The sequence below is a fragment of the Aotus nancymaae genome, unplaced genomic scaffold, assembly GCF_030222135.1.
Source record: "Aotus nancymaae isolate 86718 unplaced genomic scaffold, 86718_ANA_hifiasm-v0.15.2.pri h1tg000028l, whole genome shotgun sequence".
NCBI lineage: Eukaryota > Metazoa > Chordata > Mammalia > Primates > Aotidae > Aotus > Aotus nancymaae.
In genome coordinates, this window is record NW_026988441.1 from 1,626,635 (window position 1) to 1,743,029 (window position 116,395).

The following is a 116,395-nucleotide window of genomic DNA, read 5'->3' on the forward strand; positions in this document are numbered from 1 at the left end:
CAGCCTGGGCAACAGAGCAAGACTCTTATCTCAAAATAAATTAAAAAAAAAAAAAAGGTTGCTTATACTCACTACTGGAGATAGTAAAAAAATAAAAATATAAGAAAGAGGATGCTTGAAGTATGAAAATGCTGAAGTCTTAGTTTAAAAAAATAAAAAAAAGAGGATGCATGTGGTCAGTTCATGAGGACCTGCAAAGTGAGGCCTTTGGCTTTCACTCTGAGATGGAAAACTGTGAAATGGTCTGACTTATCTTTTAATATGATGATTCTGGCTGCTCTGTTGAAAACAGACAACAGAGGGGCAAGGACAGAAGGCAGGGGGTGAGTTAGGAAGCTGTCAAGATCAAATGAGCAATGGTTTGGTTTTTCTAAGATGCTGCCAGTGAAGGTGGAGGGCAGGGGCCAAACTTTGAACATGGCACCTACAGAATTTGTTGACTGATGACGTGGGGACATCAGTCACTAGTTTTCTTTTTTTAAAAATAGAGATGAGGTCTCACTATGTTCAGCCCAGGCTGGTGTTGAACTCCTGAGCTCAACTGATCTTCCCACCCTGGCCTCCCAAAGTGCTAGGATTACAGGCCTGAGCCACCACACCCGGCCACAAAAGTTTTGAATGAGAAACTTTTCAGAGGAGAGCCTCATGACAGAGGTACTGAGACATCTAATTACTTGTAGAGAGGAGAAAGGGTGGGAGCACAGACTTACAAGCCACTTACCAAACAAGCACAAAGAGTAGAGTCTTGGCCAGACAGGGGTTAGTGTCTTTTTCTTTTTTAAATGGAATTTCGCTCTTGTTGCCCAGGCTGGAGTGCAGTGGTGCAATCTCGGCTCACTGCAACTTCGGCCTCCTGGGTTCAAGTGATTCTCCTGCTTCAGGCTCCTGAGTAGCTTGGATGGATTACAGGCGTCCACCACCACATCTGGCTAATTTTTTTTTGTATTTTTAGTACAGATGGGGTTTCACCATATTGGCCAGGCTAGTCTCGAACTCCTGACAGTAGGTGATCCACCCACCTCCGACTCCCAAAGTGCTAGGATTACAGGCGGGAGCCACCGCACCCAGCCCAGTGTCGTATTTCAAATTAAACCTTTAGGAAGTTGAGATTCTATGAAGTCTGTTTACTGGTAATGGCAAGAAAGTGGGGAGATGGAAGTCTCTCAAAACCTATTCTGATTCCAGAGGCTGCTCAATTCACAGAAAGAGAGAGAGAGAGAGAAAGACAGATAGACAGATAGATAGATAGATGTAGGGGAAAGAAACTGAAGAACTAGAGATAAAGACCTTCAGCCCCAGAGTTTTACCATGTGACTGTATTACACTGACAAAATAGACGTAACAAAGTAAAATTGCATGTTGCTAAGATAAAGGTATAATTATTGGATTAGTGGTAGTGGGTGAATGATTTCCTAAGTGCATATTTTATACATACATGTTTTAGCTTTTGTAAAAGTTGCAGAATATAACACATACCAAAAAGAGTCTAAAATATAAATGTACAGTAACAAAAAAATTCTCAACCACTACCCAGGCCATGAAAAACCAGCAGAATGCTTCCAGAGTCCTTCCTGACATCCTCCCCATGCTCCGAACTCCTAAAATTACAATATTCTCGTTTCCTTTCTTCTTTCATGATATGTATATACATATATATATACACACATACGTATGTATATATATTCACATACACACACACACACACATTTTTTTTGAGACAAGGTCTCTCACTCTGTTTCCTAGGCTGGAGTGCAGTGGTGCGATCACAGCTCACGGCAGCCTCAACTTCCCAGGCTTAAGGGATCCCTGGCTAATTTTTTTAAATTATTTTTTTGTAGAGATGGGTATTACAGTGTTAACAGAGCTGGTCTCAAGTGATCCTCCTGCCTTGGCCTCCGAAAGTGCTGTGGGATTACAGGTGTGAGCCATCATGCCCAGCCTATATTTTTATTTATGCATGCATCTGAGAAGTTTCATAGAAATCTTTTCAAAAGGAAGTTTAGTGCGGTAGAAACAGTGCAGATTTAGGAGTCAGAAAAAACAATTTTTAAAGGCCAGGCCTGCTGTTTACTAGCTGTGTGACCTTGGCAAGTCATCCCCTCCTCCAGGCCTTCTTCTCATCTGTACATGCAGATAAGACCACCAGCAGGTTCCAGGATTGTCGTAAGAATTCAACTCATGAACATTTAGATAACAAGTTTATTGAGACCTCCTGAGACTTAAACCCTGTAGAAAACAGAGATGAATCAAACCCAGTTCCCATTCTCAGGAAGCTCACAGTGTGAAAACAGGTAACTGCAAAACAACACAGCCAGTAAGTGCTTTGAGACAAGGAAGAACATAAAAAGATGTAGTGTTCGAAAACCTGGAATCAAAAACTAACCACAGAGAAAGATGGGAGGATGTTCTAGGCCACCAGAAAAGGCTTGGGAACATCTAGAAAGGCTCTTGCCGCAGACACAGCCACATCCGCCTAGGTCTCTGGAGTTCACTGCAGACTGGCCCACTGCAGGGAGGTGTAGACCACCTTACCATCAGGCTGCGGAGAACAGAGGAGCAGGGTCTTTCTGACGCTGGTTCCAAGGCGCCCAGCAGCAACCAGGTCCTGGAGTGGGATGGGGTCCTCAGGGGCCCAGCACTGAGCGATGTAGTGGGCGTGGAAGCGGAGTGGGTCACCTGGTGGGGACAGAGGCACTAAAGCAGTGGCCAATGGCAGGGGGTAGAAGCCACGGGAATGACCACTGGTAGGAGATGTGAGATCATTTCAGCAATCCCTATGGATGCTCTAAAACAGATAACGCTTGGACCAACTACTACACTTCTAGAAATTTTTTTTTTTGAGATGGAGTCTTGCTTTGTCACCTAGGCTGGAGTGCAATGGCTTACTGCAACCTCAACCTCCTGGGCTCAAGCAATTTTCCTGCCTCAGCCTCCCAAGTAGGCGGGATTATAGGCATGCGCCACCACGCCTGGCTAACTTACGTATTTTTAGTAGAGACAAGGTTTCACCATGTTGGTCATGCTGGTCTCGAACTCCTGACCTCAGGTGATCCATCCACCTTGGCCTCCCAAAGTTCTGGGATTACAGGTGTGAGCCACTGCACCAGGAAATTTCTTTTTTCTAACAGGATTGCTCTTACATCTTTTTTTTTTTTTAGACAGAGTCTCCCTCTGTCACCCATGCTGGAATGCAGTGGTGTGATCTCGGCTCACTGCAACCTCCGCCTCCAGGGTTCAAGCAATTCTCCTGCCTCAGCCTCCCAAGTGGCTGGGACTACAGGTGCCCGCCACCACACCCAGCTAGTTTTAGTATTTTTAGCAGAGATGGGGTTTCACCACGTTGGCCAGGATGGTCTCAAACTCCTGACCTCAGGCAATCCACCTGCCTCAGCTTCCCAAAGTGCTGCGATTACAGGTGTGAGCCATCACACCCGGCCTGATGTCTGCTTCTGAGTTAATCTTCTGGATCACAGTAAATATTTAATAAGAGTCGCTAAACTGCTTGCCCAGTGAATTCGGGAGCTCCCAAATGTTTCCTGTCCATCTGTGAATGTAAGAGGCTAACAGAAAGTGAGACAAAAAAGAAAAATGCAGCTGGGCCTGTAATCCCAGCACTTTGGGAGGCTGAGGTGCGAGGACTGCTTGAGCCCAGGAATTGGGACCAGGCTGAGCAACAATAGAGACCCCCATCTCTATTAAGAAAGAAAAAACACCGCAGAATACATGGGGATTGTAAAGACTAGCACAGCAACCAGAGGCCCCAACCCAAACTCACCCGGATAGACCAGGAAGTCACCTCCGAACTTCCCAGCCGCACTGAGGAAGAAGCCCCGCTCCCACAGGTCTCTGTAAATGCTGTAGCGCAGCTCATGGGCAGGGCGGCCGGCGTGGGGCCAGTCTTTAGACTGGACACGCCAGTCCAGGGGCCTGGCTTTGACAGGTCGAGGCCTGGCAGTGGCCAGCTGGACAAGGAGAGCAGATCTGGGCAAGGGGGCTACTCCATTTGAGGGTCCTGCTTGAGAAGAGGAGGGTCCTGGTGGAAGTACAGAGAAGAGTTTGGTAAATCCAAGGGGCACAGTCTTCCACCCTCAGGGAGACCCAGGCACTGGATTCCCAGCTAAAATTCCCAAAAGATCTCTCCTTTCCTTCCCATGGTCCCTGGACTCCACCTCACACGCTCACCGGCTTCCTCCTGCTCTCCCGAAGCCTGGAGATCACTGGTCTCGTTCACTTTGGCAGCCTGGCTCCCGCCGGCCTCCTGGCTCGCGCTGGCCCCTGAAGCCTGTTCCAGCTTCTGCTTCTTAGCAGCCTGGCCCTCCGTAATCTTCTCTAGGAGCTCCTGCCGACGGGTCTCCCGGGCCTCAGCTGCCAAGGCGCTCTGCTCTTGGAAGCTCTGCTCTTGTTGGCGCTTGAAGGATGTCAGGGCCTGAGAAGCACACTTCGCTGGAACCTCCAAGCTTATGGTCCCTTCGGAAGCCTGTAATCCGGACTCAGGCCCCGCTCCCACCAGATCCGGGAGTTCGAGCCCCGCCCCCTTACCAGGCTGTGGTGCCGAGGGTCTGGGCGCGGGGCGCTGACCAGAGTCACGGCGCCGATCTCTGCCAGGAGGCGCGCCTCTTCGGGCATCAACAGCAGCGGGAGGCCCAAGCGTGAGTTCTGGCGGGGCCCGCGGGGCAGGGCGCCTACCGTGCGGCCCCCCACTCCCAGGCGCTCCCGGAGGGCCTGAACCGCCTCGGCCCCCCACACCAGGGAGCGGCCGTTCGCCACCTCCACCACCAGCATCCTCCTGCGGGAGCCGGGAGGCAAAGCGGTCACCGAAACAGTTGCGCGCCGCGGGCGGCCGGGAGACCACCCAGCGCCTCGGGGATCTGGCAAAGCCCCGCCCCCAGGCCTCAGAGGGCGGGGCCTCGCTCGGCCGCTGTTCGGCACCTGCGGGGCCCAAGTGCCAGGCCCCGCCCCCGACTCCGCGGCCGCCGGAGACGGAGCCCGGCTCAGCCCGTGTGACCCTGCAGTCGGCACCCGCTCTGTGCCCACACTGCCGTACCTGCCATTACGCCGTCAAGTCTCAAAAAGAAGCCTCCACAAGCGCGGCGACTCGCCCCCTTATAAAGGTCCATTTTGGCGCCACCCTCTCGCAAAGTGGGCGTTCCCCTTCGGGTGTTCCCGTCGGGGCTCAAAAGCTCTCGAAGCTAAAGCACCGCCGAGGCCACACCCTCTTCGGGACGCTCCAGCCTTAGCTCCTCCTCTTTTCGAACCACTGTGATTCGGCTTTCGCGCCTACTCGCTCTCAGACTCCCACAGTACGAAACCCTGCCCCCTCCCTAGAGCGGGATGTTCGGCGTTCGGGCGTCCTCGACTCCACCGAATCTACCGCCCCGCCCCCTTCTCGAACGTGAGCCATTTGGCGTTCGGGTGTTCTCGGCTCGGCCGACCACGTAGCCCCGCCCCCTCCCGGACGCACAAGGTTCGGCGTTCTGGCCTCATCGGCTCCCGGCAGTCCCGCAGCCTGTGGCCCTGCCCACTTCAAGCGCCAGCGCACCCCAGTTGGGGAGTTCCCTCCCCACGACCGAACCCCATAGCCGAAAGCCCCGTCCCCTGGGCACCCGCCATCCACTCTCCGCTCGGGCGGGCTCACCCCACTTAGGAGCGCTCAGTTCGCTTCCTTGCTTCCCTTCAGAATGTCCCACGGTCCACCGATAGAATCAACGAGTCACCTCGCATACACCAACTCGCAGTCAAGGCGGAGCCACCCAGTACGCACCGCGCGCCACGCTCTGCTTCCTCCACCCTCCCCTCCCCATGTCGACCCCCCGCGTCAACTTCGTCATTCCGCCGCTTCGGCGCCGCGGGAAGTCAGGACCCTCCCCTCACAGGCATGGAGCTCCGCCTTCTTCCCGCGGTGGCCACCTTGGCCCCTCCACATCAAGCGCACCTCCCTCTGCCGCTACTCGACTTGGGAACTTGAGGATCATCACCTTGACCCCGGCCCCTAGGCGCACGCCGATCGCCGGGGTTCCGCCCCTTTGAGGGCAAGTCGCTTTCGCCCCTCCCCTTTGTAAATATTCTTCCGTATCTGGCGAACCTGTTGACTCCGCCTATCATCCTAGCGTCCACTTATACCCAGCTATCTACGAAGTAAACCGAAACTTGTGCCTCCACCCACATCCGGCCGAATGTGGTCCCGCCCACATCAGAACAGCGACCCTAAGGACTCGACTATCTCCGAAGAAAGCCGAAACATGTGGCCCCGCCCACGCCAACCCCAGCCCTTGGTTCTCGACTATCTCCGAAGTGAGCGGAAGTTTGTGGCCCCACCTCCAGTGAACTCAAGCTCCCGAATGTGCCCGAAGGAACCCGAACGGAGACCCCGCCTCATCTCTCACGCTACGCTCCAGACCCCGCCTCCTTTCCGGATCCTGTCTGTTCCTCTTCGGGCCCAAGGCTTTTGACTCCTCCCTGTTCCGAGCCCGAAGACCCGCCCCTTCACGTACTCGGAGCTCGGAGCCCATTGCAGACCTGGACTCGAGTGCCGCTGCCGGCTCGCGCTCCTGGCGCCCGCTCCCGGGCTCCTTCTCTCCCCGCCCGGGGCCCTGACCGTGGCCTCATCCCCGGCCCGATCCGCGGGGCTCGGTGGGCGACCCGAAGGAGCAGGCGGCGCGGGCGCGCACTGGGCGGGGGAGGCGTGGCCGGAGCCGCGGCGGCTCGCGGGCTGGGACTGCTCGGCCGCCTCCTTCCCGGCGGGAGGCTCAGGTGGGCCGGGGTGGCGGCACCCAGTGGCAAGGCGGGGGTCACACGGTGGCGGGTTAGCTGCGCACTGGCGGGTGCGGGGCGGCCCCGGGGGCGCGCTGGAGCTCGGGGCTGGCGCAACCGCCTGTAGCTCTGTCGGGAGTGGGATCCGACCCACGCTGGGGTGCGCGGGACATGCTGGGCCTGGGCCTGGGGAAAGGAGGGGCTCCGATCCCCGGATTCTCAATAGGAGAGGGGTCTGGAGCTCCAAAGGAGTTGGAGGCTGGAGCCCCGGGCTCCTCTGGGTGTTCTCGAAGGAGAAGGGCTGGGGGGTCCGAATATCTGGTTTCACAAGGGCCGGGGGATGGGGGATGCAAAGAGGGGGTCTGGGCTCCTGGATCCTCGCTGGAAGAGGGGGCTCGGAGGTCTAGACTCCTGGGCTCTTGAAGAGGAAGGGTCCGGGAGGGGTGCTGCTTCTGGGTTTTTTAAGGAGGGGCGTCTTCAAATCTGGGTCTCTAGCATGGGTGCAGGGAGTAGCTTTGATTTCTGCGTTTGAAAAGGTGGGGCCTGGGTGCTGGGAGAGCCCCACGCTTTCCTGCGTTCTGAAAGGAGAGGAGGGCTGGAGCCCTGTGCGCTCTCAAAGGAGAGGGGTTGGGGGTGGATTCCTGTCTCCTCCAAGGAGGAAGGAGCTGGAGTCCGGGCTCCTAGGTTCTCAAAGGAGAGGCGCTGAGGCTTGGACTCCGGAATCCTAAAAAACTGCGGTCCAGAGGGCTAGGTTCCTGGATCCTCGAAGAGGGAGGAGGCAGGAGGCCGGATTCCTGGGTTCTCACAGTGAATCTCTGCCCCTCCCCCAGACCATGTCTCCTGAAGAATGGACGTATCTAGTGGTTCTTCTTATCTCCATCCCCATCGGCTTCCTCTTTAAGAAAGCTGGTGAGTCAGGTTCCCTCCCCAGTGGAAAATAAGGGGGGGACCCTCTGGAAGGTTCCAGGCTTATGCTGTCCCTTCCCCCTGCAGGTCCTGGGCTGAAGAGATGGGGGGCAGCTGCTGTGGGCCTGGGGCTCACCCTGTTCACCTGTGGCCCCCACACTTTGCATTCTCTGATCACCATCCTCGGGACCTGGGCCCTCATTCAGGCCCAGCCCTGGTGAGAATTTGAGGGAGGGAGGAGGAGAGAGGGGAGAGGGAGAGGAGGGGAGAGGGGAGAGGGAGAGCAGGGGAGAGGGGGAAGCAACCTGTTTCCTCTTTGTGTCTTTCTCAGTGTCTGCCTCATCTCTGGCTGTCTCTTGTTGATCAGTTTGTTTCTTTATGTCATCTGTTTCTTTTTCTTTTCTTTTTTGAGACAGAGATTCACTCTTGTTGCCCAGGCTGGAGTGCAGTGGTGCAATCTCAGCTCATTGCAACCTCCACCTCCCGGTTTTAAGTGATTCTCCTGCCTCAGCCTCCTGAGTAGCTGGGATTACAGGCATGCGCCACCACGCCTGGCTAATTTTCTATTTTTAGCAGAGGCTGAAATAAATAAGAAAAAGAAAATGGTTGTAAATTATGGGTAAAAAGTTTAAAAAATAAAAACAATTTTAAAAAAAGAGACTGGGTTTCTCCATGTTGGCCAGGCTGGTCTCGAACCCCTGACCTCAGGTGATCCGCCTGCCTTCACCTCCCAAAGTGCTGGGATTACAGGCGTGAGCCACCGTGCCTGGCCTTCATCTGTTTCTCTTCCTCCCCTGCCTTCTTCTTTGTTTGTCCCAGTCTACTACATCTTTGTCATGGAGAGAGAAGGACAGTGTGTCTGCTGGCCCCGCCACCATTCATATTCATATCCACCCCCCTCTTCTTGAGCTCTGGACCTTGGAAATAAAGAAAAAGTGAAGGATTGCAGGGTCTTCACCCGAAGCTCCTCTGAACCTCATTCTACTCTATTGCTGTGTGTTTCTGTGTGGCTGAGCCTATTCTCCCGTTTCAGTCATACTCATTCCATCCCTACATCTACCCTCCAGTCCTCTCTCTGCCCTTCTGTGTTTCTGTCTCTGAACGAATGGGGAGAGCTGCGGGAGGATTGGTGGCTGGACTCGGGGAGAGGGAGGCCAAGGCTGAGACCTCTGTGCCCAACACAATGTGCCTCCTGCCTTTGCCCAGCTCCTGCCACGCGCTGGCTCTGGCCTGGACTTTCTCCTATCTCCTGTTCTTCCGAGCCCTCAGCCTGCTGGGCCTGCCTACTCCCACGCCCTTCACCAATGCCGTCCAGCTGCTGCTGACGCTGAAGGTCAGACTCGGGGCTCACTACTCCCCTCCAGCTGCTCCTCAGGATTTTACCTCCCACACACCCTGGGGGTGGGACATCACCCCACCTGCTGCCCTGGGGGTGGGACATCACCCCACCTGCTGCCCTGGGGTAGCATTCCCCATTCACATGCCCCTGGGCAGGTCTTCACCTCTCAGCCCCTTCTGGGGTGAAGAAATAGACCATGGAGGGTAACAGTCAGTGCCATTGAGTGCTTGCGGTGTGCCAGAGGCCCAGCTGGGTGGTTTACCAACATGCTCTCCTGGAATCTCTGCAGCCAGTTGTGTTGCAAAGGAGAAAAACCAGCTCTGGGGAGAAGGTACTTTGTGAAGGGCGCAAAACTAGGACACCCAGGTCTGGCTCCTAATCACCTGGGAAAACGGGGGAATATAGACTCCCAGGGCCCACCGAGACCCACAGAGTCATGGTTTCCTCCTGGCGGTTTATCAGTGAACACAGCGGTCATGCTAGGTAGGTGGTGGCCTCCCCAGCATTCAGTGTTCCTCACAAGAGCTTAGCAGTGGCAGGAGTGGGCTGGGCAAGAGGGGTTAGAGGAGGAGCATTTCAGGCCGTAGGGACCACGTGTGGAGGGGAGCTGGCTGGGTTCCACAGGCTGCACCAGCCACATCAGCTTTCTAGGAAGAGCAGAAGGGAACCGGCAGCAGGGCTGAGACTGTGCTAGCCCTGGCCAGCAACCGTGAGGACTTTGGACTTCTTCCCGTGGAGGACTGAGCGCTCCTGGGAGAGGGGATTTTTGGTTTGCTGCCAGAAGATGCGATGTGACCAGTTTTAGATGTTTAAAAATACTCATTCTGGGCCGGGCGCGGTGGCTCACGCCTATAATCCCAGCACTTTGGGAGGCTGAGACGGGTGGATCACGAGGTCAAGAGATCGAGACCATCCTGGTCAACATGGTGAAACCCCGTCTCTACTAAAAATACAAAAATTAACTGGGCATGGTGGCGCATGCCTGTAGTCCCAGCGACTTGGGAGGCTGAGGCAGGAGAATTGCTGAACCCAGGTAATGGAGGTTGCGGTGAGCCGAGATCGCGCCATTGCACTCCAGCCTGGGTAACAAGAGCGAAACTCTGTCTCAAAAAAAAATACTCATTCTGGGCTGGGTGCAGTGGCTCACACCTGTAATCCCAGCACTTTGGGAGGCTGAGGCGGGTGGATCACCTCCGGTCAGGAGTTTGAGACCAGCCTGGCCAACATGGTGAAACCCCATCTCTACTAAAAGTATAAAAATGAAGGCCGGGCGCGGTGGCTCAAGCCTGTAATCCCAGCACTTTGGGAGGCAGAGGCGGGTGGATCACGAGGTCAAGAGATCGAGACCATCCTGGTCAACATGGTGAAACCCCGTCTCTACTAAAAATACAAAAAAATTAGCTGGGCATGGTGGTGCGTGCCTGTAATCCCAGCTACTCAGGAGGCTGAGGCAGGAGAATTGCCTGAACCCAGGAGGCGGAGGTTGCAGTGAGCCGAGATTGCGCCATTGCACTCCAGCCTGGGTAACAAGAGCGAAACTCCGTCTCAAAAAAAAAAAAGAAAAAGAAAAAAAAAAAGAAACTGAAGGGATTTCAAGGCGGGCAGATCACTTGAGGCCAGGAGTTTGAGACCAGCCTGGCCAGCTGAGGCATGAGAATTGCTTGAATCCCTGGGAGGCGGAGGTGGCAGTGAGCTAAGATTGTACTCCAGCCTGGGCGACAGAGTAAAACTTGTCTCAAAAAGAAAGAGGTTAAAGGATAGGATTTGGGGAATGAGGGAGGTTTTTGGCTTGAACAATTTGGTGGCCTGTTGTTTGAGGGGAGAGACTAGAAGAGGATCTGCTTTGTAGGTGGGTAACATCGTCTTCTGTTTCCAGTGCGTTTGAGGTGCCTAGAGACAGCCAAGTATCAATGCCAATAAGCCGTTACCTGGATGGGTCTGGGGCTGGGTGGGTAGTATCTAAAGCTCTGTGATTGAGTGAGCGCAGGTAAAGATGGAACAGGGAAGGGGAAGGAATGCCTGGGACTGAGCCCTGGGGAACACTGCCCTGCTAGAGGCCTTACACACAACCTAGGAGTGCAGAGCTGCGGGTGCCCAGCACCCCGTGGCTGCAGAGGGCAGCGAGGGAGATGGGTGTGGGGAAGGGCCCAGAGTCTGACCTGGTGCCTTGCCCACCCCCTCCCACCCAGCTGGTGAGCCTGGCCAGTGAAGTCCAGGACCTGCACCTGGCCCAGAGGAAGGAAATGGCCACGGGCTTCAGCAAGGGGCCCACCCTGGGGCTGCTGCCCGACGTGCCCTCCCTGATGGAGACGCTCAGCTACAGCTACTGCTACGTGGGAATCATGACCGGTGAGTGGGCCTGCCGTGACAGCTCTGCCGCTCCGCTGCTGTGTCCCCTGTGTCTCCCCTCCACCCTGCCCGGGGCAGCCTCCATCCTAGCATCCACTGCTGTGAGAGTGAGCATGTATCTGGATCCAAGTCTCACACCTCCACTGGACCAGAAGTGCTTCAGGGTGGGGGCTGGCTGTTCTCAGCCTAAGCGATCCTTGCTCTTCTCCTTGTAGCTTATTGGCAGCAAAGAGAAGAGATAAAGGAGGCAAAGGTCTGTGTAAACGTGATGTTTTTGTCGCCCAGACAACAAATATTCACAGCTTAGTGTCCACTTTTAGTTTAAGGAAATATTTTTCAGCTGGGCGTGGGGGGCTCATGCTTATAATCCTAGCACTTTGGGAGGCTGAGGCGAGAGGACTGCCTGAGGCCAGGAGTTCAAAGTCAATCTGGCCAACAAAGCAAGATCCCATCCCTTTTATTTAAATAAATAAATAAATATAAAATTAAAAGGACTGGGCATAGTGGCTCATGCCTGTAATCCCTGCACTTTGGGAGGCTGAGGCAGGTGGATCACCTGAGGTCAGGAGTTTGAGACCAGGCTGGCCAACATGGAGAAACCCTGTCTCTATTAAAAATACAAAAATTGGCCGGGCGCGGTGGCTCAAGCCTGTAATCCCAGCACTTTGGGAGGCCGAGGCGGGTGGATCACGAGGTCAAGAGATCGAGACCATCCTGGTCAACATTGTGAAACCCCGTCTCTACTAATACAAAAAAAATTAGCTGGGCACGGTGGCGCGTGCCTGTAATCCCAGCTACTTAGGAGGCTGAGGCAGGAGAATTGCCTGAACCCAGGAGGCGGAGGTTGCAGTGAGCCGAGATCGCGCCATTGCACTCCAGCCTGGGTAACAAGAGCGAGACTCCGTCTCAAAAAAAAAAAAAAAAAAAAAAAAAAAAAAAAAAATACAAAAATTAGCCAGGAGTGGTGGCGCATGCCTGTAATCCCAGCTACTCGGGAGGCTGAGGCAGGAGAATCTCTTGAACCTGGGAGGCGGAAGTTTCGGTGAGCTGAGATGACGCCATTGCACTCCAGCCTGGGCAGGGAGAGCAAAACTCCATCTCAAAAAAAACAAAAACAACTCTTGGCTGCTTTGATTCTGTTAAAAAAAAAAAATACAACTCCCTGACTTTTAGTATATCCACGGAGTTGTACAAACATGACCACTGTGTAGTTATTTTCACAACAATTTCATACCCTGCAAAGAAACCCCATATCCATCATCCCCCAAGCCTCCATCCATCTCTGGAAAGCACTATTTGACTTTCTGTCTGTAAAGATTTGCCTGTTCTGGACATTGTGCTCATAAATGGAGTCATGCAACCTGTGGTCTTATTTATTTATTTTCATTTTTTTCTTTTTCTTTTATTTTTAATTTCCCACACTACATTGACCTAAACATGTGTTCTTTTGTGAACATACAAAAATTTTAACTGGTCCCTTCTGTGAATCACACTCCTTCCTCCCTCGGCCAGACCACCATCACGTTGTAGCTAAAGTGCCACAGCTATCTCCTAGTTTTTCATTCCTTCCTTCCTTCCTCCCTCCCTCCTTCCCTTTGTCCCTGGCTGGAACTCCGTAGCATAGTCACTGCTCACTGCAGCCTGGGCTCAAGCGATCCTCCCGCCTCAGCTGGGATTACAGGTGCCTCCACCACACCTGGCTAATTTTTATGTTTTGTAGTGACAGGGTTTTGCCGTTTTGCCCAGGCTGGTCTCGAACTCTTGGGCTCAAGCAGTCCTCCCACCTAGGTCTCCCGAAGTGCTGGGATTCCAGGTGTGAGCCACTGCGCCCGGCCCCCTCTGTCTAATTTCCTGTCTCTGTCTGAGTCTTGTCGTCCCCCCATCTCTCGTTCCTTGTCCCCATCTCTCTGGGTCTCTGTCCCTACCCCTGGGGTTTCCCCGGCGCCCAGTCTCTGCCTCTCTTTTCCTCTTCCCACCTGCCCTCCAAGCTCTTCCTCCTCCTCCTCCTGCAGACTCGAGCTCTGCCCATCTGACCGCTGCCCTCCCTCCCTGACCCACAGGCCCATTCTTCCGCTACCGCACCTACCTGGACTGGCTGGAGCAGCCCTTCCCGGGGGCCGTGCCCAGCCTGCGGCCCCTGCTGCGCCGCGCCTGGCCGGCCCCTCTCTTCGGCCTGCTGTTCCTGCTCTCCTCCCACCTCTTCCCGCTGGAGGCCGTGCGCGAGGACGCCTTCTACGCCCGCCCGCTGCCCGCCCGCCTATTCTACATGATCCCCGTCTTCTTCGCCTTCCGCATGCGCTTCTACGTGGCCTGGATTGCCGCTGAGTGCGGCTGCATTGCCGCCGGCTTCGGGGCCTACCCCGTGGCCGCCAAAGCCCGGGCCGGGGGCGGCCCCACCCTCCAATGCCCACCCCCCAGCAGGTCAGGCGGCGGGAGGGAGGCTTCCCAAGACCCAGCAGCCCCCACCTCCAAGGGCTGGCTCTGCCCCTAGCAGGGAGGAGAGCGGGGAGTAAGGGGGCAGGGATACCACCTTTTGTTAGCTGTCGATAGGGAAAAAAACCCTGGTACTGACAGATGCCCCTTGTTGCTAGCGCTTGTCACCCCGCAGTATGGTGAACTGCCCCCCCCGTTAGGAAAAGGTGGTAACCCTGTGCCACCCCTCTGTTGCCACGGAAGTGTCACCCCCAAAACCAGATTGTTCCTGCTTGCTGAGGATGCCATCCTTTGGTAGTGGTGGGTCACCCTCTGTTGCTAGGGAAACGGTTACCTAGCAACCGAACGCCACTCTTTGCTAGGGAAGCAGGATCCCTAGCAACAGTAGTTCACCTCCTTCCTGCCAGAAGTTTTGCTCTATTGCTGCAGGTACGGCGCCCCCTGCACTGCCCCTCTGTTTCTAGGCGCTAGCCCTCCTCCATCTCATGGGATGTGGTCACTTAGCTTCGCTCTGTTTGAAAGGAAATAGCAATTTCAAATCCCTGACTGCTGTTACCCAGCAGAGCTGCCATTCCTAGCAACTCCAGTTACACTGTTGCTAAGGAAGCCAGGCCTCCCCCTGGTGACTATGGGTTGACCCTTGTTTTCAGGGAGGCTGCATACCCCAGCACCGGCATCGCTAGGCAAGTCGCACGGCCATAGCTGTGGGCTCTCTTGTGGCTGAGGAAGTATTGCCCCTGTGTTGCTAGGGAAATGGCACCCCTGACAACCAGGAGTAGACTGCCCTTGTGTTCCTGGCAGCTGCAGTTAGCGTTCCCCCAGGGGTTTGGACTGTGGCTGGGGCAGCAGCCTGTCGGTATAAATGATGAACTGCTCCCTGCTAGGGTTGCGCCATCCCTAGTCGAAAACTGCCATCGGTTGTGGGGGTAGTGACACCCCCACGTGAGTTTATGACCATTGCCCTCATAACCATGCCCTGACCAGCTGCTAGAGAGGATGTCCCCCCCAGAAAAGCCAAGCAGGAATTGAAGGCTTTGCTAAATTCGCTTGGCCCCCACTCCTCAAGATGGCTCCCCTCCCGTCATCAGAGGCCACCAGGTCTTCATGTGGGCCAGCGTTTCCCACTGCTGGGGCTATTGGCACGAGTGACGAGAGAGCCACTGTATTGCTAGAGGTGACACTTCAACATCCCTGGGACCAGGAAAAAAGCCCTTTTCTAAAAGCCTTTCTAAACATCCTAGGCCTTGTTGCTAAGGAATGCCTTTTCCTTAGCAACAGAGATCATTGAGACCCCACTGGCGACTGGAACATCTCCCTAGCAACCGTGAATCACCCTGTTATTAGGGAAGATACTTCCCTAGCAACAGCAGTGTCCAACAGTTTAGAAGGGACCATCCTTGGAGGCTTCTCTGAATATACTGAGCTTGGTTGCTAAAGAACTCATAGCTTAGCAATCAGCCCTTCAAGGCTTTTCATGGCTGTGGCAGGCCCCGTTAGTTACCAAAACAAGAAGAACCCCACTGGTGAACTGTACCACCCGGCCTGCCCGTCCTCCTCCCGACAGGCATCCTCTGGGCTACCCTCCCTTGTCGCCCTAGCAAATCTGACAGCCAGAGGGCCGTTGCCTGGCCAGGATCCCTTCCTTAGCATCCGGGGCTGGGACACTAGCAGGCGTCGGGAGGGGACCTGGCTGAGCTGCATGTCTGTCCCCCACCCTCATCCTCCACCCCCAGTCCGGAGAAGGCGGCTTCCCTGGAGTATGACTATGAGACCATCCGCAACATCGACTGCTATGGCACGGACTTCTGCGTGCGGGTGCGCGATGGCATGCGGTACTGGAACATGACGGTGCAGTGGTGGCTGGCGCAGTACATCTACAAGAGCGCGCCTGCCCGCTCCTATGTGCTGCGGTGAGTGAGCCCGCCCAGCCTCAGGGACGGTACAGAACTGCATCTCCCAGCAGGCCCCAGGGTAGCCTGCAGCTTCCCTCGCTGGGCCCCTGCCCCGGAGGCTCACGGGAGTTGTAGTTTGTTTAGCCTGGTTTTGCCCTGCCTCTTTAGTGGCAGCACGCTGGTGTAAATAGTTCCCCATCATGGGGCCTCAGTTTCTACTTCTGTAAAGTCAGCCTTACTCTACAGAAGCAACGTAGTGAGGCCTGTGGACTCAATAGCCAGCCTTCCTGGAATTTCAGCCGTCCAGGTTATGGAGAAACCTTGAGGAGTTAGTTGACCTCTTGGTTGCCTCGAGTATTAGACGGAATTAATGCTTTTTATGACTGGTTTCATAGGTAGATAAAAGGATTAAATGCGATAGAATGTCAAATGTATTTAATGTGAGGCCTGACAGGTAAGTGCCTGCTATCTATTAGTTTTTATTGTTTTTCATTCTTCCGATATTTCTTGAGTGGAGACTCTGCTAGACGTTGTTTTTGGCGCAGCCTTGTAAGTAGAAACTCATGGCCGTGCTTTGGCTCATGCCTGGAATCCCAGCACTTTGGGAGGCCGAGGCGGGCGGATCACGAGGTAAAGAGATCGAACCGGGCGCGGTGGCTCATGCCTGTAATCCCAGCACTTTGAGAGGCCGAGGCGGGTGGATCACGAGGTCAAAAGATCGAGACCATCCTAGTCAACATGGTGAAACCCCATCTCTACTAAAAATACAAAAAATGAGCTGGGCATGGTGGTGCGTGCCTGTGATCCCAGCTACTCAGGAGGCTGAGACAGGAGAATTGCCTGAACCCGGGAGGCCGAGGTTGCGGTGAGCCGAGATCTTGCCATTGCACTCCAGCCTGCGTAACAAGAGAGAAAAAACTCTGTCTCAAAAAAAAAAAAAAAAAAAAAGAGATCGACACCATCTTGGCCAACATGGTGAAACCCTGTCTCTACCAAAAATACAAAAATTAGCTGGCCATGGTGGCGTGCGCCTGTAGTCGAAGCTACTCAGGAGGCTGAGGCAGGAAAATCGCTTGAACCCGGGAGGCAGAGGTTGCAGTGAACCGAGATTGTGCCACTGCACTCCAGCCTGGTGACAGCGAGACTCTGTCTCACAAAAAAAACCAAAAGAGTAGGTGGTTCACGCCTGTAATCTCAGCATTTTGGGTGGCCCAGGCAGGTCAGTCACGTGGGGTCAGGGCAATATGGTGAAACCCCTTCTCTACTAAAAATACAAAGAGTTAGCTGGGCGTAGTGACGGGTGCCTGTTATCCCAGCTACACAGGAGGCTGAAGCAAGAGAATCACTTGAACCTGGGAGGTGGAGTTTGCAGTGAGCTGAGGTCGCCTGGGCCACTGAGCGAGACTTCATCCCAAAAAATAAAATAAAGGTGGAAGGGGAAGACCCAGCAGGAGTAAGTTTTAGGAGTAGGTAGGATGAGGAAAGGACTTGAGTTTAGTCTCACTGACTTTGAGATGACCATTAGATTTCCAGCTGGGGTTATTGGGTAGGTAATTATGTGATTCTGATGCTCACGGGAAAAGTCACTCTTTTTTTTTTTTTGAGACGGAGTCTCGCTCTGTCACTAGGCTGGAGTGCAGTGGTGTGATCTCAGCTCACTGCAACTTCCACCTCCCGGGTTCAAGCAAGTCTCCTGCTTCAGCCTCCCAAGTAGCTGAAATTAAAGGCACACGTCACCACACCCAGCTAATTTTTTGTATTTTAGTAGAGTTGGGGTTTCACCAGGTTGGCCAGGATGGTCTTGATCTCCTGACCTCGTGATCCTCCCACCTCGGCCTCCCAAAGTTGGGATTACAGGCATGAGCCACTGCACCTGGCCAGGAAAAGTCACTCTTAAAAGTGGACACTTGAGTGGTATCAGGTGTAAATGATGCTTTTTAAAATTTATTTTTATTTATTATTTTTTGACACTTTGTCACCCAGGGTGGAGTGCAGTGGCGCGATGTCAGCTCGCTGCAGCCTCCATATCCTGGGTTCAAGTGATTCTCCTGCCAAGTAGCTGGGATTACAGGTGTGCGACACCACGCCCAGCTAATTTTTTTATCTTTAGTAGATGTGGGGTTTCACCATGTTGGCCAGGCTAGTCTCAAACTCTTGGCCTCAAGTGATCCACCTACCTCAGCCTCTCAAAGTGCTGGAATTACAGGCATGAGCCACAAGCCTGGCCAAAGTTTTTTAATTAATTTTTTTTTTTTTAAGTTTTTAAAAAATACAGAGAGATGGGGTCTCGCTGTGTCGACTAGGCTGGTCTCAAAGTCCTGGCCCCAAGCAGTCCTCCCATCTCAGCCTCCCAAAGCGCCAGGACTGCAAGCTTGAGCCACTGTGCCCGGCCAGGTATAGATGATGCTTAAAAGCTCTGGGGCTGAGGCCACATCAAAGCCCAGAGCACCTCAATGTTTAGACAAGTGCTTCTCTACTGGGGGCAATTCTGCTGCTGCTGCACCCCCAGGAGACATGTGGCAATCCCTGGAGACATTTTGTTGTAACTAGGAGGGGCTAGGGGCATGGAGTGGGTGGAGCCCACGATGCTCCTAAACACCTTACATGCACAGGATTCATCCTTGTTTATCTTACACTCTGGAGGATGGGGCAGTGGGCGTTTTTTGGTTTTCTTTTTTGTTTTTGTTTTTTTTCTCGCTCTGTCGCCCAGCCTGGATTGCAGTGGTGCGATCCCAGCTCACTGCAACCTCTGCCTCCTGCATTCAAGCAATTCTCCCGCCTCAGCCTCCTGAGTAGCTGGGATTACAGGCGCCCACCACCACACCCAGCTAACTTTTTGTGTTTTTGGTAGAGTCGGGGCTTCACCATGTTGGCCAGGCTGGTCTCGAACTCCTGGCCTCAAGTGATTCGCCTGCCTTGGCCTCCTAGAATGCTGGGATTATAGGCGTGAGCCACCACACCTGGCCAGCCGTTTCTTATCATTGGGTTATTTCTATGCTTCAAGCACCCAGATGTGTCTGAGGGACAAGTCAGTGGCCATGGCAGTAAACACCTCCCTCAGGCCACAGCTGGTGGCAAAGCTCGCTGATAGATACACAGATGAAGAGTGAGATGGACAGCAATTTCTCTGTCGCTGATAAAGATGGGGTCATAACCTGCATCTATAGGTCTTCAAGGGTTAGGGAATTAAATTTATGGGTATATAAGGAGAGGGGACCACATGTCTGGATCCCAAAAGAGGAGGGGACCACAGCTGGAGATTCCCAAGTCTTCAGGAGGCAGGAATTATATTAAATCCCTGAGGGAAGAAGAGGCTGGGACTCCAAACCTGGGTCCTGAGGGAGAGGGATGGTGGCAGGGATGAACTGGGCCCCTGAAAAGAGGAGTAGAGAGAGATTCCTGGGCCCTGAGGGAGGAAGGGGGACAGGCTTCTGAAATCCTGAGTTCCTGAAGATTCTATAGAGGAATGGGAGGCTGAGGACTCCTGGTTTCTTTTTTTTTCTTTTTTAATTTAATTTTTTTTTTGAGACAAGAGTGTCACACTGTCACCCAGGCTGGAGTACAGTGCTGCGATCTTGTCTCACTGCAATCTCTGCCTTCCGGCTTCAAGGGATTCTCCTGCTTCAGACTCCCAAGTAGCTGGGATCACAGGCGCACACCAACACACCCAGCCACTTTTTTGTATTTTTAGTAGAGACAGGGTTTCACTATGTTGGACAGACTGGTCTCAAACTCCTGACCTCGTGATCCACCTGCCTTGGCCTCCCAGAGTGCTGGGATTACAGGCGTGAGCCACCGTGCCCGGCCCTGTTTTTCTTTTCTTAGAGATGAAGTCTCACCATGTTGCCCAGGCTGGTCTTCAGCTCCTGGCCTCAAGCAACCCTCCCACATCAGCCTCCCAAAGTGCTGGGATTACATACAGGGTGAAGGCACTATAACCTGGTTCTGAAGAACCAGAAAGCCAGTGATCCTCCCTTCTCAAGATACCAGGAGTTGGGCAGGTGCAGTGGCTGACATGTGTAATTCAGTACTTTGGGAGGCCAAGGTGAGAGGATCACTTAAGCTCAGGAGTTCAAGACCAGCCTGGAAAACAGCAAGATTACATCTCTACAAAGAAAAAAACACATTTATTAAAAAAAAAAAAAAAAAAAAAAGAGTGAGGAAAGATGGGTCTGGGCCTTGGAGGAAGAGGAACATATCTCCTGGGCGCAGAATAAGGAAGGCCCACGGAACAGGGTCTTCATGGGCCAGGCAGCAGTCTCAAATGTTAGCAGGCATCGAAGTCACCTGAAATACTTGTTACCGGGAAGAGTTCTCCTGGGCCCCAACCCCAGGGCTTCTGGTGCAGGACAGGTGGGGACAAGGGTCTGTGTGTCTCATAAGTTCTCAGTCAGTGCTGATGCCAGACCTTAAGAACCACTGGGGCCCAGTTCAGTAGCTCACGCCTATAATCCCAGCACTTTGGGAGACCGAGGTGGGCGGATCACCTGAGGTCAAAAGTTTGAGACCAGCCTGGCCAACATGTTGAAACCGCCGCCTCTACTAAAAATACAAAAATTAGCCAGGAGTGGTGGTACATGCCTGTAATCCCAGCTACTCAGGAGGCTGAAGCAGGACAATCGCTTGAACCTGGGAGGCAGAGGTTGCAGTGAGCCAAGATCGCGCCACTGCATTCCAGCCTGAGCCACAGGGCGAGACTCAGGAAAAAAAACAAGAACCAGTAGGCCCAACAATTAGACTTCTTGGTCCTGGGAGGGGAAGGGCAGTGGAACATAAAATGATCAATCTTTAAAGGAGGAGATGGCTTGGGATACGACTGTGAGGTGTGTGGAAGGCTAGGAGCTCCTGGATCCCTGAAGGAGACAGCAGCCCATAGCCTCCTCCGCCTTCTGGAGCTAGGGAAAAGGGGGCACGGGTTTGAGCAGGGAGGGCCTGGGGCCTGGACTCCCGGGTCTGAGGGAGGAGGGGCCGGGGGCCTGGACTCCCGTGTCTGAGGGAGGAGGGGCCGGGGGCCTGGACCCCTGGGTCCGAGAGAGGAGGGGTTGGGGGTCTGGACCCCTGGGTCTGAGGGAGGAGGGGCCGGGGGTCTTGATTCCTGGGTCCAAGGGAGGAGGGGTTGGGGTCTGGACCCCTGGGTCTGAGAGAGGAGGGGTTGGGGGTCTGGACCCCTGGGTCTGAGAGAGGAGGGGTTGGGGGTCAGGACCCCTGGGTCTGAGGGAGGAGGGGTTGGGGGTCTGGACTCCTGGGTCTGACGGAGGAGGGGCCTGGGGTCTGGACTCCTGGGTCTGAGGGAGGAGGGGCCGGGGGTCTGGACTCCTGGGTCTGAGGGAGGAGGGGCCGGGGGTCTGGACTCCTGGGTCTGAGGGAGGAGGGGCTGGGGGCCTGGAACCCTGGGTCCGAGGGAGGAGGGGCCGGGGGTCTGGACTCCTGGGTCCGAGGGAGGAGGGATTGGGGGTCTGGACCCCTGGGTCCAAGAGAGGAGGGGTTGGGGATCTGGACCCCTGGGTCCGAGGGAGGAGGGGCCGGGGGTCTTGATTCCTGGGTCCAAGGGAGGAGGGGTTGGGGTCTGGACCTCTGGGTCTGAGAGAGGAGGGGTTGGGGGTCTGGACCCCTGGGTCTGAGAGAGGAGGGGTTGGGGGTCAGGACCCCTGGGTCTGAGGGAGGAGGGGTTGGGGGTCTGGACTCCTGGGTCCGAGGGAGGAGGGGCCGGGGGCCTGGAACCCTGGGTCCGAGGGAGGAGGGGCCAGGGGTCTGGACCCCTGGGTCCAAGGGAGGAGGGATTGGGGGCCTGGACCCCTGGGTCCGAGGGAGGAGGGATTGGGGGTCTGGACCCCTGGGTCCGAGGGAGGAGGGGTTGGGGGTCTGGACCCCTGGGTCCGAGAGAGGAGGGGTTGGGGGTCTGGACCCCTGGGTCCGAGAGAGGAGGGTTTGGGGGTCTGGACTCCTGGGTCTGAGAGAGGAGGGGTTGGGGGCCTGGACTCCTGGGTCTGAGAGAGGAGGGGCCGGGGGCCTGGACTCCTGGGTCTGAGGGAGGAGGGGCCGGGGGCCTGGACTCCTGGGTCTGAGGGAGGAGGACTTGGGGTCTGGACTCCTGGGTCTGAGGGAGGAGGGGCCGGGGGTCTGGACTCCTCGGTCTGAGGGAGGAGGGGCCGGGGGCCTGGAACCCTGGGTCCGAGGGAGGAGGGGCCGGGGGTCTGGACTCCTGGGTCCGAGGGAGGAGGGATTGGGGGTCTGGACCCCTGGGCCTGAGAGAGGAGGGGCCGGGGGTCTTGATTCCTGGGTCCGAGGGAGGAGGGGTTGGGGGTCTGGACCCCTGGGTCTGAGAGAGGAGGGGTTGGGGGTCTGGATCCCTGGGTCTGAGAGAGGAGGGGTTGGGGGTCTGGACTTCTGGGTCCGAGGGAGGAGGAGCTGGGGTCCTGGACTCCTGGGTCTGAGAGAGGAGGGGTTGGGGGTCTGGATTCCTGGGTCTGAGGGAGGGAGGAGGGGCCGGGGGTCTGGACTCCTGGGTCTGAGGAGGGAGGGGCTGGGGCCTGGACTCCTGTGGCCGGGAGGCAGAGGGCACTGGGCACTGGGCACTGGACTGGCAGGTCCTGACTCCCAGCCCCTCCTCAGGAGCGCCTGGACCATGCTGCTGAGCGCCTACTGGCATGGCCTTCACCCGGGCTACTACCTGAGCTTCATGACCATCCCGCTGTGCCTGGCTGCGGAGGGCCGGCTGGAGTCGGCCCTGCGGGGGCGGCTGAGCCCAGGGGGGCAGAAGGCCTGGGACTGGGTGCACTGGTTCCTGAAGATGCGCGCCTACGACTACATGTGCATGGGCTTCGTGCTCCTCTCGATGGCAGACACGCTTCGGTATTGGGCCTCCATCTACTTCTGCATCCACTTCCTGGCCCTGGCTGCCCTGGGGCTGGGGCTGGTGTTGGGTGGGGGCAGCCCCGGCCGGCGGAAGGCAGCCTCCCAGCCCACCAGCCTTGCCCCCGAGAAGCTCCGGGAGGAGTAAGCTGCCGAGACGCTACCTCTGCCAGCGGGTCCCGGGGATTCTCTGAACCAGGCTGCTGTCTCCTCCCCAGAAGGAGTCCTTACCTTGGCAAGGGTCCCGAAGAGAATCTCCTCTTCCCCAGCTAATACCCTGCCTGCCACCGAAGCAGACTTGCCAGTGTCCCCCCTGCCCTCTGCCCAGGGGCCTCCAGTGGCCACTCCCCTCCTACAAAATCTGAGTCTTGTCCTGACAAGAGTCTCCCTTGCCCCTGCTCTGGCTTCGGGGTCTCCAGAGAGCACCGCCCTCCCCAAGAACGGAAGGGGCCTATGGGCGGCAGGTTTGGGCAAATTCCCTTTCTGCATCCACAGTGTGGGGTTGGAGCCTGGGGGCAGGTCCTGGGAGTGGGCAGCCTCTTCCTTGTGTCTTTCGCTCCGCCTTTAGCTCACCACGCCCATATTGCAGACTTGGAAGGAAGCATAAGCTTCCCATTTCACAAAGGGGAAACTGAGGCACAGATGCGCAGGCCTGGGGACTGCCACCCCGCGGCTTACGTCTGAGCCACCTTGGGGCCCCAACGCTCCTGGCTCCCTCTTCTCATCCCTTGGCCTGTGACAGGTCACAGTGTGTAAACCTTTCCCAATAAAGTGTTGCACAAACGCATCGTGTCTGTGCAAGTTTCTGTGGGTGACAAATGCCGGGAGTCCCAGGTGAGGTACAGCTGCCAGCCTGGCCCAGGAACCAAACTGTCAGGCCCGGGCACCACGGGGACTTCAGGTCCCAGGAGACCTTTCGAATGCTCAGCCCTGAGAAACTACAGGAAGTGTACCTAACTCCCTCCGGGCCACCTGCGGGCCAGGTACCCACCTGCCCCGGCCCCGCCCTTACCTGGGGCACTAGAGAGCCCAGCCTGAGGCCATGGAAGAAAACCCGACCCTGGATTCAACAGCTTGGGGCTCCTCTAACGGGTGGCTGGCCCCCCGGGAGGCCAGAGGAGGTAGGGAAGCCAGGAGAGGTTCAGATCCACCCAACCTTCAGGTTAGGTGGGACTCCTGAGCCTGAGAGCTGAAGAGAGAAGGTTTCACTTCCTGGTATTACAGGGGAGAAGGGAAGTGGAAGCTGGAACTCCAGGGTCTGAGGAGGAGGAGCCTGGAGAACCAAGCTAGTCTGGGAGGAGGGGAAGGTGAGGGGCTGGGAGTTTGGGTGCCTTGGGTACAGGAGAGGCTGGGTCCCCACACTCCTGAACTAGAGGGAAAAGGAAGTTGAAGGCCGGACTCTGCCCTGGAGTAGGAGGGGTCCACATTTGAGTCCCTGGGGATGGGATCGAGGGTTGTGGACCCCTGGGTCCAGGTGAAGTAGAGGCTGGCACTTGGACTCCTGGGTCTGAGGGAGGAGGGTCTGGGCCTGGACTCCTGGGTCTGAGGGAGGAGGAGCTGGGGGCCTGGACCTCTGGGTCTGAGGGAGGAGGGGCCTGGGGCCTGGTTTTCTGGTCTGAGGGAGGAGGAGCTGGGGGGCCTGGACCTCTGGGTCTGAGGGAGGAGGGGCCTGGGGCCTGGTTTTCTGGTCTGAGGGAGGAGGAGTTTGGGCCCAGACTCTCGAGTCTTCCCAGCCAGCTTCCCCTCCGCAGGCCGGTCTCTGTCCTCCGTGCTGAACGAACTGCCCAGTGCTGCTACCCTTCGGTACCGAGGCCCTGGGGTGCTGCCTTGGGGGACACCAGAGGAAGAGGAGGAGGAGGATGGAGGAAGGAGCAGGCAGGCCTTTGCAGAAGCCACCCAGATGGAGCTGCAGGACCCGCACCCTTCCCGGGAACTGCCCTGGCCCATGCAGGCCAGACGGGCACACAGGTGAGTCCCTGCCTCCCGCTGGGACCCACACAGCCCAGCTTGTGCCCTTCTCCCATGCCTCGGGCCCCGTCTCTTCCCTCTGCCCTCTGCCGCCCCTGGTTTCCGGGGCCTCTGTCTGCCCCCGTCAGGGCTGCCTCACTTGGTTTCTTTTTTCCCCTCATCTTTGTCTCTGCTTTGGACTCCGAGTGAGCGCTGCCTTTCGGTGACTCTGGGATCCTCTCTCTCTGGGATTCACTGTCACCCACGTCTCTCCTCCAATCCTGTCTCTACTTCTCAGTTTCTCTCTGTGCATGTCTGAAATCTGTTAATACTTATTTGTCTCTGCTTTATGCCTTCATCTTTGCCACTTTTTCAAAGCCTCTCTTTCCCACTGTATAATTTGCAGCACCTGGTGAACAATGAAAATGCAGGTGCCCTCATTCAAAAATGATTACAGGCCTGGCGCAGTGGCTACTGCCTGCAATCCCAGCACTTAGGGAGGCCAAGGCAAGTGGATCACCTGAGCTCAGGAGCTTGAGACCATCCTGGCCAACACGGTGAAACTCCGTCTCTACTAAAAATACAAATAAATGAGCCGGGCGTGATGGCACACACCTGTAGTCCCAGCTACTTGGGAGGCTGAGGCAGAGAATTGCTTGAACCTGGGAGGCAGAGGTTGCAGTGAGCTGAAATTGCACCATTGCACTCCAGCCTGGGCAACAGAGTGAGACTCCATCTCTAAAAAATAAACAAACAGGCTGGGCGTAGTGGCTCACGCCTGTAATCCAAGCACTTTGGAGGAGGCCAAGGCAGGCGGATCACCTGAGGTCGAGAGTTCAAGACCAGCCTGACCAACATGGTGAAACCCCGTCTTTAAAAAAAAAAATACAAAAATTAAGTTGGTCACAGTGGCTCACACCTGTAATCCTAGCACTTTGGAAGGCTGAGGTGGGCGGATCATGAGGTCAGAAGTTCGAGACTGGCCTGACCAACTAAGTGAAAACATTTTTCTATAAAAAACAAACAAACAAAAAACAGGCCAGGCACAATGCCTCATGCCTATAATTCCAGCACTTTGGGAGACAGGCAGGCAAATCACCTGACTCTTCAGGAATTCGAGACCAGTCTGGCCAACTTGGTAAAACCATGTTTCTACTAAAAATACAAAAATTAGCTGGGCGTGGTGGATGGTGCCTGTAATCCCTGCTATTTGGGAGGCCGAGGCAGAAGAATCGCTTGAACCTGGGAGGCAGAGGTTGCAGCGAGCCGAGATCACGCTATTGCATTTTAGCCTGGATGCCAAGAGTGAAACACCCTCTCAAATAATAATGATAATAACACAGGAGGATGTGTGTATTGCACATGCCAATACTATACTGTTTTACATAAGTAATTTGGGCATCTACAGATTTCAGTATTCTTGGGGAGTTCTTGAACCAACCCCCCATGGATACTGAGGGGCAACTGTATTCATAAAGTGAGAGCCCAGATAAACTTCAGCTAGGGCAGGGAACACAGCTTGACAGCACCCTATGTGCCCCTCCTCTGATGTCCCCGTACTTCTCACAAGGACAAGGTAACCCTTTCTCCCTAGCCTTTTTTTTTTTTTGAGACAGGGTCTTGTTCTGTCACCCAGACTGGAGTGCAGTGGTGCCATGTCAGTTCACGGCAACCTCGGCCTCCCAGGTTGAAGCAATTTTCCTGCCTCAGCCTCCCGAGTAACTGGGATTACAGGTTCTTGCCACCCAACTAATTTTTTTTTTGGTATTTTTAGTAGGGACGAGATTTCACCATGTTGGTCAGGCTGGCCTCGAACTCCTGACTTCAGGTGATCCGCCCGCCGTGGCCTCCCAAACTGCTGGGATTACAGGCGTAAGTCACCGCGCCCAGCTGACTGGTTTGTTTCTTTTTTATTGCTACAGAGTATTCTACCCTATGTATAGGCCACACTTGACTTCTCTGATCTGTTGAGTTGTTTCTACATTCGGGTGGTTCCCAGTCTGGGGCTTCGAAACCCCTCATTTTCTGCCTGTTTCCCTCCCAGGCAAAGCCACGCCAGGGACCAGTTGGTCCATGGCTCTGGACCTCGGATGGACCAATTGGCACGGATGCTTTGGAGGTCCAAGGAGAAAACAAAGGAAGGCTTGCAGCGCCTGCAGCCCTGGGCATGGACGCTGAAGAGGATCGGGGGTGCGGTGGTGGTGGGGTGCTGTCCTGGGGCGGGGCCTGGACTCCAGAATGCGAGGGAAGAGGGGCCTGGGCTATGGGACTTTTGGGTCTGAGGGTGAAGGGACTGGGGTCCTGGATTCCTGGGTCTGAGGGAGGAGGGGCTTCGGCCTGGATTTTTGGGTCTGAAGGAGGAGGGGCTGGGGTCTGGATTCTGGGTCTGAGGGAGGAGGGACTGGGGGCCTGAACTCGGGTCTGAAAAAGGCGCCGCTGGGCCCGGCGCGGTGGCTCATGCCTGTAATCCCAGCACTTTGGGAGGCCGAGGCAGGTGGATCACCTGAGGTCGGTAAAACCCAGTCTTTACTAAAAATACAAAAATTAGCCGGGTATGGTGGCTGCGCCTGTAATCCTAGCTACTTGGGAGGCTGAGGCAGGAGAATCGCTTGAACCGGGAGGCAGAGGTTGCGGTGAGCTGAGATCCCACCACTGCACACCCCAGCCTGGACGACAGAGAGAGACTGCGTCTCCAAAAAAAAAAAAAAAAAAAAAGGCGCAGCTGTGCCCCCCGTCCCGGGGTGGGAGGGGCTGGTCCTGCTCCCAGGGAGGAACCTGAGCCTCTCTCTCTGCTGCCCCCTGCAGGTCAGTTTGGCGCCGGCACCGAGTCCTACTTCTCTCTGCTGCGCTTCCTGCTCCTTCTCAACGTGCTAGCCTCGGTGCTTATGGCCTGCATGACGCTGCTGCCCACCTGGTTGGAAGGCGCTCCCCCAGGCCCTCCCGGCCCCAACACCTCCTCGCCCTGCGGCTTCTATGACCCCCACTCCCAGGGCCTGGTCACCTTCGACACCCAGCTCTTCAACTTGCTCTCGGGAGAAGTAGGTGCCTGGGTCCCTGGGAGATTCCCCACCCCGCTGTGAGCCCCGGGCTTGGGTTTTTTTTTGAGATAGAGTCTTTCGGAGTTTCCCTCTTGTTACCCAGGCTAGAGTGCAATGGGGTGATCTCGGCTCACTGCAATCTCCTCTTGGGTTCAAGCGATTCTCCTGCCTCAGCCTCCGAAGTAGCTGGGATTCCAGGCATGCCCACCATGCCCAGCTAATTTTGTATTTTTAGTAGAGATAGGGTTTCACCATGTTGGTCAGGCTGGTCTCGAACTCCAGATCTCAGGTGATCCGCCCACCTCGGCCTCCCAAAGTGCTGAGATTACAGGCCTGAGCCACCGCCCCCGGCTGAGCCCTGTGCTTTCAATGACACGCACCTCAAACCCTGACCCCAGACCCTGATTATGCAGTGCCAGGAGCCCTGCCTCCTCCCGCAGTGGCCCCGACCCACCTTCCCCCTACAGGGTTACTTGGAATGGTCTCCTCTGTTCTATGGCTTCTACCCACCTCGCCCACACCTGGCGGTCACCTACCTGTGCTGGGCCTTTGCTGTTGGCCTCCTCTGCCTCCTGTTCATCCTGCATCGGTCAGTGGCACCTGCACCCATGACCCCCTGAAAGAACGGGGTGCGGGGGGAGCAAGTGGTGGTGGCAAAAACCCCTTCCCAAGAATCCTCAGTCTTGCTGTGTAACCCTTTCTTCTGTTTCAGTTAAAATCAAGATTTGGGGATTTTCATTTTTCTTTCTCTTTCTTTTCTTTTTTCTTTTTCTTTTCTTTTCTTTTCTTTTTTTTTTTTTTTTTGAGGACGGAGTCTTACTCTGTTGCCCAAGCTGGAGTGCAATGGCACTGTCTCGGCTCACTGCAACCTCTGCGTTCTGGGTTCAAGTGATTCTACTGCCTCAGCTTTCCAAGTAGCTGGGTTTACAGGCACCCGCCACCATGCCCCGCTGACTTTTTGTATTTTTTTCTTTTTTTTTTTTAGCTGCATGTCATCAGCAGATTTTTTGTATTTTTAGTAAAGACAGGGTTTTGCTTTGTTGGCCAGGCTGGTCTCAAACTCCTGACCTCAGATGATCCACCTGCCTTGGCCTCCAAAAGTGCTGGGATTACAGGCATGAGCCACTGAGCCTGGCCTGTTTTGTTTTTTGAGACAGGGTCTCACTCTGCCACCCAGGCTAGAGTGCAGAGATGCAATCACAGCTCATCTGCAGCCTGGGCCTCCAGAACTCAACTGATCCTCCCATCTCAGCCTCTGAAGCAGCTGGGACTACAGGGGCGCACCACCATGTCCTGCTAAATTTTTTTTTTTTTTAACTTTGTAGAGATAGGGTCTTGCTATATTTGCTGCCCAGGCTGCACTCAAACTCCTGGTCTCAAGAGATATGCTCCTCAAAGTGCTAGAATTACAGGCATGAGCCAATGTACCTGGCCAAAAATCTACTTTTTTCTTTTCTTTTTTGGAGATGGAGTTTCGCTCTTGTTGCCCAGGCTGGAGTGCAATGGTGCGATCTTGGATCACTGCAACCTCCGCCTCAGGTTCAAGCAATTTTCTGCCTCAGCCTCCCAAGTAGCTGGAATTACAGGCATGTGCCACCACGCCTGGCTAATTTTGTATTTTTAGTAGAGATAAGGTTTCACCACGTTGGTCAGGCTGGTCTCAAACTGCTGACCTCAGGTGATCCACCTGCCTCTGCCTCCCTAAGTGCTGGGATTATAGGCATGAGCCACTGCACCCGGCCCATTTCACTCTTTAAAATATATGTAGAATGTAGTGTGGTGTCTCCATAGCCCAGGCACTGTGCTAGGACATGGGGAACCATTTGGGGTCCCCCTATATTTGCATAGCTTACCATTTAGTAGGGGAGATACACTGTGGGAGAGACTGTTAAATAAACGAGCACATGATTTGAGTTCAGGAGCAGAAAACGCTACACAGAAAACAAGTGAGATGTGATGATGGAGCAAGAACCAGCACACGTTTTCTGTGGAGGGCCAGGAAGTAAACTTTTGTCCTTGAAGGCCATACAGTCTGGGACTCAACTCTGCCACTGTCATGCTCAAGCTGCCACACACAATACGTACATGAGTAGGTGTGGCTGCGTGCCAACAAAACTTTATTGACAAAAACAGTGGTCGGCCAGGTTTGGCCCATGGACTGCTGATTGCCAACCCCTGTGATACAGAATAATGGCTAAGGACCCTCTACCTGGAGTAGGGGACCTGAAGATGAAGACTAGAAAGATAGGCCGGGTGTGGTGGCTCACACCTGTAATCCCAGCACTTTAGGAGGCCAAGGTGGGAGGATCACCTGAGGTCGGGTGTTTGAGACGAGCCTAACCAACATGGAGAAACCCAGTCTCTAAAAAAAACCGAGAAAGATGAGGAGTCAGGCAGATGAACAGCCAAGACACCAGCATTCCAGGCAGAGGGAGCTGCAAATCGCAGGCCTTGTGGTAGGAAAGGTTTGAGGTGTCCCAAGAAATAAAAGGCCCATATGAGAAGAAGGGACAGGGACAGGTGCGGTGGCTCCTGCCTGTAATCCCAGCACTTTGGGAAACCAAGGCAGGTGGATCACTTGAGGTCAGGAGTTTGAGACCAGCCTGGCCAACATGGTGAAACCCTGTCTCTACTAAAAATACAAAAGTTAGCCGAACGTGGTGGCGTATGCCTGTAATCCCAGCCACTCGGGAGGCTGAGGCAGGACAATCGGTTGAACCTGGGAGGTGGAGGTTGCAGTGAGCCGAGATCACGCCACTGCATTCCAGCCTGGGTGACAGAGTGAGACCAAAAAAAAAAAAAAAAAAAGGGACAGGATTTAAGCTTTGAGAAGTAGGGAGGGGTCAGAATCAGGCAGGCCCTGGCAGGTTATGCTAGGAAGAAGCCTAGCTCCTAGGAAGAGCAGGGAAAAGCCCTGGAGTAGTGTTAAACAGAGAACACGGTCTGAGTTGCATCAAAAGAAGGTCCTGCTAGCTGAAGAAGAGAGAATGGATTCTAAGAGGGCACAGGTGGAAGCAAGGAGACCAGGTGGGGGCCCTCTGTGGTTGTTCACGAGATGATGGGGGCAGGGCCAGGGCAGTGAAGGTGCACGCGGTCTCTTTGTCCAGCTCCGTTTCTGCCCCTGCTGTGGTTCTCCCATCTCCTTCCTGGGTCTTTGCCCCTCTTTGAGACTCTTCTCGGGGTCTGTCTCTGTTTTTTGTTTGTTTGTTTGTTTGTTTTGAGCAGGAGTCTTTGTCAGCCAGGCTGGAGTGTAGTGGCATGATCTCAGTTCACTGTAACCTCCACCTCCTGGGTTCAGGTGATTCTCTTGACTCAGCCTCCCAAGTAGCTGGGATTACAGGTGCCCACCACCACACCTCGCTCATTTTTTTTTATTTTTAGTAGAGACAGGGTTTCACCATGTTGACCAGGCTGGTCTCGAACTCCTGACCTCAGGTGATCCTCCTGACTCTGCCTCCCGAAGTGCTGGGATTACAGGTGTGAGCCACTGTGCCTGGTCTGCCCCCCTCTCTTCATTCTCTCTACTTGCCGTTTTCTCTGGGTCTCTATCTTCTTCTCGGGTCTTCCCACCCCAGCCCCCTTCTCTGGGTGCCTGACTTCCTCTGGGTCTCTGACCCGGGTCTTTCGTAGATTTAGTTTCTCCTTTCTCACCGTCTTTGTCTCCCTTTCTCCCAATCTCCCTCTGAGACCTCTGTCCCCCCTCCGCATCTGTCTTCCTCAGGGCCTCTGCCCCTCTCACTCTGGGTTTCAGGCCCCTTCGATCCGGGGCTCTGCCCCTATCTCCTAGGTTACTGCCTCTCTCTTTGGGGTGCCTGCACCCCAGGTCTGTCTCTGAATCTCCCTCGGACTTTGCCTTCAGTGACTGTATGTGTATCTGCCTCTGCCTCTCCATCAGGTGGCAGCTCGTCTAGTGCCCAAGGCTTTAGGGTTCATCTTCCCCGTTTCTCCCATATGAGATGTCCCCCCCATAACTCCGTTCCTGGCTGTCCTTTCACATCCCGTCTCCCGGGTCTCCCCTCTCAGCTCGGTGTCCGGGCTGAAGCAGACACTGCTGGCAGAGTCCGGGGCTCTGACCAGCTACAGCCACCGGGTGTTCTCGGCCTGGGATTTCGGCCTCTGCGGGGACGTCCACGTGCGGCTGCGCCAGCGCATCATCTTGTACGAATTACAGGTGCGCTTAGGCGGCGGGGTGTGCACCTGGGTAGGGATCAGAAAGGGCTGGGCTCAGATAATGGACGGGGCCTAACCCGGCGACGGGGCCTCGGGAGAGACGCTAGGCAGCTCTTTCTCCAAGAAAGGCAGGTACTGGGGAATGAGAGGGTTGAAAGGCCGCGATAGGGCTCCCCGAGGTCCAAGGATGTAGGAAAAGGATGCACAAGGGATGGGCTCGGTGGCTTCTGCTTGTAACCCCAGTACTTCGGGAGACCGAGGCAGGTGAATCATTTGAGTCCAGGAGTTCGAGACTAGCCTGGGCAACATAGGGAGACTCCCACTCTACTACACCCTAGCCAAAAAAAAAATTTTTTTTAAGCACAAGAAGCGGGCGGGGCCTAAGGCAACTTGATTCAAAGTTAAATGATGGGAGCAGCCAGCGTGGCACGTCTTGATAACAGCTGAACTGGATCTTCAGGCCAGGCACAAGCGCTGGGCCGCCTGAGGGCGGAGCCTCTGATGGGCGGGGCTGACAAGGGGCGGGCCTTGGCGTGCTGGGCGGAGCCTTGGGTGAGGAGCTTGGCCGCGGAGGGATAGGGGCTTGGACTGCGGGATGCGGCCACGGAGGGGTGGGGCGGGGCTGGGCTGGGCTATAAAGGGCCGCAGGTGGAACCGGGACTGCCGAGGTTGTTAGCGAGTGGAGAGACGGCTGCGGCAGTTCACGTGGAGGAGGATCTCTGGAGGGCCAGGCCTGGGGAACCGAGAGGCCCGCGCCTTGGGAAATGGAGTCCAAGCGGGCACCTCTCCTGCCTTCAGGTGGAGCTGGAGGAGACGATGGTGCGTCGCCAGGCTGCGGTGCGGACGCTGGGCCAGCAAGCCAGGGTTTGGTCGGTGCGGGTGCTGCTCAACCTGCTGGTGTTCGCGCTCCTGGGGGCAGCGTTCTATGGCGTCTACTGGGCTACAGAGTCCACCGTGGAGCTACAGGTGCAGAGGGTCTTTGAAAAGGAAGTCGTGGGGTCCTGGAAGCTACAATTCCAACGGTGGAGGGAGGGGACGGAAGTCTGGGGTGCAAGAGAGCTTAGAAAGTAAGGGGGCCGGGCGCGGTGGCTCACGCTTGCAATTCCAGCACTGTGGGAGGCCGAGGCGAGTGGATCACGAGGTCAGGAGTTCGAGACCAGCCTGGCCAATATAGTGAAACCCCATTTCTACTAAAAATACAAAAAATTAGCCGGGCGTGGTGGTGTGCGCCTGTAATCTCAGCTGCTCAGGAGGCTGATGCAGGAGAATTGCTTGAACCTGGGAAGCGGAGGTTGCAGTGAGCCGAGATCACGCCATTGCGCTCCAGCCTGAGCGACGGAGCGAGACTCTGTCTCAAAAAAGAGAGAGGAAGTATGGGGTGGGGTATGTTTGGACCCTGGACTTTGGGGTTTTAAAGGAGGAAGAGGCTGGGGGGGGGAGGACCTTAAGCTTGTCTCCTCCAGGACCCCAAGCCTCTTCTCATGGTCCACTTCCCCTCCCAGGAGACGCCCCTTGTTCAGGAGACGCCACTGCTGAAGCTTGGGGTGAATTACCTTCCGTCCATCTTCATCGCCGGGGTCAACTTTGTGCTGCCGCCCGTGTTCAAGCTGATTGCTCCACTGGAGGGCTACACCCGGAGTCGCCAGATCGTTTTAATCCTGCTGAGGTTCCAGCAGTGGGGAGGGCTGGGAATGATGAGGGGTGGGGGCGGTCAGAGGGACGTTGGCCCTGACAGGTAAGACACGGAAATCCTGCGGATATCGGATCCAGGGATTCAAATCCCGACTCTCGGTTGGGCTTGGTGGCTCACGCCTGTAATCCCAACACTCTGGGAGGCCGAGACGGGTGGATCATTTGAGGTCAGGAGTTCGAGACCAGCCCGGCCAACAAGATGAGAGCCCGTCTCTACTAAAAATACAAAAATTGGCCCAGCGGTAGTGGCCCAGGCCAGTAGTCCCAGCTACTTGGGAGGCTGAGGCAGGAGAAGTGCTTGAGGCTGGGAGGTGGAGAGAGCCATCACGCCACTGCACTACAGTCTGGGCGACAGAGTGAGACCCTGTCTCAAAAAAAAAAAAAAAAAAAAAAAAAAAAAAAAATTCTGATTCTGTTACTGGGCCTCAGCTTCTTCATCTGTGAGCTGGGTTGAATCCGAGTGCGTTCCACTGAGAAGGGAAGCACCACGTGGTGGGTACCGGGTCAGGGCCCATTCTCCTCTGCCTTCCCCTCGCCAGGACCCTGTTTCTTCGCCTGGCCTCCCTAGTGGTCCTGCTTTTCTCTCTCTGGAATCAGATCACTTGTGGGGGCGACGCCGAGGCTGAGGACTGCAAAACCTGTGGCTACAATTACAAGGAACTTCCAGTGAGAACAGCATGGGGTCTGCCTGGGACGCTAGGGTCCCCAAAGGAAAGGAGCTGCGTGGGACCAGACGTTTGGTTTGGGCGGAGGGGGGAGCTTGGGGTGCTGGAGGAGCTTGGGGTGCTGAAACACTCTCCCAAGGGTATGGATGTTTGAAAAACGAGGACCACCAGAGAAAGTATCGATAGGGTCTCATAGGCTTGGGATGTGGAGACTCGGACGCGTGGGGACTCCAGGTGCCCGGGTCCTGAGGTTTTTCTGATCTATTTATTTTTTCTTCAGTGCTGGGAGACTCTCGTGGGCCAGGAAATGTACAAGCTCCAGCTCTTTGATCTGCTGACTGGCTTGGCAGTCGCGCTGCTCATTCAGTTTCCTCGAAAGTGAGAGCCCCGCCCCTACAGGACCAGGCCCTGCCCCATCGTGCTGTCCTTTTCACCGCGCACCTTTTTGCTATTCCCGCCTCTGCTCGCTCCTTTTGCTTGCCCTGGGTCTGCAGATCGCCCCACCTCCCATCCTGCTTTTAGTTCCTTCCCTCTGGCCCCGCCCCTACCGCCGCACACCTGGATCCTGTCTAGTCTAGTCCTCAGGACCCGCCCTCTGAACACACCTCCTCCACCTCCACGTGGAGTCTTGAAAGTCCCGCCCCCCCACAGATACGCTTGCTTCCTATTGGTGGGTGGGGCGGTAAAGGCGGGGGAACTCCGGGCCACCACGCCCCCGACTTAGGCTCGGCCCCGCCCCACCCCATCCTTCAGGCTCCTCTGCGGCCTCTGTCCTGGGGCGCTTGGTCGTCTGGCGGGGACCCAGGAGTTCCAGGTGCCCGACGAGGTGCTGGGGCTTATCTACGCGCAGACTGTGGTCTGGGTGGGGAGTTTTTTCTGCCCTTTACTGCCCCTGCTTAACACGGTCAAGTTCCTGCTGCTTTTCTACCTGAAGAAGGTAAGGGATACGAGGGGACCCTTGGGTCTCAGGCAGGAGGTATTGGGGCCTGGACTCCTGGGTCCTGGGCAAGGAAGATTTTGGGGGCCTGGACTACTAAGTCCTAAGAGAGAAAGGGGTTGTAGGACAGACTCCTGGATGTGAGAGAAGGAAGGGTCTGGGGCATTCTGACTTATATGTCTGAGGATCTGGGAACTCACTCTGGGGTCCTAGATGAGGAAAGGGCTCAGACTCCTGGTTTGGGAAAAAGGAGAGGCAGGTAGGCCAGGCGAGGTAACTCACGCCTGCAATCCCTGCACTTTGGGAGGCTGAGGTGGGTGCATCACCTGAGGTCAGGAGTTCGACACCAGTCTGGCCAAACTGGTGAAACCCTGTCCCTGCTAAAACTACAAAAAATGAAAAAATAAAAACCAGGTGTAGTGGCCTGTGCCTGTAATCCCAGCTACTCCAGAGGCTGAGGCAGGGAACTGCCTGAAACAGGAAGGTGGAGGTTGCGGTGAACCGAGATTGTATCACTGCACTCCAGCCTGGGCGACAGAGAGAGACTCCGTCTCAAAAACAAAAAACAAAACAAAACAAAAAAATAGCCAGGTGAGGTGGTGCATGTTTGTAATCTCAGCTATTCAGGAGGCTGAGGCAGGAGAATAGCTTGAATCCGGGAGGGGGAGGCTGCAGCCTGGGCGAGAGAGCCCGAGAGTCCAGCTAAAAAAAAAAAAAAAAAAATGGCCGGGCGCGGTGGCTCACGCCTGTAATCCCAGCACTTTGGGAGGCCGAGGCGGGTGGATCACGAGGTCAAGAGATCGAGACCATCCTGGTCAACATGGTGAAACCCCGTCTCTACTAAAAATACAAAAAATTAGCTGGGCATGGTGGCGCGTGCCTGTAATCCCAGCTACTCAGGAGGCTGAGGCAGGAGAATTGCCTGAACCCAGGAGGCGGAGGTTGCGGTGAGCCGAGACCGCGCCATTGCACTCCAGCCTGGGTAACAAGAGCAAAACTCCGTCTCAAAAAAAAAAAAAAATCCGGCCCTGGTGGCTCACTCCTGTAATCCCAGCAGTTTGGGAGGCGGATGGATCACCTAAGGTCAGGAGTTTGAGACCAGCCTGACCAACATGGAGAAACCCCGTCCCTACTAAAAATACAAAATTAGCTGGGCGTGGTGGCGCATGCCTGTAATCCCAGTCACTTGAGAGGCTGAGGCAGGAGAATCGCTTGAACCCGGGAGATGGAGGTTGCAGTGAGCCGAGATCGCGCCATCACACTCCGGCCTGGGCAACAAGAGCAAAATCGTCTCTCAAAAAAAAAAAAAAAAAAAAAAAAAAGGCAGGAGGCACAGACTCTTGTTTCAGATCCCCTTCCTCTGTGCCTTCCCCTGCCAGCTCACCCTCTTCTTCACCTGCTCTCCGGCCGCCCGCACGTTCCGGGCCTCCACAGCGAATTTCTTTTTCCCCTTGGTCCTTCTCCTGGGTCTGGCCATCTCCAGCGTTCCCCTGCTTTACAGTATCTTCCTGTAAGTGCGAGAGGCTCCTGCTTCTCTTCCCTCCCTCTCCCTGCATTCAGCGTTCAGACTCCTGGCTCTACCTTAGCCCAGCCTATCTTGACTTCAGGATCCCACCTTCTAAGCTATGTGGCCCATTCCGGGGGCAGTCGTCCATCTGGGCCCAGATCCCCGAGTCTATTTCCAGCCTCCCTGAGACCGCCCAGAACTTCCTCTTCTTCCTGGGGACTCAGGCTTTTGCTGTACCTCTTCTGCTGATTTCCAGGTGAGTTAGCCCAGACTTCTGGGTCTAGGTTTGAACAAGCATGTGATCTGGGAGCCACCACCTGCGTGGGAGAGAGGAGAGGCTAGGGGGTGGGAGGAGACCTTGGGGCCTGGACTGCTGGGTCCAAAGGAGGAGGAGGAGGGTGGGACTTAGGACTCCTGGATCTGAAGGCGGAGGGGCTGGGAGACTGAAGTCCTTGTAGCTGACATTCTGGCTTTAAAGGAGCCAGGCGTTTGTATATAATGGAAGAGCGTGTCAGGAGTGGCTTCTGTTCCTGTCTCCTCCAGCATCCTGATGGCGTACACTGTGGCTCTGGCTAACTCCTACGGTCGTCTTATCTCTCAGCTCAAACGTCAGAGAGAGACGGTGAGTCCAGGCGGGTCCCTAAGAGGGACCCCGTGGGGGACATTGAAAGGGATTGGGGGAGAGGGCTGTCTCACCTCCACCTCTCTTTGCCTCAGGAGGCGCAGAATAAAGTCTTTCTGGCACGGCGCGCTGTGGCGTTGAGCTCCACCAACCCGGCTTTTTGACCCCTGGAGCCCATGTCCCACCTTCAGACCCCAGGCCAATTGTAAGCCTAGGTCACATCTGTAAAACTAGGAGAACTGGAGAAGACTCCACGCTCTTCCAGCTCTAGAATCTGGAGATTTCCAGGGACCCTCGCCGCCACGTCCCAGACTCGGGTGATCTTTCTTCTATCAATAAATACAGCCGAGGTGCCTGAGCGCGCTTTGAAATCTGCGTCCTGAAGGTGGGGGCAGGGCTATAGCAGGTCAGGAGCCAATCAAATGCATGGGAATGTGTGGCCGTGCGACGTGCTCTTCCGCAAGGAGACTTGATGGTTGGGTCGGCCAATCGGCGGCCGAATCTGGCATTAGGGGCGGGCCAACTCACGATTGGCTCAGATTTGTGATAAGCGGTTGCTAGGGGATACCACGCGCCAAAACCCTGGCATTCGCTGAGATAAAGGGCGTCTCAGCCAATCACCTGTCGTTACAGGCCAGGGGGCCGTATCAATGAGTTCAGAACCAATCTGTGGTCGAAGTAGGGACAAGAGGGAGGGGTCATTCTCTCGCCAATCGGAAGTGCAAAGAGGCGGGCGTGCCAGTTCGTGGATTGCTACGACGCCATGAATATCTTGCCCAAGAAGAGCTGGCACGTCCGGAACAAGGACAATGTTGCCCGCGTGCGGCGTGACGAGGCCCAGGCCCGGGAGGAAGAGAAGGAGCGTGAGCGGAGGGTGTTGCTGGCTCAGCAAGAGGTAAGCCCGGGGGCCGGCCGGTCGGAACTCCGGGGCCCAGCGCGCAGGCGCCGTGATAGGGAGCCGGAAGCGGAGGCGTTGCGCAGGCGCCGTGTGCTCCGTATGTAATTCGTGACTAGGCGCCGATCTCTTTTCCGAAGACGTTGCTCGGCGAACTTTGTGCCCACTTCTACGAAATCTCCCTTGATTGCTCCCTTGTCTTAGTTTCCCCCCAGTTGATGTATTTCACATGGCTAGAGCAGTGTGTAGCACAAGAGAGAAGCATAAATGTTTACTGAATTCATGATTCCTTGGACAGTTTAAGGAAATTCGGATCACTTTTTAGTTTGCTTGCACAGCCTATTTATTGAGCAGTTACTGTATGCTAACTACATGCAGAACGCCTGACTTCCAGAATCCCCCATAAGCACCGTTCTTAAAGAGGCATTGTCATCTCGGTGGCACGAAGTGAGATGGCTTCGAGGGGAAGGCTCCACCCCCTCGGGCGAGCCCTTTCCCTGCACCACCCCTTAGACACACACACAAACATGGGCTTTACGTATAGCTCCTTAAATCTGTTTGGTGTACACCTAACTTTCAGTTCCGTAGCCAGTCTGATCCTCCACAGTGGGAGGGAGGTAGTCTGGGTTTTTAGAATCTCAGTAGGCTGCTGAGCGCTTTGTCCTGAAGGTGCGAGACAGGGCTTCATCAGTGGACTTGGGGTAATCACTTGGAGCCATGCCTGGAATCCAGATCATCTGACCTAATGCAGTTCGTTTTACCTTTATGGCTCTTTTAATTGTCTGACTTGAGGTTAGGAACCCCTGTGGTTTAGGCCAGGGACCTCCTCCCAGCCATCCTTGATCTGTAGTTTACTATTTGAAAAGCAGTTTACAAAACCCAGGTGTTGCCTTATCTGCCTACCCTCACCCCCAGCTAGGACAGGTGCCTCTTGTAGGCGCCGAGTGCTCCCTTTCTTATAACCCCAGCACCCTGGACTGGTTTCCTGTGGTGGGCACCAGACTTAAAAGTTCTTGAATTACCTCTAGGTTTTTAATGTCTTGCCTGTAACTTTCTCCCCAGGCCCGTACAGAATTGCTACGGAAGAAAGCCAGACATCAGAACTCACTGCCTGAGCTTGAGGCAGCAGAGGTGGGAGCCCCAAGTTCTGGCCCTGTGGACCTGTTTCGAGAGCTGCTGGAGGAAGGGAAAGGCCTGATCAGAGGCAATAAAGAGCATGAGGAAGAAAAGCGACAGGAGAAAGTAAGCTGGCCTTATCCACTTCATCAGAGGAGACATGAATGGAGCTGGGGGCGGGGGGCACTTTAGCCATTGGTTGTGATTAAGGCTAAACAAGAGTGAACACTTAGAATTTAGAACCGTACCAAAGCATTACACTCAGAAGTGGTGGCTGTTGCCATTTGGGTGCCCCCAGGGCTTGGAGGTAGATGCTCGAAATCCCCAGCGGCTAGGCAAACTGCTCAGCTCTCCAAACTGGAGGGGTCTCAAAGCTGATGGGCTTTTAAAAATCTAAATCAGCTGGGCGGTGGCTCATGCTTGTAATCCCAGCATTTTGGGAAGCTGAGGTGGGCAGATCACCTGAGGTCAGGAGTTCAAGACCAGCCTGGTCAACATAGTATCGCTACTAAAAATACAAAAAAATTAGCTGAGGGGCCGGGCGCGGTGGCTCACGCCTATAATCCCAGCACTTTGGGAGGCCGAGGCGGGTGGATCACAAGGTCAAGAGATCGAGACCATCCTGGTCAACATGGTGAAACCCCATCTCTACTAAAAATACAAAAAACTAGCTGGGCATGGTGGCGCGTGCCTGTAATCCCAGCTACGCGGGAGGCTGAGGCAGGAGAATTGCCTGAACCCAGGAGGCGGAGGTTGCGGTGAGCCGAGACTGCACCATTGCACTCCAGCCTGGGTAACAAGAGCGAAACTCCATTTCAAAAAAAAAAAAAAAAAAAAAAATTAGCTGAGCATGGTGGTGCGCACCTTTAGTCCCAGAGGCTGAGGCAGGAGAATTGCTTGAACCCAGGAGGTGGAGGGTGCAGTAAGCCAAGATTGTGCCACAGCACTCTAACCTGGGTGACAAGATTGAGACTCCATCTCAGAAAAAAATAAATAAAAAGGTGAGTCAATCACTTCTTGCCTTTTGGCTAAGATCAAGTGTAAAAGGTACATTAGCTCCTGTTACCTGCTGTCTTTGGACTTGCTGACCCCACCCACGGGTCCTCTGCTTTGCTTGCTCTCTGCAAAGATGCCTGCCTCTGAACTTTCAGGTGGCTCCACCCCATCCCCTCCTGCCTCTTTCTGTGACTGTCCCTGCCATTGTCCCCCCAGGGCAGGAGCTTGGCCTCTGCTGGTCTCTTCCCTCCTCAGCACCTGGCACAGCTGCTTCACTATAGGCCTTAGATACCTGTGTCAGTGAGATAAACTGACACCCTGAAAGATTATATCCCATCTCTTTTATTTCCTGACCCCCTTAGGAGAGACAAGAGAAAGCTCTGGGCATCCTGACATACCTGGGCCAGAGTGCAGCGGAGGCCCAGACTCAACCCCCTTGGTACCAGCTCCCACCAGAGCGAGGGGGCCCCCGGCCTGGCCCAGCCCCAGATGAGAAGATCAAGAGCCGCCTGGACCCTCTGCGGGAGATGCAGAAGCATCTGGGGAAGAAGAGACGGCACAGCAATGATGAAGGCAATCACAGCAGAAAGGAAAAGAAGGAGGGGTCTGAGAAACAGCGACCCAAGGGGTAAGAAGGACCCTGCCCTGGCAGACCAGGCCCTAGATCTTCAGGGCTTGGCAGCAGCCTAGCACAGGCACAGCGGGAGCTCTGGTTGGGACAGCCAGGGACTCTGTGAAGGGATGGCTGGGTGGAAAAGTGGTTCTCAACATGTGGTCCAGGGAGCCCCAGGGGTCCTGACTCCCTTTCTGGGGGGTGCCGTGGTGTCAAGCCTATTTTCCTAACACTGTTTGCCTTTTACACTCATTCTCGGGCAGGTAGTGCAGGTTTCCAGAGGCTACATGATGAGAAGACACCCTCACAATGATGGCTGATGGCACAGATACTTACGTCCAAGTTTCCTTAGTTTTCACTTCTGATTTGCATTATATTAACAGAACCCATTTAAACAAAAGCTCTTGGGGTCCTCAGTTTTTAAGAGTATAAAGGGGTCCTGAGACCAAAGAGTTTGAGAACCACTGGGTTAGAGAATAAAAGCAGGCTTATATCCCCAGGATACTGTACCACTGCTCTAGAGAGGGTACACTGCCTGTAATCTTTTTTTCTCCAGAAAGGGAAGCTGAGGCCGAGAGAGAACAAGGGGGCTGCTCAGTGTGCTTTCTTGATCTGGAGGAGCATCAGATCTTAACGACTGGGGAGGACTAAAGCCCACAGGAGGGAAGGCCAGAGACATGCCCATGGTGTCCCAGCACCAAGTGGCTTCTTCCAGCAGGCCCTAATAGCCAAGGCTGGGGTGTGCTGGATGCAGGCCAGGGTTCCTGGTGGCAGCTCCCTCTGGGAGAGGTTGGGGGAATGGCCTCCTAGGGGCTACCAGCTTTCTGACCTCAGTCTTCTCCCTGCAGGCCTCCATCCCTGGACCAGCTTCGAGCTGAACGTCTTCGGAGGGAAGCGGCTGAGAGGGCGCGAGCGGAGGCCCTGCTGGCCCAGGTCCAAGGCCGGGCACCACAGGAGGGTAAGCCAGAAGAGGAAGAGACAGATGACCGGCGGCGGCGGTACAACTCCCAGTTCAACCCCCAGCTGGCCCGGCACCCCCGCCAGCAGGACCCTCACCTTGCTCACTGACTCCTGAGGGGGTACAGGAGAGGCCGCTGCTGCCAGCCGTCATATAAAACTATTTATTCATAAATATTTTCCAAAATGAAAATAGGTTTACCAAAAAATGTCCCTCACTGGGGAGGGGAGGAGGGGGCAGCCCTCGCCCCCGGGCCCCCAGGGTGGGGCTGAGAGGAAACCTCCCGGCCTCCTCCCTGCTTCCTGGGAGAGGGGGATGCCCCGTGGCCTGGGGCCTCCCTCCAGTCTTCCAGGGCAGGGCCCTCACCTGGGCAGGGGGATCAGCATGCGGGGAGGGGGTAGGTAGAGGGAGGGGCCGGTGTCACTGGAGGTCCCGGTCCTCCAGGTAGCGGTACTCAAAGGTGAAGCCTTCCTTCTTCCGCTGGCCCCACTTCTCGTAGTCAAAGTAGATGTAGGTGCCCTGGCCGGGGGAGAAGGCGGTCAGTGAGTGGACGAAGAGGTGGTCTGGGATCTGGGCCGGACCAACAGACAAAGGGGAGAGTTCTTAGGGCTGTGGATGTGCCAGGCACTGGGCCAGCTGCCCTGCACGCATGCGCACTCATTCTACCCTCACAAGGTTCTTCTTAGGTTGGAAACATTATCATGCCCACTTCATCAAGGAGGAAACGGAGGGGAACTGCAGAGAGGTTCCACCGAGGCCAGCTGCCAGAGCAGGGCCCCAGCTCCAGGCGTGAGTACAAGGCCTTTGTATTCTCGAGGGCTGTGGCTTTTGAGCACCTCTCGTGCAAGTACAGGATGCACGGCCTAGCATTTAATCTTCACAAAGACCTCGAGGCAGTGGGTGCTGTCACCCTTGTTCTAAAGAATGGTAACAGGCTTAGAGTCTAAATCTAAGCACTCTGCACATTTTATTGGCAGTGGCAGAGGTGTGGGAATTTCTGAATGACTGGATGCCCTGAAATGTACTAACTTGGAGGATGGTTCTGGGCCAAACCAGGAAAGGAGAGAAGGTCAGTAGTTAATGTCTGAGGGCACGATGGGAGAGGAGCTAGCTTCTGAATGAATGAATGTCTGAAATGCTTTCAAGAATAGCAGCCGGGGAGAACTAGGAGAGGGGACTGAGTTCTCTGAGGACAAGGACCTTGCAATATTCATCCCCATGAAGGGGCTCGGCATCAGGGAAGTCTTTGGTGGAAAAAAAAAATCACTGTAGAACACACCAACTGTAAGTAATTTGAAAAAAAAATTCATGACACTTACTATGTAGCAGTCACCATCAAGTACTTACATGTTATTAACTCATTTAATCTTCATAACAACTGCGTTAGGAGGCCTCTCCCCCCACAGTTTTTACAGATAAGGAAATTAAGACATAGAGGTTCAACTGATTTGCCCAAAGTCACCCAGCTAGAGCTGGGCTCAAACCCAGGTAGGCTGGCTCCAGAGTATTTGCAAGAAACATGAATTGCCAATTATTAGAACTTGAAAAGACCATTAAAAAAAATAGCTTCCCCACTGAGTGTGTGCTGTGTGCTGGGTGCTGGGACCTGGTGGTGGAGGGGACCATCAAGGTCCCTGGGCAGCAGAACCCACAGCCTGTGCAGGGAGACTCACCGGGAAAATCCCACACCCAAGTGAGTGCCCAGCACCGCACAGGGGAGGCGCTGGGCCAGGTGGCTCCGGGAAGGTCTCTGAGGAAGTGCCATTTGGGCTAAGGCCTACAGGAGGCCTAGGAGCCGGCCAACTGGAGGAGGAAAGGCAGTTCTCCAGGCTGAGCAAACAGCCCGAGTGAAGCAGAGCTTGGTCAGGCTGAGGGACTGCACTGCCTGAAAGGTAGAGCTGGCAGGGAGTGCCTGGAGCCTGGGGACTCTACCCCAACCCTAGCAGTAGGAAGAGAGGGGGTGTGGCCCTCACCTGCTCGAACTCATCAGTGATGGTCTTGGGCTCCTCGTGCCTCTGGAACCACATCATGTACTTGGTGTGGAATCGCCATGACTGCTTCTTTAGGGCCTTGGCTGCCAGGTACTGTGCCTTAGTGCCCTGGGGGAGTAAAGGTGGAGAAGGGGATCAGGGCCCCCCCAAACTTGGTGGGGAGCCAGGGGGACAGGGTGGGACATCAGGGCTGAACCCCGGCCCCCACCACAGACCACAGTTGAGCTGGACAATCTGGGGCACGGAACATACCAATGCTGGTCAGGAGAAGGAAAATGAGACAGGAGGTGAAAATTAATTTCAGAGTAGCTTTGAGAAGGAAGAAAAACTATTGTGTGATGAAAGCTGAGAGAGAAGGCCATTTAGAAAATTTCCCAAGTGGGGATGAGGGTGGAGGTTGGCCAGTTCCCCAGTGGTCTCCAGGGAGGCCTGAGCACGTGCTGAGGAGCAGAGTGGGGGCTGCTGGATCAGGGCTGGGGAGGGGCTGCAGGTCAGCCAGTGAGCCACTGGAAGCGGGGCTGGGGCATGCTGCGGCTGACTGGCCTCACTCAACCCAGGCAGTTCTAACACCTCTGGGCTGGAAGCGGGAACAGGGACAGGCTGATTTAGGTAGAGGGCTGGGGGGCCCAGGACTGGGAATAGGGAGGGGGTGCGGTCCCAGTGGCCGCAGTGGGGCACCCACCTCACCCCTCCAGCCCGAGGGGGGACGGCGGCGGTGGCGGCGAAGCCGGGGGGCCCGAGGCTGCCCCGGGGGCCCTGCTGTACCTCCAGATAGTAGAAGATGAAGAAGAGTGTCTCGGTCGACAGGCGCTGGTAGAACTCCACAGTGTCCGAGTGGGGGGGTGGCATCTGGTGGTGGTAGGGGGGCGTCGGACAGGGGTTCCGGGGGAGGTACTGCCTGTGGGAGCATCAGGAAGGTCAGTGCGAGCTGCCTGCCAGTCCTGCCCTCATCAAAAGAGTGCTCAGAAATGCATCCCCGGGTGGGGGTTGGTACAGAAAGACCTGGGGGGCAGTGCTGACCTTCAGTGGAAGCCCAGGTCAGGGGCCTGGCCCCCTTGACCCACAGCCTCACAGGTCCATCCCCTGCCTCCTCACTAAGACTCGAGGCCCAGCCCAACCCCCTTTCCTGCGGCCCCTCACCGGATACGCTCAGAATCAGAGGGATGAGGCATGTGGTGCCAGGCGGCCTCTTCCATGGCCTGCTGGTAGAGCTGCTCCTTGGTGAGGGGCACAGGGCCCAGTGGACAGACACCCAGTGACAGCGGTATGTTGACCTCTGACAGCTGCAAGGGTGGCTGGGCTGAGGCCGGAGGTGCTGATGTGCTACTGAGGATGATGTCTGTGGGGAAAGTGAGGGTGGCCCCCTCAGTGGTGAGGATGGGTTGGGCTGGTCCCTCCTCACTGGCCCACTGCTTCCCCACCATCCCGGGACCCTCACCTCGCTCAGTCAGGTGCAGCGCTGGTACAGGATCCTCAATGCCAGAGCTGATGGCTGCCCGTTCCGCCATGGACTTCAAGGAGCTCAAAGTTTGCTCTGGGGCCTGGGGAGGAAACCAGAGGCCTGGCCTGAGCACTTGGGCTACAGGAGCAAGCTTAGCCTGACGCAGGCCCCACATGCCCTCGCCTGCTCTGCTGGGAGGCTATGGAGGGCCAGTGACCCACTCCTCGTAATCTACCCATAAAAGGTAAAAGCATCAAACGGGGGAAACCACTGGAAACCACTGACGCCGTCATCAGCAGATTAACATCTAGTAAGTGGGACTCTACACCATGGAATACGGCGCAGATTTTCAAAACACAAGTTCGTGACATACTACAGAGGAAAATGCCAACCTGCAGAACATGTACAGTGCGCTACCATTTCTGTCTAAGGATGAGCCAACGGTACACGCTCCTTCACTAGGGACACCTACACGCTGGGAGAGCCCCCGCCTGTCTTGAAGGAGGCAGGAGGACTACATGCTCAGCTGTGTGCCTCTGACTGGCATGGGGTGAGTGGGGTGGGGGCAGGCCCAGCCCTGCTAGGATTCAGTCTCCTTGATGGTAACAGGTAGGCTGGGCCTCCAGCCCTACCGCCACGGCCTCCTTTCCCATTACAAAGGCTACAGCACGCTTCTGTTCCCCAAAGTCAGACCTGGTTCCTCCATTTACTCTGGCCATGGGCAGCTGTCCCTAACCCCAGCCCTGTGCTGTCCTCTCCACAACGCTTTAGTCACCAAGACTTATCCGTCCTGCTTCTAACCTGTCATGCCACCATGCCCCACACAGCCCGGGCCTGTCCTCTCCTGCTCAGACCACCCTCCCTCTATCCTGTCCTCAGCCCGAGGGGACCTTTCCAATGCAGTCATGTTCCTTCTTCTCTACTTCAAACCTTGCCATAGTGCCTGACCACCCACCCCAGTGATTCATTTTTTGCTGGTGGTGGTGTCAAAAGGTATGAACCTCTTTTGAAAATCTCAAAGCTTGTTGTTTCCCTTTTTCCACAAAAATGCACACAGTGTAAGTTTCCTGTCTACAGTACTTCTAAAATTTGGGCTGGATGCAGTGGCTCATGCCTGTAATCCCAGTACTTTGGGATGCCGAGGCAGGTGGATCACCTGAAGTTAGGAGTTCAAGCCCTGCCTGACCAACATGGTGAAACCCTATCTCTTCTAAAAATACAAAAATCAGCCAGGTGGGGTGGTGGGTGCCTGTAATGCCAGCTACTTGGCAGGCTGAGGCAGGAGAATCACTTCAACCCTTGAGGTGGAGACTGCAGTGAACTGAGATCGAACGACTACACTCCAGCCTGGGTAACAGAGCAAGACTGTCTCAAAAAAAAAAAAAATAATCTAATGCTTCTGTTGGGTCAGAAACTGTTCCAAAAGCTTTACCACGATAAGTTAATAACCCTGTATGGTAGATATCATCATGACTACTGCCATTTCCCAGATGAAGGCAAGCACAGAAAAGACAATGCCAAGACTTGGACCTGGCCAGCCTGGGGCGCACTGCCTCCCCGTGGAAGCCACGCTGCAGTATCCTGGCTCACACGCCAAGCCCCAGCTCCTGACCCTCCATGATCAGGAACCCCAACTCCTGTCCCGCTACACTCAGCCCTACAGCCGGCGGCACTGCCTCCTGCAGAGTGGATACCTGCTCCTCTTTGCTGCATCCTGCCCAGCCTCCTGAGTACTCAGGCAGATGCGGACTCCTCCTGAAGCCCTTCCTGCAGCTGTTAGACCCCTGGCTGCTCCAGGTTTCAGCTGAAACATCACCCCCTCACAGAGCCTTCCTGGCCTGTCTCCCAGGTCAGGTCACATGTCCTTCAGGGGACCCACAGCAACCTCCCCTGCAGCCACCCCAGCAGGGAAGCTTCCTAAAGGGAGGAAGCAGGCTGCATTCACCCAACACCAAGCTTGGCCCCCGGTGGACTTGAACAAGTGCTGTCTTGACTGAAACAGTTTCTTAGCTAGGAAAAGGACGGTACTGAGTTAGGTAGGGGGTCATGTGAAGTAGAAAGACTGGTATGCTTTGTAAAGATACATGGGGACGGAAACTGAGGGCCTGGGGGAGATGAAGATGAAACCCAGAGAGAGGAAGAGACCCAGAGAAACAGCTTCAGTGGGAGCAAGAGGGAGCATGAGAGCTCCCGGAGATCACGGTCGGGGAACGTGTTACAGAAAGACCTGGAGAAAGAGCAAGTGTGAGAAGGGGACAGAAAGCCAGACAGCGAGATCCAGAAAGGCGAGGAGGGTGCACAGCTAGAGACCTGGAGGAAAGGGTCAGAAATGTCTGGAGTGCAGACAGCAGTCAGGATAGAGAGGCTCAGGGGGTATCTGAGGAGCCCACCTTGATTTCCGGGGTGGTGCTGAACTGCGGAGGCCCATTGAGCAGGGCACCAGCTGCCTTGGCATCACTGAAGCTGGGCGTTGGGGAGCTGGGAGGATTCACAGGCAGTGGCACCAGGAGGCTGGGTCCCCCCGAGTTGTTCCCTGAGCCTGGGGCCACGCCCCCAGCCCCTGTCGGGGCTGCCGCACTGGGTTCCTTCCTGGAGAGAGAGCATGGAGGAAAGGGGCTCAGAGAAGGGTCCCTGAGGGTGGGATGGGCAGAGAGGCCTGGCTGGAGAGAGGGGAGCCTGCACAAATCAGAAGGGATCTGAGAAGGGCGGCTGAGGGCAGACAGATGGGAGTAAGAAGTGGCTCTCTGGGCAAACAAAGGCAGAGCCCAATTTTTGGAACAGTTTCTCATCAGTAGAGCAGAGCTTCGGGGATGGGGGTGAGGATTCTTGGGTGCTCCACCGGGCCACACAGGCTGCCTTGGGCAGGTGGACACAGGGCCCATGCCCCTTGGGCAGGCCAGCTGGAGCTGGGGTGAGGGGGCCAGGAAAGTCTTTCCTTTGTGTACATTGTTAATTAAGCTCTTTCTTGGGGCATTCTTCGGGAAACAGGGAGATCCAGTGGAAACAGCTAAGATTTGGAGGAGTAGCTGCAGAGGAATGAGGACTTCGGGACAATTCAATGTGAAAAGTGAACAGTGACCTCCTGTGGCAGTCAAGTAGTCTCGGGCGGGTAACAGAAATGGGGAAGAAAGGGTGTGGGGCTCTTGAGAAAACTTCCACTTAGATGAGAACGTATTTCAGAACGTTATGAAGGGCAAAGCAGAGAGGCTGATGTAGTTTCCTTTCTGGAAAGAAGTGGGGGCACGACACCTGATGGAGAGAGGACAGCACTGGCTGGACGTTCCCAGGAGCAAGGTGGGGGACCCAGAGCCCATCGAGGTGGGGATGAGGCACCAGTGCCTCTCTGTGCCAAAAGGCTGCCACCCCAACCCTGCTGACGGCCAAGACACTCACGAGGTGCTGGGAGGTGGGTTGTGGGGGCCGGAGGGGGGGCCCAGGGCCTGGCTGTTGGCATTGTTGCCCCCACTGCTGCTCAAAGCCACCTCTGCTGGGCTGTCTGCTACAACTGAGCTGTAACCTGGGAACAAAGAGCGAATGGAAAGGGCTGCCGGCTGCTGCCCAGCCCCGCCCGTGCCCCCCACCCCGCCGATTCCCCACTCACTGGTGGCGCCATTCTGCTTGCCAGCCCCTCCACCGGCACTGCTGTTACTATTGCTGCTGCTCCCTCCGCCTCCGCCGCCACCTCCACCGCCTCCACTAGGCTGGACGCTGGGGGGCCGGGGCTGTGTGGTGCTGGGTCCACTGGGAGCTGGTGGGGCCACAGCCTGGGCATAGGGGGCAGGGGTGCCCGAGTTGTGGCTGGGAGCCGGACTGGCCTTGGGGCCCAGGGCACTTGGGGGTGCTGCTGGAGCGGGGGCCCCATTGTTGCCAGGGGTGGCACTCAAGGCAGAGGCAGCGGGCGGGGGGCCAGAGGAGTAGGTGGGTGGCACAGCTGGGGACTGAGGGTGCTGGTTGCTGTGGACAGGCTTGGAGCCGTTTTTGGCTGGAGACTGCGGGTGGAAGAGAGCAGAGGGTCAGGACCCGGGGCCAGCTGGCCTCCCTCACCACACCCCCCTCAGGCTCCAGTTTTGTCCTAGCAGCCTCCTTTCTGGCCTCGCTGCCCCCAACTGCTCCCGCCCTCCTGGGAATCTGGGTGACTTTACTCACCCTCATGACTTGCCTCACCTTCATGCTTAAAACACTCACACTAATTTCCAGCCTGCCCAGCTTCCCAAGTCCTGCCTGTACACCGCCCCACGGACACCCCCACAGGGATCTGACACACAACTTAGGTTGTCAGCCAGAGAAGATCCATCTGTCGGAAGCCAGGGGACTAGTGAGAAACACCTAAGTGTCCTCAATATGTGATTAGCTGGAGCAGCCTCACGTCTAAGAGTAGAAGGAAAAACAGCTGGAAAGTGGATAGTAATTCTGAATGTCACAGGAAGGGTCACAGAAACCACTCACAGGGCCGTAAATTACCAGCGCTCCCCAAAGTGGTGGGAGGGTAAACGTGCTCCTGGCATCTCCACCGCAGGCATGCTGCCAACAGCAACTCAGGCTGCTGAACCTAACCGCCTCCTGGCTTCTTTCCACCCACCCCACGGGTACCTTGCGCTTACCAGGCGCCCAGCAGGACTGACTACCCACTTCTCCCCTAGGATCGCTGCTTGGCGGTGGAAGCCTGGGAAGGTGGCAAAGCCCAGCCTGGCCCGTGGAGTCCCTACCTCAGCGTCTCTCTTCATCACCACCTGGCCCTGCTACCCACCTTCCCCACTACCTGCAGGTCCCCTTAGTCTCCACACCAGCCTCCTCAATGCCCACTCAGGGTGTCCTCTTGGAACCATCCATCCCATCAGCCCACAGAGGGGCCTCAGGCCCCGGCGGCTCCTGCCTAACATTCTTGTGTAGCAGCGTTTTCTGAAGCGTGCTGCTGTCCTGGGAGATGTTAGGGGAGGTGGAGAAGCACCGCACACCACCGTCTTCTCTCGGAAACACGCAGTGTGTGTTACTCGCACCACCACGGCCCCATCACTTCCCAAGCTTGTTTGGCAGCGGAGGCCGCTCAGGTCTACAAAGCCTGAGCCCCTCAGCCTGGCAATTCCAGTCCCTGTGCTCATAGCTGGGCCCCTGACTGGCTTCATCTCTCCACACTTCCAAGCTTTCTGTCACAACCTGCCTGTGTTACTGCCGCTGCCTCTCCCTGCCAGGCAAACTCACCTGACTCTGAAACCCAGGGCCCTCTGCAGCAGCATCTCCTGCCTGCCTGGCCGGGCTAGAGGTCCCTGTGCCACTCCATAGCACCAGTCACCTGTCCACTTGCCTGCCCACCTGCCCTCAGGGCAGCACTGCTTTCTGACCCACCTGTGTCCACGAGCCCAGCTCAGGGGCCGGCACTCGGGCCTCAATATGCCTTTGGGAACCAACAAATAAGTGAATGGCATGCCCGTCAATTCCGGGCTCACACCCACCTGGCTGACTTCACTATCTGTGGAACGTCCCCTCTTCTTGTCATCTTCGGAGTTTTCCTGAGGTAGGGAAGGTGGAATAGAAAACCTGTATGGCCTCTGGGGGTCTGACAGAGAAACACTAATCTCTCAACGTCCCGGGGACCTGGGCCCAGTTTACTGCCATTGCAGACCCAGAGCTGGTTAAATGGCTGTCCTTAATCTGCCTGGAGAAACCACCTAAATTCAGGCTCTCCAATGCTGTTTTCTGGGAGCCAGCACTGAGCCACCAGCCTCCTAAGGATCTGGGAACCTGCTCTCCACAGGGAATCCCACCCTTGGATCCCTGCCCAAGATGGCCAGCTATCCAGCCTCCTCAGGCAGCCCTGGCACTGGCCTCTGCCGCCTCCCACATCCAGAACTTAAACTGGCCCAGGACGGACCCTATTGCTCTTTCTGTCCTTGAGGGACCCAGATGTAGGACCTTAGCGTGTGCTCCAAGAGCCTAGACCCTGGCTACCTTGATCTGTGTTTCCTCAACTACCCTCCCCTGGTCACTCTGGAGAAACCCAGATTTGTCTCCTCAAGTCCTGCTCTGCTGGAAACACAAAGTACTAGCGCCCTGTGGGGCCTCACCGTGGTACAGTTGGCCGGGCTGGGCGGGATGGGAGAGCTGGAGGTGGTCGAGGTGGGTGTGCTGCTGGACTGGTTGAAGATCTCATCCTCCATGTGGCTGTGGCTGGGGGGGGAGGTGGCGACCAGCGCCTGTGCTGTGGGGGCAGAAGGAGGGCATGCTTAGCTGGCTCACACAGCCTGCTCTGGGCCCTCACTTCCTGTGCCACCATCAGCCCCAGGGCCTCACGAATGTCCTCGAGGTCCAGGTCATCGTAGAGAAACTCGTTCTCCTCGAAGTCGGGGTCCTGGGATGAGTCGACATAGTACTCAACGTCGTCCTTGATCTTGCGGATGGCATCGACGAGGATGGAGTCGTTGTCCAGCATGCGCAGGATGGTCTCCAGCATGCGCACGTGGTAGCGATGCTTCTCGATGTGCCGCTTCAAGCCCTCGATCCGGTCCTGCTTCTGCTGGCGAGCCCAGGGCCAGGCTCAGGGGCTGCAGAGCACCTGCTCGGCCCCTCCTGCCCCCACAGAACCTGTCCTCAGTCCCTGACCTCTGAGGAGACCCAAAGCCTCCATTCCAGCCCCTTCTGGGGTGGGCCAGTATGGGGTCCACCCACCCTCTGACCCCTGTGGGAGCAATCTCAGCCTTCTGACATCTTGGGATCCCACTGCTCCTTCCTCTCCCCAGACTTTTCTGGCTCCAGGAGTCCTTGGAAACCTCTAAACGACCCAGAGGTCCCTGTGCCATCCCACGACTTGGCCTCCACCTCACCTCACCTGACGGCCCAGATTTCTCAACTGAGGGCACCCACCGGCTGTGACTACCTCGGGCATGCCCCCCACCCCCGGCTTGCTCCAGCAGTAATAATGATAACCGCCATTTGTGAGGAGGTTGCTGTTTAGAATAATGATGATTCTGTCATCACTAGGCCTCCCAACCCTATCCATTTATCCCCAAGGGAGCCCAGATTCATAAGCCTCGCTCCTGCCCTCCCCTCAAGGACTCTTTTTTTTTTTTTTTTTTTTTTTTTTTTGAGACGGAGTTTCGCTCTTGATACCCAGGCTGGAGTGCAATGGCGCGATCTCGGCTCACCGCAACCTCCGCCTCCTGGGTTCAGGCAATTCTCCTGCCTCAGCCTCCTGAGTAGCTGGGATTACAGGCACGTGCCACCGTGCCCAGCTAATTTTTTGTATTAGTAGAGACGGGGTTTCACCATGTTGACCAGGATGGTCTCGATCTCTTGACCTCGTGATCCACCCGCCTCGGCCTCCCAAAGTGCTGGGATTACAGGCTTGAGCCACCGCGCCCGGCCAAGGACTCTTTACAATTTAACAACTTAGCCTTGGTTCCAAATCCCTGCTCTGTTCAAGGACCCAACAACTCCCCTCCAAGCCCGTGGTTCCCAAACCCTTCAGAGTCTGACACCCAACCCTGTCATCATCCACTTCCTGACCCTCTCCCACCCACAGCTTCCCTGAGGACCTGGCTCTCCCCTCCTCATCTTTCTGGTTTCAACAAGTCTCTACAGTTTGGATCCCTCTGAACTCACACCTCACAATCCTGGATTCTAGAACCTGGGACCCCAGCATCCAGCCCCTTGTCCCAGTCTCCTCTCTTCCTTCAGGCCTGGTTCTCCGCTTTCCCCATATTCTGCCTTGTCTGTAACTGTGCTCTCCCCAGGACCAGGGCCCTCTGGGTGCCAGGAAGCCTCCTGCCATGGGTGTCCTTCAGGTCTCACACTTACTCTGGGGCACAAGCTCAACCTGCATTCACCTTCCCCCAAACCGCTCCTCTTCACCAAGGCCCTGCTGTCTACCTAGACACCCAAGGGACCCTGAAATTCGGCCTGGCCTCCTCCCTGCCCCACCCAGGCAGCTGCTAAGCCGTCCCGATCGTGTCTTTCAAATCCCTAATCCCGGCTGCTGGCCCCTGTCCACCTTAGGAATCCAGGATTCAACTCCCAGGAGCCTAAATGACTGGCACCTTCTGCTGGCCAGCCCACCCCCGTCCCCATCCCCTTCCTCAAGGTGCCGGGTGTCCCTCACTCACATCCTTGTCGCCCTTCTTCTTGCGTGTCTGCACTGACAGTGACTCCACTTCACTCTCAAACTGGTCCACCTGCATGTTGAGCGTGTCGATGGTATTCTAGGGGAGGAAGAAGAGGAAGGCCATCAGCCAGGGTTCCCAGGTATGCCCAGGGCTCAGGATCCTCAGAGTTCACCTCCTCTTCTCTACCCCAACTCACCGTGAGCCACTGGCCAACCTCTTCCTTCTCCTTCTGGGCAGGGTCTACCTTCTGGGCCAGGCCCAGGCCCTCCTTGCTGTAAGCTTTGGTTTTGGTCTCTCGTTCCACAACTTTGAACCGTTCCATTTGCTGTAGAGAGTGCAGTTGGCAGGGGGGCTCTCGAAGGTGGGAAAGGAGCTGACTAAGGGCCAGCAGACACTCAGCCCTGAGCCTCATGGCCCTATTTCTGAGCTCTGAGTCTGCTGCCTCTTCCCTTCCCTTAGGTGCAGAAACCTTGCTTCTCTTGGGGACCTCTGGGGTCTGGCCACTCTGCCTCCACCCCTTGGGATCTCAAGAATCAGGTGACCTCCCCCCCCCGGGACTCAGGATCTGGGCTCCTACCGTCTCAATGAGCTTGCGGTTGTCTATAAGCTGCCTCTTGTCCTTGATCTCGTTGGATGCTACCCATGTCTTGATCTGGTCCCTCAGCCGCTGCAGATGGGAAAAGAAAGAAAGTCAGACCTCAGTACCTGGGAACTGGGGCCCACAGCTCCTTCTCCCTGGGACCCAGCAGTCCACTCTCCCAGTTCCCTCTACCCTCAGGACACAGGTGTCCAGGTCCCTAGCCCCCTCACTTGTAGCTTCTTAATCTCCTTCTTTAGGTCAGCCTCATACTTTTCTTTCTGGTTCGCGTTGGCTGCATTATGGAGCTGAGGAATGGAGAGAATTCAGAAGTCAGTGTGGGAGGGGATGCCCCAGTACCCACTCCAGTGATTCTTCCTTATGCTAGGGACTCGAGGACCCCCGCACCTCTATCCCTAATCCATCTTAGAACTGATTCTCTTAGGTCCTCGGTACCTGCATATGTAGCCCCTCTCTCCCTGGTCAACACCCAGAGATCCTGAGCCTTTTTCTTGTGCCCTCCTCTCTGAAGACCCAGATTATTAGGGCCTCGGCCCCTGTACCTTCTGCCAAATATCTTCAAACTGCTCCACGCCCTCGGACACCTTCTTGAGGCAGCGATCAATCTCACCTGGCCAGGGAGGAAGGAGGCTGTGAGAATCCTGCCCAGGCAGCAGGATTTAAAGAGCAGTCCTCAGAAGCGGGAGCACATGGCTACAGGTGCAGTGGGCAGTCAGTCTAGTACCTTGGAGTTTGCGCTTGTCCGCCATCTTCCCTGTCCTACAGACGCACTCTCTTCATACTCTCTTGGAGACGGACGCTGCTAGGAGAGATTGGAGAGGAATTAACATGTATTCCCTTGCTGGTTCAAACCCAGAGCCATGGACCTAGTCAGCATAGTGAGGTGGATGGGAATGGTAAACAGAAGAAATATCCGCTATCTGACAGAGACCAGCCCCAGTTCTCCTGATGCTCGCATTACTGCCCAGCATAGTGTCTGGCCAACAAGAGACCCTAGAAGATGGTTGAAACAAGAAAAGATACACACTTTTTTGTGTGCCTCTGACCCAGGAAGTGGAAAATTCCTAGAGCATGGAGCATCTTCTCCTCAGATTACACTCAAAAGGATTTTTCAGAGCAGGACAAAGTCATGCTGCACACAGCTGATGACTGGGATGAAGGCATTAGCCCTGGAGATCACACGTCCTACTCAGAGGGGCTGGGTACAGAGGTGGCTAGGAGAGGTCACTCCTCAGACAAGTCAAGAGACAAATGAAACTGGCAGCTCACAGAGAAGGGCGTGTGTGTGTCTGTAAGCTGTAGGTGAGGGAAGGAAGACTGGGGGTGGGGAAAATGGCGAAGACCAGAGGTGCCTAAAACTATGAAGACCTGAACCTATTCATACAGACAGCGCTGAATGCCAAGTAGAAGTGACTTAAACCACCAAGAAATTTATTCCAGAACAGAATCCTTAAGCCAAAAGGAAATAACACTCCTAACCCAAAGAGGCTGATACCAAGAAGGGTTAGAGATTTGGGGGCAGAAGGCAGTCCCCAAGAGAGACGTGGGAGAAGACAGAAATCTGACTAAGATAAGAGGGTGAAGAAGTACTGCAGCTGTGAGGGAGCCGATCTGCACACAGAAATAATCCCATATCGAGTGGACTGGTAATTTAGACTCAGGAAAACATACACCATCATGGCAGGAGCCCAAAACTTAAAGAGAGGAGCATCTTTATTCTAAAGGAAGTTCCACAGAACCTAGAGGAGACTGAGGTCAAAAGGGAGTTACGAGGAGCTTTTAGTCTAGGGGAAGACACACCTTAGGGCCTGACAGCGAGACCAGGGGAGCCCTGGGGAGAGAGACTTATGCTAAGAAGACATCTGAGCCGCCAGCGGAGGTTGTCCTCTTCCCCCTCAGGGAGGGGGCCTATCATGAAAGGCATAGTTCCCTGAGATCCAGGGGCTGCGCCCATTCTACTTGTGCCGGGCAAGGGTACCCTGGAGTAGTCACTTAATGTAATGGCAGAAACAGCCCCCTACTGGGGAATAAGAGCCTCAATACAGAGGAAAGTCCCACCAAGAGGGTCCTCACCCACCGGAAGGGAGCATCTGGCCAGCAGTGCTGTGCAACACAACTCCGCAACGCTGGAAACACTGTCCGTGTGCACTACCTGTCGGCCACTGAGCATCTGAAATGTGGCAAGTGTAATGGAGAAACTGAATCTTTCATCTTTAGTTACTAATCACCACATGTGCCTAGCAGCAACCCTACGGACAAGTGTGCTTTAGAACAAGAAGCCCATAAAGGACAGGACTGGGACCTTAACCAGCCCTGTTGAGGTTTCTCCCAACACCGCAGGGACCTATCCTGGTGGTGGTAGGTAGGAGTGCTAACTTACACTTGAGGGAACTTAAATCTCCTCAGTAAAAGGCCCACTTAAAGAACACAGCAGCACCACCCGCCTAGAGTCAGCCGACATGCCATACACGGGGAATCTAAGGCAACGCAACCGACAAAAAGACCCAGGAGAAAGTGCCCCAGAGGGGACTCAGACTGAGGAGGGGCAAGTCCCTTTGATCCAGGGAGCTTATATGAGGCCAGGGCCTGGACACCAACCCTGAGGTGTGCAGGGATCCTCACCAAAGTCCAACACCCCGACACAGAAAAGCCTCTTAATGCATGGGAGAACAAGAATGTGGAACCAGAGCTTACACCCCCTCTTTCCATCCCAAGAACTCAACAGAGGGGCATGGGCAGGCGCTCCCGCCCTCGAGAAAGAAGAGGTCTCATGGGCTACACCCCCAAACAAGGCTATCAACATCTTAGGGAGGTGACACCCTCTCTGCGTCTCTACATGGAAAAGACTGGTACCCTAGTGGAGAGAAAGAATACCCCCCAGAGAGGAGACCACACCGTGGCAGCAAGAGAAGGAAGTCGTGACAGGGCCAGCAGCCAGGTGGAGGGGAACAAGAGCCCTAGCCCAGAGGTGATGCTTCAGACAGAACAATGTGACATCAAAGTCAGCAACAGCTGAGACCCAGCGGGGAGGCAGCTCCTCCACAGAGAAGGGGCAAGTGCCCAAGGCCGAGGGTACTGTCCCCTAGAGAAGCTGGAGCCTCAGCCACAGTGGAGACGATACCTTTCCCACTAAGAACATCCTTCTAGCGTGAGGGTGTCTGTACCTCTGGGTTCCCCTAAAAAGGACCAGAGAGAAGGGGAGCTGGAGCTTCAGTCTCGAAGCAGAGATGCCACCAGAGAAGAAAGAGCCCCATCTGCTGTAGTTGGGGGGCATCCACCAAGATCCTCCAAGGATGGTAACAATTGCGGGTCCACTCTCGGACGCAGAAGAGCTTGTGCTCTGGCGGCAAGGGCTCTCCAGTAGCACTGAGGAGTCTGCGAACCTTGGCCCAGGAGGAGACTTACCCAAGAGGAACACTCATCCCCACAGGGAAGGGACCCATGCTAAGGGGTAGGGTGAGGACACCAGCCCCACAGGAGCCAACACGCTAAAACAGTGGCCAAAACCAGTAAAGACCCCCAAACTTCACCTTAGGGAAGATGATACCACCACACAAACACTCGAGGAAGGAGGGAGGGGCAGAGGCTCCGTCCTGGGGAGCTAACACCGGACGGTCCTTAATCTTGGGGACATCATGTGCCCACAGAGTGGTCTCTGTCATGAGGTGCCTTTGATCTGGAAGAGCTTCTGCCTCTGCAGCAAGGAGCTCTGGGAAGTGATGAGGGGTGATCCTTAACCCGGGTGGCTGCTGATGTGGCCACAGAGGCTCTGAGACTCTGGAAGAAGGATATGTTAGGTCCTGGGGTGGAGGCTGTCATCTCCACTGAGATGCCCATGCATAGAGTGGGGAGCTGGAAACCCCCACCTTGAAAGGCTACACCAGGGGAGTCTCTGGCCCCAGAGACGGGGACTACAGTGGAGTCTCCCACTTGAGGCTCAGGCATCTGACATCACACGGCCGGGAACCTCTACCTTACCCTATACAGTGAGAAATCAAGAGGGGGGGTTAGAAGCATTAGCCGGGGGCACCTGCGTCCAAGAGGAGTCCTCAGCCTTATGGTGGGGCACACACAGAGGCGTGGGCACCTCAAATCCGAGAGACAGCTGTACCAATACCAAGGACAGCAAGAACCTTCTCCCTGGGGCAGGCAACAGCAAGAAAGGGTTCTCACCCTGGAGACAAGGCCCAGCCCCAGAGGGAAGCGCCCCCACCTCGCAGTACAAGAACCAGAACCCGGGTCTAGGAAGCTTCCTACTCCCATGGGGTACCAGCACGCGGGTGGGGAGGCGCAAGCCTTGTTCTCCAACTGCTGACATCCAGTGTGAGGGTAGACGGGAAGACGGCAAACCCACAGTGGGGAATCTGATGCGAACAGCAAGGGCAGTGGGCCTCCCGGCCCCTGGAGTGATGACACCCCAAAGGAGGAGACTGGTGTGAAGGGGGAAAAAGCCTCGTACTCAGGTAGGGGCAAAGGGAGTGAGGGAAGACACCAAAACCCCTCACCAAAAGTCCAAGAGAGCTCACCCCGGGGTGGGAGGGTGACCACGCTGCACTGAGAAGCAGGGGCTGCCTAGAAAGAAGCGCTAGCGCTGCCCGCAGTGGGAGCCCACTTAACGTGGAAAGTGTGGGGGCTTCGTGTCCTTGAGCGCTGGGGGAGCCCAGCAGCCCCCACCGCCAGGACCACAGTGGCCCTGACATCACGGGGAGAGGCCCACACCCAGAAGGTCAGAGAGCCAGGATGCAGGGGAGTGCACCACTGCAAAGCCAGAGGCAGACACCACAATCAAGTGTGAGAGCTGAGGCCAGCCTGGGCCACACTGAGGACGGTCCGGGAACCCAGTGCAAGGAAGGCCAGCCTCCCCAAAAAGGCCAGCGCCCGGTGCTGCGGGATGGCGAGGCTTGAGCCACCCAGGGCACTTCTCGCTAAGAGGGAACTGCTGAGACTACAGAGGTGGAAACTTCGGCTGAGGCTCCAACTAACGCGGAGTTTCTCCTGCACTCCTCTCCGAAGACGCCCCCATCCGATACGGAGGGGCGGCTGGAACCTGAGATCCAGGGGAAGCTGCGCTCCCGGGAGCAGTGAGGAGGGATGCAGAGGGCCGCCTCGGCCCCGGGAAGGGGGACTCTCCCACCCAGGGGCGTCCTCGTCCCGGGGGGCTAGCACCCCCCACGCTACGGTCGAGGGAGAAGAGAAGCCCCAGAGTGGAGGCTGCCCCAACGCGAGGGACCGAGGCCGAGGGGGGCAGGCACCTGAGCCCGAGAGGGCGGGCACCTGGGACCAGGGGCGCCTCCATCCTTCCAGCCAGGAGCCAATACCGACGCGGAGAGGGGCGGGCACCTCGCGCCCGGGAGGCTTCGCACCCTCACACCCCCACCGGGGGGCCCGACGCGATGCCACGCGGGGAGGCGGCGGCGGGCGGGGCCCGGGGTCCGGGTCGCGGAAAGACCCCCGGGCGGCGGTGAGGGGCGTGAAGGAGGCGGAGGAGCGGGAGGGCGAGAGGGAGGGAGCCGCCCCCCGCGGGGAACCCCGCGCTGCAGAGGCGGAGGCAGGGGGCGGGCGAGGAGACACCATGTCGCGACAGACGGCGGTGTCGCCACGGCGGGAGGCGGCAAGGAGGGTGGCCGATGGTGCCGGGAGGGAGGAGGGGAAGGGGTCCGGCCCAGTCGAGCCTGACGCTCTCACCACAGGAGCTGGCGCCGCCGCTGAGGAGCGTATCGCGACAGGCGGGGGAGGCGAGCGCCCGCCGCCTTTTTCTCGCGCCCCGGACCCGGGCGCTATCGCGATAGCGGCGCGAAGCGGAAGTGGGGTTGGGGGAGTGGGCCCGGGGTTGTTCTGACGACGGGGGTCGGGGCTCAAGGGACGCCGCGGCGTCTGCCGATGGCTCCGCGGAAGCTGACCGGGCCCGGTCCAAGATGGCGGCGGCGGAGGAAGCCTCCCCTCCTCTCTTCTCGTCTCTGGCGCCGACCCGCCCCCGAGCCCCGAATATAGGCCTGTCATTGCTCCCGCTGAACGTCGCTCCTGACCTTTGGGGGCGTTCTATTGGTTCCTGGCAGGGATGCGCCCTGCCCCCTTTCGCGGATTGGGTAATCATTCCAAGGCGCGGCGTTCGATTGGCCTCCCGCGCAGCCTGCTAGGATTGGCTCAGGTTTTCCTCCCGGCTCCTCCTCCTCCTCCCTCCTCGGGGCACAACACGCCAGCGCGAGGACCCGAGCGTCAATCAAGAGACCTGTGTCGTGCTGATTGGATGCATCCGCCCCCCTCTCCTAAAACAATTGGTCCGGGGGAGGAGCTAGGACAGTCCAGGGGCGGGAAGTCGTCCGTCAAGTTTAGAGCTCTTTTTAATTGGTTGCGGGGGCAGATTCTGCCTTGAAGTCATTGGTTGGTCCTGGAAGTGGGTGGGGAAAGCGGAGGAAGGCATGGAGTGTGGGCGTTAGGGGCCGTGTACCTACTGGGAGACAGATAGGTGCCTTCAAAGCGGGGGCCGAGCCGAAGTTATCTGCCAATCAAAACAGACACTGGGCCAAGGGGGAGGGGCTGGGCAAGAAAGTCCACCCCTTTATCTTCGTTGGCCCTGAGCGTTATCATTCATGCCAGTTTGGCCAATAGCGTGGCGAGTGGGCGGTAGCTGCTCATAGAGCGTGTGAAAGAGGGTGTAGTCGGCAGACGTGGGACTAGGGCGCATCCCTTGCGTCCCGGCCAGGAGGGCTGCTCCCTGTCTCTCAGCTGTCTCGTCTTTCTCCAAGTGCCTCTGTGTTGGCACATCTCTGAAATTCATTATTTGCCGAGTGAAAGAAGGAAGGGACCAGACACAGTGCTTCTAAGCCACTGGCACTGTGCATAACAGAGTTGGTTGGGAAGCGCGAAGTATGGAGTTTTTGTCCTGCCTCTGACTGATTACGTGACCACATGGGGACAGTCATTCTCTGCCCCTCAGTTTCCTTAGTGTGTTGAGGACGCTGCAGAAGGTACAGCGGAGACAGGTGGCTCCCTAATGCCTGCTCGTTTCAGGTCTCAGCTCCGTTGTCTTCTTGGGGAGAAAACTTCTCTGACCTCCCGGGCTGAGCGCTCATGTGCGCCTTGCTGGTTAGGATTTATTTTTGCACATCTACCGTAATTTCGTAATTATTCGGTTTCACTCTCTGGATTTTGCATCTCCAGCACTTCGCACGCAGGAAGTAGTCAGTAACCGCTTGCCAAAGGAATAAATGAATGAATGTGAGGAATGACTTGTGATTGAAAACCTTCTAAACACTGAGGACTGGGAGGCATTTGCCCAGGGTCACACAATCGAGATGGGAAGCCAGATCCGCCCCTTCCTCTCTAGGTGGTGGGAAGTAAGAGAAATCTAGGGCAGAAGTGAACGTGAACTAGTATGGAGCCGTTCAGCACCACTCGAATCAGAATGGCTTGAGGCAAGAGAGGGAGGCATGCTTGCAGAAATGCATTTTCTTAGGCCCACACACAGACAACGGGAATGAAGCCTGGGGATCTGTATTTTCACAAACTTCCCGGTAATCCCCGTGTTCATTACCGTTTGGGAGTTACTGTTCTAGAGCTTTGCTGTTCAGTGTGGTTCCTGGACGAAGTAGTGTTTCTCAGACTTCCCTGGAATCAGGGAATTTGTCAAAATGCAAATTCTGCTTTTCTAACAAGTGCCCCGGCTATGCACACGGTCACAATTCACACTTTGTACATCAAGGATCCAGAGTGATGACTTTCAAACTTGGCTGCACATGAGAATCATGCGCTCGGTGGCTTATGCCTGTAATCCTAGCACTGTGGGAGGCCAAGGCAGGAGTTCGAGACCAGGAGTTCGAGACCAACCTGGCCAACATGGTGAAACCCTGTCTCTACTAAAAATACAAAAATTACCTGGGTGTGGTGGTGCACGCTTGTAATCACGCCACTGTACTCCAGCGTGGGTGACAGAGCAAGACTCCCTCTCAAAAAAAAAAAAGTTGATTTTTTTTTTTTTTTTTTTTAAAGACAGGGTTTCACCATGTTGGCCAGGCTGGTCTTGAACTCCTAACCTCAGGTGATCCACCTGCTTTGGCCTCTCAAAGTGCTGAGATTACAGGCGTGAACAACCACGCCCGGCCAAAAGTTGATGTTTTAACATCAGTCTCCACGGGTGGGAGCCAGACACATCAGTATTTGTTTTTTTCTTTTTTCTTTTTTTCTTTTTTTTTTGAGACAGAGTCTCTCCCTGTTGCCCAGGCTGGAGGCTGGAGTGGAGTGGTACAATCTCAGCTTGCTGCAATCCCTGCCTCCTGTGTTCAAGTGATTCTCCTGCCTCAGCCTCCCTAGTAGCTGGGACTACAGACGTGCATCACCACACCCCACTAAGTAATTTTTCAAACTCCTGATGATTCCAACATGCAGCTAACCAAGGGCCACTTACTTAATTTTTTTAGACAGAGTCTCACTCTGTGGTCCAGGCTGGAGTGCAATGGCGCTATCTCGGTTCACTGCCACCTCTGCCTTCCGGTTCAAGCGATTCTCCTGCCTCAGCCTCCTGAGTAGCTGGGACTACAGGTGTGCGCCACTGCGCCTGGCCTAAGGGCCACTTCTACTCTTCTAGAGCAAAGCTTCTCAGATGTGGCCTTGGATCAGCCACATACCCATCCCCTGGGAACTTGTTTGAAATGCACATTTTTGAGCCCCACCCTAGACTGAATCAGAAACTCTGGGCCCAGCAACTATGTTTTAACAAGCCCTCTGAGGAATTCTGAAGCATATTAAATTTTGAGAACCTCTGTTCTGAGCATACTAGGGCTGCAGGGCCACGTGACTCAGATTCCTTTCCTGAGATTCACACCCTCATGCCATAGCCCCACTGGTAGATGCCAGATATTTTGGCCAAGGGAGATGGGGATTCTGAACAGTGTTGTGGACCACCAGTCCTTCCCTGGCAGACCAATATGTAGAGATCAGCAAAGGCTATCATTTTCAACGGGGTTGACTCAGAGGGTCAGGGATAAAATTGAGGAAACAGACTTCAGTTATGCATCCTGGGGTAGTTCGGCCACTCAGAGGAACCTCCCAGGTATGATGACTTTTTGACTTGAGGGAGGAGAGAAATTCAGAGATTGCCACTGAGGTCCAGAGACAGAGCTCTGGGTTGAAGGAAGGACAGGGATCCAGAGATGCACAGAGTGGTCACAGGGAGGCCCAGGGAGGGGAACAGAAAGAGCAAAATCTCAAACAGGACCTAGAAATCAGAGGGAGACCCACATAGCATGAGGTGGAGGGAGGGAGAGAGAGGGAAGGTGGAGAGAGGGAGAAAAGGTGGGGAGAGGAAGGGAGGGAAGATGGGGAGAGAGAGGGAGAGGGAAGGTGGAGAGAGGAAGGGAGGGAAGGTGGGGAGAGGGAGAGAGTGGGAAGGTGGAGAGAGGGAGGGAGAGGGAAGGTGGAGAGAGGGAAGAGAGAGGGACGGTGGAGACAGGGAGGGAGAGGGAAGGTGGAGACAGGGAGGGAGAGGGAAGGTGGAGACAGGGAGGAAGAGGGAAGGTGGAGAGAGGGAAGATAGAGGGAGGGAGAGGGAAGGTGGAGACAGGGAGGGAGAGGGAAGGTGGAGACAGGGAGGGAGGAGAGAGGGAAGGTGGAGAGAGGGAGGGAGGAGAGAGGGAAGGTGGAGACAGGGAGGGAGGAGAGAGGGAAGGTGGAGAGAGGGAGGGAGAGGGAAGGTGGAGACAGGGAGGGAGAGGGAAGGTGGAGACAGGGAGGGAGAGGGAAGGTGGAGACAGGGAGGGAGGAGAGAGGGAAGGTGGAGACAGGGAGGGAGAGGGAAGGTGGAGACAGGGAGGGAGAGGGAAGGTGGAGACAGGGAGGGAGAGGGAAGGTGGAGAGAGGGAGGGAGAGGGAAGGTGGAGACAGGGAGGGAGGAGAGAGGGAAGGTGGAGAGAGGGAGGGAGAGGGAAGGTGGAGACAGGGAGGGAGAGGGAAGGTGGAGACAGGGAGGGAGGAGAGAGGGAAGGTGGAGACAGGGAGGGAGAGGGAAGGTGGAGACAGGGAGGGAGGAGAGAGGGAAGGTGGAGACAGGGAAGGAGAGGGAAGGTGGAGAGAGGGAGGGAGGGTGGAGACCTGGAGGCATCATCTTGCCACCAGGGCTGCTGCCTGTCCTGGTAACATCACTTAGGTAACTAACAGAAGCCCCAACCTCGACCTCGTAGGTCAGGTGACTAGGGCCTCCTTAGTCCCACTGCGAAGCCCAGCTCCGGAGCACAGAGTAAATGGAACCCCCTGAGCTGCTCTTCCTTAGCTTTTCCAGGGAGACCACAGTTGCACGCCACCCACTAGGACAGCCCCTGCTGTCTCCTCGCCTGGAAAGCCTTTCCCCCGACTGCCTGCAGGCCACAGTCCCCTCAGCCCAAGTAAAGGTGTCCCTGGCCGAGCCCCGGTTACCAAGGCTCCGTGACTGGAGGGCCAGTGCGCTCCTTCTGCTCACCTGGCATCAACTTTCACAGCAACCAGGTCCTACCAGGGCAGGGAGCCTGCCTGCTTTCCCTTTGCCAGGGCTGCACACAGCCGCTTCACACTGGTTATAAATGAGGCTGGGCAGGTGCGGTGGCTCACACCAGTAACCCTAGCACTTTGGGAGGCCGAGGCACGCAGATCATTTGAGGTCAGAAGTTCAAGACCAGCCTGGCCAATATGGTAAAACTCCACCTCTACTAAAAATACCAAAATTAGCCAGGCATGCTGGCACGCACCTCTAGTCCAGCTACTGGGGAGGCCGAGGCAGCAGATCACTTGAACCTGGGAGGTGGAGGTTGCAGTGAGCTGAGACCTCGCCACTGCACTCTAACCTGGGCAAGAATGAGACTCTGTCTCAAAAAACAAACAACCAAAAAAACCCACAAAATTTGGTGGTGGGTGCCTGATCCCAGCTACCCAAGAGGCTGAGACAAGAGAATCACTTGGACCTGGTAGGTGGAGGTCGCAGTGAACTGAAATCATGCACTCCAGCCTGGGCGACAGAGTGAGACTCCATTTCAAAAAAATGAATAAATAAAATATAGTAAGAGGCTAGACGCAGTGGCTGAAGCCTGTAATCTCAACACTCAGGGAGGCTGAGGGGGAAGGATCACTTGAGCACAGGAGTTCAAGCCCCGCCTCGGTAAGAGTATGACCCCATCTATAAAAAAATTTCAAAATTAACCAGGAATTGTGGCATGTGCCTGTAATCCCAGCGACTTGAAAGGCTGAGGTGGGAGGATCGCTTGAAACCAGGAGTTTGAGGCTGCAGTGAGCTATGATTACATCACATGTACTCCAACCTGGGTGACAGAGACCTCATCTCTTAAAAAAAAACCATTAACAGGACCCAGTTATTGGGCGCTGATGGCGAGCCCTGTGCTAAGTGCTTTCTGCGCATTCTTTCCAGTCCTGGGCACCTGGGCGTAGGTGTGGGGGCTGGAAAGGTGAGGCAGCTGGCCTGAGGTGCCAGAGCAATCTTGGTCGGCCTGCACTGAGATCTTCAGTTGTCGGCAGCCACATCATTTGGCATCAAAGCGACTGAGGTTCTCCAGGGGGTCGGAGAGGGTTTTCTTCCTCCTGGGATCCCACGGCGAGAAAGGAACGGGGAAGGGAGTGGGCCCTGAAGGCCGAGCTCTTCCCAAACTCCGCAGCTCTGACTATTCTAGTTGTCCCAGCTGTTTGGAAAATGATCACTCCCCAAGGACAGATCTTGATAATGTGCTTTTTAATTGTACTCTTTTCAAAAAAAGTATCTCCTTTCTCAGTTAAAATAAAAAAGACAAGGCATGGTGAAGACCTGCTCTAACCCATCCAGGGCGGTGAGCTCGGTCCTGGGGGAGGCCGGGCCAGGCTTCTTCTGAGGCCCCTCCCTGGCCAGTCCAGCACCGGGGTGGGCGGCAGGGAATGCTCTCCCTGCCACAACCCCTAACCCCCATCCCAGCCCTTCAGAAGGCCTGGACTTCTACGTCCCTTCAGTGGGAAGCCACCTTGGGCACACGCCATCATTCAGGTGGACATGAGGCCACTCTTCTCGCCCTTGACCTTGAGGAACTCCGCCATGCTGGAGAAATACTTCTGATTGGCCTCAGCCACCTTCTTCTCCGCAGCCTGTGGGTTCACAATCTCCAGGCCCTGGGCAGGTGAGGGAGAGAGGATGATGCGTTGGGTGAGGAGAAGGCCCCAACTGACACGTTAGAGCCCCCCAGGCCCTTCCCCATGGTACTCAGGCCTTGCATGGGCATGAGACAGTTTGCCAGTCCCTGGAGTCGCCCTGCCTTGGAAGATTCTGCCTCAGCGGGTCTGGGGGAAGACGGTGGGGAGGAACCAGGGCACCTAGGTTTTTAACAACTTCCCCGGGGGGTGTTAAAAACACCAATGCCTGAGGACAGCCAATCCTGCCCAGTTTCTAGAGGAGGAAACTGAGTCTCTGGGGGATGTGGCTGGCCCGAGGTCCCAGCACAAATCACACCAACACCAGTGACGATCACAGTGTCCAGTGATGGGAGCCGGCACCTGGCTGGAACTTCCTAAATATTTTCAAGGCCTGGGCAACAGAGCGAGAGGGAAGGTGGAGACTTCCCTTGTCTCTAAAGAAAAGAGACTTGTCTCTAAAGAAAATAATAACAGACTGAGTACAGTGGCTCAAGCCCGTAATCCCAGCACTTTGGGAGGCCAAGGTGGGTGGATCACAAGGTCAAGAGATCAAGATCATCTTGGCCAACATGGTGAGACCCTGTCTCTAGTAAAAATACAAAAATTAGCTGGGTGTGGTGGCAGGCGCCTGTAATCCCAGCTACTTAGGAGGCTAAGGCGGGAGAATCGCTTGAACCTGGGAGGCGGAGGTTGCAGTGAGCCAAGATTGCACCACTGCACTCCAGCCTGGCAACAGAGTCAGACTCCGTCTCAAAAAAAAAAAAAGAAAGAAAATAAACACAGCCGTCATCAGGCTCCAACAGCAAGTGCGGTGCCAAGTGCTTTCTGTGCACGCCTTTTCAGTCCTGGGCACCTCATGACGTGGGAGTGGAGGCTGGGAAGGGTGAGACCCTCCCTGGCTGCTCTAGGACGAAAGCCTCCCCGTCCCACCTCCCACCTCCCACGTCCTTCCCTCCCTGGCATTTCCGCCTTCTACTACACTGGACATCTTACTGATCTGTCTGTGCCTGGCCACCCACAGGCTCCATGAAGGCAAGACTTGCCTCTCTCATTCACCGCTTCACCCCCAGAGCTGAGAGCACCGACAGAACTCAGCACAGACACCTGCTGACTGAGCAGATGAGCTCTCTGCTGTCCCACACCCATGGTGCAGGCTCACCCTGCTCTGTGGATGGTAAACCGAGCTGCCGATGATGTGGTGACTGCCGTGCTCCACGCCACTCACTGCTGACTGGGTTGGGGGCCAGACCCACATGTGACACCCAAGCCCACCTAGCTGGGAACTGTTTCGAGGGGGGTCCTGAGGTTACCTTAACCACTCTGGCCATTTCAAACTGAAGTCCTAGAGGCTGAGCAATGTAACCCACTCACGGCCCCACGGAGGAAAACGGTCCCCTGGACACAGCCCCGGAGGCCTGTTCTGCGCCTCTCGTCTCTGCCAACCTCAAGCGCCTGCTGTGTGCCAGGGGTCGCCAATGCCTTTGGCATATCTCGTCACCACATGCCCCGTGACAGCCCTGTAAGGGGACTGACTCACTGAGGCCTGCTTCACAGGGGCAGAGGGCAAGGGGCCTTGCCAGCATCTCGGGGCTGGGGACAGAGCTGGCCCAGGGCAAGTACCTGGAGTGGGGTGAAAGCCACACTGGAGGCTGTGCCCGAGGAGCGGTCACGGATGGTGGACTTCCCGCCGTATACCACGCTCTGCTTCTGCAGGGTCCGCTGTGGGAAGGACAGCGAGGCTGTTATCTGGGCTCACCCTACCCTGCGTCCCTGGGTCCCTGGCCCCACTCAGGTCTGGCACATACCTGCAGCGTCTTGGAGATCCTGGCCTTGGTGGCCTCGTTGACCTGTGTCTGCCGCACACGCCCACTGCCCGACTTGCCCAGGTGGCCCAGGCTGAATCCCAGGTCCTCCTGGTAGGCGTCCTCCTCGATCTATGGGAAAGGGAGGCCCCTGCGGTCAGTGGCCAGGCCCCGCCCTCCAGTCACTCAGGCACCCCCTCCACCAGCTAGAAGCCCCGCAGTCACCAGCTGGCTGGGCTCCACGGGCACCTGCTCGGGTACCCACTCAGCCCGGCTGAGGCCTGGGGGCCCCTACAAGCCGGGGATGCTGGGGAGCCTGAAAGGGGCTGGGTCCTGGCGCTGCTCTGTAAGCTCAGAATTGAGAGGCCTTCCTTATGCATGTGGGTTGGGGGGTGTCAGGAACCAGAACAGGTTCCACGGGCTGAGGTGGCCTCGGAGCTGGGTCTTGCAGGACCAAGGGGATGACACTGAGATAACAGAGGAGACGGGGTTCACGGAGGGAAGGGCCGTGCAGAGGGAGGGAGGAACCGGCTGAGGAGCCTGGGGTGATGGGAAGCAGTAGGGGCCTGAAGCTCGGGAGATGCAGGCTCTGAGGGTGACAAGGGTCACTTTGGGGCTGAACGGATAGAAACCAGAGTAGAGGCTGGGATCGTGCCCTAGACATGAGCCAGGGCCACAGGACAGAGAGGAGGGAAGGCGGCGGGAGGCAGAGGGCGGTGGCGGCTGGCTGCCTGTGGCCGTGAGTTCTCCTCATGGCTCCTGTGCTAGGGGCGTCTGACCTCTCCGAAGCTCATGCGGTTGGCCTGTTTCCGGATCTCGGTCAGCCCCAGCCGCTCCTTCATCTTGCGGTACCTGGGGACAGGTGGGCAGGCGGTGCCGGGGAGTCAGCTGGGAGGACGCCGGCCCCTCCCCTCCACGATCCCCATGCCTACTAGACCCCCAGGGGCCCTCACCTGCGGCCCCCTCGCTTCTTCCGCTGTCCATCCAGGGGCGCGGGCAGCGGTTTCACCTGCTTCACAGGCGGCGGCTCCTGCCACTTGTCGAATTTGCGCTCGATCTCATCCTTGAGTTCGTAGCCCACCTAGGGAGGGTGAGAGCAAGGGGTGGGTCCTGCTGCTGCTCACGTGGGCTGCCCACCAGGCCTCCTGTGTCCGCTGTCTGCCTGTCCACCTGAGCGGACTGCCCACCCCACCGCTCCATCCTTGCTGCGGGGCCCTGGAGGATCTCATCTACCCTCTGGGTTTTCAGGTCCATCTACAACCTGATGCCCACATCTCGGCTCAGACCCCTCCTCTGGGTTCTGTACCCTGTAAACAACTGTCTCCTTGACAATGGGATCGTCAACAGCCCTTCAAATGTACCAGGGCCAAGCAGAATTCCTGCTCCTCCTCCCCAGCCTTCCACTCTCCAGCTTCCTTCTCCTCGTGTAAGCAAACGGCAACTCCGAGAGCCGGGGAGCCGACTCCACTGTTCCTCTCCACACCGCACATCCCAGGAGTTCTTCTTTCAGAACAATCCCAGACTCGCCCCCCAGACCCTCCACTGCAGCCAGAGTTCTCCTCGGGGCGCACGAGGCTCCACCCGGGCCTCCCTCTCTCCTCCAGGGCTCCTGGCGCTCCAGCCTCAGGGCCTTTGCACTGACCACTCCCCGTGCTGGGAAGACTCTCCCCAGAGAACCCAAGTGCCTTGCTCCCTGACTTCATTCAGGTCTGTGTTAAACCCTCACCCCCTCAGAGCTCTAAGTCCTCCCTGACATTCCAGTTAAACCAGCACCTAATGTCTCCCCACCCCAATCACCTGCCTTTTTCTTCTTGATGTTTACCTAGCCCTGCTAGGCGCAGGACAGATTGCCCCTGTGGACTGTCTCCCAACCCGGCCCCAGTGAGAGTATCCACGCCATGGGACAGGGCTCTGTCTGCGCTACTCACAGCTGCATTCCCCACACCCAGACCAGGGCTGAGACGGGGAGAGGGAAAGGAGGGGGAGATGGAACACCTGATCGCCGAGCCAGGCAGGGTGCTTGGCAAGCGACAGTTCACAAGACAGAAAACATGTCTCCTCTCCCGAGTGCATCTACCAAGGAAGACAGAAGTGAACTGAATAATTACTTGAATAGTATCCCCTGCTGGAGGAGGACAGATCCTGGTGTGGAAGGCAAACTATGCCCCCACCAACACACACACATGCCCCAGGAGGTCCGTGTTCTAACTCCCAGAACCCATGAATGTCACCTCAGGGCAAAAGGGACATGAAGACGTTATGGAGTTTAAGGCGTGTGAGCTGGGAAGACTATCCCGGACCATGTGAGCAGGCTCAACATGGCCACAAGGGCCCTTAAAATAGATGAGGAAGACAAAGGCAGAGATCTGAAGACAGAAGCAGGGTGAGAGTGGTCTGAGGATGCCGTGCAGCTGGCTCGCAGACAAAGGAAGGGTCACAAGCTAAGGGATGCCGGTGACCCCTAGCAGCTGGAAAAGGCAAGGAAACGATTCTCCCTTGAATCCCCCAGAAGGAACCCTCTGAGCTGATACCCTGACTTCAGCCCAATGAAACCCATTTTGGACTTCTGACCTATAGATGGTAAACCTGTGCTGGTTTTTTTTTAGATGGAGTCTCACTCTGTCACCTAGGCTGGAGTGCAATAGTGCAATCTCAGCTCACTGCAACCTCTGCCTCCTGGGTTCAAGCGATTCTCCTGCCGCAGCTTCCCGAGTAACTGGGATTACAGGTGCGCACCCCATGCCTGACTAATTTTTATATCTATAATAGTGACAGGGTTTCACCATGTTGGCCAGGCTGGTCTCAAACTCCTGACCTTGTGATCTGCCTGCCTTGGCCTCCCACAGTGCTGGGATCACAGGTGTGAGCCACCGCGCCCAGTCAAACCTGTGCGGTTTTAAGCCAGTAGGTTTGTGCTACCTTCCTATAGCAGCCCTGGGGAATGAATGCATTGGGGAAGGGGGCGCCTGACCCCGGGGAGGGTCAGCAGAAGCACCGCCTCTGCCCTCGTAGGACAGTGCTTGCTGGAGTGGGCTCCCTGCTGAGGGCTCTCCCCGCGGAGACACCCCAGGCCCGGAGGAAAGGCTGTCCGGCCGCCCCCACCTTCCCCTCCTCACCTTCCCCTCCGTGCTCTCGTGGAAACTGTCTACACGGGCTGCCAGCGTGCACTTGGCGGCCACCAGCCGGGCCGCTTTCCGCCGGAGATCCTGGAGCAATGGAAAACGGGGATGGAATCTGTGAGACAGACAGACAGACAGACAGACAGACATAACTGCACAGCAACCGCGGGTGCTTCTCATCTGGCTCCACTGCGGGCTCTAGAGGTGTATGCTCTTAGCCCCCTCTTCACAGGAAGAGGGGATGAGGGCAGGGTGCAGAGCCACGTCTGGGCTGGTAAGTGGCAGAGTCAGGTAAGGACACCAGCTGGGAGCGCGCTCAGCCTGGATACCAGCTCCGTGCTAAGTGTGCCCCTTGGGCCATCTCATCAAATATTGAAACATCGGGCTGCTGTGATCATTGCACCCCCTTTTCAGATGCGGACACCAAGGCTCCAAGTCACATGGCTAGGGACACAGCCGGGAGGTGATGGAGCCAGGGTTCCAATCCAGACTGCAAACAGAGCCCCAGCTCTCAGCCACAGTGACGCAATGGCCGGCCCTGGCCTCCTTACAGGCCTGTGATGTCTACGGCCTGTGCCTGGACCGATCTGGGATGGGCAGATGAGGCGGCAGACGCCCTGTATGACAAGACACCAGGCTCCCTGGGGCAGGTTTAACCCACGGCCTAGGACTGTGAGGCAGTGGTGATGGCCTTGTGAGGCAGCTGGAGCCCCAAGCCTCAGGCCCACCAGTCCTGGGTTCTAAAGCCCACTGTCCCTCCTCCCAGGATGGGGTGACCCACCAGCACCCCTGGGTGTGTTCCAGTAGCAGTGCCTGACCTAAAGGATCACAGAAAAGACCAAAAAAACAACCCTACACAGGGCAGGAGGGGCCCTGGCCATCGGTGCTGCTGTGCTCTGCATCCCCGAGGGAGGCTGGGCAGGGCACAGGGCCACAAGCCTGAGGCCACTCGCTACAGACGGACAGAGCAGGATCTGGACCCAGGCCTGTCTGTCTCGGAGCCTGTCTTGCCTGTTCTTTTTTTTTTTTTTTGAGATGGAGTCTTACTCTATAGCTCAGGTTGGAATGCAGTGTGTGATCTTGGCTCGCTGCAACCTCCACCTCCCGGGTTCCAGCGATTCTCCTGCCTCAGCCTCCCAAGAAGCTGGGATTACAAGTATGTGCCACCACGCCTGACTAATTTTGCAATATTTTTAGTAGAGACGAGGTTTCACCATGTTGGCCAGGCTGGTCTCAAACTCCTGATCTCCAGTAATCCACCCGCCTCTGCCTCCCAAAGTGCTGGGATTATAGGTGTGGGCCACAGCGCCGGCATTTTTTTTTTTTTTTGAGATGCAGTCTAGCTCCGTCACCCAGGCTGCAGTGCAGTGGCACAATGTCGGCTCACTGCAGCCTCCACCTCCCAGGTTCAAGTGATTCTCCTGCCTCAGTCTTCCAAATAGCTGGGATTACAGGCTCCCGCCACCATGCCTGGCTTTTTTTTTTGAGACAGAGACTTACTCTGTCACCTAGACTGGAGTCCAGTGGTGCGATCTCAGCTCACTGCAAACTCTGCCTCCCAGGTTCAAGCGATTCTCCTGCCTCAACCTACCTCCCAAGTAGCTGGGATTACAGGCACCCTACCACCAGGCCTGGCTTTTTTTTTGTATTTTTAGGAGAGATGGGGTTTCACCATGTTGGCCAGGCTGGTCTTGAACTGCTGACCTCAGGTGATCCACCAGCCTCAAACTCCCAAAGTGCTGGAATGACAAGCATGAGCCTCTGCGCCTGGCCTCCTGCTTGTGTTCTAGGTCTACGTGTGTGCTGCCTGGCAGCAAAGTTGGGAGGTTGATGTATTCTGATGGCAGAGAGGATCCGGGAAGCTCCAGGGGCGCTGACCTCTCCTGCCCCTCCCGTGTGTCTCCCCGTGGCTGATGTTAAACTGTTATAAACTAAGTCCCCAGCACAGCAGCCCTCAGTGGGTTCTGTGAGTCCTTCCAGTGAACGGTTAAACCTGAGGGTGGTCTTCGGAGCAGTTGCACGCTAACCCGACACTGCTCGTCGTGAGCTAGGCCTGACTTGTAAGGGCTTCATCTGCATTGAGCCCTCATCCTAACTCATGAAGCAGGTGCTGTGCTCCCGTCTGATGGCGGGGAGACTGAGGCACAGGGCGCTCAAGCCTCTTGCCCACAGTCACTGATTGGTGGGTGGTGCTGCCAGAGCCTGGGCACCGGAGCTGGTGGACTGCAGAGCCCTGGCTCTCACGCCCCGTGCCACCCTGTTCCCGGCCCCTGAGTGCTACTGTCAGATGGTGGGCGTGGCTGCTAGGCTGTCTGGGCACAGTGGAAAGTTCCAGGGGAGCCGGGGGCAGGCAATGACACTGTGGGCTCACTGGGGGCAGGGACTGCACGATGTCGCTGTGGTAGATGTAGCCGGTGTGGGGCAGCACTGAGGTGGATGAGAAGCCCGACAGCGTCTTGCGCTGGGCCCCGAGCAGCATGATGTTGCAGGCCGGCATCTTGGAGAGGTTGGTCAGGCCGCCGGCCACACCTGCGGGGGAGGAGGAGGGGGCGGTCAGAAGAAAGCGGAGAGGTGGGGGTGCGCGAATCTGCCGGGGGCTCGCCGTGTGCCGGGCGCCTTTACATGAGGCTCTGGTTGGACCCCTCGGTGGTCGTGTCAGGAGGGCAACCTGGCTCATTCCACGAGGGGCAGATGCAAAGGAGGCTGTGAGAGGGAGGGCAGCTGGTCTGGGGGTGCAGGGAGGAGGCACCAGACAGGAAGCCGACCACCTCATTTGTGCTACGCCACACTGCCCTATTCTGGAGATGTCTGTGAACCACTTTCACCAAACCAGAAGCTCCCTGATAACAGGGCCTGGGTGTGGTCAGCTCTGGGTTTCCGGCAGAGGGGCGGGAGGAGGAGCTGTAGGTGAGTGTTTTTCCCACGGACAGGGCTTTGCCATGTGCCAGGCTGGCTGACCTCTGTGATGTCCAGGGAGACGGGGTGCTGAGGCCCAGGTGCCAAAGCCCCCACTCTACAGAAAAGGCATGCAGCTTCCCCAAGGCCGCAGTGTGGACAGACGCCTCCCCATCCCGCCCTGGGCCCCAGCCCTGGGGCCTCACCCATGATCTTGGCAGCCGTGGACGCCCCGATGATGATGGACAGGTTGGGCGCTATGAAGGACATCCGGGACTCCACGTACTCGTAGATGCGGTGCTTGGAGGCGTTCAGCTCCAGCGCCATGTCGCAGGCCTCCTCCAGTCGCTCCAGCTCCTCCTCCGACAGCTGCTGCCTGCAGGGGCAGGTGGGCCCGGCCTCCTGGGTCTCCGGCCTGCCTGGTGCCCAGCCCCCACCCTCTGAGTGTGAGTGTGTGTGTGTGTGTGTGCGCGCGCGTGCTTCAGCCTAATCCCGAGTCCCACCCTCTCAGTTCTGTGTGTGTGCGAGCATGCACATCTGTGTGTGTAGCTTCAGCCTAATCCCCCGTCCCACCCTCAGTTCTGTGTGTGCGAGCATGCACATCTGTGTGTGTAGCTTCAGCCTAATCCCCAGTCCCACCCTCTCAGTTCTGTGTGTGTATGTGCGCGCACATCTGCGTGTGTAGCTTCAGCCTAATCCCCAGTCCCACCCTCTCAGTTCTGTGTGTGTATGTGCGCGCACATCTGCGTGTGTAGCTTCAGCCTAATCCCCAGTCCCACCCTCTCAGTTCTGTGTGTGTGTGTGTGTGTGTGTGTGTGTGTATGTGTGTGGCTTCAGCCTAATCCCCAGCCCCTACCCTCTCAGTTCTGTGTGTGCATGTGTGTGTGAGCGTGCACATCTGCATGTGTGGCTTCAGCCTAATCCCCAGTCCCACCCTCCCTCTCAGTTCTCTGTGTGTGCGTGTGCGTGTGTGTGCACATCTGCATGTGTAGCTTTGGCCTAATCCCCAGTCCCACCCTCCCTCTCAGTTCTGGGTGTGTGTGTGTGTGTGTGTGTGTGTGTGTGTGTGCACATCTGTGTGTGTAGCTTCGGCCTAATCCCCAGTCCCCTTAGCCCGGGCCCAGCGACTCCCTCGCCGCGGACATACCCCTGGGTGGTGGAGGCGGTGACACTGACAACCATGATGGTGGCATTGGTGAGGATCTGCTGCAGGTTCTCATTGTTCTTGCACTTGTCCAGGCTGTTGCCCAGCTCCTGGGGGCAAGCAGAGAGACAGGGAGGCTTGGGCTCAGGAGGGCTGGAGAAGCTCTTGCTCAGCACCTATTCAGGTCTTGTCTTGGGGACACTGGGAAAGTCAGGTCTCTACACTGAGGGTCTCTACACTGGGGGCCTCTCCTGCCTCTGCCGCCTGAAGCATCCACACCATCTGTTCTGCTTTGGCTGACCTGGAAATGGAGCCTGGGCACAGCGGCGTCTGGGAGACCGAGGCCTCACAAGCCCCTGGCCCATGACAAGTGGGAGCACTGATCCGGTGGCCTCACTTCCCTGAAGGGGCTTCCCCCACCACCGTCCGGTGGGTAACCCCCCAACACGGGCACCAAAGAAGGAGAGCTGTGCAAACCCCAGGCACAATTAGTGCCTGAAGAATATCTTAGTTTATAGCGTTATTATTCAGCTATTTCCTTTATATAATCCTTTATATGTAATCATGTATTAGTTTATAGTCAAAACAATTAGTGCCTGAAGTATAACTTACTGCTTACATATACCTAGCTTATATAATCATACTTAGTATTTATATCTAGCATACTTAGTTCCATATAATCTTTCTACGTAGTCATATAAATATTGTAGCCTATATAACCATATATATATATTCTATATAATCACATAGGTATTGTAGTCGGAGCTGTACTGACACGTTTAGTGCTGATTTATATAGTCCTTCTCTATAACCATATAGTAGTTTGTAGTAGGAGGAATGCCTAGAGCAGTCACAGAACAGAAGCAGTACATGGGAAAACAGCCAGGCCAGGACAAGAACCAAAGACCCAGCGGTGGCGTCCCTGCCTGAAAGGGCGTACGCTGTATGGCAGGCTTGGAGCAAGAGTCTTTCCTCCTGATAAAGGAGTTGTATACCTCGCATCCAGTTCCTGTGGAAAGCAGGCCTCAGGCCTGAGATCCCGCAAATAACCGAGGGAGAAGAACCCCTCTGGTGTGACCAGGTCACAGCAGCTGTACACCCTGTCAGCCTTTTCTGGCTTCTGTGCTAGCTCAAATCATCCTCCCATAAATATCTTAGAGAAGAGCACACTCTGTGAGCTCCCACTGCATTGGCTTACAGCATCCTTCTACAGGAATCCTTTGAAGTCTCCAGCCCCCAGACAAGCAGCGTTGCACCTGACACCTGCTGCACACAGCCCACCTCCTTGCCTCGGTGACCTAATGAGGGTGGACCCCTTTTCTGTACATGACCCTCTACTACTGCGCATGGCATGGCCCCCTACTGCGCACAGCCCACCTCTCTGCCCAGGTGACATAATGGGGTGACCCCCTCGCTTGCTACTCACGTGATTATGTATGCCTTATCATTAAGCCTATAGTGACCTCCCTCACGACCCTTCCCCCTGCCTTGTACCTAATAAATACAGACACTTCTGGACGTTCGGGGCCTCGCCTGTCTCCGCTCATAAGTGGCGTGGCCCCCTTAGCCCAGCTGTCTTTTCCAGTCTTTCTGTGTCCTGTCTCTTTACTTCTTGGATCCTCTGCACAGCTATAGGGGACACCCCATGACTCCTTAGGGCTGTGGCTTTACACCATCGTAATCTTTCCCTGGACACGCGTGGGGGACCTCCTCCTCTCCCTGCCTCAAGTGCACCCGCCCCTCTTTCCCTAAACCCTTCCTTGGCTCTCTCATAAGACCCAGAGGCCCAGCGCAATCCGACCTCTTCCACTTCCCCCCTTCCCCGCCTCCCTCCCTCCCAGCTTGTTCCCTCTCAGGCTCTCTACACTTAAATGTCTCTCTCCCCCAAATCTCCGCGTGCCTGTCCCGTGTCAACCTTCTGATCTCAACTCCAATGCCGCCAGCGGGGAAGCCCTCTTGGGAGATCGGGGCAGGAGGGGAGCCCTGAGGAAGTCCCGTCCAGCTTCTGTCCCTCCCACGCTGGGCAGAGCAGGCCGCTGAGCCACCATCCACTCCTTCCATCATCTCCAGACCCCGAGGCCTCTGGGAGTAGGTCCAAGAGTGAGCCCCACCCGCCCCTTCACACTGGCAGGAGTCGGGCGAGAAGCCACAGTTCTCCCCAGCACCCCGCCTTCTCAGCGCTCACCTTGACCGTGCGGATGTAATCCAGTGCACTGGGGACCAAGGACTCCAGTTCAGGGAATCTCTTCGAGTACTTATCCCGGATGAACTTATGGATGATGTCTAGGGTGGACAGGACAGGCGGTGTCGGGTAAGACGGGGGTAGACTCTGCTGGTGGCCCTAACACCCACTTCCCCTTCTTCCTTTAGGTATGACCACAGGAATTTGTTCTGCTCTGCAAGATGTGAGCTGTGGTGACACGTTCTTAAGAAGCAGCAGCGCCTTGCTGGTGGGAATGCAGAGGTGATGGCTGGAGGTGGGGCAGCCACCTTGCACCGTGAACAGGTGGCCGAACAACAAGATGGAAAGAGCTGGGGCCACACCATCCCCGAGTGCTCGCTCAGACTCATACACAAGAGAACAAACTTCCTTCTTCTTTAAACCACTGTTACAGCAGGTGAACCGGGATCAGAGCATGGGCTCAGGGGCAGGACCCTGGGAAAGGCCAATGGGGAAGGGAGAGGGGACATGAGGGGTGTCACATGGGGCTGCGTCCGCCTCCTGTCCAGCACTCACTTAGCTCGTTTTCTATCTCCACGGTCAGGTTGTTGGCGTCCACAATGACGCGGTATTCAGGGGCTGCCTCCACTGGTCCCATCACTGTGAGGACACAGAGTGGAGTGTGAGTATTTAAACCCCTACCCCCTCCTGGGTCCCGAAGCTGCGGGAAACGGAGGATGAGGCTGCGAGGGGGTCAGGAAGGAGGGGCTGAAGAGTAAACCAGGGGACAGGCTGAAGTCTGCAGAGTCCCTGATCTTGTGTTCTTGCCTCCAATCTCTCTCCCTCCAGACCAGTCTAGACTTGACCCTCTACCCCTGAACTGAACCTCCTACGGCTTCCCACAGTCCTAAGGCTCCTGACCAAGCTCCCCAGACTGATAGTCATAGTGTCCCCAACACCGGAAGTTCTGCAAGGACCACTGCTGTTGTCTGCATGGTCTACACCCGCACCCGAGTACCCAGAATGGCACCTGGCATACAGGGAGCTGTCCAGTGCCTATCTGCTGACTCAGCAACTCTGCGGTCTGGCTTCTGCCCTTCCCACCGCTCCCTCTCATTATACTCCATTGTATTCCACTCCAGCCATAAAGGACTGATCACAGTGCCCTGGACACCCACTCCGCCTGGCCTTTTTTTTTTTTTTCTTGGAGTTTCGCTCTTGTTGCCCAGGCTACAGAGCACCATCTTGGCTCACTGCCACTTCCGCCTCCCAGGTTCAAGCAATTCTCCTGCCTTGGCCTCCTGAGTAGGTGGGATTACAGGCATGTGCCACCATGCCCAGCTAAATTTTTTTTGGTATTTTTAGTAGAGATGGGGTTTCACCATGTTGGCCAGGTTGGTCTCGAACTCCCAACCTCAGGTGATCTGCCCACCTTGGCCCCCTGCAGTGGTGGGATTACAGGGGTGAGCCACTGCATCTGGCCCCTCCTGGCCTCTGCACATGCTGTTCCCTCTCCCAACATCTGTTTCCGGAAAACCCTTCTTTGTGCTTTAGTGATAAGGGGCCAGGCACAGTGGCTCACACCTGTAATCCTAGCACTTTGGGAGGCGCAGGCAGGAGAACTGCTTGAGCCCAGGTGTTTGAGAGCAACCTGGGTGACACAGTGGGATCTCATCTCTACAGATAATTAAAGAAAAAAAATTAGCCAGGCATGGTGGTGTATGCCTGTGCTCCTAGCTACCTGGGAGGCTGCGGCAGGAACGCCGGAACCCAGAAGGTCAAGGCTGCAGTGAGCTGTGTTCGTGCCACTGCATTCTTGCCTAGTGACAGAGTGAGACCCTGTCTCAAAAAACAAACAAAAAACGATGCTGCGTTTAAATGTCATACAAATACTAACTGCCTGATGTCACAGAGCCAGTAGACAGCAGAGCTCAAATCTGACCCCAGGCAGGGTGCTTCAGAGTCTGTGCTCCCAACCCTGATGCTCAAACGGCTCTTGAAGTCTTTAAGACTCAGGCAGCGACTCAGAATCCTTCCCTCCCTTTCCAGAAGGATCAGATGCCTCCTCTGTGTACCTGCAGCACTTGTGCGCCTCCAACAAACAGGAACTGCCACCTGCTTGTGAGATGCTTCACGTCTACCTCTCCAAGCCAACCCCGGCTATGACGGGATCTGACTTGTCCCTGATCCTGGCCTGACGTCAGGAAATGTCACTTTGTGTCCCATAAGTCTCTGGATGGAGAAGTTCCCCGGCCTAGCATCTGGAACTCTGCAGGATCTGGCACGTTCCTGAGCCTGCCCTCTCACTCCTAGTGTCTGAGGCCCTGGGCATGCCGCTTTCTTTCCTGGCCCCCTTTTCTTTCCCAGGCCCCTTCCTCCCTTTCTTTGCTTGGTGTATGCATTCATGCTCTAGAGTCCAGTTCAGCCACCAATTCCTCCCTGACTCCTGGGGCAGGGTCAGCCAGTCCCTCCTGTGGCTCCAGTGGCCCCAGCCTGCTATCACCCCCTGACAGCTGTCTGGAACTTGGCCTGCCTCTCCCACCAGACCTTGAGCACATTAGAGCACAGACCTGGGGGTTTCAACCGGGTGCCCAGGTAAACGTTAAAGACAGCAGGCAGTGGGGCTCCTGAAACTCTGCTTTCTCACACACTTCTTTGCCCAGCAGAGAAATTTCATTCAAGAAGAATGGGAAGGCCGGGAGCAGTGGCTCATGCCTGTAATCCTGGCACTTTGGGAGGTCGAGGTGGGCTGATCACTTGAGGTCAGAGGTTCAAGACCAGCCTGACCAATATGGTGAAACCCCGTCTCTACTAAAAAAAAATACAAAATAGCCAGACATGGTGTTGCACATGCCTGTAATCCCAGCTACTCGGGAGGCTGAGGCAGGAGAATTGCTTGAACCTGGGAGGCGGAGGTTGCAGTGAGCTGAGATCGTACAACTGCACTCCAGCCTGGGCGACAGAGCGAGACTCCGTCTAAAGGAAAAATTAAAAAAAAAGAGAATGGGAGTGGTAACAGAACTGCCCTCTAAGACTTAGTCTGACAACTCAAGAGATAAGCCAGTGTTCCCAAAATTTGGAAGTGAGAAACGGTTTTAGACGATACTTTAATAATCACATATTTATTTTTATGTGGTGACTTTGTCTTTACCAAGTGATACCGGTTTTCCATTAATGGTAGCAATTTGCTTCCTTCTTAGATAAAATTTAAGAAAAAAGTCCTAGACTCAAAGAGTATGTTAAGCAATTAAAGGACAAGTGGCTTCTAGATGTGGCCAAAACCCTGTAACTGGTCATGTGAATCAGGGAAGTCTGGGAAAACTCAAGCTAAGTCCTATCATGATTAGTAAACTCAGTACACAGTAAGGACTTAAGAAGCATGAGCTTTACGATGCAATATATGTTTAGTGGAAAAGGGAATGGGTTGGGGAGGAACGAAAAAAAAAAAGAGAAGGCTCTGGAAAAGGCTGAGAGGGAGATATACCCAGCCACAAGCAGCATAGGAGCCAAGGGGCCTGGCAGAAGAGTCAGGAGATGGGGAGGGGGCATAAAGGGGGAGGAAGTACCTTCTGAAGCTTTGGCTTGCTTGCTGATATACTCCTCAATCTTCATCATAATCTCAGCAAACTGCAGGAAAGGAGGAGAGTCAGAATCCAGGACTCTTCAAAAAGAAGCCTGTATCACCCCTTTCTGGGAGATCGTTTAGAGCCCCCTGCTATCCACGCCTCTTGTCCTCTTACCATCTTACTGTCCCATAGCTTCGCGATGGTCTTGACTGAATCCCCGGAAAGATCCAGCTGTGTCTCCTCCTGCACATCCTCGATCGCTGGCTCCTCTTCCTCCTCCCCATAGCTTCCTCCTTCCTCCTCTTCTGCTGCCTCTTCGAGATCGGCTAAGAGCTCATCTGCCAGAGACATCCCGAGGCCTGTGAAGAGGGAGAGTAGGGTTCCCTAAACACTTGCCCTGACAAAGTCCCTCCTTATCACTGAGAAAATTCTCCCCCAGAAGGCCCTGGTCCTTCTTTACCAATCCCAGCAGCATGCAGGCTCCACATTGACAGCTGCTTTAGTTTTTGTTCACCGTCCAGTCTCCAGCTCCTGCGTGTGCAAGACACAGCATATCCTTGCAACCACCACCCTGCTAAGACTTCCCGTAACCAAGTGGCTTAGATTCCAAATGCATTTTGAAACTTTTTTTTTTCCCTTTCTTGCTTTTAGCCTTGAAAACATACTTTGAAATTGTTTCCTTCCTTTTCCGCTAGACACTCTCTTGCACTAGCTTATCTATGTGCTTACTTGCAAGTTCAGGGCCTAATCTTTTATTTTTTAAAGATGGAGGCTCGCTGTGTCACCCAGACTGGAGTGCAGGGGCACAATCTCAGCTCACTGCAGCCTCCACCTCTAGGTTCAAGAGATTCTTCTGCCTCAGCCTTCCGAGTAGCTGGGACTACAGGCACCTGACACCATGCCTGGCTAATTTTTTGGTTTTTTGTTTGTTTGTTTTGAGACAGAGTTTCCCTCTTGTTGCCCAGGCTGGAGTGCAGTGACGTGATCTTGGCTCACCGCAACTTCCGCCTCCCAGGTTCAAGTGATTCTCCTTCCTCAGCCTCCTGAGTAGCTGGGATTATAGGCATGCGCCACCACTCCCGGCTAAGTTTTTGTATTTTTAGTAGAGATGGGGTTTCTCCATGTTGGTCAGGCTGGTCTCGAACCCCTGATCTCAAGTGATCTGCCAGCCTCGGCCCCCCAAAGTGCTGGGATTACAGGCGTGAGCCACCATGCCTGGCCACGGTGGGGCTAATCTTGCCAAACTAGGTATGGAAACCCAGCTGCATAACTCCAGAGATTACTGCAAGGCAGTTAATATACAACCTGGCCATTGTTGACATGACACCAGTCCATGCTTCAGGTGGCCCATGCCTCAAGACAGCCTTCAGAGCAAGACACACATACTTCGTCCCAGCATCACTCCTGTATGCCTCCCATTCAAAGTTCCCCTCTTTTAGCCCCTCTCCCCAGCCTAAAGTTTGAAATGGTTTTTCAAAGACATTAGCTTGGCCATTTCCCATCTGCTAGCATTTGATCAATAAAGCTGCTTCACTTTCACCACCCTCCTCTTCTCCTAGTCTGGCCTGTGAGTAGCAGAAACTTGAGTTGGTTACATCATCAATTTCTTGCCCTCTCCAGGTCTTTGTACAGGGAGTCCCCTGCAACCAAAGTGGCTCTTCCCTTCACTTTTTAAAAATTTTCTTTGTCTTTTTTTCTTCTGAGATGGAGTCTCACTCTGTCGCCCAGGCTGGAGCACAGTGGCACGATCTCGGCTCAGTGCAACCTCTGCCTCCCGGGTTCAAGCAATTCTCCTGTCTTAGCCTCCCGAGTAGCTGGGACTATAGGCGCACGCTGCTATGCCCAGCTAATTTTTTGTATTTTAGTAGAGACAGGGTTTCATCTTGTTGCCCAGGCTGGTCTCAAACTCCTGAGCTCAGGCAATCCACCCACCTCAGCCTCCCAAAGTGCTGCGATTACAGGTGTGAGCCACCACACCCGGCCTCTTTTTTTTTTTTTTTTGAGACATTGTCTTGCCCTTCACCCAGGCTAATGTGCAGTGGCACCATCACAGCCCACCGCAGCCACAACCTCCTAGGCCCAAGCGATTCTCCCCGATAGCCTCCTGATGACAGGCACGCACCACCATGCCCAGCTAAGTTTTAAATTTTTCTGTAGAGATGGGGTCTCACTGTGTTGCCCAGGCTGGTCTCAAACTCCTGGGCTCAAATGATCCTTTCACCTGGGCTCCTAAAGGGCTGAAATTATAGGAGTGAGCCACCGTACCCGGCTCTCCTCACTCCTTAGCAGCCCAGCATCTCCTCAGCCTTCAGTTCTCACATTCCACCTCCCTGGCCCAGGCACCCCAATCTAGACTAGAGGAGATTGCTTTGTCATACGCGTCCCACAAGCTCTGTGTCTACAGTAACGCACTTCACACATGTGTGATTAATGAAATCATTACTTGATAAAGCCTGTCTGCCAGGCATCAACCAAAGCTCTAACAGTGCAGGCAACAATGTTTGCTCCTGCCACATCCCCAGGGCCACACATATTAAGACTTTTGGGTAAACTAGCTGTAAGAGGCCGGGCTCGGTGGCTCACGCCTGTAATCCCAGTACTTTGGGAGGCCGAGGTGGGAGGATCACCCGAGGTCAGGAGTTCGACACTAGTCTGACCAACATGGGGAAACCCTGTCTCTACTAAAAATACAAAAATTAGCTGGGCGTGGTGCCGTGCGCCTGTAATCCCAGCTACTCGGGAGGTTGAGGCAGGAAATTGCTTGAACCTGGGAGGCGGAGGTTGCAGTGAGCCGAGATCGCGCCACTGCGCTCCAGCCCGGGCAACAGACCGAGACTCTGTCTCAAGAAAAAAAAAAAACAAGCTGTAAAGGCCCGCCTTTCTCCTCACGTCTTCTCCCAGACCCAGGAGTCTGGCCTCCCGCCCTCCCCTCGTCTCCATCACACTCACCTCTCCTCCCTGCGCACCACGGTGTCTAAGAAATAAGCTTTCCCAGAGCGCTCGTCGATCACCGATGACGTCTCACACTCGTGCCGCTATCGAGGGAAAGCTGATCTCTGATTGGTCTCCGTTCGCGACGCTCCTGGCCGCGTTTGGAACAACAACTTTATTAGCACCTGGAGCTAGGCGGAGAGAGGCGGTAAGCCGCAAGGAGAGGGGCTGATCAGACTCACGGCCCGCTGTGGACCGATCCTGCTAAGCGGTGAATCGCTGTGGCTGGACGACGGGGCATCGAGACAAGAAGAAAGACTGTGGCAACTCAGAGGACTGGTTGCGGCGTTAGATGAGAAAGCAAGGCCTTTAAGTAGGGATTCGGGGTGGACGTGGGGGTGGCCGGAAGCGAAGCCGGAAACAAGAAACTACAATTCCCACAAGGCCTAGAGCCACGTCCCGCCGTCCTCGGCCGCGAGGCCTGATAGGACAAGTAGTTTTGCGAACGGCTTAACCTAGCGATTTAAGAGGCTCGAAGTTGTGAGGCACGGGGCTCCCGGAGCTCGCGGAGATGGAATTGGAGCAGAGAGAGGGGTAAGTGGCTGAGCCCTTGTGAAAAACTGCGAATCCCAGAAGACACTGCACCTGCATTTGTGTGCAACCATATGACCTTTTACCCTGAGGGCTGATGGGGGTTGTAGTTCTTGCAGCTGCTTTACCTTAGAACCCTTTTATGGACTGAGGTCTTCACTGGTGCATCCTGAGAGAGGAGAAGGCTAGGGGTTTGTACTGCTGGATCTGAGACGAGGAGGTTGGAAGCCTGGACTACTGCGTCTGGGTGAGGGTTGGGACTTGGACTCCCTGGGTCCTTGGAGAGAAAAAGTCTGGAGGTCTGGACTCTTGGATCCTGGGAGTGGGGATCAGGGCTTGAACCCTGTGGGTGCTGGGAAGGAGGGGCTGGGGACCTGGACTCCTGGGTCTGAGGGAGGAGGGGCTGGGAACCTGGACTCCTGGGTCTGAGGGAGGAGGGGCTGGGGACCTGGACTCCTGGGTCTTCTGAGGGAGGAGGGGCTGGGGGCTGGATTCTAGGGTCTGAAGGAGGAGGGGCTGGGGTTCTTGGGTCTGAAGGAAGAGGGCTGGGGGTCTGGATTCCTGGGTCTGAGGGAGGAGGGGAGGGGCTGGGGGTCTGGACTTCCGGGTCTGAGGGAGGAGGGGAGGGGCTGGGGGCCTGGACTCCTGGGTCTGAGAGTGGAGGAGTTGGGGGCCTGGACTCCTGGGTCTGAAGGAGGAAGGGCTGGGGACCTGGACTCCTGGGTCTGAGGGAGGGGCTGGGGGCCTGGATTCTGGGATCTGAGGATGGGGGGGGTGGGGTTTGGGCTGCTGGTTCAACGGGAAGAGGGGCTGAGGGTGCAGGATCCAGGGTCCCTGAGCCTTTCCCTGCCCTTTAGGACCATGGCAGCCGTGGGCTTTGAGGAGTTCTCAGCGCCACCAGGCTCAGAGTTGGCGCTGCCTCCCCTATTTGGTGGCCACATCCTGGAGAGTGAGCTGGAGACAGAAGTGGAGTTTGTGTCAGGTGGTCTGGGTGGCTCAGGGCTCCGGGAGCGAGACGAAGAGGAAGAGGCAGCCCGGGGTCGGCGGCGGCGCCAGCGGGAATTAAATCGCAGAAAGTACCAGGCACTAGGTCGGCGCTGCCGGGAGATCGAGCAGGTAGGTGAGTGTGGATCCCCGTTTTGGGGTCCCCTGGCCTAAACTACTGCCCCTCGCCATCTCTGCCTCTCCACATGCCCAGCCTTCCTTGGCTCGCTGAATGAATCTTTCACCTATTTATTCACTCATTTAGCATCCACATGTGTCTGGCCCTGTGCCAGTCCCCGCCATCTCCTGTGGAGCTTCCCTGACAACCCAGATGGGTGCTCTAATGTCTCCCAGGGGTCTCTCAATAGGTAGCAGAGCCAGGTGAAAGTCCAGGCTCTTTGCATCTCCCATGCCCCTGCCAGGATTCACTCCTCTCGACCCATTCATTCTGAGCCTCCATCCCCACGGCTGCCACTGCAAACTCCAGTTTGTCTAGGGTGAATGACTGCATCAGCCTCCCTGCTGAGAATGAGGGATGGCCCAGGCATCGTGGCTCACGCCTGTAATCCCAGCACTTTGGGAGGCCAAGGCGTGAGAATCACCTAAGGTCAGGAGTTCCAGACCAGCCTGGCCAACATGGTGAAACCCCATCATCTCTACTAAAAATACAGAAAGTTAACCAGGTGTGGTGGTGTGCACCTGTAGTCCCAGCTACTCATGAGGCTGAGGCATAAGAATTGGTTGAACCCAGGCTGGGCGCGGTGGCTCACACCTGTAATCCCAGCACTTTGGGAGGCCTAGGCGGGTGGATCACGAGGTCAAGAGATCGAGACCATCCTGGTCAACATGGTGAAACCCCGTCTCTACTAAAAATAAAAAAAATTAGCTGGGCATGGTGGCGCGTGCCTGTAATCCCAGCTACTTAGGAGGCTGAGGCAGGAGAATTGCCTGAACCCAGGAGGCAGATGTTGCGGTGAGCCGAGATCGCGCCATTGCACTCCAGCCTGGGTAACAAGAGTGAAATTCCGTCTCAAAAAAAAAAAAAAAAAGAATTGGTTGAACCCAGGAGGTGGAGGTTGCAGTGAGCCGAGATCATGCCACAGCACTCCAGCCTGGGTGACAGAGTAAGACTCCGTCTAGAAAAAAAAAAAAAATCAATGAGGATGGAACAACATCAGGCAGGGCTCAGATCCTGGCAGGCCGGGAACACCAGGGCACGAAGTTTGGAGACTTTTTTTTTTTCCTCGAGAGTGAGGAGGAGCCATTGAAGGGTTTCAAACAGAAGAGGGACAGCATCAGGTCTGGATGCTTGAAACTCTCTGAAGACAGCTGTATTAGTTTGCTAGGACTCCCATAACGCCCCACAAACAGGGTCCCTCAAGAACAGAAATTCCTGGCCAGGTGCGATGGCTCACACCTGTAATCCCAGCAATTTGGAAGGCCGAGGTGGATGGATCACCTGAGGTCAGGAGTTTGAGACCAGCCTGACCAACATGGTGAAACCCATTTCTACTAAAAATACAAAATTAGCAGGGCATGGTGGTGGGCGCCTGTAATCCCAGCTACTCAGGAGGCTGAGGCAAGAGAATCGCTGGAACCTGGTGGTGGACGTTGCGGTGAGCGAAGATCAAGCCACTGCACTCCAGCCTGGGCGACAAGAGTGAAACTCCATCTCAAAAAAAGAGAAAGGAACAAATTCCTAAGTTCTGGAGGCTGGAAGTCCAGGGCGAGGTGTCGGCGGGCTTGTGAGTCTGTTCCAGGCCTCTCCCCTGGCCGCTGGAGGTTGCTGGCAGTTGTTGGCACATAGAAACCTCAGCCTGATCTCCACCCTCATCTTCGTACTGCTGCTCCCTCTGCGTATGTCCGCGTGTCCCAGTTTCCTGTTTATAAGGACTCCAGTCATACTGGATTAGGGCCCACCCACTGGCTTCATTTTAACTTGATTACTTTTGTGACAACCCTGTCTCTAAACAAGGTCAGATTCTGAGGTACTGGGGGTTATGGCCTTAACACCCCTTTTAGGGGGACATAATTCAACTTTTTTTTTTTTTTTTTGAGATGGAGTCTCGTCTGGGGAGGCCCAGGCTGGAGTGCAGTGGTGTCATCTCGGCTCACTGTAACCTCCACCTCCTGGGTTCAGGTGATTCTCCCGCCTCAGCCTCCCGAGTAGCTGGAACTACAGGTGTGTGCCACCACACCCAGCTAATTTTTGTATTTTTAGTAGAGACGGGGTTTCACCATGTTGGTCAGGCTGGTTTTGAACTCCTGACCTCAGGTGATCCACCCGCCTCAGCCTCCCAACGTGCTGGGACTACAGGTGTGAGCCACTGCGCCTGGCCTTCAGCTTTTTTTTCTCCTCTTTGTTGAGGCAGCGTCTCACTTTGTCACCAAAGCTGGAGTGCAGTGGCGCAGTCTCAGCTTATTGCAGCCTCAACCTCCCAGGTTCAAGCAATCCTCCAGCCTCAGCCCCCAAAATAGCTGGGACTACAGGCACACCACACCTGGCTAACGTTTGTACTTTTTGTAGAGATGGGGGTTCGCCATGTTGCCCAGGTTGGTCTTGAATTCCTCACCTCAAGTGATCCCCCTGCCTTGGCCTCCCCAAATACTAGGATTACAGGCATGAGCCACTGCGCATGGCCTCAACTCAGTGACGGCACTGGGGAGTTCTGTAAGGAGGGAGGCTGGGGCATATTCCACTCTGTTTAACAGATGAACACCCAGGCCCAAAGGGACTCAACGGAGCCTCTGCTCTTAATCCAGCCCCCAGGAATAGATCCTGTTATTACTCCTATTTACAAGCAGAGAAAATTAAGGCTCAGAGAGGTTAGGTAACGCACCCAAGCACAGAGCTCAGCAGTGGCAGACCTGAGACTCTTTGTGAGATGGGGTCTCGCTCTGTTGCCCAGGCTGGAGTGCAGTGGTGTGATTGTGGCTCACTGCAGCCTCCACCTCCTGGACTCCAGCAATCTTCCTGTCTTAGCCTCCAGCCTCCCAAGAAGCTGGGACTACAGCCACCATGCCCAGCTACTTTTTTTCTTTTTTTTGTAGTCATGGGGTCTCACTCTGTTGCCCAGGCTGGTGTCAAACCCCTGGCCTCAAGTGATCCATCTGCCTTGGCCTCTCAAAGTGCTGGGATTATAGGCATGAGCCACCATGCCAAGCCAGAGCCAAGATTTGAACTCAGGTGTTTTTCTCTTTTTTTTTTTTTTTGAGACAGAGTTTCATTCTTGTTGCCCAGGCTGGAGTGCAATGGCACGATCTCAGCTCACTGCAACCTCCACCTCCCGGGTTCAAGCGATTCTCCTGCCTCAGTATCCCGAGTAGCTGGGATTACAGGCATGCACCACCACGCCCAGCTAATTTTGTATTTTTAGTAGATAGGAGGTTTCGCCATGTTGGTCAGGCTGGTTTTGAACTCCTGATCTCAGGTGATCCACCCGCCTAGGCCTCCCAAAGTGTTGGGATTACAGGCGTGAGCCACTGCGCCCAGCTAATTTTGTATTTTTAGTAGATACGAGGTTTCACCATGTTGGTCAGGCTGGTTTTGAACTCCTGAACTCAGGTGATCCACCCGCCTAGGACTCCCAAAGTGCTGGGACTACAGGCGTGAGCCACTGCGCCTGGCCTGGTATGTTTCGACTTAATGGGAGGTTTGGGCTCCCTGAGCAGGTAACAGTTGGCCTAAGACTTGAGGGAGTGGGGAGTGAGCTGCGCCAATGGCTGGGTCAAGGGTCCACGTAGAGGAACAGCATGTGGAAGGCCCCACAGGAGGGCACACGGGACCCTGTGTGCTGAGAGGGGAGTGGGAGGGATGGGAAGGTGGAAGTGCCTCGGCCACAGGAGGGCCTTTGTCCAGTCTCCCCCAAGCTTAGCACATGCTCCATTACACATCCGTTGAATGAATGAATGGGAGGAGTGGGATCCAGCTCATGCGAGTTTCCCACCCCACAGGTGAACGAGCGGGTCCTGAACAGGCTCCATCAAGTGCAGAGGATCACTCGGAGGCTGCAGCAGGAGCGGAGGTAACCCCTTCTGTGCCCCGCCTGGGCCCGTGAGCTTCGCTCCCAGACACTCCCACCCCCTCCCCCACTCCCACGACCGCCCAACCCTCACAAGCCACAAGGAAGAGAGCCTGGAGATGAGGGCCTGGGGCTGAGGCAAGCAGGGAGGAAGAGTGGAATTCGGTCTTGGAGGGAGGAGTGCTGAGCACTGGGACTGAGGGAGGGCCGGGTAGAGTGGGCTGCTCCCCATTACCTCTACCCCTAGAATATACCCACGTCTCCTCACTCCTCTGCTGCCACCAACCTGGGCCTGGGGACACAGCCTCTCGCTTGGATCACTGCTCTCTGCCTCCCTACCTCTCCCTTAGCCCAAGTCTCCTCTTAAAACAGCCAGGGCAAGCCCCACCTTTTCCTCTTTGTACCTGTAGCCAAGTTTTTTTTTTTTCTTTTTTTTGATACAGAGTTTCACTTTGTAGACAGGCTGGAGTGCTGTGACGTGATCTCAGCTCACTGCAACCTTCGCACCTCCCGGGTTCAAGTGATTCTTCTGCCTCAGCCTCCCAAATAGCTGGGATTACAGGTGTGCACCACCACGCCCGGCTAATTTTTGTATTTTTAACAGACAGGGTTTCACCTTGTTGGCCAGGCTGGTCTCGAACTTCTGACCTAGGTGATCCACCCACCTCGTCCTCCCAAAGTGCTGGGACTACAGGCGTGAGCCACTGCGCCCTGCCTTAGCCAAGGTTTTTCAGGTCAGGAGTTTATGAAAGGGATCAGTGGGTGCAGTTTATAGAAGGGATCGGTGGCTTTTTGGGTGCAGAGTTAAGAAAGCCTGCGTGCATGCAAAACCTCCCTGAATAATTTTGCACAGCTAAGTGAGAATCAGGCTTCTCGCACTATTGGCCTGAAGCCCAGCCCCGTGGTTCTGCAAGCGTGGCCTGTGGACTGGCAACATCAGGGCCACCTGGGAACTTGGTGCAAATGCAAGTTCTCCGGCCCCGCCAGTCCTTCTGAAATATCAGACATACCAGGCCCCTCCTCCACCCCTCCGAGGTGGCTCTCAGCTGACTCAGAGTAAAGGTGAACATCCTGCAGCAGAGCAGGCCCTGGCTCAGAGCGCCCCTCACACCTGCCTGCCTGCCTGCTGCACTAGAAACCAGGCGCTCCCTCGGCCCTGCCACTCCTGCATCTGCTTGTGAGGCCTCTGCCACCAGCTTTTGAAGTTCTAATCCCAGTATCATCCACCTCCTTCCCACTTTCTGGTCCGTTGTGTTTTGTTGGCTTGTTCATTGTCTACGCTGTGACCCTGAGTTCCATCGGCAACAGGGGCCTTTGTTTTGTCCCCTGATGTGCCCTCAGCACAGCCCCCAGAACAGCACTGACAGCAGAGCGGGCCCTCAGGGCATGTGTAAAGAACAAGATCAGCCTAAAAAGCATCCTGGCCGGGTGTGGTGGCTCACGCCTGTAATCCAGCACTTTGGGAGGCTGAGGCAGGTGGATCACCTGAGGTCAGGAGTTCAAGAGCAGACTGGCCAACATGGGGAGGAAACCCCGTCTCTACTAAAAACACAAACATCAGCTAGGCAGGCACCTGTTATCCCAGCTACTTGGGAGGCTGAGGCAGGACAATCGCTTCAACCCGGGAGGCAGAGGTTATGGTGAGCCAAGATCGCGCCACTGCACTATAGTCTGGGAGACAGAACGAGACTTCCTCTCAAAAACAACAAAAAACTTTCTGCCCAGGCGCTGGTGCAGAGGAACCATTCCATCAATTAGAACTTTAAAAAGAAGGAACTCTGGAGGCAGGGACTGGGGAAATGAGAGAAGCCAGTGTTGATAAAAGGCAAGGTCATCAGTAGAAGTGGTCTGCACTCCCCTCTCTCACTTTTTAGTTATCAACAAAAATTCTAACTCAGAGCCGGGCGTGGTGGCTCACGCCTATAATCCCGGCACTTTAGGAGGCTGAGGGTGGATCACAAGATCAGGAGATTGAGACCAGCTTGATCAACACGGTGAAACCCTGTCTCTACTAAAAATACAAAAATTAGCTGGGCATGGTGGCACGTGCCTGTAATCCCAGCTACTCAGGAGGCTGAGGCAGGATAATTGCCTGAACCCAGGAGGCGGAAGTTGCGGTGAACTGAGATCATGCCACTGCACTCCAGCTTGGGCAACAGAGCAAGGCTCTATCTCAAAAAAAAAAAAAAAAAAATTCTACCTCACATATGAACGTGTCCTGGGTGCCGATATCACATTAGGTACTTTACGGAAATCCTCAGTGTCACTGTCAGTATCACCACGCAGCGCCCGGCGCAGTCAAGGCCATCATCCCGTTTGCAGAGCAGGAAACTCAGCCAGAGCTCAGGACCTCCTGGGTCCAGGACAGCTGTGGCTTGGAGTGGAGCGGGAGCTGAGCTCTATCCTGCGGCCCTTCTTCCCCAGCTGCTAGGAGATTAACTCATTCTATCGGTGGCTTCTCCCTGAGCAGGTTCCTCATGAGAGTGCTGGACTCCTACGGGGATGACTACCGCGCCGGCCAGTTCACCATCGTGCTGGAGGTGAGTGCTGGGCCTCCAGGAGGGTCAGGAACTGGGAGCCCGGGACACACCATCACCTCCCCCCGCTCCTCCCTGCCAGGATGAGGGCAGCCAGGGCGCAGATGCCCCCACCCCAGGCAATGCTGAGAATGAGCCTCCAGAGAAAGAGGCACTGTCCCCGCCGAGAAGGACTCCTGCACCCCTAGAACCTGGCAGCCCAGTCCCCGTCGAGGGGCCCAGTGGGCGGAAGAGGAGGCGAGTGCCACGGGATGGACGTCGAGCAGGAACTGCGCTGACTCCAGAGCTGGCACCAGTGCAGGTGAGGAAGCGGGGAAACTCAAGGGGAGGGACTGGGGCTGGGCAGAGTCAAGTTCAGGGCTCCTGGGGCCTGGGGAGGTTGGAGAAAGGAGGTGAAACAGGAAGTGTTGGAAGCCTAGGATCAGGCAGGGAGGTAGCTGGAAAAAGTGGGGCAAAGGCTGCGTAGAAAAGGAGGCAAAGTTGGAAAGGGAAGGAGAAGACCTGGAGAAGCCTGGGAGGAGAGGAGAGGGAAGGATCAAAGAGAGGGTGGAAGAGAGGCCCAGCGAAGGGAGGAAAGTCGGAAGAGCATCTGGACCCAGGAACACTGGGATTGCCTCTGAGGTATAAGGAGGAAGCTGACCAGCCTGGCAAGACTAGAGCCGTGAGGATGGCCAGGTGCAGTGGCTCAGGCCTGTAATCCCAGCACTCTGGGAGGCCCAGGTGGGAGGTTCACTTGAGGCCAGGAGTTGAGACCTCCCTGAGCAACATACTGAGACCTCATCTCTACCAAAAAAAAAAAAAGGCTTGGTTGGCCTGTGCCTGTAGTCCCAGCTACTTGGGAGGCTAAGGTGGGAGGATCACTTGAGCCTGAGAGGCAGAGCCTGCAGTAAACTATGATGGCACCACTGCACTCCAGCCTGGGCAACAGAGTGAGGGCCTGTCTCTTTAAAAATCAAAACAAAACGAAACAAAAACAGTGAAGCTGATCGGATTTCCTAGATTCCCAGCTGACTAAACTTCATTATCTCCTGCAGATTAAGGTCGAGGAAGACTTTGGCTTTGAAGCAGACGAGGCCCTGGATTCCAGTTGGGTTTCTCAGGGTCCAGACAAACTGTTGCCCTACCCGACCCTAGCTAGCCCACCCTCTGACTGACCCATGCCCAGTAAACTGACCCCACACTCACCCTGGCCACCGTCTCCTGTTCCCACTTCTGATCACACACATGCTCACATTCTGGGCTTGGTTTTCACATTTTTATTGGGAGCCGAGAGAGGGCCCGCCTTGGTCAGTGGAGGTGCTCACAGGTTCTTCAGCCACTCCAGGCTGGGCCCCTGGGGGTCCTGGGGGTGGCTGGGTATGTCGGGCATGTTCCCATCATCGCGGACAGGCACTGTGGGACAGGAGGGGGCCACTGAGACCAGCATGTCTCCAGAGCCTGGAGAGAAGAGCTGTCTGTCGCTTTATATCCAGAGGGAAAGGGAGACGCCAGGGGGTGAGAGGAGGGTAAGGATCAGAGAATCTGTGATGCAGAAGAGGCAGGGAGATACAGAGACCGAGAGACATGGAAAACCGGAGAGACAGAGAGAGACCCCCAAAAGAGATGGGGAAACAGGACAGAAACCTGTAAAGATGCAGACCGAGAAAACACCACAGATAGCAACCCAGAGAGGGACAGAAATCCGGAAAGTAATAGACACTGGAAGCACAAACACAGAATAGTGTATGAATTATATCTCAGTTCTTAAAAAGGTGAGCAGGGGGAGTACAGGCAGCACTGCTGAATGTCTGACCCCTGCTTAGGAAAAACCTGCCCATAATGGCCCCAGCCCCAGCACAGGGCGGCGGGGCCCATCCCAGCGATCCCTGCAGGGCCCCCACTTACCTGGGTAGTTGTAGGGCGTGGCCTTGTTGATCATGACAGAGTACTTGAAATAGGGGCTGATTGGGGGCAGAATTATAGCTGTGGAAAGACACAGGTGTGAGGCCCAGGGGAAGGCAGCTCTCTGAGGAGAGGGGAAGAGAGGCTGAGCCTTGGCAAAGGGAAGGTAAAGTGCAAAGGGGGAGGGCCAGCACCTCCAGGAAGATCCTTGGTACCTTGGGATCCCTATTCTAGACAGGAAGGTTTAAAACTCTTTTTTAAGGGGTTAAATGGAGGTAGGGGTGGGAGCCCAACACAGATACATGGGGCCTAGAAGAGGGAGCAGTGGGGTTGGTCATGGAATGAGTGCATTAGCGTTCATCATGGAGCATCCTGGGGGTGGTGTCACAGGACTGTTCCTTAGAAATCAAGATTGTTACAAACGGCTGGACGCGGTGGCTCACGCCTGTAATCCCAGCGCTTTGAGAGCCCAAGGTGGGCAGATCACCTGAGGTCAGGAGTTTGAGACTAGGCTGACCAACATGGTGAATGAAACCCCATCTCTACTAAAAACATAAAAATTAGCTGCATGTGGTGGTGGCGCCTATAATCCCAGCTACTCAGGAGGCTGAGGCAGGAGACCCTTGAGCCTGGGAGGTTGAGGCTGCAGTCGGCCCAGATCGTGCCACTGCACTCCAGCCTGGGTGCCAGAGAGATTCCATCTCAAAAAAAAAAAAAAGACTGTTTCAAACTGAAGGAGAAAGGGTTGCACAGACAACAGTCACTGAGGAGTCACAGTCCACCTCAGTGGGAGCCGAGTCCTGGGGGATGGGGCGCAGTACATAAAAGGAATGTTCTAGGCCCGCAATGTCTGACAGATGCTAAGTGCCAGGTATATAATTTTGTATCCTCTAGGTAACCACAGTAAAAATAAAAGATACAGATGAAATAAATTTTAAGAAACATACTTAATTTGGTACATCCAAAAGGTCACTTCAACATGTAATCAACAAAAGATTATTGGTAGTTTACACACTTTTTTTGAGACATTGTCTCCCTCTATTGTCCAGGCTGGAGTGCAGTGGTGCAATCTCAGCGCACTGCAACCTCAGCCTCCTGGGTTCAAGCCATTCTCCTGCCTCAGCCTCCCAAGTAGCTGGGACTGCAGGCATGCGCCACCACACCTGGCTACTTTTTAAATATTTTTAGTAGAGACGGGGTTTCACCATATTGGTAAGGCTGGTCTCGAACTACTGACCTCAGGCGATCCACCTGCCTCGGCCTCCCAAAGTGCTGGGATTACAGGCGTGAGCCACTGTACCTGGCCCACACTTTCTTATATTAAGTTTTTGAAATCCAGTGTATTTTATACCACCTCAATTCATACCAGCCCCACTTCACGTGGTCAGTGGGGCCAGGTGTGGCTGGTGGCTGCCAGTTGCCATATTGAACAAATGTTCAGAACCTTAGTGCGTGGCTGATGGACCAGCAGTACTGACAAGACCTGGGAAGCTCTTCAAAAATGCTTGAATCCCAGGCCTCACCCCAGACGTACAGTCTGGCTTGGCCCAGTGGCTCATGCCTATAATCTCAGCACTTTGGGAAAGTGGATCACTTGAGGTCAGGAGTTCCAGACCAGCCTGGCCAACATGGTGAAATCCTGTCTCTACTAAAAATACAAAAATTAGCCAGACATGGTGGTGAGTGCCTGTAATCTCACCTACTCAAAAGGCTGAGATAGGAGAATCACTTGAACCCCAAAGGCAGAGGTTGCAGTAAGCCAAGATCATGCCACTGCACTCCAGCCTGGAAGACAGACGGAGACTGCATAGCAACAAAAAAAGAAAAAAAAAAAAAATTTGATGGGCGTCTGTAATCCCAGCTACTCAGGAGGCTGAGGCAGAAAAATCCCTTGAACCCAGGAGGCGGAGGCTGCAGTGAGCCAGATGGCGTCACTGAACTTCAGCCTGAGTGACAGTAAGACTATGTCTCCAAAAAAAAAAAAAGAAAAAAACAAAAAACAAATTATTTTAACAATCCCCCGCCCCCAGCCCTACAAGGAACTCCGGTGCTAATTAAAGTGTGAATAGCACAGTTCCACAACAGAGGTTTTCAATCTGGAAAGCACATTAGGATAATAGGGGGATTTTCACAAGACGCAGATTCCCCAGCCCAACCTCCAACCAAGCCAATTCAATTCAGAATGGGAGAGGGGAGCTGAAAGGGAGGAGGAGGATCTGGACTTTATCTTTGGTGCTCAGGTGTTGATGCATGAGTAGGGTTGAGAACGTCTCATTTAGGGGGGTTAAGAGCGTGTTGGGTAGATGGAGAGGAACGCGGGGGCGATGGTGGAGAGGTTATAAAGGGTATGGGGATAGACAAGGGGACTCGAGGACGGCGATAGGGCTTTAGGGGTACAAGATGGAGCGATGTGGAGGGACAGGGGTGGATGATGCAAGTTTGCGCCTGGAGACTCACGCACCGAGGGTCCCGATGAAGAAGGACACGACCAGTACTGGCTCCTTGGCCCAAGCATTCTTGAGGAAGGCGCCGAGCCCTGGAGGAGTGGCGAGGAGGGTCACCCCTGCAAGGGGCTGCCCCCGGTGACCTCTAACCCTCTCGTGCCACCCCTGCCCTGGAGGAGCCCCCTCGTGGCTTCTGCCTCCCCCTCCAGCACGGACCCCATCGCCTCCACCACTTCCCCGCTGCACCTTAGTCCCAGGACCGCCTGGAGATTCCCGGAACTACCTGAGCCCCGCACGCCACCGGCACTTGCACTTACTCGCGGCCATCTTGGTCTCGGCGGCGGCGACAGCAGAGAAGACGCGAAGCACTCTGGAAGTTGTGGTCTCTGCGCGAGACACCGCTCCCCTGCTTGCGCGTGCGCCCTGGAGCAGAGGTGGAGGCGAAAGCCAGGACGCGGAGCACTCTGGGAGTTGTGGTCCCTCTGCGCGAGGCGCTGCGGTCAGAGTCTGCGCGTGCGCACTCACGCAGAACAAAGATGAGGCCCCGGTGGTAAAGGAAGTGGTGCCCGGAGCAAGCGCAATCCTGACTTTGCGCACCTGCGTGGGATCTCCTTATTTTAGGTTCTTATTTTTAAAACAGACATACAGATATCTTTCTATCTATCTGTCTAATTTAAAGACATGGTCTCACTCTGTCACCCAGGCTGGAGCGAGGTGGCACTATTTATTTATTTTTTTAGACAGGGTCTCGACATGTTGACCAGGCTGCTCATGAACTGGGCTCAAGCGATCCTCCCACCCCCGCCTCACAATAAGTATTTGTTTCTAGAGTTAAATTAATGAACACCACAGGTTATGACTGACCCCTCTGCTAACTTTTTCCACGGTGCCATGGGGCCATGACACAGTCACCACAGGCCCCCACCTCGCTTCTCTCTTCCCTACACTGGGCTCTGGGTCTGGCTTTCTGATGTGGCCTAATTTCCTGGGAGGGAAGAGGGTGTTTCTCAGCCTTGAAGTCGCTCCGGAATGACTAGTCCTCTTGCTGCGATCCACTTAAGGCAGAACAAAATAGTTCCCATTTTATAGTTTATGTATGAAAGCCCATTTTACAGATGAAGAAACTGAGCCCGGGAGAAAGTGAATGATTAACCTGCCCTTTGAGGCCTCAGCTCAAGATCAGCTCGTCCTGGAAGCGCTAGGTCTCATCGCAGATGGCTTAGGAGCCTTCCGCGGGCTCTCACAGTGCCCTGTAACCGCCATTATAGCTCAGATCACTGAACAAACTGACCTGGTCTGAGTCTTTCAGTTGGACTGGTAGTTGCTACTTGAGAGTAGTAACGGAGTCTGAGTCCCCTTTGTGCCCGCCAACATCGCACAGCAAGGGTCGGGCACTTAATAAGTGCTAATTTTTTATCTATCAATCTATCAATCATCTATCTATCTATCACAGTATCACAGCAAGGGCTTGGCACATAACAGGTGCTAATTTTTATGCCTGTCAATCATTTTATCAATCGATCAATCAATCACAACAAAGGCCTGCCACATAATTGGTGCTCATTTTTATCTGTCAATCAGTCACAGCAAGGGCCTGGCACTTAATAGGTGCTAATTTTTATCAATCAATCACAGCAATAGTCTGGCATATTATAGGTTCTTATTTTTAAAACAGACAGATATCTTTCTATCTGTCTGTCTGTCTATATTTAAAGACATGGTCTCACTCTATTACCCAGGCTGGAGCGATGTGGCACAATTTTTTTTTTTTTTTTTTTTTTTTTTTTTTTTTTTTTTGAGACGGAATTTCGCTCTTGTTACCCAGGCTGGAGTGCAATGGTGCGATCTCGGCTCACTGCAACCTCCGCCTCCTGGGTTCAGGCGATTCTCCTGCCTCAGCCTCCTGAGTAGCTGGGACTACAGGCACACGCCACTATGCCCAGCTAATTTTTTGTATTTTTAGTAGAGACGGGGTTTCACCATGTTGACCAGGATGGTCTCGATCTCTTGACCTCGTGATCCACCCGCCTCGGTCTCCCAAAGTGCTGGGATTACAGGCTTAAGCCACCGTGCCCGGCTTTACAATTTTTTTTTTTAGACACAGTCTCGCCATGTTGCCCAGGCTGCTCTTGAACTCCTGGGCTCAGCGATTCTCCCATCTCCGCCTCCCAATGAGTATTTGTTTCTAGAGTTAATGAACACCACAGGTTATGACTGACCCCCCTGCTAACTTTTTCCACAGTGCCATGGGGCTATGACACAGTCACCCATAGGCCCCCACCTCACTTCTCTCTTCCCTAAACTGGGCTCTGGGTCTGTCTGGCTTTCTGATGTTGCCTCATTTCCTGGGAGGGACTAGCTGAGCCCTGGCGGCAGCTGCACGGATATCTGCCCACCATGGCCCTGGTGCTGATCCTCCAGCTGCTGACCCTCTGTGAGCTGCCCCTTCCTCCTCCCTGGGTTCCTGGCTGGGGTGGGTGGCAGAGAGAGAGGCGATGGAGACCCACACGCCCTGCAGGAGGACCAGCAGCACCAGCTGGGGGTTTGGGATTCTAGGTTAAATAAAGAACAGGACTGGGGCCCAGACCCCTGGGTCCTAAAGCAAGAGAAGACAGATTCCCGAAAGAGGAAGGAGATGGGGACAGGTCTCTCTGGATCCTGAGGCAGGAGAAGGGTAGGGGACAGGGAGGACTCCTAGAATCTCACATGGGACGGGGATGGAAGCCAGGACTCCTAATTCCCTGGTGAAAGGGGGCTGGGAACAGAGCTCGTAGCTCCTGAGAGAAGAGGGAACTGGAGACTCCGATTCCTGAACCAGGAGAGGAGAAACTCTGCGATCATTGTCTCCTGAAAAGGGGGAGTTCAAGGGCCTGAACTCTTGGGTGCCCAGGCCAGGGGGGTCTGGGTCCAGACGTCTTCAGTAGCTGGGTAATGGAAGTCTGCATTTCTGCCTGAGACAGGACGAGGGAGGGATAAGATTCTTGTTTCCCAGAGGAGAGAGGAGCTGGGGACTCAGATTCCTGGGATACCAATGAGATGGGGCTGGCCACAAAAGGCTTTCAAAGGAACTAGTTGCTGGCCGCGGTGGCTCACGCTTGTAATCCCAGCACTTTGGGAGGCTGAAGTGGGTGGATCACCTGAGGCCAGGAGTTCAAGACCAGCCTGAGCAATATGGCAAAACCCTGTCTCTACTAAAAATACAAAAATTAGCTGGGCGTGGTGGCAGGCACCTGTAGTCCCAGCTACTTGGGGGGCTGAGGCAGGAGAATCACTTGAACCCGGGAGGCAGAGGTTGCAGTGAGCCGAGATTGTGCCATTGCACTCCAGCCTGGGAGACAGAATGACACTCCTTCTCAGACAAAAAAAAAAAAAGGAAGAAACTAGCCCCTCAACCTTCTACAGGGCCTGTGTGTCACACAGACAGCACTCCATCTGGTGAGTAGCCACCCCATCCACTCTCCTTTGTCACTGACACCGCTTTTCCAGCTACTCAGATTTTATTCTGGTGCCCAATCCCACCCCAGATGTCCTCCTTTTCCTCCCTCCCTCCATTCCTTCCTTCTTTCCTCATTCCCTTTAGTGGCCATTATTGGTGAGTAGTGAAGACCAGGAGCTTCAGAGGCAGAGGCTTCACTATCGTATTAATTTGCATGACCTTTAACAAGCCACAGTGTGCCAAGACTCCATTTCCTTCTCTGTAAAATGGGCCGCTGAGATATTTCATAAAATCACATGTACAAAACCCTGAGCCTGGCACACCGCAGGGCTTAGGAAACAGGATCTTGGCTGGGTGTGGTGGCTTATGCCTGTAATCCCAGCACTTTGGGAGGCCAAGACAGACAGATCACCTGAGGTCGGGAGATCCAGACCATCCTGGCCAACGTGGAGAAACCCTGTCTGTACTAAAATACTAAAATTAGCTGGGTGAGGTAACACACACCTGTAGTCCCAGCTACTTGGGACGCTGAAGCAGGGGAATCGTTTGAACCTGGGAGGTGGAGGTTGCAGTGAGCTGAGATCGAGCCACTGCATCCCAGCCTGGCAACAGAGCAAAACTTCGTCTCAAAAAATAAATAAATAAAAATTTTCAACCTGCCTGACCAACATGGTGAAAACTGTTTCTACTAAAAATACAAAATTAGCCAGGTGTGGTGGTGCACACCTGTAATCCCAGCTACTCAGGAGGCTGAGCCAAGAACATTGCTTGAACCCGGGAGGCAAAGGTTGCAGTGAGCCGAGATCATGCCATTACACGCAAGCCTGGGAAACAAGAGTAAAACTCCTTCTCAAAAAAAAAAAAAAAAATTCGATGCATCCACACACATATATATATATATATTTGCACACTACTTTTTTTTTTTTTTTGAGACGGATCTTGCTCTGTCGCCCAGGCTGGAGTGCAATGGCACAGCCTTGGCTCACTGCAACCTCTGCCTCCTGGGTTCAAGGGATTCTCCTGCCTCAGCCTCCTGAGTAGCTGGGACTACAGGCACGTACCACAATGTCTAGCTAATTTTTGTATTTTTAGTACAAACAGGGTTTCACCATGTTGGCCAGGCTGGTCTGGAACTCCTGACCTCAGGTGATCCATCTGCCTTGGCCTCCCAAAGTGCTGGGATTACAGGCATGAGCCACCATGCCCGACTCTTTTTATTTTTTTTTAGAGACAGGGTCTCATTCTGTCACCCAGGCTGGAATGCAGTGGCACGATCATAGCTTACTGCAGCTTCAAACTCCTGAGCTCAGACAATCCTCCACCTCAGCCTCCCAAAGTGCTAGAATTACAGGTGCATGCCACCATGCCTGGCTAAGGTTTTTTTTTTTTGAGAGGGTGGAGTCTCACTCTGTTGCCCATGTTGGAGAGCGGTGGTGTGCTCACTGCAACCTCCGCCTCCTGGGTTCAAGCAGTTCTCCTGCTCAGCCTCTGAAACAGGTGGGACTACAGGCATGCACCACCACAACTGGCTAATTTTTGCATTTTTAGTAGAGACAGGATTTCACCATGTTGGCCAGGGTGGTCTCGAACTCCTGACCTCAGGTGATCCACCCATCTCGGCCTCCCAAAGTGCTGGGATTACAGGTGTGCGCACTGAGCCCCGCAGCCTTCCTGTCCTCTTAATTTGTGTGATTGTGAATAAGTGATGTCTGCCAGTACTGCCATTTGTCCTCTAGTTTTGTCTTTTAGCATACACAACTTAAGAAATCTGAAGTGGTCAAATTAATGAATCTTCCACAGAACTTTTAATTTTATATTTTAGGAAGCCTTCCCTACCCCAAGACAAATCGATTTTCCTATAGTTTTTTGAATACTCTTATAATTAAAAAAATGAAACACAGGTAGGTCTTTAGTTAATCTGGAAGTTGTTTAGGGGAATGGTGTGAGGTAGGGAACCAACATTTTTTTTCTCCCTAATAGATAGCAAGTTTTGGCAACTTTTTTTTTTTTTCCCCAGAAAGAGTCTCACTCTGTTGCCCAGGCTGGAGTGCAGTGACACGATCTCAACTCACTGCAACCTCCACCTCCCGAGTTCAAGTGATTCTCCTGCCTCAGCCTCCCGAGTAGCTGGGACTATAGGCGCATGCCACCACGCCCAGCTAATTTTTCATTTTTAGTAGAGACGGGGTTTCACCATGTTGACCAGGATGGTGCTGATCTCTTGACCTCGTGATCCACCCTGCCTTGGCCTCCCATTACAGGCTTGAGCCACTCTGCCTGGCATTTTGGCCGCTCTTGAAATATTATATAGCAAATATTCTGGAAAGCTATTTAAAATTGGAGTTCTGGCTGGGTGTGGTGGCTCACATCTGTAAGCTCAGCACTTTGGGAGGCCAAGGTGGGAGGATCGCTTGAGCCCAGGAGTTCGAGACTAGTCTGGGCAACATAGCGAATGCTTGTCTCTACTACTACTAATAATACAAAAAACAGCCTGGTGTAGCAGTGTGCGCCTGTGGTCCCAGGAATTCAGGAGGCTGAGGCAGAGGATTGTTTGAGCTCAGGAGGTAAGGCTGCAGTGAGCTGAGAACACGCCACTGCACTCCTGCCTGAGCAACAGAGCAAGACCCTGTCTCAAAAAAAAATAATAAATTTAAAAAAAAAATAGTATGGGCGCAGTGGCACCAGGTTGTAATCTTAGCACTTTGAGAAGCCAAGGTGGGAGGATTGCTTGAGGCCGGTAGTTCAAGACCAACCTGGCCAATATAGGTAGACCCCCCCCCATCTCATTACTTTAAATAATAAGAATAAAATTACAGACTTCTGGGACCTGACACTTTGAAACTATGTTTACAAACTGGAGTGAAGCTGTGAAGTTTCTGTCCTGCCCCAGTGATGTGCACCTGGTTTTTTTTTTTTTTTTTGAGACGGAGTCTTGCTCTGTCACCAGGCTGGAGTGCAGTGGTGCTATCTCAGCTCACTGCAACCTCCGCCTCCCAGGTTGAAGTGATTCTCCTGCCTCAGCCTCCTGAGTAGCTGGGACTACAGACACACGCCACCACGCCCAGCTAATTTTTGTATTTTTTTAGTAGAGACGGCATTTCGCCATGTTGGCCAGGATGGTCTCGATCTCTTGACCTCGTGATCCACCTGCTCTTAACAAGCCTTGACTGTAGTCCAGTCTCTCCCTGATTTCACCAACAGGGAACTAAGGCTGAGAAAGGGGCAGTACCCGTCCAGGGTGATTTTCCTCTTTCCCCAACTTCCCTTTCATCTTCTGGGGCTCCCGGGAGGTCCGAGGACCCAGGCAGCCCCGTTTATTCAGTCCCCCCAGCTTCATACCCCAAGCCATGGCTGGGAGCTCGGCCAGCTACGGTTGTGACCCCTGGGGTCAATGTGACCTTGAGGTGCCGGGCACCCCAACCCGCCTGGAGATTTGCACTTTTCAAGTCTGGAGAGACCGATCCCCTTCTCCTCCGGGACGTGTCCTCGGAGCTGGCGGAGTTCTTCCTGGAGGAGGTGACTCCAGCCCAAGGGGGAAGTTACCACTGCTGCTATGGGAGGCCAGACTGGGGGCCGAGTGTCTGGTCCCAGCCCAGCGATGCCCTGGAACTGCTGGTGACAGGTGAGGTCCTGGGGTCGCGAAGGAGAAAGGGGGGTGGAACAAGGGAGGCAGGGGAGGGACAGAGAGATACAGGGAAAGAGAGACAGAGTGAAGCCAGCAAACTGATAGTTTCACAGACACAAGAAGAGAGAGAGATACAGTGCGGGGCCGGGGGGAGTCAGGGGGAGAGAGAGAAAGAGAGAGGGGGAGAGAGAGAAAGAGTGAGAGGGACGGAGGGACGGGAAGAGAGCAGGGGAGAGAGGGGAAAGAGAGAGAGGCAGAGATAGAGAGAAGCAGAGAGAAAGAGAGAGAGGGAGGGAGGGACGGGAAGAGAGAGAGGAGAGAGAGGTGGGGGAGATGGCGGGGAGAGAGACAGGGGAAAGAGAGAGAGGCAGAGATAGAAGCAGAGAGAAAGAGACAGAAAGCTACTCGGGAGGCTGAGGCAGCAGAATCACTTGAACCTGGGAGGCGGAGGTTGCGATGAGCCGAGATTGCGCCGTTGCACTCCAGCCTGAGCAATAAGAGCGAGACTCCGTCTCAAAAAAAAAAAAAAAAAAAAAAAAAAAGAGAGAGAGAGAGAGAGACAGAAAGAGAAAGAGAGAGGGCCGGGAACGGTGGCTCACACCTGTAATCCCAGCACTCTCGGAGGCCGAGGTGGGTGGATCACAAGGTCAGAAGTTCGAGACCATCCTGGCTAACACGGTGAAACCCCGTCTCTACTAAAAATACGAAAAAATTAGCTGGGCGTCGTGGTTCGAGCCTGTAATCCCAGCTACCCGGGAGGCTGAGGCAGGAGAACTACCTGAACCCCGGAGGCAGAGGTTGCAGTGAGCTGAGCTCGCACCACTGCACTCCAGCCTGGGCGACAGAGAGAGACTCTAGCTCAAAAGAAAAACAAAAGAGAGAGAGAGACAGAGACAGAGGCAGAGAGAGAGCGAGAAAGAGACAGAGGCAGAGAGAGAGAGAGACAGAGGCAGAGGCAGAAGGAGAAAGAAAGAAAAAGACAGAGAGAGACGGGCGGGGAGAGACAAGCAAAGAGAAGGAGCCAGGCAGAGCGCGCGCTCCTGGAAAGGCGCCCACGCGGCCCGCCTCCCGCCCGCAGAGGAGCTGCCGCGCCCGTCGTTGGTGGCGCTGCCCGGGTCGGTGGTGGCTCCCGGCGGCCGCGTGACCCTGCGCTGCGCGGGCGCCCTGCGGAACATGAGCTTCGTGCTGTACCGCGTGGGCGTGGCGGCCCCGCTGCAGTACCGCGACTCCGCGCAGCCCTGGGCCGACTTCCCGCTGCTGGGCGCCCGCGCCCCCGGCACCTACAGCTGCTACTACCACACGCCCTCCGCGCCCTACGTGCTGTCCCAGCGCAGCCCGGTGCTGACCGTCCGCTCCGAAGGTGAGGGCCCTGCGGCCCGCCGCCTCCCTCAGACCCACAAATGCAGGCCCCAGCCCTCCTCCCTCGGACCCAGGAGTCCAGGCCTCAGCCCTCCTCCCTCAGACCCAGGAGTCCAGGCCCCCAGCCCCTCCTCCCTCGGACCCAGGAGTCCAGGCCCCCAGCCCCTCCTCCCTCAGACCCAGGAGTCCAGGCCCCAGCCCTCCTCCCTCAGACCCAGGAGTCCAGGCCCCCAGCCCCTCCTCCCTCGGACCCAGGAGTCCAGGCCCCCAGCCCCTCCTCCTTCGGACCCAGGAGTCCAGGCCCCAGCCCTCCTCCCTCGGACCCAGGAGTCCAGGCCCCCAGCCCCTCCTCCCTCAGACCCACTAGTTGAAGCCTCCATCAACTCCCCCTCAACTTTCAGACTGGGGAGTCAGGTCCCTAAGTCCACCCCAGGGGCAGGAAACCTGGAGTTCAGGGCCCAGACTTCTGGGTCCAAGCGCTGACAGCCCCTCTCCCCCGGCTCGGCCCGCAGACTCCAGCTCCTCCGACTACACGAGGGAGAACCTGGTGCGCCTGGGGCTGGCCGGTCTGGTCCTCATCTCCCTGGGCGCGCTGGTCACTTTTGACTGTCGCAGCCAGAACCACCCTCCTGCTGGCGTCCGCCCCTGAGCCCCAGGGTCACTGCAACCCCAGAAGACTTCCAACCTGAGTGGCAGAGAAGCTGGGACCCTGGGCTGGACTGTCCTTTCCTGTGGGAGATGGGTCAGCGTCGGGGGAGAAACTGCAGGGAAAGGAGCCGGCCTTCGGCAAGGTGGGAATGCTCGGCACAGCTTGGAAGAGTTGAAGGCAGCTGTTCTCAGCCTGAGGCAGAGGGCCAGGAGTCTGCGCAAGAGCGAAGGGGAAGTTATCTCCATCAGGCTCGTTTGTCTCAACTTGTCCAGAAACTGCCCTTTCCCACCGCCCCCACCCAGCCTGTGAAGTCCCTGAAAGGGGAACAATAAATGTTAATTATCCGCAGATTGTGTTTGCTCCAGGCTTTCGGCATTGCGCCACGAGCAAGCGGCTCCTGCTTTTCGGGGCGGGGCAGTCCCAGCTGCTCTTGCACTGCATACCTGTGTCTGAGTACTCATTTCATCTGTCGAGGGACAGACCCGCACTCTCCCGCAGCCGCGCGGCCCTGCTGGCTGAGCCCGGCGGAACCATCCTTCAACCACCCACCCCCCTGCATTTGCCCTGCGCTGTGGCTTCTTTCCGGGCCTTTCCCGAGGAGCAGCTGAGCGGAAGACACGATCAGTGGTTACGGCTTCCGAGCCAGGAGACTCGGGTTCGAATCCCAGCGCAGCCATCTACTCCGTGGCGCATTCGGAAAGTGCACTTCCCCAACTGTCTCTTGCCTTGACGGTAACATGGACGCACTGATAAAACCTACTTCATAGAATTGTTGTAGGATTCAGTGGGTAATACACATCAAACACTTAAAACAGTAACTGGCTTGCAGTAAATTCTCAGTCAATGTTAGCTATCCTATTTTTACCAGACTCAGCGCTGAAAGGAAGGTCTCACCTTTTTATAATCAAGCACAACTTTTTTTTTTTTTTTTTTTTTTTTTGAGAGAAAGTCTCACTCTGTCCCCCAGGCTGGAGTGCAGTGGTTCAATCTTGGCTCACTGCAACCTCTGCTTCCTGGGTTCAAGCGATTCTCCTGCCTCAGTCTCCTGAGTAGCTGGGACTACAGGTGTGTGCCACCATGCCCAGCTAATTTTTGTATTTTCAGTAGAGGTGGAGTTTTGCCATGTTGACCAGGGTGGTCTTGAACTCCTGACCTCAAGTGATCACCCGCCTTGGCCTCCCAAAGTTCTGGGATTACAGCCATGAGCCACCGCACCCCTCCCTCCCTTTCTCTTCTTTTCTTTTCTTTTTGTGAGATGAGCCTTACTCTCTTGCCCAGGCTAGACTTCAGTGGCATGATCAAGGCTCACTGCCGCATCCACCTCCCAGCTTAAGTGATCTCCCCACCTCAGCCTTCCAAGTAGCAAGAACCACAGGTGCCGGCCACCATACCTGGCTGATTTGTTTTTACATTTTTTTTTGTAGAAACAAGGTCTCTCTATGTTGCCCAGGCTGATTTCCAACTCCTGAGGTCAGGTGATCCTCCTGCCTCCGCCTCCCGAAGTGTGGGGATCATAGGTGTGAGCCACCCACGCAGGCTCCTTCCTCCTGTCTCGACTTGCGCCCTAATTTTGGCAGAGCACACACGTTCTACTTTTGTTGTTTTTCAACTTGTCCTTCCCCTATGCCCACTTTATGGAGAAGAGAGTGACTTCCAGTGCTTGGACAGCCCAGCTGCGCCATGCTGGGCAAACTGGAGCGGTGTGCAGACCCTTCTGAGTTTTCATCCGAGAAAGGGAAATCCAAAAATATCTACCTTGTCAGTCCTCGAGATAAATAAATGAGGCAACTTGTCCCCAACACATGAAGAAATGTTAGGAAACCTTAGATCAGAGGCTTTAACTCCTCTGACCCCAACCCCTCCTCTTTTTTTGTTTTTGAGATGGAGTTTCGCTCTTGTTGCCCAGGCTGGAGTGCAATAGCGCGATCTCAGCTCACTGCAGTCTGCCTCCCGAGTTCAAGGATTCTCCATCTCAGCCTCCCACGTAGCTGGGATTACAGGCATTCGCCACCACACCTGGCTATTTTTTTGTATTTTTATTAGAGATGGGGTTTCGTTATGTTGGCCAGGCAGGTCTCCAACTCCTAACTGTAAGGCCGGTGCCTCCTTGGGAGCCGAATGGACATGCCCTTCTCTCTTCGTGCCTAAAAACTACGTCATCATACTGAGCACATTGCTCAGCATTTGCCCTCTCCACGCAGGCTCCCCTTGCCCATGTCCGCATTCCAATCTCAGTCCTGCACCTGCCATAAATTTTGAAAAGGGCCTGCCAAGAACCTGCCCTATGGTAGCTCCCCCCGTATGTCCTCGGCCAGCCCCTCGTCCGTGCTCACTCCCTTCATACCCAATGGAAATGCCCCCGCTTTGTTCACCTCGCCCGTCCCCAGTCTTTTAATACCCAATAGAACTACCTTGTCTTTGTTTCCCCCGTAGTCAATCAGCTACCTCTATTCCCTATAAAACCCCACGCCGCAAGAAGAGAAGCGCGACTTCTCTGGCCCCTTCTCGGACCATAGAACCTCGCCCGGGAGCCGAATAAATTGGCTTTTAATTTCCTCACTCCGGTCTCTGTTTCCTCATTAAACTCGGAGGGAAAGTCTAACACTAACCTCAAGTGATCCACTTGCCTTGGCCTCCCAAAGTGCTGGGATTACAGGCGTGAGCCACCTCACTCAATCCTATTTTATTTTTGAGATAGAGTCTTGCTCTGTCACCCAGGCTGGAGTACAGTGGTGCAATCTCGGCTCATTGCAACCTGCACCTCCCAGATTTAAGCAATTCTCCTGCCCCAGCTTCCTGAGTATTTGGAACTACAGGTGCGTGCCACCACACTCAGCTAACGTTTTGTATCTTTAGTAGAGATGAGGTTTCACCATGTTTGCCAGGCTGGTCTCGAACTCCTGACCTCAGGTGATCCTCCTGCCTTGGCCTCCCAAAGTGCTGGGATTACAGGCATGAGCCACCGTGCCTGGCCAGTTGAGAGGAGAATTAAACAGATATGGTCCTGGCCCTCATGGAGATTAGAGTCTACCAGAAGTTTTCTGGAAAAGTCTTAGATTGAACATCCTTTTTTATGCCTAACCTCCCTCAACATGCATTCAGTATTAAATAATTTGTGCAGGAGGTGGGTTTTATGAACAAAGAATGAAAACGAAAAAAGAAAAAGGAATAAAAAATGTGTAATACCAGGCACTGTGGCTCATGCCTGTAATCTTAGCACTTTGGGATACCAACGTGGGTGGATCACAAGGTCAGGACTTTGAGACCAGCCTGGTGGATATAGTGAAATCCCATCTCTACTAAGAATGAAAAAATTAGCCTGGTGTGGTGGTACATGCCTGTAATCCCAACTATTCGGGAGACTGAGGCAGGAGAATCGCTTCAACCTGGGAGGTGGACGTTGCAGTGAGCCGAGATCGCAGCACTGGGCTCCAGCCTGGGCAACAAGAGCAAACCTCCATCTCAAAAAAAAGTTTAATGATTTTTCTTCTCTCTTGGGGAAACTATGGAAAGATGTTCAGTCTGAACAGGACCCCTCTGAAGAGGGTGTGTCCACTGCTTATTTTAAATAGCTGTGCAAAGTTAGTGCCACCACAAGGGGGCAGCCCTGCGCTGGCACTCTGGAAATCTGGTACTTACCCATCCATGCAATCAGAGGCTTGAACCACAGCTAGGCTGAGTCTTGGCAGGACTCTTCTGGTCCTCCCGGCACATAAGAAGATTGGGGGGTGTGGAGGAGCTGCTTCGAGGCCATCTCTCTTTTACCTCCTGCGATACTGTGATTATAGTAAGAAATACGTGTTTGGTCTTCAGCTCTGGTGCCAAAGACCGCCTTCTCACCCCATCACTCTGGAAATTCCAAAAATCCTTGGTGAGAAGGGTGTCTTTTGTTATTCCCAGCACTTTGGGAGGCTGAGGCAGGTGGATAACTTGAGGTCAGGAGTTTGAGACCAGCCTGGCCAACATGGTGAAAATCCATCTGTGCTAAAAGTACAAAAACTAGCCAGGCGGAATTACTAGCCTGTAATTCCAGGTACTTGGCGGGGCTGGGGCAGGAGAATCATTTGAACCCGGGAGGCAGAGACTGCAGTGAGTTGAGATCACACCACTGCACTCCAGCCTGGGTGAGACCCTGTCTAAAAAAAAAAAAAAACCAAAAACCAAAAAACAAAACAGAATGTGGTTTGATAAGGTCATAAACTGAAATATTCAAAAGACTCTAAATGTGTTTTATATCTTGTGTAGTATAGAGATCTATGGATATTTAGCACAGCGACCAGTGTTCCATTCTCTGGTTCTATAAATCTGTCCTTTGAAGTGTAATTTGCACAAAATAACCTGTAGGAGTCCAAAGACATTAGAAATTATTGCCAGTATTGCAATCATTATTTTGAAGGAGAAACCTTGGTGCCATTTGGTGGTCTTACTTAATATTTTGTTGCCCTAGTAACAGTCTTATGATTGACGTCTGAATTTCTAAGCAGAATAAATGCTTGTAAAAACAATTCTGTTAAATCAGAAGCTATGCATTGGTGTGTCTCAGTCTGTATTCTGTTGCTTAGAACAGAACACTTGAAACTGGATAACTTAAGAAAGAAAAGGAATTTGTTTCTTGTCGTTATGGAGGCTGGGAAGTCCAAGATGGAGGGGTCGCCGTCTGCTGAGGGCTTTCTTGCTGTTGAGGACTCTCTGGAGGGCCCCGAGGTGGCACAGGGTATCACAGGGCAAAGGGGCTGAGCGTACTACTCAGGTCCCTCTTCCTCTTCTGATAAAGCCACCGGTCTCACTCCCAGGGTAAGCCATTAATTCATTAACTCATTAATTCACGAATGGATTAATTCATTCGTAAGGAAAGAGTCCTCATGACCCAATCACCTCTTAAAGGCCTCACCTCTCAATACTGCCACGTTGGGGATTCAGTTTCAACATGAGTTTATTTATCTATCTATTTTAAAATGTATTTTATTTATTTATTTATTTTTAATACAGAGTCTCACTCTTGTCGCCCAGGCTGGAGTGCGACGTTGAGATCTCGGCTCACCAAAACCTCCACCTCCCAGGTTCAAGCAATTCTCCTGCCTCAGCCTCCCAAGTAGCTGGGATTACAGGCAGGCACCACCATGCACGGCCATTTTTTGTATTTTTAGTAGAGACAGGGTTTCTCCATATTGGTCAGTTTGGTCTCTAACTCTTGACCTCAGGTGATCCGCCCGCCTCAGCCTCCCAAGGTGCTGGGATTACAGGTGTGAGCCACTGGGCTCAGCTTATTTATCTATTTTTTGAGACAGGGTATCACTCTGTTGCCCAGGCTGGTTCAACATGAGTTTTGAAGGGGACAAATATTCAAACCACAGCAGCAGGTTACATTGTCTTTCTCCCACATTTACGATGGGGGAAAAAAATTAAAAGTCCAAGATTCTGCTAGACTTCTTACTTTAACAAGAGTCTGAGAGTCTTGCTCCATTTCCATCACAGCATCTATTAATAGTTCTGAGAGCAGAGCTGTCCTTTGACTATTATGAAGCATGCAGGAAAGACATTACAAACACACAATTACACAACTGATTATTTCTTTGCAGCTGAGATTAAGTGCTGTTAAAGAACATTCAGGGAAGTCTTTGCTAAAGAAAGGATTCTGAAGCTGGTTTCTGAGGGAAGAGCCAAAGTTAGCCAAGAAAAAATGGGAGAAAAACTCCAGGTACAGGAAACAGCACGTTGCAGGGCCTGAGATGGGAAGGAGGTTGCATGTTCCAAGCCAGTGGTTCTCAAACTTTACTCCCAGGAACACTTAACACATGGAATGAGACACCCAGGTCTCATCCTATACCCACTATGAAAATTAAAATCTCTGGGGGTGGGACTCAGGCATTCAGTAAATATACATCTATGTATTTCCATTGACCATAACACATGGCAGACTAAAGATGGTCCCCAATTTTTGTCACTGTCCCTATAGAGAGGTAGAGTTTATTTCCCCCCACCCCACCCCGCCTTGAATCTGACCTTTCCTTAAGACTGTAAAAGATGAGACACTGTGTCAGTTTCAGGCTTTGTCTTTAAGGGGACAAACAACTTTTGTCTTCTCTCTTTTATTTTTTGAGACAGTCTCGTTCTGTCACCCAGGCTGGAGTGCAGTGGTGTGATCTCGGCTCACTGCAACCTCCGCCTCCCAGGTTCAAGCAATTCTCCTGCCTCAGCCTCCTGAGTAGCTGGGATCACAGGCACACATCAACATGCTTGGCTAATTTATTTTTTATTTTTAGTAGAGACGGGGTTTCACCATGTTGGCCAGGCTGATCCCGAACTCCTGACCTCAAGTGATCCACACTCCTTGACCTCCCTAAGTGCTGGGATTACAGGCATGAGCCACCGCGCCTGGCCGCCTTCTCTATTTTAGAAAGCTCTCTAGTGACATCTCCCCCTGAAACCCAGATGCTATCCTCTGAGAAGTCTGAATCAAATGGAGAGGCCATGTGCAGGTACATCAATCAAGTCCTCACCAAGCTCTCAACCAACATCCAACATCAACAGTCAGCCACGTACATACTACATACGCCATCTTGGAGATTCCAGCTCAGTTGAACCCCCTTGATGACTGAGGTACAAGAAGATGTCACGTTGAGCCGAAGAACTGCTCAACTGAGCCCAGTCATCTCACCAAATCAGGAATGATAAAAACAAAAACGGAAACAAGATTGGAACTCTAAGTCGCTCAGTTTTGGGGTGGTTTGTTACACAGTAACAGATAACCTAAACCAAAGAGAAAACTAAATAATGAAGACTTAAAAACAATACCAATTTCTTCCCTATGCAGAATAAATCTGAAGTGAGCAGTCCAGGGCTGGTAAAATGACTCCAAAAGGTATTATGGACCTAAGTTACTTCTGGCTCACCCTCCACCATCTTGGACCTCATCTTCATGGTACAAAATGGCGCTAGAGTGTCAGTCATTACATCCACATTTTAGGCAGTTAAGTGAAGGAAGGAAAGTGTACTTCATTAGAGACTCTTTTGGAAGCCGTCTACAATATTCATGCTCATATATCATTGTCGGGCCTGGTGCAGTGGCTCACGACTGCAATCCTAGCACTTTGGGAGACCGAGATGGGCGGATCACGAGGTCAAAAGATCGAGACCATCCTGGTCAACATGGGGAAACCCCGTCTCTACTAAAAATACAAAAAGCTGGGTGTGGTGGCGCATGCCTGTAGTCCCAGCTGCTCGGGAGGCTGAGGCATGAGAATTGCATGAATCAGGGAGTCGGAGGTTACGGTGAGCCGAGATAGTGCCACTGCACTCCAGCCTGGGTGACAGAGCCAGACTCCATCCCTGCCAAAAAAAAAAATCATTGTGCTAGATGAAGACTTACGGCTACATCTACCTGTAAGTGACATTGAAGAATGTAGTTTTTTACCTGGGTGGCAATGGGCCCAGCTAAAAATCAGAATTCTCAACAGCAAAAGGATGGCTTTGAGATAATCATGTAGATTATCTGTAGATAACTACAGATAAGTCCCCTCCTCTAAGTCTATTTTAAATTTTCTGCTGGAGTATTTTATTTTATTTATTTATTTTTTTGAGACGGAGTTTCGCTCTCGTTATCTAGACTGGAGTGCAATGGCGCGATCTCGGCTCACCGCAACCTCCGCCTCCTGGGTTCAGGCAATTCTCCTGCCTCAGCCTCCTGAGTAGCTGGGATTACAGGCACGCGCCACCATGCCCAGCTAATTTTTGTATTTTTAGTAGGGACGGGGTTTCACCATGTTGACCAGAATGGTCTTGATCTCCTGACCTCGTGATCCACCCGCCTCAGCCTCCCAAAGTGCTGGGATTACAGGCGTGAGCCACCGCGCCCGGCCCTCTGCTGGAGTATTTTAAAGTAAATCTTAGATATGATATGATTTCATCTATAAGACTTTTTTATTTTGGTAACATATTCTTAAGGTTAGGTGTGATAAACACCTAACAAAGTGAATGGTTATTTATTTAATTATTTTTATTATTTTTTGAGATGGAGTTTCACTCTTGTTGCCCAGGCTAGGGTGCAATAGTGTGATCTCAGCTCACTGCAACCTCCACCTCCTGGGTTCAAGTGATTCTCCTGCCTCAGTTTCCCAAGTAGCTGGAACTACAGGTGTGATGCCACCACACCCGGCTAATTTTTGTATTTTTAGCAGAGATGGGTTTTCTCCATGTTGGCCAGGCTGGTCTCAAACTCCTGACCTCAGGTGATCCACTCATCTTGGCCTCCCAAGGTGTTGGGATTACAGGTGTGAGCCACCATGCCTTGGCCTAATTATTTATTAAAATCATTTAAAACTCAGTCCCCAGTTATCTAAAAACATGTTACGAAGCTATTCTTTTTTTTTTCTTTGGGACAGTCTTGCTCTGTCACCCAGGCTGGAGTGCAGTGATGTGATTTCTGCTCACTACAACCTCTGCCTTCCAAGTTCAAGTGAGTCTCTCACCTCAGCCTCGTGAGCAGCTGGGATTACAGGTGAGCACCACCACGCCTGGCTCAGCCTCGTGAGCAGCCGGGATTACAGGTGAGCACCACCACGCCTGGCTCAGCCTCGTGAGCAGCTGGGATTACAGGTGAGCACCGCCACGCCTGGCTCAGCCTCGTGAGCAGCTGGGATTACAGGTGAGCACCACCACACCTGGCTCAGCCTCATAAACAGCTGGGATTACAGGTGAGCACCACCACGCCTGTCTCAGCCTCATAAGCAGCTGGGATTACAGGTGAGCACCGCCACGCCTGGCTCAGCCTCATAAGCAGCTGGGATTACAGGTGAGCACCATCATGCCTGGCTCAGCCTCATGAGCAGCTGGGATTACAGGTGAGCACCACCACGCCTGGCTCAGCCTCATAAGCAGCTGGGATTACAGGTGAGCACCGCCATGCCTGTCTCAGCCTCGTGAGCAGCTGGGATTACAGGTGAGCACCACCACGCCTGGCTCAGCCTCATAAGCAGCTGGGATTACAGGTGAGCACCACCACGCCTGGCTCAGCCTCGTGAGCAGCCGGGATTACAGGTGAGCACCGCCACGCCTGTCTCAGCCTCGTGAGCAGCCGGGATTACAGGTGAGCACCGCCACGCCTGGCTCAGCCTCGTGAGCAGCCGGGATTACAGGTGAGCACCGCCACGCCTGTCTCAGCCTCGTGAGCAGCCGGGATTACAGGTGAGCACCGCCACGCCTGTCTCAGCCTCGTGAGCAGCCGGGATTACAGGTGAGCACCGCCACGCCTGGCTCAGCCTCGTGAGCAGCCGGGATTACAGGTGAGCACCGCCACGCCTGTCTCAGCCTCGTGAGCAGCCGGGATTACAGGTGAGCACCGCCACGCCTGGCTCAGCCTCGTGAGCAGCCGGGATTACAGGTGAGCACCGCCACGCCTGGCTCAGCCTCGTGAGCAGCCGGGATTACAGGTGAGCACCGCCACGCCTGGCTCAGCCTCGTGAGCAGCTGGGATTACAGGTGAGCACCGCTACGCCTGGCTCAGCCTCGTAAGCAGCTGGGATTACAGGTGAGCACCGCCACGCCTGTCTCAGCCTCGTAAGCAGCCGGGATTACAGGTGAGCACCACCACGCCTGGCTCACTTTTGTATTTTTTGTAGAGATGGGGTTAGGCCATGTTGCCCAGACTGATCTTGAACTCCTGGACTCAAGCCATCCACCCACCTCACCTCCCAAAATGTTAGGATTACAGGTGTGAGCCACCTCATCCAGCCCTAAGCTATTCTTTATTTCATTTTATTTTTTGAATCAGAGGCTCAATTAAAAAAAAATCCTATTTAGTCCTTTCTTCATTTCTTTTTTCTTTTCTTTTCTTTTTTTTTTCTTTTTTGAGACGGAGTCTCGCTCAGTCCTTCCTTCATTTCTAACTGGAATGGAACTTTACCAGGACTTTTCTGTTGACTGATAAAATTCCAGAGCCTAGTTTTAAAATATACATCTTCACTGTTAGCAAAAGAGATGTTAAATAGAGATACAGGAGATGTCCTCTTTTTCCTGATACTGCATAAGGAGGAAGATTTTTTCTGAGTCACAACCCTAATTTAAGGAATCTGATTTGATAAAGTGTTGAATTGAGAAGATTCCCAAGAATATCAATCTTGTTTTCTGGTACAATATGGAGAATTACATGAATATTCATAACTGTTACTAAATTGTTCTCTTCTCTGTTGAAATAAATTCATACATGGAACTGTTACTTGAACAAAAGGGTCTTGTTAAGAGTCCCAAGCCTTTAAAAATCTTTGCCACATCTTGTGAAAATAACTTTCAAAGAAGCACCTGAAATTGTAATTGCTTTCATCCGTCATAATTGGTTGTCTTGTTGACTTTTCTGTGTTCCAAAACAGCAAGAAGAGGCTATCAAGACGAAAAATCTCAAAACAAAAACAAGCTTTGGGGCATTTTCTCTTCTTCCAAATGCATGATGAAGAAAACACAGTTAAAACCTAGGACTTGCTTGATCTCTCTCTTTTTTCTTTTTTTTGCTTTTGAGACGGAGTTTTGTTCTTGTTGCCCAGGCTGGAGTGCAATGGCGTGATCTTGGCTCACCTTAACGTCCACCTCCCGGGTTCAAGAGATTCTCCCGCTTCAGCCTCCGGAGTAGCTGGGATTACAGGCATGAACCACCACGCCCAGCTAATTTTGTATTTTTAGTAGAGACGGGGGTTTGATGTTGGTCAGGCTGGTCTCGAACTCCCGACCTCAGTTGATCCATCTGCCTCCACCGCTCAAAGTGCTGGGATTACAGGTATGAGCCACCGCACCCAGCCTCTGACTTCTTATTTTAACAAAAAAAAAAATTAGAAATTTTGTCTTATTTAAATTAACTTTTTTTTTTTTTTTTTAGACAGAGTCTCACTCTGTTGCCCAGGCTGGAGTGCAATGGCAAGATCTTGGCTCACTGCAACCTCTGCCTCCTGGGTTCAAGCGATTCTCTTGCCTCAGCCTCCCAAGTAGCTGGGATTACAGGCACACACCACTACACCAGCTAATTTTTGTATTTTTAGTGCAGACGGGGGTTTCACCATGTTGGCCAGGCTGGTCTTGAACTCTTGACCTCAGGTGATTCGCCTGTCTCAGCCTCCCAAAGTCCTGGGATTACAGGTGTGAGCCACTGCACCTGGCTAAATTAACATATTTATGAAATACATTCTGTAGACTTTAATTAGATCCTAGTTTATTATATTATATTTTATTTTATCTTTTGAGACTGACTTTCACTCTTGTTACCCAGGCTGGAGTGCAATGGCGCGATCTCGGCTCACCGCAACCTCCGCCTCCTGGGTTCAGGCAA

At 54.6% G+C, this 116,395-nt stretch overlaps 9 protein-coding genes across 18 annotated transcripts; 5 read left to right on the forward strand and 4 right to left on the reverse strand.

Annotated features, from left to right (window-relative positions):
* Positions 1-2,181: 2,181 nt before the first annotated feature.
* TSEN34 (tRNA splicing endonuclease subunit 34) lies at positions 2,182-6,158 on the reverse strand. Of its 2 annotated transcripts, none has more exons than XM_012474638.3 (5): positions 5,636-6,158; positions 4,540-4,786; positions 4,183-4,426; positions 3,776-4,033; positions 2,182-2,676 (listed from the first exon to the last, which is right to left on the reverse strand). In XM_012474638.3, exons 2-5 carry the CDS (start codon positions 4,780-4,782, stop codon positions 2,489-2,491), a joined length of 933 nt encoding a protein of 310 aa, XP_012330061.1. In that variant the 5' UTR covers positions 4,783-4,786; positions 5,636-6,158; the 3' UTR covers positions 2,182-2,488. The 2 variants fall into 2 exon arrangements, with proteins under 2 accessions (XP_012330061.1, XP_012330062.1); XM_012474639.3 differs by having other exon boundaries at positions 5,045-6,158.
* Positions 6,159-6,513: 355 nt separating this feature from the next.
* Positions 6,514-23,304, forward strand: MBOAT7 (membrane bound O-acyltransferase domain containing 7). The gene is made up of 8 exons (XM_012474651.3): positions 6,514-6,750; positions 7,581-7,659; positions 7,744-7,873; positions 8,863-8,989; positions 11,185-11,344; positions 13,405-13,765; positions 15,511-15,687; positions 22,282-23,304. Exons 2-8 carry the CDS (start codon positions 7,584-7,586, stop codon positions 22,667-22,669), a joined length of 1,419 nt encoding a protein of 472 aa, XP_012330074.2. The 5' UTR covers positions 6,514-6,750; positions 7,581-7,583; the 3' UTR covers positions 22,670-23,304.
* A 211-nt stretch (positions 23,305-23,515) lies between these two features.
* TMC4 (transmembrane channel like 4) lies at positions 23,516-37,458 on the forward strand. 3 transcript variants are annotated; one of them, XM_021666497.2, is made up of 15 exons: positions 23,519-23,642; positions 24,273-24,489; positions 26,513-26,658; positions 27,274-27,506; positions 27,974-28,095; positions 31,530-31,677; positions 32,475-32,642; positions 33,179-33,342; positions 33,908-34,034; positions 34,314-34,411; positions 34,787-34,970; positions 36,350-36,480; positions 36,578-36,733; positions 37,021-37,099; positions 37,195-37,458. In XM_021666497.2, the coding sequence occupies exons 1-15, from the start codon at positions 23,564-23,566 to the stop codon at positions 37,261-37,263; spliced, it is 2,121 nt and encodes a 706-aa protein (XP_021522172.2). In that variant the 5' UTR covers positions 23,519-23,563; the 3' UTR covers positions 37,264-37,458. The 3 variants fall into 3 exon arrangements, with proteins under 3 accessions (XP_021522174.2, XP_021522172.2, XP_064236937.1); XM_064380867.1 differs by lacking the exons at positions 23,519-23,642; positions 24,273-24,489 and adding an exon at positions 26,270-26,340; XM_021666499.2 differs by lacking the exons at positions 37,021-37,099; positions 37,195-37,458 and having other exon boundaries at positions 23,516-23,642; positions 36,562-36,651.
* Positions 37,459-37,542: 84 nt separating this feature from the next.
* On the forward strand, positions 37,543-43,256 carry LENG1 (leukocyte receptor cluster member 1). Its single transcript, XM_012474644.3, has 4 exons — positions 37,543-37,994; positions 39,057-39,236; positions 40,469-40,734; positions 41,568-43,256. The coding sequence occupies exons 1-4, from the start codon at positions 37,863-37,865 to the stop codon at positions 41,785-41,787; spliced, it is 798 nt and encodes a 265-aa protein (XP_012330067.2). The 5' UTR covers positions 37,543-37,862; the 3' UTR covers positions 41,788-43,256.
* CNOT3 (CCR4-NOT transcription complex subunit 3) lies at positions 41,825-59,720 on the reverse strand. 4 transcript variants are annotated; one of them, XM_012474614.2, is made up of 18 exons: positions 59,489-59,720; positions 54,528-54,602; positions 54,346-54,413; positions 54,016-54,090; positions 53,783-53,872; positions 53,402-53,530; positions 53,206-53,301; positions 51,398-51,617; positions 51,172-51,305; positions 50,560-50,616; positions 48,711-49,098; positions 48,503-48,626; positions 47,500-47,698; positions 45,107-45,209; positions 44,809-45,007; positions 44,434-44,566; positions 43,651-43,776; positions 41,825-42,196 (listed from the first exon to the last, which is right to left on the reverse strand). In XM_012474614.2, exons 2-18 carry the CDS (start codon positions 54,550-54,552, stop codon positions 42,098-42,100), a joined length of 2,265 nt encoding a protein of 754 aa, XP_012330037.1. In that variant the 5' UTR covers positions 54,553-54,602; positions 59,489-59,720; the 3' UTR covers positions 41,825-42,097. The 4 variants fall into 4 exon arrangements, with proteins under 4 accessions (XP_012330037.1, XP_012330035.1, XP_012330036.1 ...); XM_012474612.2 differs by having other exon boundaries at positions 51,398-51,620; positions 59,489-59,580; XM_012474613.3 differs by lacking the exon at positions 59,489-59,720 and having other exon boundaries at positions 51,398-51,620; positions 54,528-58,861.
* A 5,773-nt stretch (positions 59,721-65,493) lies between these two features.
* PRPF31 (pre-mRNA processing factor 31) lies at positions 65,494-83,688 on the reverse strand. The gene is made up of 14 exons (XM_064380877.1): positions 83,575-83,688; positions 80,800-80,984; positions 80,626-80,686; positions 77,636-77,719; positions 77,084-77,181; positions 74,902-75,008; positions 73,961-74,130; positions 73,231-73,388; positions 70,857-70,946; positions 68,694-68,821; positions 68,520-68,592; positions 67,744-67,872; positions 67,559-67,657; positions 65,494-65,917 (listed from the first exon to the last, which is right to left on the reverse strand). The coding sequence occupies exons 2-14, from the start codon at positions 80,974-80,976 to the stop codon at positions 65,792-65,794; spliced, it is 1,500 nt and encodes a 499-aa protein (XP_064236947.1). The 5' UTR covers positions 80,977-80,984; positions 83,575-83,688; the 3' UTR covers positions 65,494-65,791.
* Positions 83,689-83,693: 5 nt separating this feature from the next.
* Positions 83,694-92,874, forward strand: TFPT (TCF3 fusion partner). Of its 2 annotated transcripts, none has more exons than XM_012474647.2 (6): positions 83,694-84,394; positions 85,005-85,263; positions 89,086-89,156; positions 91,624-91,693; positions 91,773-91,991; positions 92,725-92,874. In XM_012474647.2, exons 2-6 carry the CDS (start codon positions 85,009-85,011, stop codon positions 92,842-92,844), a joined length of 735 nt encoding a protein of 244 aa, XP_012330070.1. In that variant the 5' UTR covers positions 83,694-84,394; positions 85,005-85,008; the 3' UTR covers positions 92,845-92,874. The 2 variants fall into 2 exon arrangements, with proteins under 2 accessions (XP_012330070.1, XP_012330068.1); XM_012474645.3 differs by having other exon boundaries at positions 83,694-84,150.
* Positions 92,875-92,931: 57 nt separating this feature from the next.
* On the reverse strand, positions 92,932-97,809 carry NDUFA3 (NADH:ubiquinone oxidoreductase subunit A3). Of its 2 annotated transcripts, none has more exons than XM_012474649.3 (4): positions 96,333-97,809; positions 96,033-96,107; positions 93,575-93,652; positions 92,932-93,127 (listed from the first exon to the last, which is right to left on the reverse strand). In XM_012474649.3, the coding sequence occupies exons 1-4, from the start codon at positions 96,340-96,342 to the stop codon at positions 92,991-92,993; spliced, it is 300 nt and encodes a 99-aa protein (XP_012330072.1). In that variant the 5' UTR covers positions 96,343-97,809; the 3' UTR covers positions 92,932-92,990. The 2 variants fall into 2 exon arrangements, with proteins under 2 accessions (XP_012330072.1, XP_012330073.1); XM_012474650.3 differs by having other exon boundaries at positions 92,932-93,082; positions 96,333-97,802.
* Positions 97,810-98,311: 502 nt separating this feature from the next.
* OSCAR (osteoclast associated Ig-like receptor) lies at positions 98,312-105,432 on the forward strand. 2 transcript variants are annotated; one of them, XM_012474642.3, is made up of 5 exons: positions 98,312-98,449; positions 99,418-99,450; positions 102,774-103,073; positions 104,155-104,436; positions 104,948-105,432. In XM_012474642.3, the coding sequence occupies exons 1-5, from the start codon at positions 98,413-98,415 to the stop codon at positions 105,082-105,084; spliced, it is 789 nt and encodes a 262-aa protein (XP_012330065.2). In that variant the 5' UTR covers positions 98,312-98,412; the 3' UTR covers positions 105,085-105,432. The 2 variants fall into 2 exon arrangements, with proteins under 2 accessions (XP_012330065.2, XP_012330066.2); XM_012474643.3 differs by lacking the exon at positions 99,418-99,450.
* The last annotated feature ends 10,963 nt before the right edge of the window (positions 105,433-116,395 follow it).

Bases quoted from the DNA above. Each gene is read 5' to 3' on its own strand.
- TSEN34 (XM_012474638.3), bottom strand. From the start codon at position 4,782: ATGCTGGTGGTGGAGGTGGCGAACGGCCGCTCCCTGGTGTGGGGGGCC. The intron at 4,427-4,539 runs GTAAGGGGGCGG...TGTGCTTCTCAG, and splicing joins ACCCTCGGCACCACAGCCTG to GCCCTGACATCCTTCAAGCG. The intron at 4,034-4,182 runs GTGAGCGTGTGA...TACTTCCACCAG, and splicing joins GGGAGAGCAGGAGGAAGCCG to GACCCTCCTCTTCTCAAGCA.
- MBOAT7 (XM_012474651.3), top strand. From the start codon at position 7,584: ATGTCTCCTGAAGAATGGACGTATCTAGTGGTTCTTCTTATCTCCATC. The intron at 8,990-11,184 runs GTCAGACTCGGG...CCTCCCACCCAG, and splicing joins AGCTGCTGCTGACGCTGAAG to CTGGTGAGCCTGGCCAGTGA. The intron at 15,688-22,281 runs GTGAGTGAGCCC...GCCCCTCCTCAG, and splicing joins GCCCGCTCCTATGTGCTGCG to GAGCGCCTGGACCATGCTGC.
- TMC4 (XM_021666497.2), top strand. From the start codon at position 23,564: ATGGAAGAAAACCCGACCCTGGATTCAACAGCTTGGGGCTCCTCTAAC. The intron at 33,343-33,907 runs GTTCCAGCAGTG...TCCCCTCGCCAG, and splicing joins ATCGTTTTAATCCTGCTGAG to GACCCTGTTTCTTCGCCTGG. The intron at 36,734-37,020 runs GTGAGTTAGCCC...TGTCTCCTCCAG, and splicing joins CCTCTTCTGCTGATTTCCAG to CATCCTGATGGCGTACACTG.
- LENG1 (XM_012474644.3), top strand. From the start codon at position 37,863: ATGAATATCTTGCCCAAGAAGAGCTGGCACGTCCGGAACAAGGACAAT. The intron at 39,237-40,468 runs GTAAGCTGGCCT...TGACCCCCTTAG, and splicing joins AAGAAAAGCGACAGGAGAAA to GAGAGACAAGAGAAAGCTCT. The intron at 40,735-41,567 runs GTAAGAAGGACC...TTCTCCCTGCAG, and splicing joins GAGAAACAGCGACCCAAGGG to GCCTCCATCCCTGGACCAGC.
- CNOT3 (XM_012474612.2), bottom strand. From the start codon at position 54,552: ATGGCGGACAAGCGCAAACTCCAAG. The intron at 51,621-53,205 runs GTGAGTGAGGGA...TGGGCTCGCCAG, and splicing joins AGAAGAAGGGCGACAAGGAT to CAGAAGCAGGACCGGATCGA. The intron at 43,777-44,433 runs GTACAGCAGGGC...TTACTCCCCCAG, and splicing joins TCATCTTCTACTATCTGGAG to GGCACTAAGGCACAGTACCT.
- PRPF31 (XM_064380877.1), bottom strand. From the start codon at position 80,976: ATGTCTCTGGCAGATGAGCTCTTAGCCGATCTCGAAGAGGCAGCAGAA. The intron at 80,687-80,799 runs GTAAGAGGACAA...CCTTTCCTGCAG, and splicing joins AGCTATGGGACAGTAAGATG to TTTGCTGAGATTATGATGAA. The intron at 68,822-70,856 runs GTGAGGAGGGGA...CACCCTCCCTAG, and splicing joins ACGAGAGCACGGAGGGGAAG to GTGGGCTACGAACTCAAGGA.
- TFPT (XM_012474645.3), top strand. From the start codon at position 84,128: ATGGAATTGGAGCAGAGAGAGGG. The intron at 91,694-91,772 runs GTGAGTGCTGGG...CCTCCCTGCCAG, and splicing joins AGTTCACCATCGTGCTGGAG to GATGAGGGCAGCCAGGGCGC. The intron at 91,992-92,724 runs GTGAGGAAGCGG...TATCTCCTGCAG, and splicing joins CAGAGCTGGCACCAGTGCAG to ATTAAGGTCGAGGAAGACTT.
- NDUFA3 (XM_012474649.3), bottom strand. The intron at 93,653-96,032 runs GTGCGTGAGTCT...GTCTTTCCACAG, and splicing joins CTTCTTCATCGGGACCCTCG to CTATAATTCTGCCCCCAATC. The intron at 93,128-93,574 runs GTAAGTGGGGGC...TCTTCTCTCCAG, and splicing joins CACGCCCTACAACTACCCAG to GCTCTGGAGACATGCTGGTC.
- OSCAR (XM_012474642.3), top strand. From the start codon at position 98,413: ATGGCCCTGGTGCTGATCCTCCAGCTGCTGACCCTCT. The intron at 99,451-102,773 runs GTGAGTAGCCAC...CCGTTTATTCAG, and splicing joins CACAGACAGCACTCCATCTG to TCCCCCCAGCTTCATACCCC. The intron at 104,437-104,947 runs GTGAGGGCCCTG...CTCGGCCCGCAG, and splicing joins GCTGACCGTCCGCTCCGAAG to ACTCCAGCTCCTCCGACTAC.